At 40.3% G+C, this 121,896-nt stretch overlaps 1 protein-coding gene, 1 non-coding gene and 1 pseudogene across 4 annotated transcripts; 1 reads left to right on the top strand and 2 right to left on the bottom strand.

The window, feature by feature from the left end:
- Window positions 1–3,864: 3,864 nt before the first annotated feature.
- Window positions 3,865–68,784, bottom strand: GK5 (glycerol kinase 5). 3 transcript variants are annotated; one of them, XM_031663717.1, is made up of 17 exons: window positions 68,476–68,580; window positions 68,168–68,294; window positions 58,132–58,225; window positions 55,662–55,737; window positions 48,285–48,378; window positions 37,092–37,223; window positions 25,982–26,057; window positions 24,409–24,470; window positions 24,157–24,230; window positions 23,903–23,963; window positions 21,253–21,379; window positions 20,610–20,714; window positions 16,623–16,717; window positions 11,525–11,628; window positions 10,586–10,645; window positions 9,489–9,622; window positions 4,537–4,936 (listed from the first exon to the last, which is right to left on the bottom strand). In XM_031663717.1, exons 4-17 carry the CDS (start codon window positions 55,721–55,723, stop codon window positions 4,788–4,790), a joined length of 1,335 nt encoding a protein of 444 aa, XP_031519577.1. In that variant the 5' UTR covers window positions 55,724–55,737; window positions 58,132–58,225; window positions 68,168–68,294; window positions 68,476–68,580; the 3' UTR covers window positions 4,537–4,787. The 3 variants fall into 3 exon arrangements, with proteins under 3 accessions (XP_031519574.1, XP_031519577.1, XP_031519575.1); XM_031663714.1 differs by lacking the exon at window positions 68,168–68,294 and having other exon boundaries at window positions 3,865–4,936; window positions 68,476–68,784; XM_031663715.1 differs by lacking the exon at window positions 68,476–68,580 and having other exon boundaries at window positions 68,168–68,455.
- A 40,493-nt stretch (window positions 68,785–109,277) lies between these two features.
- LOC101007825 lies at window positions 109,278–113,231 on the top strand (annotated as a pseudogene).
- On the bottom strand, window positions 112,233–112,297 carry LOC116273996. The gene has a single exon (XR_004182479.1). It is a non-coding gene; the product is annotated as a small nucleolar RNA SNORD81 (small nucleolar RNA).
- Window positions 113,232–121,896: the final 8,665 nt, after the last annotated feature.

Genomic DNA, 121,896 nt, shown 5'->3' with positions numbered 1-121,896 from the left:
TTGCCCAGGCTAGAGTGCAATGGCACAATCTCGGCTCACTGCAACCTCTGCCTCAGGGGTTCAAGCGGTTCTCCTGCCTCAGCCTCCTGACTAGCTGGGATTACAGGCATGTGCCACCACACCCAGCTAATTTTCTTGTAGTTTTAGTAGAGATGGGGTTTCTCCATGTTGGTCAGGCTGGTCTCAAACTCCCAACCTCAGGTGATCCACCCTCCTTGGCCTCCCTAAGTGCTGGGAAGAGTATAGTTTTTCTTAATCCAACAGAAAAATATTTTACTCACAACAAATATAAATTGCCCCCATCAACAAATGTATGTAATATCAAGGATAACGTGTGTACAAACAAAGTTGCACTAACAAAGTAAAAATGTATCCCACATACATGAAAGCAGTGCTAAGTTCTAGGGAAGCAGACAGTTTCTGCTTTCAGGGAGCTTCCAGTCTGGTAGAGATTTACACAGAAGGCAGATTAAAGAGACTGATGATCTCCTTTATTCAGAGATAAAAAGGAAGCAAAAAAGCAGGTCAAATCAAAGATGATCTGCAGAATACATTAACCCTACACTGAAATCATGGACCTACTCCAGTAATTAAGGCTGCAGAGGTGGGGCTGGGTGGATGAAAACATCAGAAGACAATTACAGCATGAGTTACTGATTGATTGATTGATTGAGACAGGGTCTCACTTTGTCACCCAGGCTAGAGTACAGCGACATGATCTTGGCTCACTGCAGCCTCCACCTCCTGGAGCTCAAGTGATCTTCCCACCTCAGCCCCCTAATTAGCTGAGACTATATGCGTGTGCCACCACACCCAGCTAATTTGTGTATTTTTTGTAGAGATAGGGATTCGCCAGGTTGCCCAGGCTGGTCTCAAACTCCTGAGCTCAAGTGATCCGCCTGTCTTGGCCTCCCAAAGTGCTAGGATTACACGTGTGAGTCACTGTGCCCAGCTGAGATTTCTTTTTTCTTCATTAATCAGCAAAATAGAAACCTATTTATTTATTTCAAGATACTTTTTTTTTTCTTTGCTAACAACCATTTCCTAAGGTAAAATGAGGCAGAAAGAAAAGGAGTATGATACTATATTCACTGAGTCTTCAATTTTCTTCTAACAGCCTGTATCAGTGGCTTTCAACTGGGGGCAATTTTGCCTCTCAGAATGGCAATGTTTGAAGACATTTTTGGCCATAACTAGGGGGATGCTACTTGTAGCTAGAGGGCAGAGGTCAGGGATACTGCTAAACATCCTATAAAGTACAGCATAGCATCCCAAGATAAAGATTTATCCAGTCCAAAATGTCAATGCTGAGATTAGGAAACCAGGCCATGGTTGGATAAAAAAGATGAAAAAATCAGTACGTCTACAGTATAAAAGCAATTAGTAGCACTTTAAGATAGATTGAACAGGAACATTCTCTTCCTTGATGAGACAGTTGCAGACCTTCTAAAAATATCTGATAGATCCATAATGGGAAAATAAAACTTGCTGAGAAATAGCACAAATTTTTCTAAACTTCAAATACTAGCATACAAATGAAAAATAAACTTGGAAGATAGAAAGGACAAACCAGGTGTGGTGGCTTACACCTGTAATCCTAGCACTTTGGGAGGCCAAGGTGGGCGGATCACAAGTCAGGAGTTTGAGACCAGCCTGGTCAACATGGTAAAACCCTGTGTCTACTAAAAATACAAAAATCAGCTGGGTGTGGTGACGCGTACCTGTAATCCCAGCTACTTGGGAGGCTGAGGCAGGAGGATTGCTTGAGCCTGGGAGGTGGAGGTTGCAGTGAGCCGAGATCATGCCACTGCACTGCAGCCTGGGCAACAGAACAAGACTGTCTCAAAAAAAAAAAAAAGAAAGGACAATTTTGTTGCTCAATTGATCTTATCAACTGTTTCTGCAACCACAAAAGCAAATGTGGTCACATTTCTGATTTTGGTTAACTCTGAAAATATTTACCAAACTCTTATCACTAAAAATGGCCACAAATATTAAAAATAAAATACTAGTTTTTAGATTCACAGAAGAAAAAAATAGCCACTAACACTTGAGGAGATGCTCAATTCCAATGAGAGACATTCAAAGTTACTTTCCAACATTATGTCAAAAGTATTGATCCTTTTTTTTTTTTTTTTTTGAGACACAGTGTTGCTCTGTTGCCCAGGCTACAGTGCAGTGGCATGATCTTGGCTCACTGCAACCTCCACCTCCCAGATTTAAGCAATTCTCCTGCCTCAGCCTCCTGAGTAGCTGGGATTACATGCTGGTGTCACCACGCCCAGCTAATTTTTGTACTGTTAGTGGAGACAGGGTTTTGCCGTGTTTGACCAGGTTAGACTCCTGACCTCAAATGATCTGCCCACCTCAGCCTCCCAAAGTGTTGTGATTACAGGCGTGAGCCAATGCACCCAGCCCAAAGTATTTATCCTTTATCTTGTGGTTATATGTTGGGAAAGAAGAATGTGGAAAAGTGAACTAACAAATTTTCAGGTATTAATATTACAATTTAGTATATTCTGACAAAAAGAATTATTTTCTATAAAATTACACCCATTGGCTGGGTGCAGTGGCTCATGGCTGCAGTGGCTCACGGCTGCAATCCCAGCACTTTGGGAGGCCAAGGTGGGAGGATCACTTAAGGCCAGGAATTAAAGACTATCCTGGCAACATAGCAAGACCTTGTCTCTACAAAAAAAGAAAAAGAAAAAAAATTACACCCACTGAGAAACAGAACGTGTAACAGTAAAACAACAGAGCAGCTTCCATGTGATTTTTGATAGGAAAGCTTTAATTGGGGACTAAGCTTTGTAAAAAGGATGTAAACAGGGGAAAGAATGAAAAGAATAAGATTTATCTACATAATGAAGTTTGACTTTTCACAGTAAATAAAATACCTCTATTTATTAATAACAAAAATATTTCCAAATGTTAATTAGTAGATTTAATTATACTATATATTTGCTACAATGCCTTCATCAGAAAATTTAATTAAGAAGATACTTGAAGTTCATTCAAATGGCACTTGCAGAAATGCAACTTAACTTCTAGTTCTAGGCCGGGCGCAGAGGCTCACGCCTGTAATCCCAGCACTTTGGGAGGCCGAGGCGGGTGGATCACCTGAGGTTGGGAGTTTGAGACCAGCCTGACCAACATGGAGAAACCCTGTCTCTACTAAAAATACAAAATTAGCTGGGCCTGGTGGCACATGCCTATAATCCCAGCTACTAGGGAGGCTGAGGCAGGAGAATTGCTTGAACCTGGGAGGCGGAGGTTGTGGTGAGCCAAGATCGTGCCATTGCACTCCAGCCTGGGCAACAAGAGTGAAACTCCGCCTCAAAAAAAAAAAACTTCTAGTTCTATCATATCTGTCTCCAAAATGGACATATATGACAGCAAAAACAAAATTCTCTATAAGTCTCTTCATTAGTTACAATACTATGTAACTAAAATAGCTAGTTCTATAATAAAAGGATTTTATGTGATAAATCCTGACCAAGAGAGAAATAAAGTCATTATTGCTGCAAATCCAAATGGAACCTACCCCAAATATAGGGAGGGGCAAATAAAGTGAAAACATGTTGGAAGGTGGGGTCAACTGCCTTAGGACAATTCTACATCCAACTTGACACTACTCACAACTTACTCCTCTTCACTGTTTCTTGCAAGAAAGTCTGAGAATGCGAGACTGTTCTTGCTGCTCCCTGTGGATCTCTGGCCAAGTGGCTGAAGGGCAATCCTGAGCATAGACACACTCTCCTCCCCTCTATCCGCTATCCGCTGCACATACTCAGAGGGATGAGTGGACCGAACAAACATCAAAAAGATGCAGGAACAAATAAAATACCCCAATAAAGGCAATTCTTAAGTGGTCAATAAATTAGGGCACTTTCTTCAAATTAAGCTCTGTCAATTAGGCACTTAATAAAAACAAAAGACATTAATACAAGCATCTAAACAACAAAGAAAGATAAAGAACAAGAGAAAGGCAACATTTACGTTAACTACCAGCATGTTATACTTCAGTCAGAAGTTTTTGAAAGAAATATTATTTGAGAAGGAAAATAAGTAGCATTTTTCTGTTTCTTAAAAATCAATATTCTTTTTAGTTCATTAACTAAAATTAGTTTTTCAGTGTTTTCAACATAGAAAGAATGCTCAGATTTTGGTTGAACAAGGAAAAATTAAGGCAGAGTCTTTAAGACCAGTAAAGGAAAGCATTAACTAACTCATAAGCTTATCTGAGAGGGACATATTAAGCTCATATTTGGATATAATATTAGAAAATTATGGCTTTAAACATAAAATATTAATGTTTCAAAATTCCACATTTTCTCAGTTATTCTTTCTTTTTAGCTATATGTACTTCAAATAGCCCACTTAAATTTAAAGAATTAAATAAATACATTTCACGTAATTTTGGAACAACATGTGCATGGTGATTGACCCAGAACTATTAGCTTGGAAGGTAAATCATTATGTTCCTATGTACCACTGACCCAGTATAAAAAGGAAGAGGACCCACAATTGTCAAAATATGGTTGGAAATGACTAATGTCCCTTGGAATTTATTACAAAATAGAAGATATAAAGTTTTGAGGTATTGCTGCCTTACCATGATTTAGGGGAAAAAGTAAGAGTTTTTTTTAAAGCAATGCTTCTTAAGTTATGAAGCTTATTTAACATTTTCTCCTCTTAGTCATTGTCATATTGGTTATCCCTGAGCTTCATCTCATCTGCACGTCACATAAACCAGCCATCTATAGTTTTGATCATTTCATTTAGTGTTATGTCTTGTTATACCAATTCATAGAGCGTTTCACTGCTTTGGCCCAGTTTTCCAGACTCATTTCATATTCTTGACATTTCTTCTGTGGCTTGAAAACCACTTCACTTTGTCTCAGTTTCTTTAGTTCCTCCTTGTCAGTCCAAAACCCTATAGATGAAAAAATTATTCTCAAATTTTAAGGCAAATCATGAGTCCAATAAAGTTTATCCAAAATCCTATGTGAGTTGCTGGTAGAAAGGTAAACAAAAACTATTTTTAAAACAATCCAAAATACTTTGTTACTTTTGAATTTTGTTAGATTAATCATTCCTGAAAATAATTATACCAGGATTTTCAAGTCTTTTGGTTTCTAACTTTCAGCTCAGTTTCTGTGTGGTGGGATACCACATCACTTCTAAAGTAGCTACCCTATGCCATCATTTAATTTCATAACTTGCTATTATTAAAACAATCCCAAGTGAAAAAAACAGTATATTTACTGGCCAGGCACAGTGGTTCACGCCTGCAATCCCAATGCTTTGGAAGACTGAGGAGGGAAGACCACTTGCTTAGGAGTTCGAGAGTGCAGTGAGCTATGATCGCATCACTGCACTCCAGCCTGGGTAACAGAGAAAGACCCTGTCTCTAAAAAAAGAAAAACAGAAGAAGAAAAAGAAAAAAAAAAAAAAAGAAATAGGGTATTTTCTTTTTATCCAATTAAAATAAATGAAGATGCATTAAGATTTTTGTCTTACAGTTTAAGGTAAATCTCAACTTTCTGGAATATGCATAAAATTCAAAGTTGGGGATTAATGTAATAGTTTCTCTTTCAAACTATAGTCTTTTATATAATTTATTTAAATTCCAATTTAAGATAATTTTGTAGTTCTAGCATAGACTGCTCTTTGCGGGAAGGATCATATGATATATAATAAAAAGCAAGATAACTTTTTTTTTGGAGACAGCCTCGTTCTGTTGCCCAGGCTGGAGTACAGTGGTGCGATCTCAGCTCCCTGCAACCTCCACCTCCCGGATTGAAGCAATTCTCCTGCCTGGGCCTCTAGAGTAGCTCGGCCCATAGGCATGCGCCACCATGCCCAGCTAATTTTTTGTACTTTTAGTAGAGACGGGGTTTCGCCATGTTGGCCAGGCTGGTCTCAAACTCCTGGCTTCAAGTGATCCACCCTCCTCAGCCTCCCAAAGTGTTGGGATTACAGGCGTGAGCCACAGCGCCCAGCGAGAACATTTATAACTAAGATCATAAGTCGTCTGAAATGATACAGGTATGTTATTAGTAAGCTTGGCACATTTCACCTACTGAGCGGTCTATCGCACCTCTTTTGAAGTACTAACTGTCTACAAATCTTCATGAAGTACATTTTCTCTTACCAATAAAACTGACACATAAATTCTCCTTTGTAAAATTTTGTCAGGTCACATTCTTTTTCTTTACAGTCAACATTTTAGACTATCTATGTTTAAAGGTATTAATGTAGGCTGGGTGCGGTGGCTCATGCCTGTAATTCCAGCACTTTGGGAAGCCGAGGCGGGCAGATCTTCTGAGCTCAGGAGTTCGAGACCACCTTGGGTAACATGGTGAAACCCTGTCTCAACTAAAATATAAAAAATTAGCCGGGCATGGTGGCACGTGCCTATAATCTCAGCTACTTAGGAGGCTGAGGCACGAGAATCACTTGAGCCCAGGAGGCGGAGGTTGCAGTGACCCGATATCACACCACTGCACTGCAGCTTGGGCTAAAGAGTGAGACTCCATCTCAAACAAACAAAAAAAACCCAAAAACTTAAATTAAAAATAAATAAATAAAGGTATTAATGTAGGCAAGTTTTTAAAAGAAAAAAATTGTTTTCATCAGTATACTATAGTTAGATAAATCTAGTCAGGAAAATAAATGTGTTTCTTAAAATCCTCATTTCCAGAATTTATTGTTTACATTTTAAGGCATATATATTTTAAGTCATTTTATTAAATATGTATTGAGCAAATCCAATTTCCAGGTAAATTCATAAAATAAAGAGGATATACATAGTCTCACATTTCTGAGACAGAAGCAAATGTTTGAAATTAAATATAATGATGTAGATAAAACTCAAGTCACTGTGTTATGTATAAAAATAACCTGCATGTGGGGCCGGGTGCAGAGGCTCATGCCTGTGATCCCAGCACTCCGGGATGTCGAGGCGGGTGGATCACCAGAGGTCAGGAGTTTGAAGCTAGCCTGGCCAACATGGCGAAACCCCATCTCTACTAAAAACACAAAAATTAGTCGGGCATGGTGGCGGGTGCCTGCAATCCCAGCTACTTGGGAGGCTAAGGCAGGAGAAACGCTTGAACCTGGGAGGAGGAGGTTTCAGTGAGCTGAGATTGCGCCATTGCACTCCAGCCTAGGCAACAGAGGGAAACTCCATCTCAAAAATAAAACAAAACACAACAAAACAACCCTGGGTGTATTTGTTACTTAAAGCATTTTAAATGTTCAAGAGAATCCGACTTATTTAGTCTTATCAGGTGAAAAGTGTAGAAGAATTTGATTAACATAAGTATAAAAATGCTTATGAGAACTTGATTTACTATAATTATAGCTTAATTTATTCAATTTGTTTGTTGTTTAAGTATTTGTGATTTACCTTGTTACAGTTCTAAGTTTGCTCAATCAGGCATGTGAAAGTAATAAGAGAAAAATCAAACATACTAAATTTATAGGAGTTGGAATACAAAGGAGTTCAAATTTTCAAATGAGATTGATTATTTAAGGGACAGTTTATTTTCTTCAACTTTAATTAATCAAACATTAATCAATGAAGAAATCAAAGTAACCGTTTCAATTTTATTCAAAATTACCAGATTTTTAGTAAAATCAAGTTTAAGCCAAATTTACCAAGATTTTAGGCTTTTTGTAACTTTAATATACTATTAGCCTAAAACTTTTAAATGTAAAATATCTTATTTTGTACCAAACACTCCCCAGAAAGAAACACATTAAAACACTCTGAGTGTCCTAAGGCATCGTCCTGCTTCCTAGGGGGCCCTTTAAATCGACATGCCTACTTCTATTCTTATTCCTCCTCACTGATCTTTTCACTAATTGTCAAAGTGATCTGTTCAAATGCAGATCTTTCTACGTTCCCCCCTGCTTAAAATTCTTTAGTGGCTCTCCAGTGCCTTCAGGGTCAGGTCCGAACTCTTCTTTATAAGGAGTCACCACAACTGAACCTCTACGTACCTCTCCCACTCCCTTCTTGCTCTCACCGTAACAGTACTTCCCATCATTGACCAATGCCTTTGCACAAGTTGCAATAGGGATATTGTGCCACCCATTTCTCACCCTCTCCTCACCTGACTCTCTGCTAGCCCCTTCAAAATTGAACTATATGTGCTCCCCTCTGGAAAGCCTAGATCACTTGCTTATTAATACTGTCACTGTTCACTGGCTTTATCAAACAAACTTAATAATCACTTGACTTACCTGTCTCCTCCCACCAGGGATCAGAGACTATGGTTTTTAATCTCTTTATTGCCAGCAGTGATCGTCACGTAGCAGATGCTCCACAAATGTTGTTCAATAAATAAAAGAATGGAGTGGTTTCTAATGACACAGGCAAACCTACTGACAAGGTTTATTCCTTGACCAAACTCCAATCAGGCTCCTCCAAGCTCTTTTCCAACTAGGCCTCAACTTTTGGACTTCCATAGTCATCTCTGCATTATCTAATTTGAGCAAGAATTCTGCTAAATTGGTGTAGCCACAATCTCCCATCCTCAATTTCTGATCAACCTCGATATCTCATCCTCCAGATGATATCTGATCACCCTGGCCTGCCTTCTTGAAAATATTATTAGGTTGGTTAGCAAGAATGTCCCCTTACCTCAATGTTTCCTCTTAGTAATTTTCCATCCACTGACTCTCACTCTGCTCTTTGGCTATAATTTCTCACTTTTCCTTATTGTATTCAAAGTTGAGCCTAATCTCTCTCCCACCATAAGATCCCACTGAAGTAGTCCCTATACCTATCTTGATAGTCCTCCAGAATGAAGCCCAGCTTACTGTTCTTTTTTTTTTTTCTTTTGAGACAGAGTCTTGCTCTGTCACCCAGGATGGAGTGCAGTGGCACCACCTCGGCTCACTGCAACCTCCTCCTTCCCAGGTTCAAGCAATTCTCCTGTCTCAGCCTCCCGAGTAGTTGGGATTACAGGCATGTGCCACCATGCCTAGCTAATTTTTGTACTATTAGTTGAGACAGGGTTTTGCCATGTTAGCCAAGCTTATCTCGAACTCTTGACCCTCAGGTGATCCACCTGCCTCAGTCTCCCAAAGTGCTGGGATTACAGGTGTGAGCCACTGCACCCGGCTCACCTTATTGTTCTTTAATAAGTGTCACTGTAATTTTTTTCTTTAACACTATCTATCCAGAAAGTTTACCCAGAGACTCTCTCTTGCTAGAGACTGACACAGCTGAGAATTAACTGTCCTTGTCTCATATTTCTGACTGAAGGAGTGAGGTAAGGATAGAAGAGGTGCAAACAGACTCACCAATAGAGGAGGTCACAGGGTATTCTGTGAGCAATATGCATATGTATATGGAGTTTAATGGACACCAAAGCTTTCCAGACTCTCTAGAATTTTTTGATGTGAGAGGAGAAATGCTATCTGTAAGAAACAGTTTGCAAGAAAGCTCTCATTCTTATACATTTTACACATACCAACAGCAAGGCCAGCTAGAGAAGCTGCACCCAGGCATGACATGTCAACGTCCACAGGTCTGTCTATATTCTCATTAATCAGGTCTGAAGTCATCTGCATGACAAAACCGTTCTTACAAACTCCTCCATCTGCCCTGTGGGGAACAAAATATGTAAGATGAATTACTACAACAAAAGCATCATTCTTTTTCAGTGGGCCACATTTTTTTTCTGAAATCCTTGATTTTATTTTATAAATTTAACTTTTTATTTCTAAAATTAAATCACTTAGCATTAACCTAACGGCAGAGAACCGTACTGGGTAATCTTTAAACATTTTCCTTATTTCTGCCATCAATTTTCTCACCTGCCCTTGTTTGTCTTAGGACTGGTTCAAAACAGGCCAGGTATAATAAACTAAGGTAACATAAAAATTCACTTAGATATTACAGAAAAGGAAGTCAAGAAGTTTGATGCTTACATGTCCAAAGGATAGTTACACACCCAAAAAAGAGATTTTAAAGATTGATATACTACACATATGTGGCATATATGGGTGCCAAGATGCACCCAAATTTGATATTGTATTCTCCATAAATACATAATTAGCTCTCCTCTCCTCTCTGAATTCCTATGACCAAGAATTTTGTTGTAGCTGGGCACGTTGGCTCACACCTGTAATCCCAGCACTGTGGGAGGCTGAGGAGGGCAGATCACCTGAGATCAGGAGTTGAGTACCAGCCTGGCCAACATGGTGAAACCCTATCATTACTAAAAATACAAAAAAATTAGCTGGACATGGTGGCGCATGTCTGTAGTCCTAGCTACTCGGGATGGTGAGGCACGAGAATCACTTGAACCCGGGCAGGAGAGGTTGCGGTGAGCTGAGATCATGCCACTGCACTCCAGCCTGAGTGACACAGTAAGTCTCCGTCTCAACAAAAATATAAATAAAAGAATTTTGTTGTGAAGGAGCTAGGCAGAAGTTATTTTTGAAATCCTCAATAATCATAAAGATGAATTATTCAGGATCTCAAAAAGAAATGAGTGGTAGCTCATAGCAGCTACCACTTTCTTCTAATTTCTAATTAAGTCTATTAGAAATAAACTTTACATACCGGATTTTTGTTACAGGAATATGAATCTCTTTCTTCATCATCTCATATAACTGTTTGTTTCTAGTTAAAAAACAAGATAATTATTTATAAGAAATTCATTTCATAATAATTCACTACTTTATTCTGATCTTGAAAAATACAAACTATAATTTTATTTATTTGATATTTATAAAATGTACAAAACAAAATATTAAAGAAATAAATTGTGCTAAATGAAAACTGTAGAACAGATACTCAAATAAGCAAGAAGCGCAGGTCCTTGTGGTTTTTTTTGCCTTCATGTAAGAAGGCATAATTTACATTTTACAACTAAATTTTATCTATTACCATTCTACAAAGAAAAATTTAAAATAAGCATCTATTTAATAGATAGCTATTAAGATGGCAAACCATAAGTAAAATCTAATAGAATTAATCAAATATAAAAACAATTACTTTGTAATCACAGAAAATTTCATTTTAAATGTTACAATCCCATATTCATGACAGCATCATTCTTAATTTTAATAATTTACACCTGTCCCATCACAAAAAGATTATAGGGAAATACGCATGAAGAATAATTCTGATGACTCAATTTTGGGGCACAACAGAAGCATTATTACTTGGAATTCTCTTTCATGAATAAGGATACTAAACCTTTGAAAATCCAAATTTTGAATCTTGTATGCTTAAGAAATTGAATTTTTAAAAAAAAATCCTTCAGTTTTCAGGTATCAAGTCTGAGTGGTATTGGTACATTAAATATAAGAAAAAATAAGAAAGATACCATGGAAATTAGCAAGAAGAACATATTACATAATATATAGTATCAAATAAGCCAAAAAAACAAATTAAAGAATTTAATTAAAATTAAGAAATTTTCCATTTTGTAGCAAATTAATGAAAGACATGGCAATATTATATGGGGAAGGGGAAGTTCAAGGCAGGTTTTCATACCTGAAAGCTATTGACTCCAATATTGCTCGTACAAGATGGTATTTACTGGTGGAAGGCTTCAAACCCATAAAAGAGGCACATGCCCAGGGGTCATTTAATGGAGCCTACAGTAAGAGATAATAAGAATATATTATTATTATTCTAAATTACATCTACAGACTTGAGGAAATACTATACAATAAAAACACAGCCACATTAGAAGAAAATAATGCTATGGTTAAATAATTCAAAAGTAAAAGATAGTCCAAAGATTATGGTAAATATAACTTTGTAATAGCATTTAAATGATATTGAGTCACAGTTACTGTACTTAGCTTCTGTTTGCATTTATGTCAAAAAGAGGAACTGAAGCATATAGTTACAAATTATTAAATGCTTAGCTTTATAAATGTGGAAAATGAAGAGCAATCACAGAAATCCCTTCTCCAGCTGTAAAGTTTTTACACTAAAATTGTTTACTATGTAGAATAGCTTTCTACTTTGTACTATGTAGAACAGCTTTCTACAAAAATGCACTTTTTAGTGTCATAACTTACATCAAGTATGTTGTCAGACATTAAAACTATACTCCGGCCACGTTCAGTGGCTCACACCTGTAATCCTAGCACTCTGGGAGGCCAAGGAGGCAGGACTGCTTCAGCCCAGGAATTCAACACCATCCTGGGCAACAAAGCAAAATACCACCTCTACAAAAAACTTAAAATATTAGCTTGGTGTGATACATGCCTGTAGTTACAGCTACTTGGGAGGCTGAGGTGAGAGGATTGCTTGTGCCCAGGGGTTTGAGGCTGCAATGAGCCGTGATCACTTTACTGCACTCCAGCCTAGGTGACAGAGTGAGACAGGGTCTAAAAAAAAACACTACTATACTCTTCTCTCTTAGCTTAATAGTCTTACTGCCTAATATCAGAAATAATCCAGCCTAACATGTTCTCAAAAGAGCCAAAATCTTGAGCTAGAAATATGTATTAATCAGATGAGGTTTCTATTCATCTTTGTATCTCCAGAAATGTAAGGCAATTCTGGGACGCAAAGATGAAAAACAGGCCAGGCATGGTGGCTCACACCTGTAATCCTAGCACTTTGGGAGGCCGAAGAGGGTGGATCACTTGAGGTCAGGAGTTCGAAACCAGCCTGGCTAACATGGTGAAACCCCGTCTCTACTAAAAATACAAAAAAATTTGCCAGGTGTGGTGGTGGGCACCTGTAATCCCAGCTACTTGGGAGGCTGAGGCAGGAGAATCGCTTAAACCTGGAAGGCAGAGGTTGCAGTGAGCTGAGATCGTGCCGCCACTGCACTCCAGCCTGGGTGACAGAGTAAGACTCTGTCTCAAAAAAAAAAAAAAAAAAGGATGAAAAACAAAGATCCCTGCTGGAGCTTGCAGTCTCATAAGGAAACAGACAAGAGTCTCACAAGAGCACTAACACACCAAAATGGTCATTACAAGGACATCTAGTGCTGTCAGGAAATTATGGTTCTCAGAAAAGCACCTTCTAGCTTCAGGGTTTTGACATATCATCGCTTTACCTGAAACACCTTCCACCACCCTTTCTCCTAATTAATTCTTACTCCTTTCAAATCTTGGTTTGGCTTCCTTAGGGAAAACTCTGGACCCCAGAGACTAGATGAGGTCTCTGTTTTTATGGAACCCTGTAACTTCCCATCATACCATGTACCACAGTTTATAATCACATATTCCACTTGATGGTTTGTTGAAACCCCACCATCCTCAATACACTGTAAGTACCACAGGGTGGAACCTTGTCCGATGTACTCCCAGTGTGTCTCTTGTGCCTAGCACTATATCTGGCTCCCCATAGGGCAGCAATACACATTTGGTGAATAAATGAATAAACAGTATTTTTCTTAATTACTTAAGAAATTCTATATTATATCTTATCTTTGCTATAGCTATGATTTCCCTCCTACTGAGATTTTATTTTGATAATTTTTCAAATCTATTAACAGCTTCTGGTGATTTTAATTAGTAAAAACATATACAATAAATCTGGTTTATATCAGATGGTATAATATCATAAAACTAAGATTAGTCAGATTTGACCAGTTCAATTAGTCCCTAGCAATATGCTATGTTTTTTTCTGCGTAAATATGACTTCTTCCAGGATATCACAGAAAATAGTGGTTTAATTGGCCTGAAATCTGTTTGGTGCCCTAGGCAAAACTAGTAGTCTCCCGCCCCAGAACACAGACTGCACCATTCAGACATCCTAGCCACTCACAAAACTAGAGATGGCAATCACAGGACTTGCTGGTTTTATCTCCTTCTAAGGAAACTGCTTGAATCCATAGGCCCTGTTATCTAAAGCTGCCATGTTTCATGCTCTAGTCCCAATGCCATCACCACAACTATAGAGGGTGAGTACAGCTGACTCAATGTCTGACTGAAACGCAAAAGGACAAGGTGGTCCAATCAGATTCCCTCCCCTTGAAACCAAAACCAGGAAACACTAAGAAAAAGACCCCATCAATGAGGGAACTGAAGCTAAAAGGATGCATAAGGTAGAGGAATGTTGTATGTGATATTTCTAAGTTGTGAAGAAGCAAAAAGTATGAGAAAAATAATGACAATTAAGCAGAAGCTATGGAGGAAGAAAGGATACACAGCAAAGTTGGTAATGAAAAGAGCAAAGCAGAACAGAGAGAAGCAGGAACCCAAAAAACACTAAGAACTGCTGTCAGTTGCTGACTGCTTTCCAATCCCAGTCCTCAGGAGTATGTGGACAAACAGCTTCTCTGTCTATCCTATTACTGCCATCATCACAGTAACTCTTAACATCCAGGTAAATGACCACTGATTCTTGCCTCTAATACCTACTTCGGTATCCCACTCCCCAAACCACAAGCCCTGCTACAGGAAAGCCACAATGGCTGCACTAACTGATGCCACCCCCAGTATATGGCTCCCACCCTTTCTGCCTTTCTCTGAAGTGGCTGTCCTAGACTTTCCCATTTCCCTCAAAGCTCATCCAGTACCCCTTTCTCAGCAGATTCCTTTGAGAAAATGAGACCATTAGAGGATTTCAACATCCTGATCCTGATTATCTAAGGCTGTACCAATATTCTAAAACTAAAAGCAGTTTCACAGATACATAAACCTTCTTTCCTTTCATTTCCCATCCCTCATTTTCTCTAGTTGTTGAGATACGCAGATTATAGGTGATCTTCCCTCCTATTTTCCAAACAGTTTAGTATTAATACATTATTGCTGTTTGATCTAACTTTCAACTTCCAGTTAAAGTTTCATTTTACACAGGGAAATATATGACCTACAGTCAACCTACCACCTCTCCCAACTACCTCTACTGCCAGTATATGGGCAGGTTACAATCATAGGCAGGACAGGGACATTTTGCTATCAAGATGAAATTAAAAATCAAACCTGTGATAGTTTTGTCTAAATCTTTTGGGTTTAATACTTAAAAAAACATATACTTTATATTATTATCATATAATATATATAATTATTATATTATATTATATTATATTATATTATATTATATTATACTATAGGTATGTGAGGTGATAGAGAAGTCAAAGACAGAGACAGACTTGCTAAGACAAGGTGACTACTAAGTCCTGTAGCACATTTTTCAGAGAGAAGAAAAGAACCAGTAGTAACCTAATCAAACCTTACCGTGCTGAGGACAATTACTCATCTAACCTTTTTCCTGAAATCTCATTAGATAAAAAATTTTCACTTTCTGGACTATGATAGGTGCTATTTAGAGGTTCCCTCACATCATCCTGAAGAGGATGCAATGGAATCAATTTATGAGCTTTCGGTTCTTTAGGATAAAGTACACAAAATAAAAATATTACAGGTATTGAAATCATGCTCATTTTAAAATCTAGTTTTGGAAGTATGTATTTTTAAAGATTTAAAACACCCTGACCTAATTTTTTTCTCTACTAGGTTCTATATTACATACCCAAACTCAAATTTTCGACTTGTAATTAATTGCCTGAATATGAGATAAGCAAGAAAAAAAAGAAAGTTGTATTTTTTTTACAGGAAAAAATATTTACAGGAGGATTAAAAAGAGAAGTATGAGCTTTCCCAAAAAAGTAACTTTCATAATAATATACTTGAAAAGTTGTTTTAAAAGTATTTGTAATAATATTCTAAAATTAAAGGCAGTATTAGAGATCTTTCAATTAAATACAAAGTTAAATGTTACAAAATCAAGACTTTTACTAGGTTCATTTTTTGATTAAGAAAAGTAGCCAATACTCCACCACAACAATTAATGAAGAGATTTTGATTTTTTTTTTTTTTTGAGATGGACTCTTGCTCTGTTGCCCAGGCTGGAGTGCAGTAGAGTGATCTTGGCTCACTGCAACCTCCGCCTCCCAGGTTCAAGCAATTCTCCTGCCTCAGCCTCCTGAGTAGCAGGGACTACAGGCATGTGCCACCATGCACGGCTAATTTTTTGCATTTTTAGTAGAGACAGGGTTTCACCGTGTTCGCCAAGATGGTCTTGATCTCCTGACCTTGTGATCCGCCTGCCTCAGCCTCCCAAAGTGCTGGGATTACAGGCGTGAGCCACCGCGCCCAGCCAAGATTTTGATTTTTAAAAAAGTTAGTAAAACTTACAAATGTACAAGTGCAAAATATACACATACATATGTGTGTGCATATGTGTGTGATGTATGTACCTCGACATTATTTCTCGTTAATTCTCAATAGCTTATTTCCTCTAAGTAAAGAATGCAAATTTGCTGATATATTTCCCCCACTGGGAAATGGCTGTTTTTGCTCATGATAAAGTAATGCTAAGTCTTATGTAAAAGTTCTATGATAAACCTGCCAACTCAGGTTCCACACAGTTCTAAGCAGAAGTCAGCTGAATTCCATCAGCACAAGCCAAGCCAGCAGGGCCATACTCAGGATGCTCTGCTCCCTCATGGAATTCATGCTTGGTCAGAGCATAACTTCTCAGCCCTAAAATCTACCTTTCATCTTAGTTCTGTTCAGTGTTCAAATTTTAAGGTAACAGAGTCGTAGATATATAAGTTTGGGTGTGGCAAGAGGAGAAAAATATTTGTAATTGCCATTAACTTTAAAAAATATATACCTGTAATCCATTAAAAGATGGAACAAAACAAACTCCTTCAGAATCCTCCAAACTTTTGGCCATTTTTTCAGTCTCAGCAGCATCTGTGAAAAGGTCTGCAAAAACAAACAAACAACAAAAAACCCTAAAACAAAATGAAGAGGTTGGAGAGGCACAAACAGAATTATATTACATGATAGTATTTACCTGCATCAACATTTATTATGAATATAATGTAAAAGACTGCTCACTTAAAAAGGTCAGCACAAAGACCATTCTGTTCTGGTACTATCTGAATTCTCAGACTGCATAGGTTTACAGGCCCATAGAAGGGAAACAGGAGGTAGAAGGCCCTCTTAGATAGGCTCTGTATGCAGCAGGCCTTACTTTTTTTTTTTTTGAGTTGGAGTTTTGCTCTTGTTGCCCAGGCTGGAGTGCAGTGGCACAATCTCGGCTCACCACAACCTCCACCTCCCAGGTTCAAGTGATTCTCCTGCCTTAGCCTCCCGAGTAGCTAGGATTACAAGCATGCGCCACCACGCCCAGCTAATTTTGTATTTTTAGTAGAGATGGGGTTTCCCCATGTTGCTGAGGCTGGTCTCGAACTCCCGACCTCAGGTGATCCACCTACCTTGGCCTCCCAAAGTGCTGGGATTACAGGCATGAGCCAGCACACCCGGCCACTTTTTTCTTTAAAGATATTTGGGCTGTTTAAAAAAATCAATTCTATGTAGGATTTTTGGCATTAAAAAATTATTCTCTGAAAGATAAGAGCCATCCTAGGTTTCTGATGAAAGTATCATCTACCTGTAATATAATACCCAAGAGAATTAACTGAAATACTCCATCTAATAAATAAGGGGCCAGTAACAGATATATTAAAAGTCAATTTTTTAAAAACAAGCAAACAAAAAAACCAAGACTTAATTAATTTAGTAAACTTTAACTGAAGTATAATATACAGACCAAAAAAATGCACAAATCCTAAGTGTATATAGCTAGATGAGTTTTCACAGTGTGAATACACCCAAGTAACTCACACCCAGGTCAAGACACAAACTTCTTTTGTTAAACATCATACTCATGAGATTCATTTACACCGTTACATGTAGTTGTACTCCATTCATTCTCACCTCTATATAGTATTCCATTATGTGACTATAGACAATTTATCAATCTATTCTATTGGTGATATACATCTGGATAGTTCCTAGTGTTTGGCTAATAGAAATAGATCCCAATGAACATTCATGCACATTCTTTTTGGTGGACATATGTACACATTTCTGTTTATTGACACGAAGGAATGGAATGGCCAGTTCTAAGGTCTTTACATTTAGAACCAGCTTTAACAGATACTGCCAAATAGTTTTTCAAAGTGGCTCTACCAATTTAAGGCTCCTGCCTGCGGCACAAGAGTTCCAGTCTCCTATCTTCCTGCCAATAATTAGTATTGTCTATGTTTTTCAATTTAGCTATTTTGGTAATATTACATGGTGGTTTGATTTTGGATTTCCCTGCTGACTAATAAATACCTTTTCACTGGCCATTTGGATATTCTTGTTTGTAAAATGACTTCTGAATGAGTATGTAGTACTGAACAGTATAGATCAGAAGAAAAGACTCAGTCATAATAAATATTGCTGGCTTTAGAGACGCTTAAGTTGGTTCTATATCATTTTATGATTTGTTATACAACTAAATTAATATACTTAAATTCACTAAAGACATTTAAGGAGCACTTATATTAAAACTCAAGTTAATGAGGATCACTCAATCATAACTACAAATTTTACTCAACATGACAGTTATCAAATCCGTAAGTTTCATCCATTTGTTCAAAATGTCCAGATAATGCATCAGAATATCTCTAGCACTTCAAATACTAACGTTAAAAACACTGGTTTTAAGCCGAGTATGGTGGCGTACCTGTAATCCCAGCTACTCAGGCGGCAAAGGCAGGAGGATCACTTGAGCCCAGGAGTTTGAATCCAGCCTGGGCAACACAGCGAGACTCCTATCTCTTTAAAAAAATTGGCTTTAAAATCTATCCTTTTTTAACGAATCATGTCCAAATGTTCAATTTTTACAAGATAAGATGTAGGAAAACATACTAGACAGTTGGTTTGAGGAAAGTTTTTGGTAACTGATAAAGAAACAGAAAACAAAGAGAGATTATCTTATTCACATTCTTCACTGTTTGTTTCATCCCTTGCTTGAAGAATTTCTCTAAATAATCTTCCACTTGAACTGTTGTCAAATAAGTTAATTGATAAAAAGTCTTTCAGAGTAAGCGCACTCCATTCTCTCTCTCCCACTGAATGCAACTAAGAATCTTGGAGGAATAAATGGAAAAGCCATCTGGGGACTCCCTGTTTTTATATTTTCTCTGATATTCCTGGCCTAGACTCAGAGATAGCCTGAAACCCAAGGACTCAGATCTGTAAACTGAGTGCAAATATGAAGAGCTTCAATAGAAGCTCCTTTCTGGTCTGAGCAGTAGGAGACAAGGGTCTCTACAGGACAGAGTGGAGGGATTCTCATTTTTTGTTTTCTTTAGATTTTTTTCATTCTCTCAGGCAATCCTATGGTAGCAGCCATGGCAGCCCAGTAGCACAGGCACATAAAACTGCAAGCTAAGAGTATGGGGGGAATCCCTGTTGCTTGCTTCTTCCCGCGCCACCGCTCCCCTTGGTCTTGCCTGCCCCTGGCAATCCTGTGGCTGCAGTGACAGCAGACAGAGCAGCAGAGGCAACCAAAACTCGAAGACGAGAGGTTAACAAAATCCCTTTTGCTTTCCCTCTTTTTTTCTTTTTTTTTTTTCTTTCTTTCTTTTTTTCTTTTCTTTTTTTTTTTTTTTTTTTGAGACAGAGTTTCGCTCTTGTTGCCCAGGCTGGGGTGTAATGGCGTGATCTCAGCTCACCACCACCTCTGCCTCCTGGGTTCAAGTGATTCTTCTGCCTCAGCCTCCTGAGTAGCTGGGATTACAGGCATGCACTACCATGCCCGGCTAATTTTGTATTTTTAGTAAAGACAGGGTTTCTCCATGTTGCTCAGGCTGGTCTCCAACTCCCAACCTCAGGTGATCCGCCCGCCTCAGCCTCCCAAAGTGCTGGGAGTACAGGCGTGAGCCCCCGCGCCCAGCCTTCTTTCTCTTACTTTGTTTCCTTTCTTTCCCTTCTTTCCTTCTCTCTCTCTCTGACCCCCTTTTTCTCCGTCTCTCATCCCTCTTGCCACGAGGCTAGGGAGGTAGAAGTAGTAGCAGGTGTTCAGTAGAGAAACTAAAGCACCAGCTTTCTAGCTAGAACACCAATATGGGGATCCCCTGAGAGTCAAAAGGTACCAGGGAGATTACTGAGAGAAAGGAGCTAAGGAAAAATTACCTTATAAAGGTTTTTATGAACTCCTTGTCTCGCTCTTGAGCTGCACATGTAAAGATCTGACCCTAAATGACAAGCCTAAGGCTTTGAGAACTAATCTCCAGGCAAACCACCACCCAGACTGACCACTAGGTGGCACAAATGAGGGGCAGATCCAAATAGCACTGCAAAAGCACTGAAAACTGAACTGACACTGGAACCACAGCCCAAAATGTGCATTTCTTTAATTATCGTATGTGAACAGCACTTCATTATAGTCATTTGATCATAAAATACCTGTACTTCTGTCCTTTGCCCGTTTTTGTCATGTTATTAATTTTTCTGACATATGCTACAAATTGTTATTACCAATTTGTCTTTTAATTTTGTGTATGGCATATCTCTCTTTACTCACTAATATTTTATATAGTTAAATCTATTATTCTTTTTCTTTATGGTTCCTGTCTTTAAGACCTAACCTTTTACCATTTTGATATCATAAAAATACTTTATATTTGCTTTTAATAGATATCATTTTATTTTAGTGTTTCATTTGAACAATCCATTTGCTCCCTACTAATCTGCAATCCTGTGGCATTCTTGAATTCTTTAGGTCTGGCCTGTGAAATCCATTTAAAAGACAACTTACCTAACTGTTGAGCCCATTTTATGGCAGTACCAGTGTCTCCTGCATTGCCTTCAGCTAAGCATACGACTTCTTGTCCAATCTTCCACCCAATTAATGGATAAAAGCCTTGCAAAGCAAACAATGAATGTAAGTCAAAGATATGCATAATTCATTATAGAGACTTCTACAATGTAATGATTTGGTTATCTCAAAAAACTGCAAAGTGCCTCTGAAGTTAGACTGTGTACGTTCAAACTCCAGCCCTCTTACATTTACTAGCTGTAGTCTTGCAAGTTTCTAATCTTTTAGCTGCAGTTTCCTTAACTATAGAATGGCCTACCTCAGAGAGCTATGAAATGAATAAACTGAATTAACACATAAAAAGAACTTAGCACAGTGCCTGGTGCATAATATGAACAATAAATACTAGTATGTATTAGCTATAGGCATGTTTACGTCTCTAGAAACATGGCAATAAATATTTTAATTGAGAAATAAAAGGGTACTATGAGATTGGTTTGCTAGAGAACTATGCTATTGTATTTATCTGTGGTTTTCAAACAAGGCTCCTAAATAGAAACAATCTAATAGAATTATCAACATTTTCTAACTTCCATCTTTATTTATTGATATTTAATAAATAGGATAAATTGTAACTACTTACCTCCAATAGTCTGTTGAAGGCTATTTCCAGTGTTAACATCCAAAAATGTCCCAGTTCCCATGGTTAATTTCACATCACCTGTCTGGAAGCAGCACTCTCCAAACATGGCTGATTGCTGGTCAGCAACCTACCAAAAATGTTCAAATGTAAATCCATTGCCCTTAACAGTGGCCAATTTTATTATAGCCCATTGTCTCATTTATTGCACTCTCATGATTAAACATCTTCTTTTCTTTTTCCTTTTCCTTAAAATTAAAAAAAAAAAAATCCCAAAGAGAATAGGGGGCAACAACCATAGAATGGGAGTCTCCCTAGGACTAATACTCTGCAGATAACTAACATGCCTCAGGAAATGTTTTTATTTTGTTTTTGTTGTTTTGTTTTTTAGAGACAGGGTCTTGCTCTGTCACCCAGGCTAGAGAGTAGTGAGATCATAGCTCACTGCAGCCTCAAACTTCTGGACTCATGTGATCCTCCTACCTCAGCCTCCCAAGTAGCTAGAACTACAAGGCAGCTAGGACTACAGGTGCACACCACCACACCCAGCTAATTCTTTTTCATCGAGATGGAGTCTCGCTCTGTCGCCAGTCTGGTGTGCAGTGGCACGATCTTGGCTCACTACAACCTCCAGCTCCTGGGTTCAAGCAATTCTCCTGCCTCAGCCTCCCAAGTAACTGGGACTACAGATGCACGCCACCACGCCAAGCTAATTTTTGCATTTTTCGTAGAGAGACGGTTTCACCATGTTGGCCAGATGGTCTCGATCTCTTGATCTCGTGATCCGCCTGCCCCGGCCTCCCAAAGTGCTGGGATTGCAGGCGTGAGCCACCGTGCCTAGCCAATTCTTTTAAATTTTTTTTGTAGAGACGGGGTTTCACTATATTACCCAGGCTAGTCTCAAACTCCTGGCCTAAAGTGATCCTCTCAGATTGGTCTCCCAGAATGTTGGGATTACAATTGTGAGCCACCGTGCCCAGCCTGCCTTAGGAATTTTTAATGGGTAACCTACTTCAAGACTTTTAAGTACCTATGAATAATCTTAGAAATGAAGGTAAGAATAAAAATGATACCCAAAAAACCAAAGATTTTTTCATTTTCAACTTACATTTGTTTCATTCATTAGTCAAAATAACTAACCCTCACAAATCTATTTTATTAAACAATATAAAACATAGGTAAATGTTTTGATATAAATAGATGTAAGTAAAAACCATCTATTTCCCAACCCTGCATTTTTGTTAAAATAAAAATTGTAACATTTTGTTAATATAGTCAAATGTAGATACACAAACAGCAACATTTTAAGGATCAAAACTCATCTAAAGGCTGGGCCTGGTGGCTCATGCCTATAATTCCAACACTTTGGGAGACCTGAGGTCAGAAGTTCGAGACCAGCCTGGCCAACATGGTGAAACCCCATCTCTAGGAAAAATACAAAAATTAGTTGAGCATGGTGGTGCACACCTATAGTCCTAGCTACTCAGGAGGCTGAGGCAGAAGAGTTGCTTGAACCCGAGAGGCGGAGGTTGCAGTGAGCCATTGGTGAGATCATGCCACTGCACTCCAGTCTGGGAGACAAGAGTAAAACTCCATCTCAACAACAACAACAACAACAACAACAGTTCATTTAAAGAACCCTCTGTCACTAATTGGTAATTCTTCCAGCCATACCTTAATCTAACCCTGCACCTATGCCTAGATTGAATAAGACCGATCCTCTCTAAATGATAATGAATTTGTAACTTGGAAATTAAATTCACTTTCCCTCAGTTGCTCCCCCAGCTACTATGGAGACTGCCCATCTTGCAACAGGTGGTCTATACCTCCTGCTTAAGCTGCCACAGGAAATCAAAGGCAATGTGAAAGGACTCTTAAAAATCAAAAACAGGTTTGGCACAGTGGCTCATACCTGTAGTCCGAGCACTTGGGGAGGCAAAGGCGACGGAAGGCCCCAGTCTAGGAGTTGGAGACCAGCTGGGGGAACACAGCAAAATCCTATGTCTACCAAAAATACAAAAAATTAGCCAGGTGTTGTGGCACACACCTGTGGTCCCGGCTACTTGGAGGCTGGGGTGGAAGAATCACCTGAGCCCAGGAAGCCGAGGCTGCAGTGAGCCATGATTATACCACTGCACTCCAGCCTGAGTAACTGAGTGAGACCCTATAAACCAAATGTTACTTCTACAAAATTATTTACTGGTAGATGCTGGCTAAGGACTTTATTAAATGTACATACAATTTTCTCTATTAGTTTAAGTTGCCCTAATTACTGTTTGTGGTTACACTTTATCAAACAGAACATAAATACTCTCTCCATCACTGTGTTTTGTACCAAATGTAAACTAAATACTACGCAGAATTTTAAAAATCTTTAAAAAAATTTAAATTTTCTGATAAACAATATACAGGCAAGTCAGAAAAGGTTATAAAGCACTTCCATGATAGAATACTGGCTCAGTGGTCCCCTTCCCAAAAATATAGCAGATACTCTAGTCATATCCAGGCACCTTTAACTTAAAAAGAAAAAAAAAATACTTTAATCTTTACTCTGCCAAAGACATTCTGTTTCCCTTAAAGCCAGTCCCAATTATTCATACATATTACTTTAGTTTATACTATACAAAGGGAATCCCTCAAGTTTCCTACTTACCAAGGCAACTATTGGTATAGGCACACCAAATATCTCTTCATCCACTGATCCAAAATTGTGGCTTCAAATAAAATTCATTAAAAAGTTAGTTTATATTAGTTTTAAAACTCAGCGAATTGTTGTTTTGCATAAGCCAAAAAGTTACATAACGAACACACAAGTCCTTCAAACATGTAATAAAATGCTTTTCCCCACAAAACAAAATGAATTCAAGAACCATTGTGCTGGTTACCATGTCTGATGTTTATTATTACCTTGTGTCCCTCACGGGAGGTAGGAGAGAAAGTGGTATCGAAATTAGAGAGGTAATTATCCCACTCCAACACATCTGAGGATAAAAACATACCATCAGAATATGCATATTTACATATATCAAACCTCTAAACATATATCAAAAAATCATGTTGTACATGATATATTTGTCAATTAAAAATAATTTAAAAAATTTAAATCTATCTATATTACACAAAAATGTATGATTCAAAAAGAAGAAGAAAAAATTTTACCTTATATGGGTCAAAAAGTCCAGTTGTACTAGCATTTGAAAAATCTGTGGCATATACAGAACCTAAATTTAAATAGGAAAAATACATTTATTATCAGATAGTATAAATCAACAACTATCCATAGTGTATAATATAGACCTTTGTCTACCCTCAAATTCATTCCAAAATGTGTATTTTCTTTCTTTCTTTGTTTTTTTTTTTTTTTTTGAGATAGAGTTTCACTTGTTGCCCAGGCTGGAATGCAATGGTACGATCTCAGCTCACCACAACCTCTGCCTCCCAGGTTCAAGTGATTCTCCTGCCTTAGCCTCCGGAGTAGCTGGGATTACAGGCATGTGCCACCACGCCCAGCTAATTTTATATTTTTTAGTAGAGATGGGGTTTCTCCATGTTGGTCAGGCTGGTCTCAAACTCCCAACCTCAAGTGATCCGCCCGCCTTGGTCTCCCAGAGTACTGGGATTACAGGCGTGAGCCACCGCACCCGGCCCAAAATGTGTATTTTCAATGTGAAGTCTCCAAAAGCAATTTCCCACTTAATATTTATGAACTTTTATAGTTGTGCAAAAGTACTTACATACATGTTGTCACTTTATGATCCCCCAGTTTAAAGATAACAAAGAGGCTCAAAGATGTTAATGTCACCCATAGTTATACCCACTAGCAAAATGGCAGATTTGTGACTCAACTTGTCTTATTATTCTTGAAATTAAGACTGTTCCCGGCCGGGCGCGGTAGCTCAAGCCTGTAATCCCAGCACTTTGGGAGGCCGAGAAGGGCGGATCACGAGGTCAGAAGATCGAGACCATCCTGGCTAACACGGTGAAACCCCGTCTCTACTAAAAAATACAAAAAACTAGCCAGGCGAGGTGGCGGGAGCCTGTAGTCCCAGCTACTCGGGAGGCTGAGGCAGGAGAATGGCGTAAACCCAGGAGGCAGAGCTGGCAGTGAGCTAAGATCGCGCCACCGCACTCCAGCCTGGGCGACAGAGCGAGACTCCGTCTCAAAAAAAAAAAAAAAAAACAAAACTGTTCCCCAGTCTTATATTGAAGTTTCATCACAATTTATCTAAAAATTGTCCTCCTCTTATAATAAATCTAGAATAAATCTAGCTTTACTAGAACATGTTGTTATTAGGATATCAAAGAGCAGTACGTCCGGAGTACAGGAAGGGGGGGAAAAAAAAAGTAACTTCTGGTCAGGTGTGGTGGTTTATGCCTGCAATCCCAGCACTTTGGGAGGCTAAGGCAGATGGACTGCTTGAGTCCAGGAGTTCAAGACCAGCCTGGGCAACATGGCAAAACCCTGTCTCTACTAAAAATGCAAAAAATTATCCAGGCATGGTGGCACATACCAATAGTCCCAGCTACTCAGGGGGCTGAAGCGGGAGGATTGCCTGAGCCCTGGAAGCTGAGCTGCAATGAGCCATAATTACACCATTGCACTCCAGCCTGGTTGACAGAGCGAGACCCTAGCTCAAAAAAAGAAAAAAAGCAACTTCTACTTTTTTCAGGCCAATCATTTCTCTTGATCAAATTTCAGTTACTTAAAATAGATCTTCCAGGTCATCTTTACCTTTTGTGAGCTTATACAACAACCAGGTATCAACAGTTCCGAAGCAGCAATTTTCTTCTTCAACTGCCTTTTGCACCTTGAAAACACAACAGCACAAAATCGATTCAAAAAGGCCAAATTACTAAGTGCATGATTAAATGCAGATCAGTGATACAATATAAACCCATTTTTATAAAAATTAATATGTACACAGAAAAAATTTCTAGAACATATTCCAAATTGTTCTAAGTGATTATTATATAGGGAATGAGATCTAGCCGGGGGAGAGAGGGAAGATTTTCATTTTCTATATAATATTTCTGAAAGGTTTTAGTTTTATACCAAGCATGTGTTAGTTACTTTTGTGTTTTTATTTCTTTTTTTAAAAAAAAAGCATATACATTTTTAGTTTAAACATACACTAGTTGGCTGGGTGCGGTGGCTCACACCTGTAATCCCAGTACTTTGGGAGGCTGAGGCAGGAGGATCACCTAAGGTCAGGAGTTCGAGACCAGCCTGGCCAACATGGCGAAACCCCATCTCTACTAAAAATGCAAAAACTGGCTGGGCACGGTGGCTTACACCTGTAATCCCAGCACTTTGGGAGGCCGAGGTGGGCAGATCACGAGGTCAGGAGATCGAGACCATTCTGGCTAACATGGTGAAACCCCATCTCTACTAAAAAATACAAAAAAAAAAAAAAAAATTAGCTGGGCATGGTGGCGGGCGCCTGTAGTCCCAGCTACTTGGGAGGCTGAGGCAGGAGAATGGTGTGAACCTGGGAGGTGGAGCCTGCAGTGAGATGAGATCACATGACTGCACTCCAGCCTGGGCGACAGAGCGAGACTCCGTCTCAAAAAAAAAAAAAAAGCCCAAAGCTGGGATGGTATACTACGGCCCACAGGCCAAATCCAGCCTATTCTCTGTTTTTGTATAGCAAATTAAAAATGGTTTTCATAATTTTTAATGGTTAAAAAGACAAAAGGAGAATATTTTGTGACACATGAAAATTATATGAAACTCAAATTTCAGTGTCCATAAATAAAGTCTTATTGGAACACAGCTATGCTCATTTGTTGCCTATGGCTGCTTTCATGGCAGAGTGGTTGTGACAAAAACCTTATGCCCCTCAAAGCCTAAAATATTACTAACAGGACAATTCTTGGCATAAAGCATGCCAAGGGAAACAGAGGTGTCAACACCTCTTTAAACTATAATAGCTAGCAGAGAAACTGAAATGCCTATTAGGGTGTTATTAACAAACTGAAAAACAATTTCTTGAAAAAAAGTTTATCACCTCTATAACTCTTATGTGTCCATCAAGACCAGCATTTCCTGGCTTTGTCCAAGCCTGGCCCACTCCCACACTCCTTCTAACTCAGTCTGTAGCATCCTATGGATAGCTTCCATTTAGCCATTATCTCACACCATTACTGCCTCTCTACTAGACCCTTAGCTCTTTAAGGGCAGGGACAAGATTGCATTTATATTCATAATCCCAACACGTAGGAGGGTTCCCAGCAAATAGCAGATGTTCCCAAAAATACTTAAGTAAATAACTGAAATAAAAAGAAAAGCAAATGAAAACATTTAAAGATAAATTATACTTTAATAGTAGAAAGGATCAGTAAAATGAAAACAAATGACATGAGTTCCAAAAACAAGGTCATTTAGAGGTTATTTATAATACAAATACTTTAATATTCCATTCAAGAGTTATGCCACTTAAATATGGAGTGCTTTAAAGTAATATTATATTTCAAACTCTTGTTAAATTTAGAAATTTTTATTCTAAAATTTGTTCCAGATATAATTTTTTTAATAGCCAAAAGTTAACCTGTATTTCAGTGAGTAGCACAATGCCTGACAGGTGTTCAATTCATCCATCTATTAAAAAAATATTTATGAGCCAGGGTCTCTGATAGGTGCTAGGCCCCTAGGAGGCTAGGGTAACACAGAGTAGACATTGGGGCTTCCTAAGGTAGGAGGACCAAGGTCAACCTCCCTCACATTGGCTAATGACTGCAAATGGCTCTACCCTAAGAGCAAGAGTAAACTAGAAGGACAGGCTCTCATAGGAACTACAAGTCAGATTTGAATCATCTCAATTATTAAGTTGGATTGAGATAATCCTGTTAACTGGAAGAATGGAAGAAACAAACATAAATCATTATCTAGAGCAAGACAGCATTATGTTAAGGCTCTCAAATTCTACACACAATTTTACAAATATAATGTCAAGATCACATATATACACATATACACAAATAAGTAACTAGACATATGAAGAAACAATAACATGGAAGAAAAACAAAAACAGGAAAAAAAAGACAGTCCATGGGAGCTACAGATGTTGGAATTCACAGTCATGGACTTTAAAATAAACATGCTAATTATATGGGAAAAAATATAAATTATAGAACTAAAAAATTAGGAACTTAGTGGGTTTTAATAGCACATTAGAAACAACTGAAGAGTGAATAATAGAATTGGAAGATAGGTTGGAATAGGCTGGGTAGAATGAAGCAAGGAAAGACAAAAGGATGGAAAATATGTAAGATAGGGTTAGATATACAGGGGATTTAGTGAGAAGGTCTAAACTTAAAAATGTACAAGAGGGGACTCCAATTTCCTGTTTGATAGGTAAAGAGCTTGGAAGTCATTACTTATATCCTCACACACACACACACACACAAAAGTAAACTGAAAATCAACAACTCTCCTTAGATCCATAGAGAGTTGAGGTCTTAGGGCAATGGCCCATATTTGGGCTTTGAGAAAAAAAGAAGATAAGGAGAATGGAGCAGAAATTACATTTGAAGAGATAACAGCTGAGAATTTTTCAAAATCAACAAAGACCTCAAGCAACAAATTCAAAAAGCCCTACAAACCCCAAGTAGCTTGCATAAAACACACTAAACCTAGATAATAAGCGCAGAAAATGGGTTTGATAAATTCAGTACCCACTCATAATAAAAAGTGTCAGCAAGCTTAGGAAAGAAAGAGAACTTCCTTAATTTGATAAAGTACAAAGGATAGCACCCCAAAACTTAATTCATACTAAGTAAAGAAATGCTGAAAGCCTTTGGTCCAAGATCAGAAACAAGAAACAGAATTAATGATCGCTCCTTCTAATCAACATATCATGGAGGCCCTTGCCAATGAAAAAGAAAAATAGTGTTAAACCAGTAGAAAAAAAATCTAGTCATTTGCAAAAGATATAACTGTATACCCAGAAACATCCCTTGCAAAAACAAGCTATTAGATAAGTTACTAGAATAACTAAGTGAATTCAGCAGTATTACTGGATTAAAGGTCAATTCATAAAAAGTAACTATATTTCTAAAGACCAGCCAAAAAGAAGTATAAATAAATTTTTTATTTTTTGAGACAGAGTCTGGCACTCTTGCCCAGGCTGGAGTGCAGTGGCGCAGTCTCAGCTCACTGCAACCTCCACCTCCTGGGTTCAAATGATTCTTCTGCCTCAGCCTCCCGAGTAGCTGGGACTACAGGTGTGCACCACCAGGCTCGGCTGATTTTTGTATTTTTAGTAGAGACAGGGTTTCACCATATTGGCCAGACTGGTCTTGAACTCCTGACCTCATGATCTGCCCACCTCGGCCTCCCAAAGTGCTGGGATTACAGGCATGAGCCACTGCACCCAGCAAGAAGTATAATAATTTAAAGGACTAGTTAAAATAGCTACAAAAGATATCAATTGCCTAACAATAAGTCTACACATTAAAAAAAAAATTTAAGTGGGGCTAGGTGCAATGGCTCACACCTATAGCCCAGCACTTTGGGAGGTCAAGGTAGCAGGATCACTTGAGCTCAAGAGTTTGAGGCCAGCCTGGGAAACATAGAGACACTCTGTCTCTATTATAAGTGAAAAAATTTGGCTGGGCTCTGTGTCTCACACCTGTAATTCCAGTACTTTGGGAGGCCGAGGCAGGTGGATCACTTGAAGTCAGAAGTTCAAGACCAGCCTGGCCAATATGGTGAAACCCCATCTCTACTAAAAATACAAAAATTAGCCACCTATAATCCCAGCTACCTGGAAGGCTGAGGCAGAAGAATCACTTGAACCCAGGAAGCAGAGGTTGCAGTGAGCCAAGATGATGCCAAGGCATTCAACCTGGGTGACAGAGTGAGTCTCTGTCTCTAAATAAATAAATAAATAAATAAACAAATAGTGAAAACATTAGCCAGGCATAGTGGCACACGCCTGTAGTCCCAGTTACTCAGGAGGCTGGGGCAGGAAGCTCACTTGAACCCATGAGTTTTGAGGCTATAATGAGACATGATCATGCCACTGCACCCCAGCCTGGGTGACAGAGCAAGAATCTGTCTCTAAACAAACAAAAATTTTTTTAATGGGAAAAGATCTGAACAGACACCTCACCCAAGATATACCGATGGTAAATAAGCACATGAAAATATGCTCTGTATCACATGTCATTAGGAATTGTAAACAATGAATATTACTACACACCTATTGAAACAATAAGATACTACTACACACCTATTAAAATAGCTAAAATCCAAAGCACTGACAACATCAAATGTTGGCAAGGATATGAAGCAAGAGGAACTCTCCAACTGTTGGCAGGAATGCAAAATGACACAGCTACTTTGGAGGATAGCTTGATAGTTTCTTACAAAACTAAATGCAGTCATACCATATGATCCAACAATCATACACCTATTTACTCAAATGAGTTGAACATTTATGTCCAAATAAAAACCTGCACACAAAAGTGTATAGCAGTTTTATTCACAATTGCCAAAAGCTGGAAGCAACCAAGATGTTTTTCAATAGGTAACTGGATAGGCCGGGCACGGTGGCTCATGCTTGTAATTCCAGCAGTTTGGAAGGCCGAAGCAGGTGGATCACTTAAGGTCGGGAGTTCGAGAGCAGCCTGGCCAACATGATGAAACCCCGTCTCTACTAAAAATACAAAAATCAACTGGGCATGGTTGCGGGCACCTGTAATCTCAGCTACTTGGGAGGCTAAAGCAGAAGAATCGCTTGAACCAGGGAGGTGGAAGTTGCAGTGAGCCGAGATCACGCCACTGCACTCCATCTCAAAAAAAAAAAAGTGATTGGATAAACTGTGCCACATTCAGACAATGGAATATTATTAGGTGATAAAAGAAATGAGCTATCAAGGCACAAAAATACATGGAGAAACCTTAAATGCATATTGCTAAGTGAAAGAAGCCAGTGTGTAAAGTATATATACTGTATGATTCCAACTATATTATATTCTGGAAAATACAAAGCTGTAGAAACAATAAAAATATCAATGTTACCCAGGGTTCAGAAAGAGATGTGAGTAGGTGAAGGACAGGGGATTTTTCAGGGCAGTGAAACTGTGGTGTATAATAGTACTGCAATGGTAGATACATTACATTAGTAATAATATTTCCATATTGGTTCATTAATTGTAACAAATGTACTACCATAATACAAGATGCTAATAACAGCAGAAACTGTTGGATATGGAAACTGTATTTACTGCTGAATGTTTCTGTAAACCTAAAACAACTCTAAAATTAAATGTATTAATTTATTAGAAAACAAAGGACTGAGGTACTTCACAAAAGGATATACAAATGGTAAGTATGTGAAAAGATATCAACTTTGTTAGGAAATAGAGTAATGCAAATTAAAGCCACAATGAAATTGAGAAGTGTGAGTTTTCCCATACTGTTCCTTTTTCAAGATTCTTTTGCTAATCTGGATTCCTCAAATTTCTAGGTGAACTTTAGGATCAGCTTGTCTGCTACAAAAAAAAAAAAGAGGAATTTTGGTAGAAATTGTGTTGTACCTGTAGATAAATTTGAAGAATACTATAATCTTAACAGTATTAAATATTCCAATCCATGTATATGTCTTTCCATTTATTTAGGCCTTCATTAACTGTATTCAACAATGTTTTGTACTTTTCAAAGTATATATTTTGTAGTTAAGCTTATTCATACGTATTTTATTCTTTTTGATGTTTTTGTAAATGAAATTGTTTTCTTTCTTTCTTTTTTTTGGCAGGGGGAGACAGCATCTTGCTCTGTTGCCCAGGCTGGAGTGCAATGGTGTGATTTCGGCTCACTGCAACCTCTGCCTCCCCAGTTCAAGCGATTCTCCTGCTTCAGCCGCCCGCATAGCTGGGATTACAGGAGTCCACCGCCATGCCTGGCTAATTTTTGTATTTGCAGTAGAGACGGGGTTTCACCTTGTTGGCCAGGCTGGTCTCGAAATCCTGATCTCAGGTGATCCACCTGCCTCAGCCTCCCAAAGTGTTGGGATTACAGGCGTGAGCCACTGCATCCAGCCGAAATTGTTTTCTTAATTTCATGTTCTAGTTGTTCTTTGCTGTATATAGAAACACGATTAATTTTCAGCTGTATGCGGCAGGTCACACCTGTATTCCCAGCAGTTTGGAAGGCTGGGGTGAAAGATTACTTGAGCTCAGGAGTTCAAGAGCAGCTAGGACAAAATAGTGAGACTTTGTTTCTACAAAAATTTTAAAAATTAACTGGGGCCAGGCACAGTGACTCACACCTGTAATCCCAGCACTTTGGGAGGTTGAGGTGGGCGAATCACTTAACGTCAGGAGTTCGAGACCAGCCTGGCCAACATGGTGAAACTCCGTCTCTACTAAAAATACAAAAGTTATCTGGGTGTTGCGGTGCACGCCTGTAGTCCCAGCTACTTGGGAGGCTGAGGCAGGAGAATCGCTTGAGCCCGGGAGGCAGAGGTTGCAGTAAGCCAAGATCATGCCACCGCACTCCCGACTGGATGACAGAGTAAGACTCCGTCTCAGAAAAAAAAACCAAAAACTTAACTGGGCATAGTGGTGTGCGCCTGTAGTCCCAGCTACTCAGGAGGCTGAAGTAAGAGGATCTCTTCAGCCTGGAGGTTGAGGCTACAGTGACTGCTATTGTGCCACTGTACTCAAGCCTGGGTGACAGACTGTCTCAAAAAAGAATTTTTTTTTTTTGTATATTGATCTTATACCCTCTGACCTTACTACACTCATTTATAATATTAGTGCTAATTTTTTTAGGAAATTCCTTAGGATTTTCAATATACAAGATCATGTCATCTGCATCATAGAGATAGTTTTACTCCTTCCTTTCCAATCTAGTTGCCTTTTATTACATTGTCTTGCTCAACTGCCCCGGCTTAGAACCTCTCATACAATGTTAATTAGAAGTGGTGAGAGTGGACATCTTTGTCTTATTCCCGAACTTAGGAGAAAAACATTCAGTCTTTGACTATTAAGTGTGGTATCGGCTGTGAGTTTTTCACAGATCAGGTTGAAGCACTTTCCTTCTATTCCTAGTATGTTGAGCATTTTATCAGGCACTAGATATTGTCAAACACTTTTTTCTACATCTACTGACGTGATCTTTTTTTTGTCCTTTATCCTATTAATATGGTGTATATTAATTTTCTATTTTTTTCATTTACCAGTTTTAATAAAAGATCCATATTAATCGATTTTTGAATGCTAAACCAATCCTGTATTCTTGGGATAAATCCCACTTAGTCATGATATATAATCCTTTTTATATGTTGCTGGATTTGACTTGCTAATATTTTGCTGAAGTTTTGTGTGTGTGTGCGGTTTTTTTCCAGAGACAGGGTCTTGCTCTGTCATCCAAGCTGGAGTGCAGTGGTGGTGTGATCCTAGATCATTGCTGTCTCAAACTCCGGGGTAAGCAATCCTCCCATGCCAGTCTCCCAAGTAGCTGGGACTACAGGTGTGTACTACTATACCCAGCTAATTTTTTAATTTTTAATTTTTTTGGAGAGATGGTGTCTTGCTATATTGCCCAGGCAGGCCTTGAACTTTTGGGTTCAAGCAATCCTCTTGCCTTAGACTCCCAAAGTGCTGGGATTACAGGCATGAGCCACCACACCCAGCCTTGTTGAGGATTTCTGCATTTGTATTCATAAGGAATATTGATCTGTCAGTTTATTTTCTCTTGATGTCTTTGATTTGGTTATCAGAGAATAATGGCCTAAAAGAAAGAGCTGGGAAGTATCTCTCACTCCAATAATGGAAGTATAATCCACTATTGATGGGGTATTAAAGTCTCCAACTATTACTATTCAATTGTCTATTTTCCCTTTCTATCTTTTGGAAGAAGTTGTGAAAAGATTGTGTTAATTCTTCTTTAAACTTTTGGTAGAATTCACTAGTAAAGCCATCTGGCTCTGGGCTTTTCTAGGTGAGAATTTATTATTTATTACTTCAATCTCTTTACTTGTTATAGATTTATTCAGATTATTTATTTCTTCTTGAGTTATTTCCAGTAGTTTGTGTTATTTCTAGGAAATTTTTCATTTTATCTTGGTTATCTAATTTGTTGGCATGCACTTGTTCATGGTATTGCCTATTAATGCTTTTTATTTCTGTGAGGTCAGTATTAATATCCATAATTTCATAATAATTCATAATTTTAGTTATTTGGGTTTTCTCTCTTTGTCAGTTTAGCTAATCTTTTCAAAGAAGCAACTTTTGATTTTATTGATTTTCTTCACTGTTTTTCTATTCTCTATTGCATTAATTTTGCTCTAATTCAATTATTTCTTTCCTTCTGCTTGTTTTGGATTTAGTTTGCTCATCATTTTCCATGTCGTAAGGTAGAATGGTAGATCATTGACTTGATATTTTTCTTCTTTTTAAATATACTCTTCTACATGTAATATAGTCTTACTATAAATTTCCTTCTAAGTACTTTATCTGCATCTAATAAGTTTTGGTATGTTGTATCTTATTTTCATTCATCTCAAAGTATTTCTTAATTTTCTCTTACGATTTCTTCTTGGACCCATTGGTTATTTTTAAGTGTGTTGTTTAATCTTCATGTATTTTAGAACTTCCCAAGTTTTTTCTGTTACTTTTAATTTGAAGTCTTTATGGTCAGACAACAGACTTCATATGATTTCAATCCTTTTAAATTTACTGAGGCTTGTAGTATGGCCTAGCCTATGATCTATCCTGGAGAAAGTTCCATGTACACTTCAGGAGAATGTATATTCTGTTCTTGGGTAGAGTTTTCTATAAATGTCTGTTAGGTCTAGTTAGTTGTTACTGTTAATCAACTTTCTATTTCCTCGTTAATCTTCTGTCTAGTTATTCTATTCATTACTGAAAGTGAGGGCCAAGCACGGTGGCTCTCGCCTGTAATCCCAGCACTTTGGGAGGCCGAGGCAGGTGGATCACGAGGTTAGGAGATCAAGACCCTCCTAGCTAACACGGTGAAACCCCATCTCTACTAAATATACAAAAAATTAGCCGGGCGTGGTGGCGGGCTCCTGTAGTCCCAGCTACCTGGGAGGCTGAGGCAGAAGAATGACGTGAACCCAGGAGCTGGAGCTCGCAGTGAGCCGAGATCATGCCACTGCACTCCAGCCTGGGTGACAGAGCAAGATTCCGTCTCGAAAAAAAAAAAAAGAAAAAAAAAAAGAAAGTGGGGCACTGAAGTCTCCAACTATCCTGCTCGACTGTCTATTTTTCCCTTCAATTCTGTCCATTTTTGCTTCATGTAGTGTGGACCTCTGTTATTAGGTGTTTATAACTGTTATATATTTATGATGAATTGACCATCTTATCATTGTAAAATTCCCTTTTTATCTCTAGTAACATATTTTTGTTTTAAAGTCTATACTGTCTGATGTTAATATAACCACTCCAGTTTCTTATAGTGACTGTTTACATGATATATGTAACTGTTTACATGATATAGTGACTGTTTACATATCTTTTCCACTCACTTACTTTTAACCTCTTTATATTTTTTAAATCTAAAGTGTGCCCCTTATAGACAACATATAGTTAGATCTTGTTTTTTTATCCAGTCTAAAATCACACTCAGATATTATTACTTACCAACTAGGATGGCTAAAATATAAAAAACTAACAATGTCAATTACAATCGTAAATGAAATAAAAAGTCCTCTGATCACATACTGATAGAGAGTGTGTAAATTGTTATTATCACTTTACAAAAGTGTTTTGACATTATCCATTAAAGATAAAGATATATGGCTGGGCGTGGTGACTCATGCTTGTAATCCTAGCACTTTGGGAGGCCGAGGCGGGCGGATCACGAGGTCAGGAGTTCAAGACCAGCCTGGCCAACATGGTGAAACCCCATCTCTACTAAAAATACAAAAACTAGCTGGGCATGATGGCCTGCGCCTGTAATCCCAGCTATTCAGGAGGCTGAGGCAGGAGAATTGCTTGAACCTGGGAGGCAGAAGTTACAGTGAGCCGAGATCACACATTGCACTCCAGCCTGGGTGACAGAGTGAGACTCCGTCTCAAAAAAAAAAAAAAAAAAAAAAGTGAAGACATATATAAACATTCATGCCCTAAAAATTCCATTCCTATGTATAGACATAGCAATTACATATACACCAAGAGATGCATTAATCATAACAGCTAAAAATAGGAAATAACCCAAATGTACATGAATAGAATAGACAATAAACTATGGTAAAATCATACATTGAACAGCAAATAGCAATGAAAATATAAGCAAAGTAATTTACACACAACATTGCTATATGTCAAAAACATGATGTTGAGCAAAAGGAGTCTGACACAAAAGAATTCCACTGATATAAATCAAAGATATGGCTCATGCCTGTAATCCATATGGTGGCTCACGCCTGTAATCCCAGCACTTTGGGAGGCTGAGGCAGATGGATCACTGAGGTCAGGAGTTTGTGACCAGCCTGGCCAACATGGTGAAATCTCGTCTCTACAAAAAATACAAAAAATTAGCTGGGTGTGGTGGCGGGCACCTGTAATCCCAGGTACTCGGGAGGCTGTGGCAGGAGAATCACTTGAACCTGGGAGCCAGAGACTGCAGTGAGCTGAGATCGTGCCATTGCACTTCAGCCTGAGCAACAAGAGCAAAACTCTGTCTCAAAAAAAAAAAAAAAAAAAGGCAAAACAAACAAACAAACAAAAACAAGATGCCACATTGTCTTCCATTCCAATATGTGGTAGACAATTTTTCCTCAAATAATCAAATTACTATCTTTATTCCTTTAATTTTTTCTTCCCCGGAGTCTTCATATGGTTTACACACACACACAGTATTTTCTTACCTCAATCAGGTTCTGTAAAATCCAGACCAATCTCAAAGAAGTCTGCTGGGTTGTGAAAGTGAACAAACTGGCTGCAAAAAGTCGTTTACTTCTAGTGAAAAAGTGAAGCACTCGGCAAGAACTGTGAAATATCTGTATTTTAAAAAACATATTTTAGGAAAATGCATTTAATAGTGTTTAAAATTTCCACAACAATTCTATATACATGCAAACAAACCCAGTAACAAGTCATTTAACTACTTATAATAGTGTTTTCTGCACTTAATAAAAAACAGCAATATTATCCTAAATAGGCAGTTTGTATGCTAACATATGAAATGCAACATACCTACTTTGAATTATTTTAGCAAACACCAGATGCTCAGGTACTTATTATAAACTTTTAAAAAAAAAACAACTATATTTCACCTCTCTACCTATTTTTAACTATGATAGTGAAGGGAAAGAATCTAGGAAGGAGGCTATATTTGTAGTATTCTTATTTCAGTGGGATATGTACACTTTAAGTTTATTGCAGGCCTCCCAGATAAATCTATACTATTTAGTAGAATAGCATTAATTCACTAGTATTCCAATAGTAATAACATCTATACGAAGTTATCAGCTAATCTTTGATTTTGAAGGCTCATAGTCCAAATATTTTCACATTAATCATAATCTTATATCTTAGCTTCAAGCTGTCTCTATGAATCAAAGACCTGAGAACTCTTAATACTAGACAATGAAGGATGAGCTTTTATTGGCTTTTTTTCTTTCCTATTAGAAATTAAGTTAGCACTAACACAGACAGAAATTTTTAAAATCCGGTTGTGTGATTTTATTTAATACTACCTATACTTATCTAATGATCAAAATCAAACATAAGCAAAATCTTTAATTTACAAAAAGCCTTAGGTATACAGAAAACAAGCTTTGAGTTTTAAGGTCTTTAAGACATACTGGGTGAAAAAAAAAAAAAACCTATCCTGCCACACACTACAGGGATGTAGACGGACACTTCAACTTATGAAACTGATGTTTTACAAAACACTTATGAAGTATTGCCCATTTCTTGTTGAACTTACCCACTTTTGTTAATCCTACCTCACTCCCCAAAATAAATTTAAAGATTTTGGTTTATTTGTGAAAAATAGTAATAAACATTTTTTTCTTTCACTTTTAATTGATAACACATCAATTAAGAAAATTTGTACACTCGGTTCTCTTTTTCAGTCTTGTCCTTTTAACTTCCTTCTCATCTTATTCAGTGCTCACACTTTCTTCATTTTTATATATACACACACACACACACACACACACACACACATATGGTTTTTGGTTTTTTGGTTTTTTGAGACAGAGTCTCACTCTGTTCCCCAGGCTTACATTTTTTTGCTTAGAGTGCTGGAGTGCAATGGTGCAATCTCAGCGCAATGCAACCTCCACCTGAGGTTCAAGCAATTCTCCTCCCTTACCTTCCCAAGTAGCTGGGATAACAGATGTGGACCACCACGCCTGGCTAATTTTTGTACTTTTAGTAGAGATGGGGTTTCACCATGTTGGCCAGGCTGGTCCTGAACTCCTGAATTCAGGTGATCTGCCCACCTCAGCCTCCCAAAGTGCCGGGATTACAGGCGTGAACCACCGCGCCCGGTCATTTCTTTATATTTTACATGGCATATAAATTTTTCACATTATTTATTTTTCTGTTTTGTTTTCTTTTGTTTTTTAAATTATACTTTAAGTTCTAGGGTACATGTGCACAACGTGCAAGTTTGTTACATACGTATACATGTGCCATGTTGGTGTGCTGCACCCATTAACGCTTCATTTACATTAGGTGTATCTCCTAATGGTATCCCTCCCCCTTCCCCCACAGCACGACAGGCCCTGGTATGTGATGTTCCCCTTCCTGTGTCCAAGTGTTCTCACTGTTCAATTCCCACCTATGAGTGAGAACATGCGGTGTTTGGTTTTCTGTCCTTGCCATAGTTTGCTGAGAATGATGGTTTCCAGCTGCATCCATGTCCCTACAAAGGACATGAACTCATCCTTTTTTACGACTGCATAGTATTCCATGGTGTATATGTGCCACATTTTGTTAATCCAGTCTGTCACTGATGGACCTTTGGGTTGGTTCCAAGTCTTTGCTATTATGAATAGTGCCACAATAAACACATGTGTGCATGTGTCTTGATAGCAGCATGATTTATAATCCTTTGGGTATATACCCCATAATGGGATGGCTGGGTCAAATGGTATTTCTAGTTCTAGATCCTTGAGGAATCGCCACACTGTTTTCCACAATGGTTGAACTAGTTTACAGTCCCCCCAACAGTGTAAAAGTGTTCCTGTTTCTCCACATCCTCTCCAGCACCTGCTGTTTCCTGATTTTTTAATGATCGCCATTCTAACTGGTATGAGATGGTATCTCATTGTGGTTTTGATTTGCATTTCTCTGATGGTGAGTGATGATGAGCATTTTTTCATGTGTCTGTTGGCTGTATAAATGTCTTCTTTTGAGAAATGTCTGTTCCTATCCTTTGCCCACTTTTTGATGGGGTTGTTTTTTTCTTGCAAGTATGTTTGAGTTCTTCGTAGGTTCTGGATATTAGCCCTTTGTCAGATGAGTAGATTGCAAAAATGTTCTCCCATTCTGTAGGTTGCCTATTCACTCTGATGGTAGTTTCTTTTGCTGTGCAGAAGCTCTTGAGTTTAATTAGATCCCATTTGTCAAGTTTGGCTTCTGTGGCCATTGCTTTTGGTGTTTTAGACATGAAGCCCTTGCCCATGCCTATGTCCTGAATGGTATTGCCTAGGTTTTCTTCTAGGGTTTTTATGGTTTTAGGTCTAACATTTAAATCTCTAATCCATCTTGAATTAATTTTCGTATAAGGTGTAAGGAAGGGATCCAGTTTCAGCTTTCTACTTATGGCTATCCAATTTTCCCAGCACCATTTATTAAATAGGGAATCCTTTCCCCATCTCCTGTTTTTGTCAGGTTTGTCAAAGATCAGATAGTTGTAGATGTGTGGTATTATTTCTGAAGGCTCTGTTCTGTTCCATTGGTCTATATCTCTGTTTTGGTACCAGTACCATGCTGTTTTGGTTACTGTAGCCTTATAGTATAGTTTGAAGTCAGGTAGTGTGATGCCTCCAGCTTTGTTCTTTTGGCTTAGGATTGTCTTGGCGATGCGGGTTCTTTTTTGGTTCCATATGAACTTTAAAGTAGTTATTTCCAATTCTGTGAAGGAAGTCATTGGTAGCTTAATGGTGATGGCATTGAACCTATAAATTACCTTGGGCAATATGGCCATTTTCACGATACTGATTCTTCCCATCCATGAGCATGGAATGATCTTCCATTTGTTTGTGTTCTCTTTTATTTCGTTGAGCAGTGGTTTGTAGTTCTCCTTGAAGAGGTCCTTCACATCCCTTGTAAGTTGGATTCCGAGGTATTTTATTCTATTTGAAGCAATTATGAATGGGAGTTCACTCATGATTTGGCTCTCTGTTTGTCTATTATTTGTGTATAGGAATGCTTGTGATTTTTGCACATTGATTTTGTATCCTGAGACTTTGCTGAAGTTGCTTATCAGCTTAAGGAGATTTTGGGCTGAGACAATGGGGTTTTCTAAATATATAATCATGTCATTTGCAAACAGGGACAATTTGACTTCCTCTTTTCCTAATTGAATACCCTTTCTTTCTTTCTCCTGCCTGAATGCCCTGGCCAGAACTTCCAACACTATGTTGAATAGGAGTAGTGAGAGAGGGCATCCCTGTCTTGTGCCAGTTTTCAAAGAGAATGCTTCCAGTTTTTGCCCATTCAGTATGATATTGGCTGTGGGCTTGTCATAAATAGCTCTTATTAGTTTGAGATACGTTCCATCAACACCGAATGTATTGAGAGCTTTTCGCATGAAGGGCTGTTGAATTTTGTCAAAGGCCTTTTCTGCATCTATTGAGATAATCATGTGGTTTTTGTCTTTGGTTCTGTTGATATGATGGATTACATTTACTGATTTGTGTATGTTGAACCAGCCTTGCATCCCAGGGATGAAGCCCACTTGATCATAGCGGATAAGCTTTTTGATGTGCTGCTGGATTCGGTTTGCCAGTATTTTATTGAGGATTTTCGCATCGATATTCATGAGGAATATTGGTCTAAAATTCTCTTTTTTGTTGTTGTGTCTCTGCCAGGCTTTGGTCTCAGGATGATGCTGGCCTCATAAAATGAGTTAGGGAGGATTCCCTCTTTTTCTATTGATTGGAATAGTTTCAGAAGGAATGGTACCAGCTCCTCCTTGTATCTCTGGTAGAATTTGGCTGTGAATCTGCCTGGTCCTGGACTTTTTTTATTGGTAGGCTATTAATTATTGCCTCAATTTCAGAGCCTGTTATTGGTCTATTCAAGGATTCAACTTCTTCCTGGTTCAGTCTTGGGAGAGTGTATGTGTCCAGAAATTTATCCATTTCTTCTAGATTTTCTAGTTTATTTGCATGGAGGTGTTTATAGTATTCTCTGATGGTAGTCTGTATTTCTGTGGGGTCGGTGGTGATATCCCCTTTATCATTTTTTATTGCATCTATTTGATTCTTTTGATCTTTGATGGTTTAAAGTCTGTTTTATCAGAGACTAGGATTGCAACCCCTGCCTTTTTTTGTTTTCCATTTGCTTGGTAGATCTTCCTGCATCGGTTTATTTTGAGCCTATGTGTGTCTCTGCACATGAGATGGGTCTCCTGAATACAGCACACTGATGGGTCTTGACTCTTTATCCAATTTGCCAATTTGCCAATCTGTGTCTTTTAATTGGAGCATTTAGCCCATTTACATTTAAGGTTAATATTGTTATGTGTGAATTTGATCCTGTCATTATGATGTTAGCTGGTTATTTTGCTCATTAGTTGATACAGTTTCTTCCTAGCATGCAGTTTCTTCCTCCTGGTCTTTACATTTTGGCATGTTTTTGCAGTGGCTGGTACCAGTTGTTCCTTTCCATGTTTAGTGCTTCCTTCAGGAGCTCTTGTAGGGCAGGCCTGGTGGTGACAAAATCTCTCAGCATTTGCTTGTCTGTAAAGAATTTTATTTCTCCTTCACTTATGAAACTTAGTTTGGTTGGATATGAAATTCTGGGTTGAAAATTCTTTGCTTTAAGAGTGTTGAATAGTGGCCCCCACTCTCTTCTGGCTTGTAGAGTTTCTGCCGAGAGATCCGCTGTTAGTCCGATGGGCTTCCCTTGGTGGGTAACCTGATCTTTCTCTCTGGCTGCCCTTAACATTTTTTCCTTCATTTCAGCTTTGGTGAATCTGACAATTATGTGTCTTGGAGTTGCTCTTCGTGAGGAGTATCTTTGTGGCGTTCTCTGTATTTCCTGAATTTGAATGTTGGCCTGCCTTGCTAGGTTGGGGAAGTTCTCCTGGATAATATCCTGAAGAGTGTGTTCCAACTTGGTTCCATTCTCCCCATCACTTTCAGGTACACCAATCAGATGTAGATTTGGTCTTTTCACATAGTCTCATATTTCTTGGAAGCTTTGTTCATTTCTTTTTACTCTTTTTTCTCTAACCTTCTCTTCTCGCTTCATTTCATTCACCTGATCTTCAATCACTGATACCCTTTCTTCCAGTTGATCAAATCGGTTACTGAAGCTTGTGCATTCGTCACGTAGTTCTTGTGCCATGGTTTTCAGCTCCATCAGGTCATTTAAGGACTTCTCTACATTGGTTATTCTAGTTAGCTATTCATCTAATCTTTTTCCAAGGTTTTTAGCTTCTTTGTGATGGGTTCGAACTTCCTCCTTTAGCTCAGAGAAGTTTGATTGTCTGAAGCCTTCTTCTCTCAACTCGTCAAAGTCATTCTCCATCCAGCTTTGTTCCATTGCTGGCGAGGAGCTGCATTCCTTTGGAGGAAGGGAGGCACTCTGATTTTTAGAATTTTCAGCTTTTCTGCTCTGTTTTTTCCCCATCTTTGTGGTGTTATCTACCTTTGGTCTTTGATGATGGTGATGTACAGATGGGGTTTTGGTGTGGATGTCCTTTCTGTTTGTTACTTTTCCTTCTAACAGTCAGGACCTCAGCTGAAGGTCTGTTAGAGTTTGCTGGAGGTCCACTCCAGACCCTGTTTGCCTGGGTATCAGCAGTGGAGGCTGCAGAAGAGTGAATATTGCTGAACAGTAAATGCTGCTGTCTGATCGTTCCTCAGGAAGCTTCGTCTCAGAGGGGTACCCGGCCGTGTAGGTGTCAGTCTGCCCCTACTGGGGGATGCCTCCCAGTTAGGCTACTCGGGGGTCAGGGACCCACTTGAGGAGGCAGTCTGTCCATTCTCAGATTTCAAACTCCGTGCTGGGAGAACCACTACTCTCTTTAAAGCTGTCAGACAGGGACATTTAAATCTGCAGGGGTTTCTGCTGCCTTTTGTTTGGCTATGCCCTGTCCCCAGAGGTAGAGTCTACAGAGGCAGGCAGGTCTCTTTGAGCTGCGGTGGGCTCCACCCAGTTCGAGCTTCCAGGCCACTTTGTTTACCTACTCAAGCCTCAGCAATGGCGGGTGCCCCTCTCCCAGACTTGCTGCCGCCTTGCAGTTAGATCTCAGACTGCTGTGCTAGCAATGAGGGAGGCTCCATGGGCATGGGACCCTCCGAGCCAGGCACCGGATATAGTCTCCTGGTGTGCCGTTTGCTAAGACCCTTGGAAAAGCGCAGTATTAGGGAGGGAGTGACCTGATTTTCCGGGTGCTGTGTGTCACGGTTTCCCTTGGCTAGGAAAGGGAATTCCCTTACCCCTTGCGCTTCCTGGGTGAGGCTATGCCTTGCCCTGCTTCGGCTCTCGCTCTGTGGGCTGCACCCACTGTCCTGCACCCACTGTCCAACACACCCCAGTGAGATGAACCTGGTACCTTAGTTGGAAATGCAGAAATCAGTCATCTTCTGCATCACTCACTCTGGGACCTGTAGCCTGGAGCTGTTCCTATTTGGCCATCTTGGAACCACTCAACCCACATTATTTATTAAAACATAAGACTTTTTAAAAGTATTTAAAGTGACCACCCATAAGCCTTCTTCTGATTTGTTATAAGAAATAATTTAAACTGAAATGGGCTATTCCTCTTTATACACACTACACTATTCTCATAAAAAATTAGATTTAGGACACTTCTGAGATATTCTGTTAAAATGTAGATACCTCGGAATGCGTGGGGAGGTCATACAAAAATATTACAAGCTCCAATACCTGCACTTGCAGACAACATATAAACAATTAGCATCTTCATTCATATATCTAATGAGTATTTACTGAGTAACTTCTAGCATACTAAGGACTGTTGCGAGGCTTTATAAAAACAAATTGAACAATATGGGCAGAATTATTGTTTTTTTAAAATTTACATTCTAGTGAGAAGACAAACAAGCAATCAAGTCAATAAATAAGATGATTTAAGAAGACAGACTGTAAAATGAATCATTATTTAACATGCTACTAAGAAATGCATCCTGATTTCAGAGATGTTAAAATATAACTTATACATTGCTGATGGGAAAGTAAATGGTATAGTCACTCTTCAAAATAGTTTGGCAGTTTCTTACAAAAGAAAACCTGCATTACCATATGACCTTGAGGGTTTTATCCCAGAGAAATGAAAAATTACATTCACAGAAAATTCTATACAAAGAACATTCATAAAAGCTTTATTTTTAATAGTCAAAAACTAGAATCAGCACAGATGTCCTTCAACAAGTGAATGGTTAAATAAACTGTGATACAGCTGTACTATTGAATACAACTCAGCAATAGCAAGGAACAAACTACTGATACAGGCAACAACTTGAATGAATCTCCAGGGAATTATACTAAGTGAAAAAAGCAAATCCCAAAAGGTTATATATTTTAAAGTATAATCCTATGTCTATAACATTTTTCAAATTAGAACTTTTTAAAAATGGAGGACAGATTAGTGGTTGCCAGGAGCTAGGAATGAGAGAGGGTAGGGAGGTGTATAGGAGAGTGGTGCATATAGTTATAAAAGAACAACACAAGAGATCATTGTAGTGATGGAACTGTTCAGATAGGAACAGATAAACCTAGATAGGAAAAAATGTATAGAATTTACCCACATACACATACACACACACATACAGATGAATATACAGTAAAACTGGGGAAATCCTAATAAAAGATATGAATTGTATTAATGTCAGTGTCCTGGTTGTGATGTTATGCTATAGTTTTTCAAAATGTTACCATTGGGAGAAAGCGCAAATAGTCTAAGGGATCTTTGTACTGTTTCTTACAACTGCATGTGAATCTATAATTATTTCCATTTAATTTTCAGTTTAAAAAATGTATATCTCAGAATCTTTGAAATTTAGTAAGTACAACGAAGGAAACAAAGGGCAACATAAGAGATTGAGGGCAAGGGGGTTCCTTTAAGTAGGGTGGCAGGGAAGGGCTCCCAGATGTGCCACATGAGCTGGACCCTAAAGGATGAGAAAGATCCAGCCATGATGGCAGAGAGACCCCATGTATGTACAATGGCCTTAAGGTAAGAAAGGGCTTGAGTGCTACAAGAACGAAACAGGCTGGCAAAGATGGAGTTGCTAATCTTCAGCAACTTCAGGAAGAAAGAGGTCTAGGAAGTGGTCAGAACTGCAGAAAGAGCCAAACTTTGGTAAGGAGTTGGGCTTTTATGCTAACAGCAAAGAGAAGAAAGCCTTAGCAATCATTAGGCAAGAATAAGAACAACAGTAAGAGGAAGATCGGGCATCTGGGGAGACTGGAGGAAAGCAACAGTGGCAAGAGATTGCAAACACACCTCAATTACTTCACCATTTTGCTTCGGACTAGCCTTGGCCAAATTAATGACATTGCTGCTGATAAAAACACTAAACATTTCCAAGGGTCACAGTCAAACCATTAGCAACTGGAAAGGGATGACTGCAAAGTGGGGCTCCTTCACTGCCAGGACAGGCTCTAGAATTATGTGTGCTAAACTGTGAAAGCCTGTGTTTGTGTAAATTTTTTTGCTAAGAGAACCAAAACTTTCATCTGCACATGTTCAATATCAAGTAGACAAAAGTGCTTTAAATGCTCAGTTTTGTGCTTGAGGTCACAGTTCTGCATTATGATTTGAAATCTGAGGCTAGGCATGGTGGTTCAGACCTGTAATTACAGCACTTTAGGGGGCTGAGGCAGGCGGATCACGTGAGGCCAGGAGTTCAAGACCAGCCTGACCAACATGATGAAACCCTGTCTCTACTAAAAACACAAAAATTAGCCAGGCATGGTGGCATGCGCCTGTAATCTCAGCTACCCAGGAGGTTGAGGAAGGAGAATTGCTTGAACTTGGGAGGTGGAGGTTGCAGTGGGCTGAGATTGCACCACTGCACTCCAGCCTGTGTGACAGAGGGAGACTCTGTCTCAAAACAAACAAACAAAAAAAGATCTGAAATATGAGACATATTATGGAAGTAAATGTTTTAAAATCACAATTTTTCTTTTCAAATTACAATATTTTTTCAAAGCAATAAAAGTGTTAAACACCTCAATGACTAACTTAAAGAATGTCTGATGAACTATTAACTAAAATTATATATTAAGATATAAAATTATAGATTATAAATTGCATAATTTAAATTATACAATTGAGGGTTCATGACATTTCCTTATAACCACTTTTAACTCCCTTAATTACTGTGTCCTTCTTGTTAACAGCACCTCTCACAAGTTACTGCAGCAAGGTACATTTTTCTATATTAAACTGTCAAAAAGGATAATCAATTCAGGTGAGATTCTGGCAAAATTGTTTCACTTATGCATTGCTATTACATTCTATAATATATTCATATTTGTTTTATATTAAATTAATATCATCAAATACTTATCAAGTAAAACTGATGCTCTAGACACTCCCCTGGGCTCCATCTGGTACCAGTACACTAGCAGAGAAGGCATTTAACTGTGAGGCATTAGAAGTATTAAAATAATTAATATGGGCCAAGCGTGGTGGCTCACGCCTGTAATCCCAGCACTTTGGGAGGCCAAGGCGGGTGGATCATCAGGTCAGGAGATCGAGACCATCCTGACTAATACAGTGAAACCCCGTCTCTATTAAAAATACAAAAAATTAGCTGGGCATGGTGGCACATGCCTGTAGTCCCAGCTACTTGGGAGGCTGAGGCAGGAGAATCACGTGAACCCAGGAGGCAGAGGTTGCAGTGAGCCGAGATCACGCCACTGCACTCCAGCCTGGGCGACAGAGCAAGACTCCATCTAAAAATAAATAAATAAAAATAAAATAAAATAAAATAAAATAATTAATGTGGAATATTGATTACGACATAAAATACTGTAGGTCTGACACCATTTAAAGAGCTGGAAAACTGTGTTTACCCTTTGATTCGGTAATCTCACATTCAGGAGTGAGGGCAAATTTGAGACAAATAACAGAACAGATGATTTCATGATGTTGCTATTGTCACTGTCACCATCACCATTGTCATTTACTGATGCCTACTATGTATCAGGCATAATTTGGTGTTATTGGCTTTGAGACAGGATCTCACTGTGTCACCCAGACAGAGTGCCCTGGAGTGCAGTGGCAATGACTGCAGCCTCGAACTCCTGGGCTCAAACAATCCTCTCACTGCAGCCTACCAAGTAGCAGGGACTACAGGTCCATACCACCATGTTCAGCTAATTTTGCATTTTTTGTAGAGATGAGGTCTTAGCATATTTCCCAAGCTGGTCTTGAACTTCTGGCCTCAAGCAATCCCCCTGCCTCAGCCTTCCAAAGTGTTGAGATTACAGGCACGAGCCATCACGCCTGTAATGATAAGAGCTTGTAATAGTCTGCTAGTTATCTATAATATCTCAATATCCATCCTGAGCTTTTATGAAAGACGAAATTTGGGCTCTTCATGCATCTAGTCTGTATCTTTTCCATTTCTCAAGAACAGAAACACAAATTCTCACTAACATGTGAAACTCTGGTCCACCACAAACCTCCTTAGAACTTCCTGAGGTACAAGTATCGAAGTCTACCACATACACCTTTGATTGACTATTATTAAACTTCACTGGAATGGGGAGTGTGTGCATATGTCTTCTTAATGTCCTAAAACAAAATAGGTGGGAAATAATATAATTAAGTCTACAATTAAGGGACATTTACAGAAAAACAAAATAATATCCAAATCACAGAAGAAATAGATTACCTTCATTAGAAGAGAATTATTCCAAGATTTTACAAGTTCAGCAGCTCTTAAGTCTTGCCAACTTATAAAGTTGTGAAAATGATTTCCTGTTTTCCTAGAAAGAATAAAACAGTATTTTGAGACCCAGCATAAATCAGAGACTATGTTAAAGATGTGCCATAAGAGAAAACAAAATTAGAGGCCATACTATAATTGCAAAGTATAATTTAGTTAGATGTGCCTTTCTGAATGATTTCTTCTGGATTTTATAAGTTGAATCAACACTGCACAACAATTATGTGACATATAGTATGAAATGTATATACTTCCAATACCAAAACTAACTAAGGAAAAGGCCTTTGAAGACCTGCTCTACACACTTTAAAGGCAGATTTTTTAAAAGCCAACGCTATTCCCCTTCATTGCACTTATCCTGATACACATAATCCAATAAAAACCTCTGACCTGTGGAAGAGCTGAAATATTGCCTGAGCCTAGTTCTACACCAGTTAACTTTAGGATTGGCTTAGCCATTGAAAAATCTAACATGCTTACCAAAATCTCTCCAATAAATAGAAATTCAATAAACCTTGGGTCAATACTACAATAAAGTACAGAGCTAAGAAATACAGAAGTAAAAAAAAAAAAAAAAAAAAAATCATTTTTCCTTTGAGGCTCCTGCAAATCAACTACTGGCATCTACCAATCAACATCCAAGTCAAGCTTGCTTTCTACCCCAACTCCAGGCCTCCTCCTGAGTGACTTGAACCATGTTCAATTACTAAGACTTGTTCTCTACTCTACTTAAGCATTCCACACCCAAGGTTATATCCTCACCTTTACATGTTCTACCACTGAAAGTCTAATGTTCCAATATTAGTCAGCACATAGGAATAAAAGTTTTCAGTTTTCTCAATCTTACTCCTTAAACACCTGGCCTTCCAACTCACTGCAACCTTTAATCCCTCAAACATTCCCTTTTCTTCCGACCAACCACTTCTAACTTTGGTTACTTTCCCAGATCCCATGGTCTATTACTTTAACAGCTTGCCATTGCACTCTCTAATACTTAACTTAAAAAAAAAAAAAAAAATTGTGGCAAAATACACATAATATGAGATTTACCATTTTACCTTATTTTACATGTACAATTCAGTGGCAGTAAGTACATTCACAACATTGTGCAACCATCACCACTGTTTCTAAAACTCTCATCACCCCAAAGAGAAGCTCTGTAACAATTAGGAAATCATTCCCCATTCCTTCCTCACCCCATCCCTTATAGCCCCTATTCTATTTTCAGTCTCTCTACATTTGCCTATTCCAGGTAGATCATATATAAGTAGAATTATACAATATTTGTTCTTTTATATTTGGCTTACTTCACTTAGTATAATGTTTTCTAGATAGATCCATGTTGTAGCATGTATCAGAACTTTATTCCATTTTATGGCTGAACAATATTTCACTGTATTTATATACTACATATTGTTTATCACTTCATCTGTTGGTACACACTTGGGTTCTTTCTACCCTTTGGCTATTGTGATTACTGCTGCTTTCATACTGGTGTGAAGTATCTGTTTGAGTCTTTGTTTTCAATTTTTTTTAGGTATATACCCAGGCGTGGAACTGCTGGGTCATATAGTAATTCTATGTTTCTTTTTGAGGAACTGGCAAACTGTTTTCCACAGTCATTGCACAATTTTACATTTCTACCAACAATGTACGAGGGTTCCAATTTTTCCAAATCCTCACCAGCACTTATCTTTCTTTTTGAAAAATTATCACCATTCTAGTGGGTGTGAAGTGGTATCTCATTATGGTTTTAATTTGCAATTCCCTAATTACTAATGACATTGAGCATCTCTGTGTGTGCTTACTGACCATCTGTATATTACTGAAGTCCTCTGTCCATTTATTAACTGAGTTGTTGTTTTCTTGTTGTTGAATTGTAGGAATTATTTACATATTCTAGATATTAATCCCTTACTAGGGATTAGGGATTAATATGTTACATGCTTGGAGGTTACAGTTTGCAAATATTTTCTCCCATTCCATGAGTTGTCTTTTCACTCTGTTGATAGGGTCCTGTATTTTACCTTTATTAATGGAAATTGCAACATTTACCTAGATCATGAGCATGTTACTTCTCTTCCCTTTAGTTGGCCGGGCGCGGTGGCTCAAGCCTGTAATCCCAGCACTTTGGGAGGCCGAGACGGGCGGATCACGAGGTCAGGAGATCGAGACCACCCTGGCTAACACGGTGAAACCCCGTCTCTACTAAAAAATACAAAAAACTAGCCGGGCGAGGTGGCGGGCGCCTGTAGTCCCAGCTACTCGGGAGGCTGAGACAGGAGAATGGCGGGAACCCGGGAGGCGGAGCTTGCAGTGAGCTGAGATCCGGCCACAGCACTCCAGCCTGGGCAACAGCGTGAGACTCCGTCTCAAAAAAAAAAAAAAAAAAGAAATCCAAATGGTCACCATTATCATGAGTACAAATCAGAGGAGTGATTTCCTATTGTTTTAGTCCTCCATCTTGGATGAAATTACAAACCAAACCTACCAAGATGCACATCTTCCATGTTACATGCTGCAGGTGGTTTTCTGAAGTCTAACTGCACATTAGATATCAATGACTAAAGTTTTTCAGACATATTTTTAAAATGCAAATTGCACATTATATCAAATTAATTTTAACGTAGCTTACTTATTATTTATAATTAAATTTAGGGTAATTTTTCTACTTTGGAGAGTTCCAATAGTTAAGAAAACTGAAAAATTAATTATCATAAACAGATGAAAAAATAAATGTCCTTTGATATATAAAGTCCAATTTATCTATTTTTTATTTCGTTAACTATGCTTTCTATGTCATTTAAGGAATAACTGCCAAATCCAAAGTCATGATGATGATTTTCTCCTGTTTTCTTCTAAGAGTTTTTAGTTTAGAGTTAAAGCTTTTACATTTAGGTCTTTGATGCATTTTGGGGTTCATTTTTGTAAACAGTATTAGGTAAGGGTCCAATTTAATTCTTTTGCATGTGAATGTTCAGTTTTCCCAGCACCATTTGTTGAAAAAACTATTCTTTTTCCACTGGCTGGTCTTAGCACCTTTGTCAAAGATCAGATTGTGTTTGATAAAGATAAAATCTATTGATATATAATTCTTCAGACCCATTCTACAATAACACATACTTATACACTTAAATCTGATGTTCAATCACTGGTTTCAACAAATTTGTACCAGGAGTTGGGTACACAGCTATGAACAGACACACATAGCACTTTTGCTCTTATGACTGTACTTTCTATCAGGGAATTTAAACAAATGATCAATTACTCAGTTGCTCACTTACAGCCGGAATACGCCCTATAAAGGATAAATAGAGGTGCCATGAGAGTATTCAACAGATGGCCCCTGCGTGGTGGTCAGGGAAGGCTTGAGAAATGACAATGGATCTTAGCTCTGAAGGATGAGAAGGAATCAGAAGTATGAACATTCCCAACAAAATGTGCTATATGTTCAAAGGTCCTAGAGCAAGATGAAGCATGTCTTAGAGGAACTGAAAAGCTAGTGTGACTGAAGAACAATGAGGGGGAGAGAGAAAATCACAAGATGAAAGTGGCCTCATTAATTTATAACATGGAACAAGACAATCTAGAATACTGATTTTCAAGTAATAGCATATATTCTAATATTCACTCAGCATTGACTTGGGTTTATCTCTATCAACAATACAAGGAAAAATGAAGGAAAAGTGTAAATGGCAATACTGTAAATTAATTGTCTTAAAACCTTCTAACACTTTACACCATTCTGTGGCTCTTAATATATTTTATGTCATAAGTAGTTGGTATGACTCATTAATGTAAGTATCAAATACTACAATAAAAATCTATTTTGTGCAATGGGAATATAGAGTAATTTGTGTACCTACATAATGAGACTGTAAATTAGGGCTGGTATTCTTATTCATCTGTATGTGCAGTGCAGCCCCCAGCACGGTGCATTACTCCCTGTGAGCCCTCAAACAGTTAAGAGTGAATCCCGGTTCCCCTGACTCACAGTTTGTGTTGCTAATCGGCACACACCCTGATCTGAAGTTAGCTGGCAGAAATCTCCCTCAAGAGACACAGTGACTAAAGAAACAAAACAGCTTGCGATTTTTTTTTTTTAGAACAAAAGGAATTTAAAAGAACCAAAATGGAAGTGATATCAGTTAGAGTTATTTTAGAAAGCAGGCTAAACACACCACTTTTTGAATATATTGGGAAAAAAGCTTAACCTGAAGAACATGAAGAAAGTTCAAAGACTGAAAAAAGTTAGTAAGTTTCCTGGTCCCTAAAGGGGGGATGGGGGAGAGACAAGGAGAAAAACAGAAACAAAGTTCAAAGTTTTAGACCTCCTGACAGCAACTGTGAGGAAAATAATGTTTCTACGCCATGAGGACAGAAATGCACCATAGATGCAGGAGGAAAAAAACAACAAGCTGGGAGGAGGAGCTGCTGGCCAGGATTGGAATGAACAATAGGTTTTTCCACAGGGTCTAGTCTGTCTCCCCTTTTCTCTCACAAATGAACAAGAAGTGCTTCTGGTTGGCCCTGTGTTGTGCCCATCTGTGTTGTGTCCCCGCTGTTTGCTAGGGCTCTTGTGGAATCTGTCAGCATCATACACCACATTGGCTCCCTGGGGCCCAATGAGCAGAATAGGCTCCATTATTTTAATGCAAAAGAAGCACAAAGCCTTTCAGTTTTTTTTCAAAAAATATCCACTATTGCAGTTTCCACAAGCAAAGAATGGTATCAAAACTCATGAAAGAATACAAACATTTCAAAAAAGAAAAAAGGACAGCCAAGATAAAAAAAACTCACAGTGAATTGTTTTAGGAAGAAGACGTATCCTTCTACAACACCACCACCAGTAAGGAAAGTGAACTGTCTTGAAATCTAACTCTTCTATTCCTTCTAACGGTGATGTATAGTCCTAGCATCAGACAAAAACTTTGCTTCCTAATATTCTGACCTTCCTGTCATGAGTGATATGGTAGCCAGGTCCTGATGAAAGCAATCACTGGGGCCAATGGCCAAGTGAATGTGACACATCCAATCAGTTCTTTCCCTAAGAACACTCCTCCCTCCACTTTCATCCATCCACTTCCCAGATTAGCCTCGGTCCTGCTTTGCTGGCTTTTTCTTCCCTGACTCACTTTAAATTTAGTGGGGGGAACCCACAGTCCAAATCCTTAGCTTGCTTTTCTTTTCTTCACATAATCTCTACCAGAGAACACATTATTTTTTGAGACTTCATCTACACCAATGGTTCCAAACTGGGGGTGTCCCCAGGGGACATTTAGCAATGTTTTGAGACATTTGTGGTTGGTACAAATGGTGGTGAGGTGGGCTGGGGTGCTACTGACATCTAGTGGGTAGAAGCCAGGGATGCTGCTAAACATCTGCAACACCACAGGACAGTCGCTACCACAGTGAATTGTTTAGCTCAAAATGTCAACAGTGTCACTAAGATTAGATACCTTATGTGTACAGGTAAGTTTAATTCATTCATCCCTTCATCTGACAATACACTACTATTTAAGATTTATTTAAGATTTGCCATAACCAAGGACAGTGCCGGGGGGTGGAGTAGGCACAGAAGAACTGTAGATGTAGGCATCAATCTGAGATGCATCATGCCATGAAAAAAAAGAGTACTGGGCCGAGCATGGTGGGTCACGCCTGTAATCCCAGCGCTTTGGGACACCAAGGCAGGCAGATCACTTGAGGCTCAAGAGTTCAAGAGCAGCCTAGGCAACATGGTGAGACTCCATCTCTATAAAAATTTTAAAAATTAGCCAGCCATAGTGTGGTACACACCTATAGTCCTAGCTACTTGGGAGGCTGATGTGGGAGGATCCCTTGAGCCCAGGAGTTCGAGGCTGCAGTGAGCTATGATCATGTCACTGCACTCCAGCCTGGGTAGCAAAGTGAAGACCTCGTCCCCCAAAAATGAAAATAAAAAGAAACTATCTGATGGAGATGTGCTATGCCTCAGTCCAAATTAAACCAATGTTCTAGTCACCTCTGCGATATCTCCACATTTACATGTCCAAAACCAAACATTTTATCATTTCTCCTTCTATCTACTCTACTACCCAACCCATTCCTCCTTATATTCTCTATGATTTCTATCAAACAGCCCAAACATCAAGGCCAGCAGTATTGGTAAATTCAAATTTCTTCTTCTTGCCTAATACTGAATTAGAAGCCAAGTCCTTGTGAATTCACCCTGATTATATTTTTCAGATTCATCTTTTCTCCCTCTGCTCACTTTTCTTTCCCACTGCCCAAACTCAAGATGTCCTTTGGAGCCTAATGCTTTAACAAAGACACATTTTACAGTGGTGTGTGTGGGTACGTGGTGGGGGTATTTAGGAGGAGGGAATGTGGGTGTGTGTTTAAACCAAGAAACAGAGAAATACATGCTAGCTGGGGGAGGTGGCTGAGGTGGGAGAATTGCTTGACCCCAGGAATTGGAGACCAGCTTGGCAATATGGTGAAACTCCGTCTCTACAAAAAAACAAAAAAAATTAGCCAGGCATAGTGAAGTGCACTTGTAGTCCCAGCTACTCGGGAGGCTAAGGCAAGAGGATCACCTGAGCCTGGGAAGTTGAGGCTGTAGTGAGCTGTAATCATGCCACTACACTCCAGCCTGGGGGACAGAATAAGACCCTGTCTTAGCAAAAAATAAAAAGAAAGAAACATGTTGAAGGCAATGTGGGGATAGTGTAAAGAACACATGCTTCTGAGTCAAAAAGACAATTTAGAATCTTGGCTCTATTTGCTCACTGAGCAACATTGAACAACTTATTTCTCTGTAAAAACAGGTATGATGCCTAAACTGTAAGTTTGTTGTAAGGATAATGGAACTTGGGATTGTCACAGGTGTTTACTATACAGTAGCTATTATGATATTATAACAGTGTTTAGTGTATATATGCCTCATATGCTATAGACAAATATTAAATTTAGAGTAGACCGAAAATATAAACCATAAGCACAGTATTGTGTTTCTGAAATTTGTGAGCTTCCTCTGACTCTTTAGGTATAAGTTAATGTTTTAGATCTCGATCTAGGCTTGTTTGAAAGCTAAGTTACCCAAAAGAAAGAAATGGATAATTTTAATGACAGTAAATCTTTCTGTGGTTATTTTTTTATGTAAGTCAAGCTCAAATGACATGCAGCAAGCATATAAGCCAGAAAGCAGGCCCATTTCATCCCTCTTAACCAAACAAAACTATTTCTCAATTCACAAAGTTAAAACTCCCCAGAGATTTCATAACGGTGTACTCACTGTGGCATGAACCCAGCAGTAGGGTGCTTATCACAAAATGTACTTACTTGTTCCACGTAATAAAAGTTCCTCTCTGTGTTGAAATGCCAAGACCAACAATTTGATTCATCTGTATTCCTGCAGCTAAAAGTAAAGATGGATAAAACACATGTTTTAAAGCCAGTGATATTTTTCTTTACAATATTACCATATGGAAAAAAAAAATCCAATGTAATCTTTAAGAAAAATACCTGGACGCCGGGCGCGGTGGCTCAAGCCTGTAATCCCAGCACTTTGGGAGGCCGAGACGGGCGGATCACGAGGTCAGGAGATCGAGACCATCCTGGCTAATACGGTGAAACCCCGTCTCTATTAAAAAATACAAAAAACTAGCCGGGCGAGGTGGCGGCGCCTGTAGTCCCAGCTACTCGGGAGGCTGAGGCAGGAGAATGGCGGGAACCCGGGAGGCGGAGCTTGCAGTGAGCTGAGATCCGGCCACTGCACTCCAGCCCGGGCGGCAGAGCGAGACTCCGTCTCAAAAAAAAAAAAAAAAAAAAAAAAAGAAAAATACCTGGGTTTAGCATTCTAACAAAACAACTGGAATTAATAAATAAAGCATTACTAAGATGATTCTGCAGAATTTTTTTTTTACTTGAAGAAAACAAAGGTTATTTCTTGTTTTACTGTTTTTTGTTTTGAGACAAAGTGTCACTCTGTTGCCCAGGCTGGAGTGCAGTGGTGCAATCTTGGCTCACTGCAACCTCTGCCTCCTGGGTTCAAGCAATTCTCATGCCTCAGCCTCCCAAGTAGCTGGGATTACAGGCGTGCACCACCACGCCTGGCTAATTTTTTGTATTTTTAGTAGAGATGGGGTTTCACCATGTTGGCCGGCCTGGTCTCAAACTCCTGACCCTGGGTGATCCACCTACCTTGGCCTCTCAAAGTGCTGGGATTACAGGTGTGAGCCACTGTGCCTGGCCTTAAAGGTTGTTTCTTAATAACAAAGTAGCTTTTTTTGTTTTATGTTTTGGGGAAAAAACAAATACTATGCAAAGTATGTCAGATTTATTTTTTCTTGGTAATAATAAGATTGGCTCTTAATGTAAGCAATGGTCAATCACAATAGAAGCTGGTTAATGACAATAAAGGAAAACTCTCAAGGAAAGTAGTATAATTATTGAAGCTGAGACCTTATTTTCAACACAAACTGATGCCAGGATGCAAATAAAAATATTGACTTTTTGGTCCAAATTTCTTAAAATATAGCAACTCGAGTATTTGTTGTGATATTCTTTAAAAATCTATTTATCCCACTGGGAAAATCTGGGACAACTTCAATTTGAGCACTGAGGAAAACACATCAACCCCCATATAGTATTCTAAAGTTATTCAACCTGAATCTAACTGGGAGGAAGCAATCAGACAACCTCAAAATGAGGGACACTCTACTCAACTGGCTTGTACTTTTGAAAACTCATAAGAATGTGCTCTAGATGAAAGGAGCATATTCAATGTCATAAGGATGTGCTCTAGATGAAAGGAGCCTAAACCGACTGACAGCTAAATGCAGTGCCTCCTCTTTGGCTGGGTTCTAGATTGAAAAAATAAGTTTTTTCGTTTTTTGTATTCACTAAGGCAAGAGAGAATATTGAAGACAGAGTATTAGAAAACAGTACTGTGTTAATGTTATAATTCCTGAGTGTGGTAATTGCGTTGTGGTTATAGGAGAAAATACTCCTTTCCTATGGTTCAGAAAGAAAAAAGTTTGCAGAAAATGGTAAACATTACAAAATATGTTTGAATCTACAAGAAAGATATACAAGAGTTTACTGTACTATTCTTGCAACTTTTGTATAGACTTTGAAATATTTCAAACCAAAAAGATGAGAAGAAGCAATTCAGCCAGAAAAATGAAGTAAAAGATCTTTTAGAATTTACATTTGCAAGTAATCTTTGCCATGTTCTCAAGCAAGGTTGTCATTTCAATGTTTTGAGATGTTTTCAATGTCTAAGAATGTTTCTAACATTCTTAAAGAACTAAGACTTAGACGATAGCTTTGGCCAGGAGAGCACTTTATGTCAAGTGACCAGAAAAAAACAAAAACTTATTTTACAATAAAAATAACTCAGTTGTAAACTCATGAGAGTAGAAACTATACACTGTAACTTTTGTTTATAATCCTGTGGTATTTTGTGCCTAACAGGAAATCAAAACAGCACTAGCTATAACCTGGAATGAGGAAATGGTGAGCATTTACATTACAGCTGAAAAGAGACAAACCAGAGGACACAGCAGATGTTACCTTTCCCTGACAAAGGAGTTCACTGTGAATTACAAATTTCCCTTGAAAAATACTGGGAAACTGTAATCCGCATAAAATACTACATATATATATATATATACACACACACACACACACACATATATATATATAAAAATTAGGAACACCACAACTACAGAAGCCTGAGGAAAACTCTTATTACAAAAAAAAAAAATAAATAAAGATTGTTGTTATTTTTATAAATCCAATTAATTACCTTTGACTGCTTCTTTTATTACGGCAACAAACTGAATCCAAAGAACATCAGGATCAATTTCTACCCAGCCAATTTGAGGATAAAGATTTTCTACCTATTGAGGAAAAGAAGATTTAGTAAAAACAGCATTAGATCAAGTCAGTAGTATGGGTATTTGGGTCTCAAAACTACTGGTTAAAATAATTAATATGATTTTATTATCTAATTAATTTTTATTAAAATTGAAAAAACACATATATAAAATAACAAAGGACTACATGCCAACATCAAAATAGCAGTAACTCATGAGTTCACAGAAGATTTTAGCTTTGTTTATCTCTGCTTTTATTTTCTAAGTTTTCTACAAGGTATGTTTTTAAAATAAGAAAAAAGGCTTTTAAAAATTAAAAATAAATTTTAAAAAAAGTGAATTCCAGTTCAGACCATGATAGAGTAAGCACACTCCACCCTGTCTCTTCCACTAAATACAAATGTAACACCTGGACAGAATCCATGGAGCAGCTATTATGGACTCTTAAAAAGTATATTGCAGCAGGTGGACTGCAGGAAGTAGATAAGAATTCAGGTACCATGGAACTGGTGGTGAGTTTCCCATTTTTCTTCTGAAATCCCCTGGCTTAGACTCAAGACATCCTGAAAACCAGAACTGGGAACTAGGGCACAGAGGAAGTGCCAGAAGCAGCTCTACTGTTTTGGCTCAAAGAATGAGAACGCGAACTCCTAACACTCAGAGGAAATGGAAGAGATCTCCCATTTTTCTTTTTTCCCTTGTCTCCATACTTTTGTACCCACACAATCCTGCAGCAGTGGCAGCAGCAGTTAATAGTGGTATCAGTGCATCTCAACAGGTACCTAAAATCCTGAGGAAGGTGAAACTTTCTCTCCAATCAGATGAGCAGTGATCCAAGAGGGTGTGGTCAACCCTATGGCTTTTTCCTCTGTGTGTTTCCACAGCCTAACCCCAGACGTACCCAGCCGAATGGGGTAAGAAAAGCTCCAGCTTTTTGGCCAGGAACCATAAGCGGAGGTTCAGAGAATCAAAAAGTACCAGGGCTGTCTCAGAGACGGGGGAGCTTGGAAAAGATACCACAGAAAGTTGTGTATGAACTCTTAGGCTCACCCCAAAGCTGCACTCGTATGGATGTAATCCTAAACATTATACCAAAGATATTAAGAACAGAACTAAAGGACAGACCACTGCCCAGGTCCTAGACTAACTACTAGGTTGCACACACACAGGGCAGATCCAAATAGTACTGCCAAGATTTTGAAAACAAATCTGACATTGAAACTGCAGTCCACAGAAGACTTAATTTGTAGCCTGAACCCAACTGCAATAAATACCTGCCAGAAGAAAAACAACAAAATTCCTCATAGGATTTATAAAACCCCCAGGGTCTTTTAACATAATATTCAAAATTTCTAGGATACAATCCAAAACTACAAGGTATATGAAGAACCTGAAAAATCTAACTCATATTGGAAAAGATAATCAAGAAATGCCAATGCCAAGATGACACAGATATCTGATAAACAGTCTAAAGTAGCTATTAGGAAAATACTCCAAGAGGAGTGAATACACTTGCAACAAATGCGAAGACAGAAAGTCTCAGCAGAGGTAACTGCAGTAATCATTTAACTACATATGTGCATATCAAGGTCAGTATATCAAGACATCATGAAGAATGCCTTAAATATATCCCATTTTAAAAAGAAAGAAAAAAGGCCGGGCACGGTAGCTCAAGCCTGTAATCCCAGCACTTTGGGAGGCCGAGACGGGCGGATCACAAGGTCAGGAGATCGAGACCATCCTCGCTAACACGGTGAAACCCCGTCTCTACTAAAAAATACAAAAAACTAGCCGGGCGAGGTGGTGGGTGCCTGTAGTCCCAGCTACTCGGGAGGCTAAGGCAGGAGAATGGCGTAAACCCGGGAGGCGGAGCTTGCTGTGAGCTGAGATCCAGCCACTGCACTCCAGCCTGGGCGACAGAGCAAGACTCCGTCTCAAAAAAAAAAAAAAAAAGAAAGAAAAAAGAAATTCATGAAAGACGTAAAAAAGGAAATTTTAGAATTGAAAAATGTACTCATCAAAATTTAAAACTTACTGGATGGGCTCAATAGCAGAAGGGAGATAGAAGAAAATGAATAAACTTGAAGACAGATCGATAGAAATTATCTGCACAACAGAAAGAAAAAAGATTGGAGGAAAAAAAAAGAACAAAGCCCCAGGGACACACCAAAGGTCTAATATTTGTTTAATCAGGGGTCTCCAAAGATGAAAAGAAAGAGTTCAGAGCAGAAAAAAAAAATTACTTGAGGGAAGTAACAATGCTAAAAGCTGCCCAAGTTCAGTGAAATCTATATATTCAAGAGGCTCAGAAAACCTTTACTAAATGAACCCAAAGCATTACACACCCAGATATCATAATCAAAATGCGGAAAACTAAAAGCAAAGAAAAAAGTTTGAAACCAGAAACTTCACATATACAGAACAAAAATTTAAATGACTGTGGATTTCTCATCAGTACCATGAAATAAGCCAGAAATAAGTGGCTCAATATTTACAGTATGCTAAAAGAACCGCCATCCCATATTTCTGTAACAAAATCCCAACAGGATTTTTTGTAGATTCTAAAATTTATATTAGGCAAAAACACTAAAATGGCCAAAACAATGTTGAAAAAGAATAAAGTCAGAGAGGAAAAAAAAGAATAAAGTTAGAGGCACACTACCCAATTTCAAGACTGACTATAAAGCTACAGTAATCAAAATAGTATGCTATTGGCATAAAAACTGACACATAGATCAATGGAACAGAATAGAGAGTCCAGAAATAGACTCACAAATATGACTAGTTGATTTTCAACAAAAGTACAGAGGCAATTCCGTGGAGAAAAGATAGTTTTTTCAACAAATGGTGTTGTAACAAGTGGACATCCATATGCAAAAAAAAATCAGGCCAGGCATGGTGGCTCACGCCTGTAATCCCAGCACTTTGAGAGGCCAAGGCAGGCAGACTGCCTAAGCTCAGGAGTTCGCAACCAGCTTGGGCAACACAGTGAAACCCCATCTCTACTAAAAAAAAAAAAAAAAAAAAAAAGCCGGCGTGGCAACAGCACCTGTAGTCCCAGCTACTCGTGAGGCTGAGGCAGGAGAACTGCTTGACCCCGGGAGGCGCAGGTTGCAATGAGCCAAGATCCAACAACTGCACTCCAGCCTGGGCGACAGAGCAAGGCTCCATCTCAAGAAAAAAAAAAAAAAAAAAAAAATTCAACCTCAACCCAAACTTTACAACTTAACAAAAATTAACTCAAAATGGATCAATATCTAAATGTAAAATGTAAAACTATAAAATGTTTAGAAGAAAACGCAAGAGAAAATCCTTGTGAGTTGGTGTTAGGCAAAGAGTTCTTAGAACACCAAAAGTATAATTCATATAACAAAAAATTGATAAATTGGACCTCATCAAAGTTAAAAACACTTGTTCTGCAAAAGATACTGTTAAGAAAATAAAAAGACAAAAGCACAGACTGGTAGAAAATATGTGCAAATCACATATCCAACACAGGACTAATATCCAGAATATATTAAAAAAATTTCAAAATTCAACAGTAAGAAAACAAAGAACTCAATTTAAAAATGGGCACAAGACTTCAAGCACTCCATCAAAGAAAACATATGGATTACAAATATGTACATGAAGACAGATATTCAGCATCATTAGCCATTAGAGAAATGCAAGTCAAATCAAATAAGTAAAGTTTTAAAAACTAATGATACCAAGTATTGATGAGGATGTGGAACAACTGGAACTCTGATACATTGTTGGTGAGAATGCAAAATGGTATGGTCACTCTGAACACTCTGAATTTCTTGTTAAGTTAAACGTTCACTTACCATATAACCTAGGTATTTACCCTAGAGAAATTTACCCTGTAAGGTTGTACATAGGACTGGTTCAAAGTTTTTTAATGTTCCCTTTAAAATCTGTACACTAATGTTTATAGCAGCTCTATTCATCATCACCAGAAACCAGAAACCACCTAAACGTACTTCAACAGGTGAATGAATGTAGTACATCCATATAATAGACACTACTCAGAAATAAAAAAGAATAAACAAGTGAGATACATAACAACATGGACAAGTCTCAAAGGCATTATGCTGAAAAAAATCCAGTCTCAAAAGGCTACTTACTGTATGATTCCATTTATATGACATTCTTAAAAAGACAAGACTGTGTGGAAAACAGATCAGTGGTTACCAGAGGTTAGGTGGGTGGGGAGATGTGACTAAAATAAGGTAACACAAGGGAGCTTGGGGATTACTTCTACACATGTGCTAAAGTTCACATAAGTATACACCAAAAGTCTATTTTACTTTAATGTAAAAAATAAAATAAATTTTGTAGGCTGGATGCAGTGGCCTGTAATCCAGTACTTTGGGAGGCTGAGGCAGGAAAATCGCTTGAGCCCAGGAATTCAAGATCAGCCTGAGCAACGTGGCAAAACCCCATCTCTACAAAAATACAAAACGAGTGCAGTGGCCCACACCTGTAGTTCCAGCTACTCAGGAGTCTGAAGTGGGAGGATCACTTGAGCCCAGGAGGTAGAGGATACAGTGAACTGTGGCCACACCACTGCACTCTAGCCTGGGAGACAGAGGGAGACTCTCAATAAATAAATAAACAAACAAACAAATTTCGTAAAAATCTATGGCTTCAAGTTAAAATGATGGCTTAAACATATGCATGCATCTCCAATTCCTCCCAGTCTATTAAAAGGAAAACATCAACAAGGTTTAAATGCATGAGGACAAAGAGAAGAGCAAATAGGATTAGACTAGATTTTAACAAATTTTTTTTTTTTTTTTTTTTGAGACAGAGTCTCGCTCTGTCGCCCAGGCTGAAGTGCAGTGGCACGATCTCAGCTCACTGCAAGCTCCACCTCCCAGGTTCACACCATTCTCCTGCCTCAGCCTCCCGAGTAGCTGGGACTACAGGGGCCTGCCACCACGCCCGGCTAATTTTTTTATATTTTTTAGTAGAGACGGGGTTTCACCATGTTAGCCAGGATGGTCTCAATCTCCTGACCTCGTGATCCGCCCGCCTCAGCCTCCTAAAGTGCTGGGATTACAGGCGTGAGCCACCGCGCCTGGTAACAAATGTTTTTAATATGAACAGTGAGTGGGCAGGTGGTACATGGCTTAGGACAGAGGAGAAAATGCCAATACATCACGGCCTGCTCAGATTACACTGCATCTCTACTCACCCTGGCTCCCATTTCACTCAAAGTAAAACCATTATTCATTATAATGGCCTATAAGACCTGAGTCAGGTCACCTCTACCCTTTTCCTGAGAATGTGAGCTCCTAGAGGGCAGGGAATGTGTCTCCTTAGTTCATTTTATCCCCAGCATCTACAAGTGCCTAGGGTTTCTTAGATATTCCATAAAGTGAATGTATGAATGAACATATGAGTGAACTATGAGAGTGATGCCCGTAAGCAGAGAGCAGAGATTCTAGGGTGGAACTCTGGAAATTAGAGGTTCCTCTGAAAGCTGGGATGCCAGATGGGGTTGTACATAGGACTGGTTCAAAGTCTTTATAAGGAGCCCCAATTCCTTTCCTCCAGCAAGATCACTGCCCCTCCCTAATCTGGCAGAAAGTAAGAGATTTACTTCTGGAGGGGTTGAACTAGAGTTCTGTACTTGCAAATGACAGATATACCTAAGTGCTAGGGCAAGGCATGGTACCAAAAAAAATGCAGATAACCAATCAAGATCACTAGTTAAGGAAAATTTCTAACATGTAGTATGAAAAGTCCAAAATAAAGAAAAAAGGAACTCTGAGGAAACAGTGACAATATGGGGAGTGTAAAGTGTTACACAAGGTGATGTAGAAAAAGAATCTCTTATTCCCCAGTGAGCTCATCAAGAACAGATTTAACACAATCTATTCTCCTGTCAATTCATACTTCTGCCCTTTCTATGTAACGCTTTTATGACTATAGACTGTAACAGTTTAACTACAAGAAACATTTTCTTACCCCAGAAAACTCAATGTGGATATCATTGCTTCAAGGCTATAAACCTTCAGATTTGACCCAGGGTCACTTCCCCCCACTTTACCAATCAGGATGTCACATATCATCCCCAAACAAGTTGCAGTAGTGAAATCTATTATTTTTACAGGAGAGCCAAACCAAAATTAGATCAAGAATATAATAAAAGTTGCCGGGCGCGGTGGCTCAAACCTGTAATCCCTGCACTTTGGGAGGCCGAGACGGGCGGATCACAAGGTCAGGAGATCGAGACCATCCTGGCTAACCCGGTGAAACCCCTTCTCTACTAAAAAATACAAAAAACTAGCCGGGCGAGGTGGCGGGCGCCTATAGTCCCAGCTACTCGGGAGGCTGAGGCAGGAGAATGGCGTGAACCCGGGAGGCGGAGCTTGCAGTGAGCTGAGATCCGGCCACTGCACTCCAGCCTGGGCGACAGAGCGAGACTCCGTCTCAAAAAAAAAAAAACAAAAAGAATATAATAAAAGTTAAAAAGAAAATTTTTTTGAGTAAAAACAAAAGACGACAACCACTTAGTCCATTTTTCAAGCATGTACAGAGAGTACACAGTATTACTGTTTGGAGTGACCTTTCTGTCCTGTTCTTCCAACCGAGACATTATCATTTTTTTATAGTTTCTCATAATGGCATGATGTTCCGCTGGGGAACATGATAAATATTCTCCATTTTTAAAACCAAAATATCAAATATTCATATGTAGAGTTTCCAACACAAAATATTCTTCTAGCAGTTACATATTTAAGAGTCCCTAAGAAAGAGTTTTTAAAAATACAAATTACAGAAAAAAGCTAAAAATGTACCTCTACTGTTAAACATTTAAAAAATAAAGGCCATAAGAAATAAGACTGATGTCTTCTCACAGCCTATTTTGTTCTTATCTACAAAGGGGAATCTCTTTTTTTTTCTTTTTTAAAAATTTCTTTCCCAGTATCAATCAAATCATATACTAAGAGGTTTTAGGTTTCTATTATACATTCTTTCCATTGGAATATTACAAGAGGTGTAATTTCCACTTGACAGAATAAACACAATCAAGTTCTGTGTCTAAGTCATAGAGTCCCATGAATTCCTAACATTTTAACTGCAATTCAATTATTTATTCTGTAACGATGAGGTAATACACCAGGTACTAAGCAGCAATGTAGACCAACAAGATCCTTGTTCCTAAAAATCTAAAATTATCTGCAGTAAAGGACCAGTTGCTGCTTGTTTTTTTAAAAAAATTTCTATTCATTGGCTGGGCACAGTGGCTCACGCCTGTAATCCCAGCACTTTGGGAGGCCGAGAAAGGTGGATCACGAGGTCAGGAGATCGAGACCATCCTGGCTAACACAGTGAAACCCCGTCTCTACTAAAAATACAAAAAAATTAGCCAGGCGTGGTTGTGGGCACCTGTAGCCCCAGCTACTCGGGCGGCTGAGGCAGGAGAATAGCGTGAACCTGGAGGGTGGAGCTTGCGGTGAACCAAGATCGTGTCACTGTACTCCAGCCTGGGCAACAGAGTGAGACTCCGTCTCAAACAAACAACAAAAAAAAATTGTATTCATTGTGGACCAACAATTTTTAAGATACAATTAAGTTTCTAGTCCAGGTGCAGTAACTCGTGCCTGTAATCCCAGCACTTTAGGAGGCTGAGGCAGGAGGACTGCTTGAGCCCAGGAGTTCAAGGTTGCAGTGAACTATGATCAGGCCACCTAGGGGACAGAGTTAGAATCTGTCTCTAAAAATAACAATAATTTTTATAAAGTTTCCAGGAAAAAAAAAAAAAAGGCACACAAAATACAATCCCAAATCTTTCATTACTGGAATCAACAGACATAAAATTACTCTGCTAAATTGCTACACAAGTTCCTAAATACTCAGTTTTCTTTTATTATCTCAATCCCAGCAGCCCTGTAACTACACTTTGAGCAGTACTGCTGTAAACTCCTACCACACAGAGAGGCATTGCTGCACATTTCTTAATCTACGACTGTGCTTTACCTGGGAAAAGCAGGCATTTTTTTTTTTTTTTTTGTATTTTTATTTACTCATATCTTTCTTTTATCCAGACACATTTTCCACAGTTTAGAGTCTGTGCAAACCATCCTGGCCTCCTGCCACTCACAGCAATCTTGATCCATCTTTGGGATTCTTCATTCCTAAAAAAACTAATGATCTGCCCCAAATTATATATTTATATAACTGTGAAACTTTGCATTTTCTAGTAATTTATTTCTCCCTTCGGTTCCAAAAATTTCAATTCCTTAAAAGAAAAATAAAACAAAAACAAAATAACCAGTGCTTAAAAGTACTTTGTGTCTAGACTTATAAGGGAGACTTTAAAAAGTATCATTGTGTTTGTGATAAATACTCTTAGAAAGATAAGGAGTACCCAGTCACTGAACGGTGGTATCTGCCTTTCATTTGTCCTTTCAGGCTGGGATAGGGATAGTGTGTGGGTGGGTGGGCAGTGTTCCCACACAGCTAGCCAGAGAAGGGACCAGGGAGCTGCTACAGTCCCAGTTCCACTGTCTTGGTCCTGAAACCTAAATGGAGGCCGGGCGTGGTGGCTCATGCCTGTAATCCCAGCGCTTTGGGAGGCCAAGTCGGGTGGATCACCTGAGGTCAAGCATTCAAGACCAGCCTGGCCAACATAGCAAAACCCTGTCTCTACGAAAATACAAAAATTAGCAAGGCATGATGGCGAGTGCCTGTAATCCCAGCTACTCAGGAGGCTGAGGCAAGAGAATTGCTTGAACCCAGGAGGTGGAGGTTGCAGTGAGCCGAGATCATACTGCTGCACTCTAGCCTGGGTGACAGAGCAAGACTCCATCTCAAAAAAAAAAAAAAACCTGAATGGAAGGAAGTCTGATGTTTCCTCCAAACAAATGCTCAAAGCAGTCACTACTCACTGGCATTCTAGCTGGACCCACTCCTGGGCAAGTGCTACAAAGAAAAACACCTCTAAGGTGGTCGGAAGAAGAACGGGACACTGAGAAAAAGGGGGAATACAGTGCTGCTGGGAATGGTTAGGTAACTGATGGCTCCTGCCCTCCCTCAAATTCCTAACATAAAAAGATGTTGGTACTGGGAAGAGAAAATAAGAACACCATAACAGGCTGGCCGCAGTGGCTCATGCCTGTAATCTTGGCACTTTGGGAGGCCAAGGCGGGTGAATTACTTGGGCCCAGGAATTCCAGACCAGCCTGGACAAAATGGCAAAATCCCATCACTATAAAAAATATAAACAAATTTAGCCAGGCATGGTGGCCCCTTGCCTGTAGTCACAGCTACTTAGGGGGCTGAGGTGGAAGGATCACTTGAGCCCAGGAGATTGAAGCTGCAGTGAGCCGAGATCACACCACTGCACTCCAGCCTGGGTGACAAAGTGAGACTCTGTCTCAAAAGAAAAAAAGGAACAACAATAAGAACACCATAACAAATAAACATTATTTTTGGTGCATTGACAATTGTGTAGAAATCAACACTTCATTAATATGAGAACAGAAGGATATCAATGTGTTGGTTGCTGAACAGTTCAAGGCTTTACTAACATCCAACCAATGACTTGGCAGGTCTCTCAAACGAGGGGAAATAAAGAATTTTATGAATTCTCAAAGATCGAAAATAGAAAAGTGATGACCACACTGCCTTCAAAACTTGCCCAATACCTCTAATATCCATGGCAATCAGTTGCTCACGTAAGGAACCAGCATTTTGTGGAGTAGTAGTTAATAATGATGACAAGTGAAGAATAGAGAATAAACTTAAATTCTATAAAGATATGAAAAGTTATTGAGGCACAAGTCCAAAGGCTATAATAAATAAAAAAGGAAAAAAAAGTTGTCAAAAATTAAAATGTAAATAAAGATGTGATGAGAGATCTATCAAGGAAGTGCAGGAAGAACCGAGCAACTCACAAACCACCCTCTGGCTGGACGCGCACAGCCTGCCCAGTCCCGTTCGCCAAGTCACCTCAGTCCCATCCAGGTAAGGCTGGACAGGTGGTTCTCCAGGTGCCAGGAGGCGAGCGAGCGGCCCAGGTCATACACCGGGCCCCTGGTGCCCTCAGTCTGGACAGGAAGGGCGCGCGGGGTTCAGCCTAGCCCAGGGAGGGAACGAGAAGACTCAGCCGGTCTGGGCGCGCCGCTCTGGCCCCAGGGTGCTGCAGGTGGCCGCGTCCAGGGCGGTAGGTGGGCCCCGCCCGCTCGCCTCCCGAGGCCGGACCCCTGGACTCAGCAAAACCCAGTCAGACCCGCGCCCCACGGCCGCCTCCAAGTCACCTTCTGCGCGCTGGAGCCGCAGACACGCGCCGCCCGGTCATAGACGTGGCAGCGGATCACAGAACTGCCCACGTCCAGCCCCAGCACGAAGCCAGCGTGCCGCGGCTCCTGCGCTCTCTGCTCCGGGTCCGTCGGCAGCCCAGACATCCCGATCCCACACGCCTCTCTGCTACAGACGCCACCCCAGAGGGCGCGCTATAAATCCCGATGCCCCAGAATCCCAGGGCGCAGCGCCGGGCCGCCGCCCCCAACCCAGCCCCCAACCCAGCTCCGCGGGAGTTTAGAGAGGCCCGGCCCCTGGCGCGGGCTCCACCCCGGCGCCGTGACGTCACGGGCGCGCGCCGGCGGCCGCGAGGGAGGGGTGGAGGTGAGCTGGTTTGTGTCGTGCTCTGGAGCCCGAGATCGCCAGCCATGCTCAGCCTCCAGTTGCCGGCCGCTGTTGGATTGACTTGGCCCTTAACTCTTTTATTATTTTTTTTTGAGACGGAGTCTCACTTTGTCGCCCCGGCTGGAGTGCAGTGGCGCGATCTCGGCTCACTGCAACCTCCGCCTCCCGGGTTCAAGCGATTCTCTTGCCTTAGCCTCCCAAGTAAATGGGATTACAGGCGCGCTCCTCCACGCCCGGCTAATTTTTGTATTTTTAGTAGAGAAGGGGTTTCACCATGTTGATCAGGCTGGTCTCGATCTCCTGATCTCGTGATCCGCTCGCCTCAGCTTCCCAAATTGCTGCGATTGCAGGAGTGAGCCACCGAACCCGGCGGCCCTTAACTCTTATTTTTTCTCTTGCATCTCCAGCTTCCTGAGAGGCAGCGGCTGCGTTTCTCTTAACCCTAGCTACATTTGAGGAATCTCTATTAAAGAAAAATAGCTACCCCATATGCTAATCGTGAGGAGGAAAGTATAGGCTAGTTTATATAAAAATCTCAGAAAGTTTCGAGGTGCCATAAGGCACATTTATTCATTTCTCACCCATGATTATGACTAGAGTGCTGGAGAAATTTTTATCTCTGAGTAACTTTGGCAGACTAACCTGGGTCTCTGCATTCGTGCAGAATTTTTTAAGCTTAAAACATTTGTAGAGGTCACTACCATATATGGTTTCCATTTTTTTGCTAACATTTTGGGTGCGACTTTATTTCAATATTATTAAATGCACAGTCATTGACTATGCTAGAGTTGAATAAAGTGCTGTTTTTCAAAAATGAAATAAAACAAGTGCCATAAAAAATTCAAAATTTGGCCAAAAGTACTAATGTTTATTAACAGAGAGTTGCCCACGACTTCTCTTCCCGGAAAACGTGGTAAAGTTTGCACACAATGCAAAGCGGTAAATATTTGCTAAATGAAATGCGACGCAAGGAAGAAGACTTTTCCCAGCCCTCTAGTGGGAAAGAAAGGAGAAAGCTTAATTAAGGTGGCTGCTTTGACCATCACGCTCCACTACGGCGGTTGCTTTTTGGAATCTGAAAACCTCACAGAGGCCCTTTACCTTTTGTTGCTGCCCTAGGGGATGGGCTCATCCAGACACTTGACCAAAAGGAACAAGGCGTCCTGTGGAAATTTCGAGATTCTCGCGGCTCAGGTTCCTGGGCCTGGAGCTTTCCTGGGGAAGGTCCTGATCTGCAGGGAGTGGGGAGGTGGTTCCGCCTGCGCCACCCACCTCCCACTGCCACCAGCAATCTGTGAAGTCAGGGCCTGAAAATATTCCTTATCTTTTTGTAAAATTAGCAAACATATGAATATATGTTTTGTGTGAAAACGTTTAACAGTGCCAACTGGTATATCAATTAAAAAGTAAAAGATAATCATTTTGGCTGGGCGCGGGGGCTCACGACTGTAATCCCAGCACTTTGGGAGGCCGAGGCAGTCGGATAACTTGAGGTCAGGAGTTTGAGAGCAACCTGGGCAACATGGTGAAACCCCATGTCTGCAAAAATACAAAAATTAGCTGGGCGTGGTAGCCGGCTCCTGTAATCCCAGCTACTGGGGAGGCTGAGGCAGGAGAATCACTTGAACCCGGGAGGCGGAGGTTGCAGTGAGCCAAGATCATGCCACTGCACTCCAGCCTGGGCGACACAGCAAGACTCTGCCTCGAAATAAATACCTACATGCATGCCTACATACATATTCATTTTGAATCAAAACTTTTTTTAGACAGGGTCTTGCACTGTCACCCAGGCTAGAGTGCTGTGGCGCCACCTCAGCTCACTGCAGCCTCGACCTCCCGGGCTCAGGTGATCCAACTACCTCAGCCTCCCAAGTAGCTGGGACTACAACCACCACATCCGCCGGATTTTTGCATTTTTTGTAGAGTCTGTTTCGCCATGTTGGCCAGGCTGGTCTCCAACTCCTGGCCTCAAGTGATCCTCCCACCTTGGTCTCCCAAAGTGCTGGGATTAGGGGTGTGAGCCATTGCGCCCAACCAAATCATTCTTTTTTTTTTTTCTTTTCTTTTTTGAGATAGAGTCTTGCCCTTGTTTGCCCAGGCTGGAGTGCAGTGCTGCGATCTGGGCTCACTGCAACCTCCGCCTCCCGGGTTCGAGTGATTCTCTTGCCTCAGCCTCCCAAGTAGCTGGGACTACAGGCACTGACCACCATGCCCAGCTAAGTTTTGTGTTTTTAGTAGAGTTGGGGTTTCACCATGTTGGCCAGGATGGTCTGGATCTCTTGACCTTGTGATCTGCCCGCCATGGCCTCCCAAAGTGCTGGGATTACAGGCGTGAGCCACTGCGCAGGGCCAAGTCATTCTTTTGGCCAAATTGTCCTGTTTATCAACTTACTTTCAGGCAATTTGACAAAATTGGCTCTTTGGCCATACAACGTTAAGCTTGGAACATACACCTGGACGAGTATGGTTTTTTTTGTTTGTACCCTGTTCAACAGTACTGATTTGTTCCAAGTGGCCTCAGGACTGCCTTCACCAGTGCTGACCATTTTGGTCGTGTGTGTGTGTGTGTGTGTGTGTGTGTGTATGTGTTTGTGTGTGTGTGTGTGTGTGTGAATTATTGTAATTTGAAATAAATGACTAATGGGTCCAGTACTGGTCGGGGTTCTCCAGAGAAATAGAACCAATAGGATAGAGAGAAAGAGAAAGAGAGGTTTATTATTTTAAGGAGTTTCTTCATATGATTGTGAGGGCTGGCAAGTCCTGGATATTTCTGGGGCAGGCTAGCAGGCTGGAAACTCAAGAAGAGTTTCCATGTTGCAGTTTTGAGGAGACTTCCTTCTTTGGGAAACCTGTCTTTGTTCTTAAAGCTTAAAACCAACCTTGTGTGAGACTCACTCAGGTTTTGGAGGGTTATCTGCTTTACTCAAAGTCTACTAATTTAAATGTTAATTGCTTCTAAGAAATACCTTCACAACAACACCTAGACTGGTGTTTGACCAAACAGCTGGGCATACAGTGTGTCTAACTAGCCTAGCTAAGTTCACACATAATAGTATCCATATCAGTTCCCCATTCACAACAGAGAAAACGGCTTTGTATTACCTGATGTTAATATTTAGTATATTTCTCAAAGTGATATTTCTTGGCTTCTTGAAACCTGACACTTTCTTAATGATCCTTTTTATAAATTCAAATAAATTATATTGAGTATTATCAAAATCATAGAATTTGAAAACAGGGGCCTTAGAAACCACTTAATCTAGTGTTTCTCAAATTGTTTTCAGATCTTGAACAACTTTGAGGCCCTAATGAACACTATCTTCCCAAGAAGATGCTTATACACACAAAATTTTGCACGTAACTTCAGGTGCTGGGTGTTGGGTAAAGCAAACATAAAGATCTCAGATAAAAATCAAGATCTTATTTCACAGTTGAGTAGGAGAGGCCTGGGGGAACAAAGAGATACCTGTTTCTCCCACTTTCTTTGTTCTCTGTCAGCACCTCCTACCCTGTTCTTCCCTAAGGGAAAGGAGTATATGGGCAACAGGGCACAGGGCTCAGAGGCTTCTAAGGCCCTTTGATAACTGGTCATTCTCTTTTTAATTTTTAAAAAGTTTTATGGGTACATAGTAGGTGTATATATTTTTGGGTTACGTGAGATATTTGGATACAGGTATGATAATCACATCGGGGTAAATAGGGTATCCTTTATGTCAAGCATTTATCCTTTGTGTTGCAAACAATCCAATTATACTCTTTTATTTTTAAATGTACAACTAAATTGACTGTCAAAAAATACTGGACGTTGGTGTGAATGTGGTGAAAGGGGAACACTTAGACTGCTATTGAGAATGTAAATTAGTACAGCCTCTATGAAAAACAGTGTGGAGATTCCTTAAAATAACTAAAAGTAGATCTACCATTTGATCCAGCAATCCCACTACTGGGTATCTACCCAAAAGAAAATAAGTCATTATATGAAAAATACGCCTACACAAATATATTTATTGCAGCACAATTCACAATTGCAAAGATATGGAATCAACCTAAGCGCCCATCAACTAATGGGTGAATAAAGAAAATGTGGTATGTGTATATATATACACACTATGGAATACTACTCAGCCATAAAAAGGAATGAAATAATGTCTTACAGCAACTTGGATGGAGCTAGAGGCCATTATTCTGAGTGAATTAACCCAGGAATGGAAAACGAAAGAAGTAGGAGCTAAGTACACAAAGGTACACAAAGTCATATAACAGACTTTGGAGACCCAGAAAGAGGAGGGTGGGACGGGGGTGTGTGATAAGAAGCTACCTATTGGGTACAATGTACACTATGCAGGTGACTGGTGCACTAAAATGTCAGAATTCACCACTATATAATTCATCCGTGTAACCCAAAACCACTTGTACCCCAAAAGCTACTGAAATAAAAAAAAATTAATGTGATTTTCAACTATAGACACCCTGTCGTGCTATCAAATACTAGATCTTATTATTCTATTTTTTTTTTTGTACCTATTAGCTATCCCCACTTCCCCTGGCCCTACTCCTCACCCCTGTCCACTACCCTTACCAGCCCCTGGTAACCATCCTTCTACTCTCTATCTCCATGAGTTCAATTATTTTAATTTGTAGCTCCCACAAATAACTGAAAACATGTGAAGTTTGTCTTTCTGTGCCTGGCTTATTTCACCTAACATAATGACCTCCATTTCCATCCATGTTGTAAATGACAGTGTCAGGCCTCTGAGCCCAAGCCAAGCCATCGCATCCCCTGTGACTTGCACGTATACGCCCACATGGCCTGAAGTAACTGAAGAATCACAGAAGTGAAAATACCCTGCCCCGCCTTAACTGATGACATTCCACCACAAAAGAAGTGAAAATGGCCAGTCCTTGCCTTAAGTGATGACATTACCTTGTGAAAGTCCTTTTCCTGGCTCATCCTGGCTCAAAAACCTCCCCCACTGAGCACCTTGTGACCCCCACTCTTGCCCACCAGAGAACAACCCCCCTTTGACTGTAATTTTCCTTTACCTACCCAAATCCTATAAAACGGCCCCACCCTTATCTCCCTTCGCTAACTCTCTTTTCAGACTCAGCCCACCTGCACCCAGGTGAAATAAACAGCCATGTTGCTCACACAAAGCCTGTTTGGTGGTCTCTTCACATGGACGCGCATGACATTTTGGTGCCGTGACTCGGATCGATCAGGGGACCTCCCTTGGGAGATCAATCCCCTGTCCTTCTGCTCTTTGCTCCGTGAGAAAGATCCACCTATGACCTCTAGTCCTCAGACCAACCAGCCCAAGGAACATCTCACCAATATTAAATCGGGTAAGCGGCCTCTTTTACTCTCTTCTCCAACCTCTCTCACTATCCCTCAACGTCTTTCTCCTTTCAATCTTGGCACCACCCTTCAATCTCTCCCTTCTCTTAATTTCAATTCCTTTCATTTTCTGGTAGAAACAAAGGAGACATGTTTTATCCGTGGACCCAAAATGCCGGTGCCGGTCACGGACTGGGGAAGGCAGCCTTCCCTTGGTGTTTAATCATTGCAGGGACGCCTCTCTGATTACTCACCCACGTTTCAGAGGTGTCTGACCACGCCGCAGGGACGCCTGCCTTGGTCCTTCACCCTTAGCGGCAAGCCCCGCTTTTCTGGGGGAGGGGCAAGCACCCCGACCCCTTCTCTCCCTGTTTCTACCCTTTCTCTGCTTTTCTGGGGGAGGGGCAAGAACCCCAACCTCTTATTTTTGTGCCCCAACCTCTTATTTTTGTGCCCTGACCTCTTATTTTTGCACCCCAATCCCTTATTTCCACGCCCCGACCCCTTTCCCACTTTTCTGGAGGGCAAGAACCCCAAACTCCTTCTCTCTGTGTCTTTACTCTCTTCACTTTGGGCAACCTTCCACCCTCCATTCCTCCTTCTTCTCCCTTAGCCTGTATTCTCAAGAACTTAAAACCTCTTCAACTCACACCTGACCCAAAACCTAAATGCCTTATTTTCTTCTACAATGCCACTTGACCCCAATACAAACTCAACAGTAGTTCCAAATAGCCAGAAAATGGCACTTTCGATTTTTCCATCCTACAAGATCTAAATAATTCTTGTCATAAAATAGGCAAACGGTCTGAAGTGCCCGACGTCCAGGCATTCTTTTACAATCAGTCCCTCCGTAGTCTCTGTTCCCAATGCAACTCATCCCAAATCTTCCTTCTTTCCCTCCCTCCTGTCCCCTCAGTCCCAACCGCAAGCGTTGCTGAGTCGTTCTAATCTTCCTTTTTTACAGACCCATCTGACCTCTCCCCTCCTCGCCAGGCCGAGCTAGGTCCCAATTTTTCCTCAGCCTCTGCTCCCCCACCCTATAATCCTTTTATCACCTGCCCTCCTCACACCCGGTCTGGCTTACAGTTTCGTTCCTAGCCCTTCCCCACCTGCCCAGCTATTTCCTCTTAAAAAAGTGGCTAGAGCTAAAGGCATAGTCAAGGTTAATGCTCCTTTTTCTTTATCTGACCTCTCCCAAATCAATTAGTGTTTAGACTCTTTTTCACCAAATGTGAAAAACCCAGCCCAGTTCATGGCCCATTTAGCAGCAACCCTGAGAAGCTTTTCAGCCCTAGACCCTGAAAGGTCAGAAGGCCGTCTTATTCTTAATATGCATTTTAATTTATTACCTAATCTGCTCCTGACATTAAATAAAGCTCCAAAAATTAAATTCTGGCCCTCAAACCCCACAACAGGACTTAATGAACGTCGCCTTCAAGATGTACAATAATAGAGTAAAGGCAGCCAAGTAGCAATTTATTTCTGAGTTGCAATTCCTTGCCTCCACTGTGAGACAAACCCCAGCCACATCGCTAGCACACAACTCCAAACACCTAAACCGCAGCTGCCAGGGGTTCCTCCAGAACCACCTCCCCTAGGAGCTTGCTACAAGTGCCGGAAATCTGGCCACTGGGCCAAGGAATGCCCGCAGCCTGGGATTCCTCCTAAGCCGTGTCCCATCTGTGTGGGACCCTACTGGAAATTGGACTGTTCATCTCGCCTGGCAGCCACTCCCAGAGCCCCTGGAGCTCTGGCCCAAGGCTCTCTGACTGACTCCTTCCCAGAGCTTCTTGGCTTAGCGGCTGAAGACTGACGCTGCCCCATCACCTCAGAAGCCTCCTGGACCATCACGGATGCTTTGGGTAACACTAACAGTGGAGGGTATGTCCATCCCCTTCTTAATTAATATGGAGGCTACTCATTCCACATTACCTTCTTTTCAAGGACCTATTTCCCTTGCCTCCATAACTGTTGTGGGTATTGATGGCCAGGCTTCTAAACCTCTTAAAACTCCCCAACTCTGGTGCCAACTTGGACAACATTCTTTTATGCACTCCTTTTTAGTTATCCCCACCTGCCCAACTCCCTTATTAGGTCAAGATATTTTAACTAAATTATCTGCTTCCCTGACTATTCCTAGGCTATAGCCACACCTCATTGCTGCCTTTCCCCCCAGTTCAAAGCCTCCTTCACATCGTCCCCTCGTATCCCCCCACCTTAACCTACAAGTACGGGACATCTCTACTCCTTCCCTGGCAACTGATCACATGCCCATTACTATCCCATTAAAACTCAATCACCCTTACCCCGCTCAATGCCAATATCCCATCCCACAGCATGAAAACCTATAAACTCTCCTTACAGTTCCCCATTTTACCTGTCCAAAAACCAGACAAGTCTTACAGATTAGTTCAAGATCTTCGCCTTATCAACCAAATTGTTTTGCCTATCTACCCTGTGGTGCCCAACTCATACACTCTTTTGTCCTTAATATCTTCCTCCACAACTCACTATTCCATTCTTGATCTTAAAGATGCTTTTTCACTATTCCCCTGCACCCTTCCTCCCAGCCTCTCTTTGCTTTCACTTAGACTGACCCTGACACCCATCAGGCTCAGCAAATTACCTGGGCTGTACTGCTGCAAGGCCTCACGGACAGCCCCCATGACTTCAGTCAAGCCCAAATTTCTTCCTCATCTGTTACCTATCTCGACATAATTCTCATAAATACCCAGTTACTATCCCTGCTGATCGTGTCCGGCTAATCTCCCAAACCCCAATCCCTTCTACAAAACAACTCCTTTCCTTCCTAGGCATGGTTAATGCGGTCAGAATTCTTACATAAGAGCCGGGACCGTGTCCTATAGCCTTTCTGTCCAAATGACCTTACTGTTTTCGCCTAGCCCTCATGTCTGCACGCAGCAGCTGCCACTGCTTTAATATTGTTAGTGGCCCTAAAAAATCACAAACTATGCTCAACTCTCTACAGTTCTCATAACTTCCCAAATCTATTTTCTTCCCCCAACCATCGCTCAGGACAATGCTTATGCTGATAAGGCAGCTAAAAAAGCAGCTAGCATTCCAACTTCTATCCCTCACGGCAGTTTTCCTCCTTCACATCAGCCACTCCCACCTACTCCCCCGCTGAAACTTCCACCTATCAATCTCTTCCCACACAAGGCAAATGGTTCTTAGACCAAGGAAAATATCTCCTTCCAGCTTCACAAGGCCCATTCTATTCTGTCATCATTTCATAACCTCTTCCATGTAGGTTACAAGCCACTAGCCCACCTCTTAGAACCTCTCATTTCCTTTCCATCATGGAAATCTATCCTCAAGGAGATCACTTCTCAGTGTTCCATCTGCTATTCTACTACCCCTCAGGGATTTTTCAGGCTCCCTCCCTTTCCTACACGTCAAGCTCAGGGATTTGCCCCTGCCCAGGACTGGCAAATTGATTTTACTCACATGCCCCGAGTCAGAAAACGAAAATATCTCTTAGTCTGGGTAGACACTTTCACTGGATGGGTAGAGGCCTTTCCCACAGGGTCTGAGAAGGCCACCGCAGTCATTTCAGACATAATTCCTCGGTTTGGCCTTCCTACCTCTATACAGTCTGATAACGGACCAGCCTTTAATAGTCAAATCACCCAAGCGGTTTCTCAGGCTCTTAGTATTCAGTGAAACCTTTATACCCTTTACCGTCCTCAATCTTCAGGGAAGGTAGAACCGACTAATGGTCTTTTAAAAACACACCTCACTAGGCTCAGTCACCAACTTAAAAAGGACTAGACATTACTTTTACCACTTTCCCTTCTCAGAATTCAGGCCTGTCCTGGGAATGCTACAGGTTCCAGCCCATTCGAGCTCCTGTGTGGACACTCCTTTTTATTAAGTCCCAGTCTCATTCCAGACACCAGATCAACTTGGACTGCAACCCAAAAAACTTGTCATCCCTGCTATCTTCTATCTAGTCATACTCCTATTCACTGTTCTCAACTACTCATAAATGCCCTGCTCGTGTTTACACTGCTAGTTTACACTGTTTCTCCAAGCCATCACAGCTGATATCCATCCCCTAGTGCTATCCCAAACCACCACTCTAAATTCCCTCTTAAAGTAAATAAATAATCTTTGCTAGCAAGGCTATGCTGAGCATCCTTAAGCACTCTCTAATTAGATGTCCTAGGTCTTCCCAATTCTTAGTCCATTTAGTGTTTCAATTCATACAAAACCGCATCCAGGCCATCACCAATCATTCTATGCAACAAATGCTTCTTCTAACAACCCCACAATATCACCCCTTACCACAAGATCTCCCTTCAGCTTAACCTCTCCCACTCTAGGTTCCAACGCCGCCCCTACTCCCGCTTGAAGCAGCCCTGAGAAACATTGCCCATTCTCTCTCCATACCACCTCCCAAAATATTTTTACCGCCCCAACACTTCAACACTATTTTGTTTTATTTTTCTTATTAATATAATAAGGCAGGAATGGGGCGCAAAAATAAGACGTTGGGGTTCTTGCCCCTCCCCCAGAAAAGCAGAGAAAGGGTAGAAACAGGGAGAGAAGGGGTCGGGGTGCTTGCCCCTCCCACAGAAAAGCAGAGAAGGGGTAGAGACAGGGAGAGAAGGGGGTCGGGGTGCTTGCCCCTCCCCCAGAAAAGCAGGGCTTGCCGCTAAGGGTGAAGGACCAAGGCAGGCGTCCCTGCGGCGTGGTCAGACACCTCTGAAACGTGGGTGAGTAATCAGAGAGGCGTCCCTGCAATGATTAAACACCAAGGGAAGGCTGCCTTCCCCAGTCCGTGACTGGCACCGGCATTTTGGGTCCATGGATAAAACATGTCTCCTTTGTTTCTACCAGAAAATGAAAGGAATTGAAATTAAGAGAAGGGAGAGATTGAAGGGTGGTGCCAAGATTGAAAGGAGAAAGACGTTGAGGGATAGTGAGAGAGGTTGGAGAAGAGAGTAAAAGAGGCCGCTTACCCGATTTAATATTGGTGAGATGTTCCTTGGGCTGGTTGGTCTGAGGACTAGAGGTCATAGGTGGATCTTTCTCACGGAGCAAAGAGCAGGAGGACAGGGGATTGATCTCCCGAGGGAGGTCCCCTGATCGATCCGAGTCACGGCACCAAAATGTCATGCGCGTCCATGTGAAGAGACCACCAAACAGGCCTTGTGTGAGTAACATGGCTGTTTATTTCACCTGGGTGCAGGGGGGCTGAGTCTGAAAAGAGAGTTAGCGAAGGGAGATAAGGGTGGGGCCGTTTTATAGGATTTGGGTAGGTAAAGGAAAATTACAGTCAAAGGGGGGTTGTTCTCTGGCGGGCAGGAGTGGGGGTCACAAGGTGCTCAGTGGGGGAGGTTTTTGAGCCAGGATGAGCCAGGAAAAGGACTTTCACAAGGTAATGTCATCACTTAAGGCAAGGACTGGCCATTTTCACTTCTTTTGTGGTGGAATGTCATCAGTTAAGGCGGGGCATGGCATTTTCACTTCTTTTGTGATTCTTCAGTTACTTCAGGCCATGTGCTTATACGTGCAAGTCACAGGGGATGCGATGGCTTGGCTTGGGCTCAGAGGCCTGACATACAGGGTCACATTTTTTTTTTAATGGCTGAATAGTACTCCATTATGTGTAAGTACCATATTTTCTTTATCCATTTCATTTATCAATGGACACTTAGGTTGCTTCCAAATGTTGGTTATTGTGAATAGCGCTGCAATAAACATGGGAGTGCAGATAGCTCTTCGAGGTACTGATTTCCTTTCTTTGGGGTAGTCCATTGTTATTGATTCAGAGGCCACTGCTGCTGTGTGCTGCATTACCTGGTGGCCTTATCCTTCATCTGACCCAGCTGCTACATCCTAGATTCTGGGCTGGACAGCTCTCCCAGGCTCTTTCTCCACCACTGCCACTTCTTACACATTATCCTCTTACAGCAGGCCCAGGATTACAAATCCTTATACCAGCCTCCCACACTCTCAAGAAATTTGATTGCAGCTCCTCAGGGCTGGCTCAGAAATCACATGAAGGTCATCGTTCTCTGGGGAATAATGTCACACCCCAAAGGGAAATGAATGGTGCCTCAGGACTGAACCCAGTGACCTCAATGCCCTCCTTCCTCCAAAGAAACCAATCAGTGTCCCTTTCTCCTAGGGTGACCAACAATCCCAGTTCTCCCTTGACTGAGGAATCTCTTGGAACACAGGACTTTCACTGTTAAAATCAGAGGTTGGTAGGGCAAGCTGGAACAGTTGGTCACCCTACTCCTTTCAGGAGCTGCAAGAGATCCTACCAACATGTTTGGGCCTAATCATCATCCCAACCTCCTTTTCACCAGTCTTCCTAGAGGCTCTCGGGTTCTGCAAGTAACTTCCGCTGGGGACTCTGGCTGCATCATGTTTTGGTGTCAGTTGTTGGTTTTAGACAGTGAACTCCTTGAGAGCAGGGATGGGGCCTTAGTCTTTTTTCCTCAAGGCACAGAAAGTATTCAATGACTTGGCTGAACACGGTGGCTCACCCCTGTAATACCAGCACTTTGGGAGGCCAAGGTGGGCAGATCACTTGAGGCCAGGAGTTCAAGACCAGCCTGCCCAACATGACAAGACCCTATCTCTACTAAAAATACAAAAATTAGCTGGGCATGGTAGCCCATGCCTATAATCCCAGCTACATGGGAGGCTGAGGCATGAGAATCACTTGAACCCAGGAGGCAGAGGTTGCAGTGAGCCGAGATTGTACCACTGCACTCCAGCCTGGGTGATAGAGCGAGACTGTCAGAAAGAAAGAAAGGGCCGGGCGCGGTGGCTCAAGCCTGTAATCCCAGCACTTTGGGAGGCCGAGACGGGCGGATCACGAGGTCAGGAGATCGAGACCATCCTGGCTAACACGGTGAAACCCCGTCTCTACTAAAAATTACAAAAAACTAGCCGGGCGAGGTGGCGGGTGCCTGTAGTCCCAGCTACTCGGGAGGCTGAGGCAGGAGAATGGCGTGAACCCGGGAGGCGGAGCTTGCAGTGAGCCGAGATCCAGCCACTGCACTCCAGCCTGGGTGACAGAGCAAGACTCCGTCTCAAAAAAAAAAAAAAAAAAAGAAAGAAAGAAAGAGAGAAAGAAAGAGAGAGGAAGGAAGGAAGGAGAAGAGAGAAGAAGGAGAAAGAAAATAAGGAAAGAAAAGGAAATGAAAGAAAAGGAAATGAACGGAAGGAAGGAAGAAGTATTCAATGACTGAATAAACAAACAAATATATACAAGTCCCTACTAGACCTCATCTTCTGCCTGACTTGGCCACAAGACACAGAGGGCCCTGGGCCCTTCCTAATCTCTGCACTATGCTGGGCACATTGTAATGTGACCACCAATGCAGATCATCCAACCTGAACAGAAGGCCTGGGGTTGAGCCCGCTGCCCTGAATAACCTCATGAACATTAAGCCACCTCCTTTTTCTTAACCCTTGTTTTACGAGCCCTGCCTCTTTTGCAGTGGACCTCTGTCTCAGTTTCCTGATTTGACTGTCTGGAACCCAGATCCCTCTGCAGCACAGAGGTAGATGAGCTGTGGAGTTAATGAAGCTTAAGCTTCAGGCCCCTCCCTGGCATGGGCCCCTGCCAAGGCCCTGAGAAGAGCCCTAGCAAGCTGTTCACAATGTATGTTTTAAAGCATTTGAAAAGTGAAAAAAAAAAAAAAATACATATATATGTATTTTTTTTTTCCTTAAAGGGGTTTCCCCAAGTTTTACAAGCTTCAGGTCCTGCAAAACCTTAATTTTCCCCCCCACTTACATACACCTCAGAAATTCATTCTTTTCTAAGGCCTGGACTCCCTCTCCTGGATCCCCATGTTGTGGTCTGGAAGGCTGCCATGTACCCACTCTGAGTACCAGAACTCTCCACTCACCATTCTGAAGCCCCTGGAGTATGACACCTGCTGAGACTGTCTGTCTTCCCTTGACAACTGTTATATGTAAAATGTTTGTTTCTCGATACTGCAAGGAAAAATCAACATTTAGACAATAAGTTTCCTCAGCTAAGTAATTTTACTTTCTGCAGAAAGAGTGCTGCCCATTAGTAATCCTGCCATGAGAGCACAATGAACAAAGGAAAGGTAGGTATATTTATTCCTTACGCACTGGGTCCTTACTGCTGTGTCTGATCTCCGTTGGTTGGAGCCAGACCTCACAATCTAAACTGAACCCAATTGGCTAACAGCTTAAAAGCTTTTGTAAATAGGTAAAAGCAAGGGAGAACAGAGGCAAAGAGGAAGTTGCTTAAAAAGGACTTAGAAAAGTAATAATATTCCCAAATAAGGAAGGGGCATAGGCTGTGAGTTGGGACATGCCTGTGAGCACGTCCAGCACAAATATCTTGGTTAAAGTACAAGGGCATAGAAAGTACTATATGCCTATGAGCACATCTAGCACAAGTATCTTGGTTAAAGTACAAGGACATAGAATGTACTTATTCCCTTATGTCTAACAGCTACATAGGATAGGGCTTAACAAAAAGTTATTAAGAAAAAGCAAGAAGGCTTTGAAGAAAGTTAGTCTTTAAGAGAAACTATTATTTCTAACATTTGTTATTATTATTATTATCTTCTAACAAAAAGGGAAACTTTGAAGAGGAACTTTTTACTTTCCACAACAACTCTTGAGTGTTACAGTTTTAAACACTGGCTTCTGGGCTGGGTGAGGTGGCTCATGCCTGTAATCCCAGCACTTTGGGAGGCCAAGGCAGGTGGATCATGAGGTCAGGAGTTCAAGACCAGCCTGGCCAACATAGTGAAACCCCGTCTCTACTAAAAATACAAAAATTGGCTGGGCGTGGTCACGTGCGCCTGTAGTCCCAGCTACTTGGGAGGCTGAGGCAGGAGAATCGCTTGAACCCAGGGGGCAGAGGTTGCAGTGAGCCAAGATTGTGCCACTGCATTACAGCCTAGGTGACACAGTGACACAGCAAGAATCTGTCTCAAAAAAAAAAAAAAAAAAAAGAAACAACAACAAAAAACAACAACAGCAACAAAAACACTGGCTTCCCTCCTTGGCACCACCTCTTTCAGCAGGCTAATTCCCTAAAGACTCAACCCAGGCCCATTCCTCACCACTGAAGAATCCTAGCCTTGAAAGCTGGCCTTGAACACCCTTCTTCACTGAAGTCCTAGCCTGCCTTGCTGTTAAGCCCATTCACTTCCTGAAGCACTCAAACCAGAAGGAATGAGACCCAGAAACTTCAAATTCTCAGGACCCATATCCATCAAGATCTGAAGATAAAAGAAGACTTTGAGTCAGACCAAAATCAAGGGGAGAACTGGAAATTAAAAAGTAGAGTAACGATACCAGAAAACCTGGACTAAAGGAAATTTCTTCATAAACAAATAAACACTGAGTTCCTCATGCTTCCTAGAAACCAAAGCATGAAAGGAAGTATGAATTTTCTATCAGAGAGAAAGAAGTCATGTGAGTGACTGCTGTGCCGAACACTGCATTTGTCCTTACATATACAATCCTGTATGTTCTCTTACTTATCTCCAGAACCCAATGAGGGTCACTGGGTTACAGCAGAGAATAACCCCTCAAGGCTGCACAGACAGTACGTGATGAAAGCAGGGTCATTTCCCCTATACAGTAGTTCTTCAGAGGGGCTGAAACATCCAGTGTTTCCAGAGGTAAAGAATCAGGACTTACTCTGCCACCCAGATATGTTTGTGCAAACTGACAGCATAGATGCCACCATGTCCGAGGCTGGCTTTTTTCAGCCTTCCCAGAGACAGCTGAGTAGCGACTTGCCTACCTCAATCTTAAGGGGGTCTGGGGGAAGTGATGGCGTCCCCATGGCTAAGCTGCAGGGAACCTTGGAAAGGGTTACTGTTTAATCCAGGGAAACCAGAGTCACAAAGCCACACCTGGCCAATTATCTGCCCATCTCCGTGCCCTTAAAAGGCATCCAGTGTCAGAAACATGAGCAGGCTTCTTCCTCCCTCTCTTAAATTCTCCCCTCCTGAAGTGTATTGAGTGACAAGAAATCTTTTCATTCATTCACTTACTGATCTGTACAGGTCATGGGCAGGAAGGAGCTACATGGGGCACAGGTTTTGTGGACTCACTTTTTATGTTTATGAACAGCCAAGGCCTGGAAAGTTCTAAAGAGAGGCCATTGCCTAAGAAGAGCATCCATCATCTCATCTCAGTCACTCTGTTTTACTTAGGGTCAGATGCCTTTTCCTCAACTAGGGACATTGTAAAATCTCAAGTGAGTGAGTTCTGTGGATTAAGAGTTAAACCACATTAGAGTTTGGCTGAAAACCTTTGTGAATACAGACAAAACTTTATTTTTTGAGGAAAATGTTTGTATAAGGCAATTAAAATCCAAGGTAAAGAAAGATTATACAAGGCCAGGCGCGGTGGCTCACCTGTAATCCCAGCACTTTGGGAGGCCGAGGTAGGCGGATCACCTGAGGTCAGGAGTTTGAGACCAGCCTGACCAACATGGAGAAACCTCGTCTCTACTAAAAATACAAGATGAGCTGGGCGCAATGGCGCATGCCTATAATCCCAGCTATTCGGGAGGCTGAGGCAGGAGAATCTCTTGAACCCGGGAGGCAGAAGTTGTGGTGAGTTGAGATCACACCATTGCACTCCAGCCTGGGCAACGAGAGCAAAACTCTATCTCAAAAAAAAAAAGAAAGAAAGAAAGGAAAAAAAGAAAGATTATACAGAAGAAAATGCAAAAAATAAGGGAAGTTACTAGATTCAAGATATTTTTGAACATCTTTTTTTTTTTTCTTTTTGAGACAGGGTCTTGCTCTGTCACCCAGACTGGAATTCAGTGGTGCAGTCATAGCTCATTGCAACCTCGACCTCCTGAGCTGAAGTAATTCTCCCACCTGAGCCCCCCAAATAGCTGGTACTACACGTGTGCGTACTGTATCCAGCTAATATTTTTCTTTTTTGTACAGACAGTGTCTCCTTATATTGCCCAGGCTCAAGGTGTGTGTGTGTGTGTGTATATATACACATACATATATATACCTTGTGTATATATAAAAATATACATATATATATATATATATATATTTTTTTTTTTTTTTGAGACAGAGTCTCACTCTGTCACCCAGGCTGGCATGCAGTGCAGTGGCACGATCTTGGCTCACTGCAATCTCCGCCTCCCGGGTTTAAGTGATTCTCCTGCCTCAGCTTCTCGAGTAGCTGGGACTACAGGTGCATGCCACCACACCTGTCTAATTTTTTGTATTTTTTTAAGTAGAGATGGGTTTTCACCACGTTAGCCAGGATGGTCTTGATCTCCTGACCTCAAATGATCCACCCACCTCAGCCTCCCAAAGTGCTAGGATTATAGGCATGAGCCACTGTGCCCGGCACAAGGTATATTTTTAATAGTAAAGAACCCTATCTTAACCTTTTGCCTAAGAAAACTCTTCCCCACACATTGCTTAACCTCTATTGACATAAAGTTTCTTCTCAAATGGGATTGTTTTCATCTTAAGGTCAGATTTATTGAAATGTACAGTTATGAGTTTTGACAAATGTATACAGCCATGTAACCATCCCATCCCCACCAAGATAAATAATATTTCCATCACTCCAAGAAGCCCTCTATGCACATAGTACTCTGAACCCTTTATAGTGAGCATAAAGTGATGTCATCTGCATATATAAAACTCAGAATTCTGGAGTTGAAAAGATTGATCTGGGCCAGGCATGGTGACTCATGCCTGTAATTCCAGCACTTTGGGAGGCTGAGGCGGGTGGATTACCTGAGGTCAGGAGTTTGAGACCAGCCTGGCCATGGTGAAACCCCATCTCTACTAAAAATACAAAAATCAGCAGGGCATGGTGGCAAACGCCTGTAATCCCAGCTACTCAGGAGGCTGAGACATGAGAATCACTTAAACCTGGGAGGCAGAGGTTGTAGTGAGCCGAGATCGTGCTACTGCACTCCAGCTTGGGTGATAGAGCAAGATCCTCTCTCAAAAAAATAAAAAATAAAAATAAAAAAAGAAATAAATAAATGAAAGATCGATCCATAATTTTAATACAGCCCATCTGAAAAAGTTGCAGTTTCCAGGCTGACTTTAAATGATCTCTTAGTTCTGATGACTTTCAGGCAGAATGTGTGGACCTAGGGACTTTGACCCTAATGATGTGTTTATGTAAAGCTAAGCATAATAAACTACTTGATACAATTGTTAGCAACCCAGGCATTTATTCTTTCTTTTTTTTTTTTTTTTTTTGAGAGAAGTTCTCACTCTGTCACCCAGGATGAAGTGCAGTGTCACAATCTCAGCTCACTGTGACCTCTGCCTCCTGGGCTCAAGTGATCCTCCCACCTCAGCCTCCAGAGTAGCTGGGACTACAGGCATGTGCCACCATGCCCAGCTAATTTTTGTATTTTTTTTTGTAGAGTGGGGTTTTGCCATGTTGCCCAAGCTGGTCTCAAACTCCTGGGCTCAAGCCATCTGCCCTCCTTGGCCTCCCAAAGTGTGTGAGCCACCATACCCAGCCACATTTATTTATTTATTATTTACTTTAGAGACAGAGTCTTGCTCTGTTGCCCAAGCTGGAGTGCAGTGGCAAGATCCACGATCATAGCTCACTGCAACCTCCAAGTCATAGTCTCAAGCAATCCTCCTGCCTCAGCCTCCTATCAGGGAAACCCCACCCCTGATATTCAACATGGGTTCTTTTCTATTTCCCTAAGCATTGGCAGGTCTGAGAAATAAAGGGAAAGAGTACAAAAGAGAGATATTTTAAAGCTGGGTGTCCAGGGGACACATCACATGTCAGCAGGTTCTGTGATGCTCCCTGAGCCATAAAACCAGCACGTTTTTATTAATAATTTTCAAAAGGGGAGGGAGTGTATGAATAGGGTGTGGGTCACAGAGATCACATACTTCACAAGGTAATAAAATATCAAAAAGCAAATGGAGGCAGGGCGAGATCACAGGATCACAGGACCAGAGGACAGGGCAAAATTAAAATTGCTAATGAAGTTTCAGGCACTCATTGTCATTGATAGCATCTTATCAGAAGACAGAGTTTGAGAGCAGACAACTGGTCTGACCAAAATTTATTAGGCGGGAATTTCCTTATCCTAATAAGCCTGGGAGCACTACGGGAGACCAGGGCTTATTTCATCCCTTTGTCTGTGACCGTAAAAGAGAGCCACCCCCAAAGCGGCCATTTCAGAGGCCTACCCTCAGGGGCACATTCTCTGTCTCAGGGATGTTCCTTGCTGAGAAAAAGAATTCAGTGATATTTTTCCTATTTGCTTTTGAAAGAAGAGAAATATGGCTCTGTTCCACCTGGCTCACTAGCAGTCAGAGTTTAAGGTTATCTCCCTTGTTCCCTGAGCATTGCTGTTATCCTGTTCTTTTTTCAAGGTGCCCAGATTTCATATTGTTCAACCGCACATGCTCCACAAACAATTTGTGCAGTTAATGCAATCATCACAGGGTCCTAAGGCAGTATACACCTTCCTCAACTTACGAAGATGACGGGATTAAGAGATTGAAGTGAAGACAGGCATACGAAATCACAAGGGTATTGATTGGGGAAGTGACAAGTGTCCATGAAATCTTCACAATTTATGTTTAGAGATTGCAGTAAAGACAGGCATAAGAAATTATAAAAGTATCAATTTAGGGAACTAATAAATGTCTATGAAATCTTCACAATTTATGTTCTTCTGCCATGGCTTCAGCCGGTCCCTCCATTCAGGGTCTCTGACTTCCCGCAACAGCCTCTTAAATAGCTAGGACTATAGGTAAACACCACCACACCTGAGTAACTTTTAAAAATTAACTTTGTAGAGACAAGTCTCACTATGTTGCCCAGGCTGCTCTCAAACTCCCGGGCTCAAGCAATCCTCCTGACTTGGCTTCCCAAAGTGCTAGAATTACAGGCATGAGCCACCATGCCCAACCAGCAATGAGGACATTTAGTAGGCATGTTCAGATTTTATCCTGTCAAGGAAAACAAGCTCTACTTTAAAATATACTTAGTACAGACTGTATTTCACAAATTGTAGCTCTGGCTCTCCATCATGCTTTATTGCTATAAAGGAGAATAGAACTTAGAATGAATAAAACCTAATTGATTCAAATGCAAACAAAAGTAGAAATAAAGACTATAAGCAGTATACACTGAATTTTAACTGAAAAAGAATCATACTCGGCCGGGCATGGTGGCTCATGCCTATAATCCCAACACTTTGGGAGGCTGAGGTGGGCAGATCGCCTGAGGTCAGGAGTTTGAGACCAGCCTGGCCAACATGGGAAAACCCCATCTCTACTAAAAATACAAAAATTAGCCAGGCGTGGTGGCATGAGCCTGTAATTCCCACTACTTGGGAGGCTGAGGTAGAAGAATCACTTGAACCCAGGAGGCAGAGGTTGCAGTGAGCAGAGATTGTACCATTGAACTCCAACCTGGGCATTAAAAGAAAACCCTAGCTCAAAAAAAAAAAAAAAATTATACTCGATTCTCATTACTCACAGTAGTTATGTTCTGTAACATCACTGGCAACCCCGAATTAGCAAATATTGAACCATTTTTCCTAGAGGAAATACAGGGTTAGCTTCCTGTAGGCCCCTGGTCACATTTTCTTGAATTGATCAATACCCAACCTTGTATTATATGCGTTCCTGTTTAAAGACATCTTATTTAATATATAGTTGGTTGATTAACATTGAACCTAGTATCTCCCCTGAACAAAGCTTATCTAACACATATTCTCTCCTACAATGACATTGCCTTCATGTGCTTAGGAACACTGGTGAACATTTTAGTACTACACTTGGAACTATTTTAAACAGTGAAATCACCAACAAAAAGCATAAAGATGTGAAAAATGTGACTCTAAGCAGACACTGAAAAGGACACCTGTTTACATTAGGAGAACTGAAACAAGAAGGCAAAGACCATCTTATATGAGCTCAGCTGGGAACATGCATGTTGAGTGACTCAGATTTTTCACAACTCTATACATGTCCACAAATTACCCTGAAAGCACTACAAGTATTTATTTTTTTAATGGGAAATGTTACGCTGTACATTTGGGGGTTACAAATAAACGTTAGTGAGCAGACTAATTTGCAAATGGAGAATCAAAGAATAATGAGGATAAACTAACTGATAATTTCTTTCTTTCTTTCTTTTTTTTTTTTTTTTAGATGGAGTCTTGTTCTGTCACCCAGGCTGGAGTGCAATGGTGAGATCTTGGCTCACTGCAACCTCTGCCTCCCAAGTGATTCTCCTGCCTCAGCCTCCCGAGTAGTTGGGATTATAGGCGCCGGCCACCAAACCTGGCTATATTTGTATTTTTTAGTAGAGACAGAGTTTTGCCATGTTGGTCAGGCTGGTCTTGAACTCCTGACCTCAGGTGATCTGCCCACCTCAGCCTCCTAAAATGCTGGGATTACAGGCGTGAGCCAACACATCTGGCTATAATTTCATTTTTAACATTTGAGAGTTCTGTATTCATCATCTAAAACTCTCCCTCTTTTAGATATATTATCTTAATGTAGAATTAAGAAAAATCATGCTTATTAAAATAAAGATAATAAGAAAAAACATTTTTGGTTGAAGGTAAAAAGATATTATTCCAAGGCCGGATATGGTGGCTCACACCTATAATCCCAGCACTTTGGGAGGCTGAGGAGGGTGGATCACAAGGTCAGGAGTTCAAGACCAGCCTGACCAACATGGAGAAACCCTGTCGGTACTAAAAATACAAAATTAGCCGGGCATGGTGGTGCATGCCTGTAATCCCAGCTACTTGGGAGGCTGAGGCAGGAGAATCACTTGAACCCAGGAAGTGGAGGTTGCACTGAGTCGAGATCATGCCATTGCACTCCAGCCAGGTCAACAAGAGCAAAACTCCATGTCAAAAAAAAAAAAAAAACACAAAAAGAAAAAAAAAATCTTATTCCATTTATATGCACCTATTTCTTTATTATGTCTTCATAAGTCAGGCATGATAAATAGGGAAGAACATTACCAGTGGTCAGAGAGAATCTTCAACACAGACGGCCTGACATGATTTAGTATGATTAAAACTTAATAGGATATTAGGGACTATGACAAAGTAATTCACATGCTGGGTTTCAGATGATTGAATTATAAGTAGTTATAAAATCAGTTTGTTTTTAATTATGTATTTTATTTTAGTGAAGGAAAAAAATATTTTCATGATTAATCTAAATCACACTCTTGAGTGCTAATGATCTTTTTATGGCTCAACTTCTTTTATCAATCCTGAGAAAAAAACAATAATCAGAGCGCTCAGGAACAGTCTAGTTGATAGCTCTGAAGTAGGCAGGAATGCCCTCCCCTGCCAAAGATGTCCAAGTCCTAATCCCCAGAACCTGTGAATGTGTTGCCTTACATGGAAGAAAGGATTTTGCAGATGTGATTACATTAAGATCTTGAGATGGGAGGATTATCCTGGATTATGTGGATGGGCTCAATGTAATCACAAGGGTCTTTATAAGGGTAAGAGAGAAGCAGAGCTTCAGAGAAGCAGCTGTGATGACAGAAGCAGGGGTTGGAGTGATGGAATTGTTGGAAGGGGGCCATGAACTAAGGAATGCAGCAGAAAGCAAGGAATGAAGTCTACCCTAAAGCCTCCAGAAGAAACATACACCTGCCAGCACCTTGATTTTACCCCATAAGACCCATTTCAGACTTCTGGGTTCCAGAAATGTGAGACAGTAAATGGGCATTGCTTTAAGGGATGAAATTTGTAATAATTTGTTTTTGTTTGTTTGTTTGTTTTTTGAGACAGATCTCACACTGTTGCCCAGGCTGAAGTTCAGTGGCATGATCTTGGCTCAGTGCAGACTCTGCCTCCCACGTTCAAGTTATTCTCCTGCCTCAACCTCTGGAGTAGCTGGGACTACAGGTGCATGCCATCACACCCAGATAATTTTTTGTAATTTTAGTAGAGACAGGATTTTGCCATGTTGGCCAGGCTGGTCTTGAACACATGACCTCAGGGGATCTGCCTGCGTTGGCCTCCCAAAGTGCTGGAATTACAGGCGTGAGCCATCGTGCCCAGCCAAGTTTCTAATAATTTGTAAATACAACTCTACAATCCTTTGACAGAAGAGACTGCCTTCTGGCATGACAGCATGAGAAAGCTCATGGACCCACACCCTAGTAATACCAGTGAAATTATAAAAACAAAACACAAAATTTAAAGCCTCTGAAAATTGTTCTAAGGTCAAACAGCAAATGAAGAAACATCTGCACAAGAAAATCTATGCAGATTCAGTTAAAAAGAGTGACAGTCTGAGATATTTGAACTGAGACAGCTTCCTCGGTCCCCTCCTCCTCACTAAGTCAGACAGGAACTCCAGTACAGACAGAAGTCAAGAACACAGGGTTCCTGCCAGGCAAGGTGGCTCACGCCTGTAATCCCAGCACTTTGGGAGGCCAAGCGGGGTGGATCACAAGGTCAAGAGATGGAGACCAGATGCAGCTGGAAACCATCATTCTTAGCAAACTACCACAAGAACAGAAAACCAAACACCGCATGTTCTCACTCATAGGTGGGAACTGAACAATGAGATCACTTGGACTTGGGAAGGGGAACATCACACACCGGGGCCTATCATGGGGAGGGGGGAGTGGGGAGGGATTGCATTGGGAGTTATACCTGATGTAAATGACGAGTTGATGGGTGCTGACGAGTTGATGGGTGCAGCACAGCAACATGGCACAAGTATACATATGTAACAAACCTGCATGTTATGCACATGTACCCTAGAACTTAAAGTATAATAATAATAATAAATAAATAAATAAAAAAGAAAAAAAAATTTAAAAAACAAACAAACAAAAAAAGAGATGGAGACCATCCTGGCTGACATGTTGAAACCCCATCTCTACTAAAAATACAAAAAATTAGCCAATACAAAAAGATAGGGGTGGTGGCGGGTGCCTGTAGTCCCAGCTACTCGGGAGGCTGAGGCAGGAGAATCACTCGAACCCGGGAGGTGGATTTTGCAGTGAGCCAAGATTGCGCCACTGCACTCCAGCCTGGGCGACAGAGTGAGACTCCGTATCAAAGAAAAAAAAAAAAAAGAAGCAAAACACTTTGTCACAGCCCCTAACCTCCTCATAGGACTTACAGGATTTTCTCTTTGCTCTTGAGAGGCTGATAAGGAACAGGATGGGGTCTTGAAATTCGAAGGCATGCCAGGACAACCCTCTTTCAGGGACCCCAGCCAGCTGCATGTTTGAACATTATGGCGCATCCATGTACGTTTTTAAACTGATGTGAAGATTATACCAAAGATAATTTAGAGCTCCAATGGCCATTTTTTAGGATCGTTTCAACTCCCAAGCTTGTTTTCCTTAGAATTAAACTAGAAGACCATGGCTAGAGGGTCAAACAGTTCAAAGGGGATGCACATTATAATTGGCATCTCTAGAAAATGCATTCAGGACTCAAAAGTTGCCTTCCTGCAAAATACTGTCTCAAAGCTAGCTGAGACTCCTTCCTCTCTAGAGACTTCTACTTCCTTTCCTACGGCTCCTCCTCTTCTTTATCCTTCTCTAGATGAACTCCCTGAATTGACTAATACATCCCTTTTCTCCTACGCTCTTCTTCTCTCCACAGTCACCAACTTAGGTTTTAATGTATGAAACTTCTAGGGAAGTTCCAGTCAGGGGAAGTGAAGTCATTAAAATATGCTATTCTGGTATACTGATTTTTTAAATTAAAAACACATAAAGAAGAGCAGGAGCAAAAAGGATCACTTTGACCTTCACGCTGTTTCTTAGCACAGAAAATGAAATTCCCATATGAAAGACATTCTCCCTACACTAGAAGGAAAGGCAACAACCTTATTTTCAAGAATGAGAAGTTGAGACTGAGAGAATACTGCACAGACCTTGTTGAAATAAGTCTTATTTTTAACTCTCCCCACATAATTTAGTAATATTTTCACAGTTTACTATTCTTTGGCCAATCCATTATATTGGTAACTGACTCTAACTTCTTCCTTGGGGTCTTCATTTCCTTCTAACGGCCCCCATTTATAAGTTTACATAAAACTTGTATCGTGCTTTTCTCCTGTTAATCTATCTTATATTGATTTAATTTTTGGAACCAGCCCAGAATCTAAAAGGATGAAAATGTAATTGTCTTTCCCTACACTTTCTGGTGATGAGAAAGAGACCCTAAAGCCTGGGACATCCTGCTTGTAATGAAGCCTACAGAAGGGATCCTGGGAGACCTGAAATTCTTACCAAAGTCAGCTCCTTCATATCTCTATCTGTAGTGCTTGTCTGAGAGAAGAAGATAAAGATTTTTGCTTCTCCCCTCTTTTCTAGATTTGGATTACCAGGATAAAAACATCAATATGAATTGATTATTTGAATTGTGACTCTTGTGAATTTGGTTCTAGGTGCCCATTGATTATTAATCCAAAGCCTCCCAAAAACAGACCTTGTTTTTCGTCTCTCTCTCTTTTGTGTAATTTGTTGAAAGGAGAAATATTATAATACATTTTCCTTTCATTTTCTTTTATGTCTTGAGAGCTTGGCTTTGTGGCCAGTGAGGATAGGATATTCCCTCTGGTCTCCACCAGCCAGGGTCGGGGGTACAAGTTGTTGGGCTTGGGTCAGGTTGTTAGCCAGCTGGTTAAGAGAACAAAACACAAAATGCCTCTTTGTCTAACTCAGCCAGCTCTTAGGGGAATTTGTCTTAATTGTCTCAAGTTTTGTTGCCTTGTGAATAATGAGGGTCTTTGCTTTCTTAGGCTGTCTTGGGGAGAAAATCTGGATCTTCAGGGAGACTGCAACTTTTTTTTTTTTTTTTTTTTTTTGAGTCTCGCTCTGTCACCCAGGCTGGAGTGCAGTGGCGCGATCTCTGCTCACTGCAACCTCCACTTCCCGGGTTCACGCAATTCTCCTGCCTCAGCCTCCTGGGTAGCTGGGATGACAGATGTGTGCCACCACACCTGGCTGATTTTTGTATTTTTAGTAGAGATGGGGTTTCACCATGTTGGCCAGGCTGGTCTCGAACTCCTGAGCTCAGGTGATCCACCCGTCTTGGCCTCCCAAAATGCCGGGATTACAGGCGTGAGCCACCGTGCCCAGCCAAGACTGCATCTTTTGCACCCTCTTTAGGGGTACTTTTCACATCCATGGTTAAGCCACAAAAAGCTTATTGGTTTAAGTGGCAATTGGACTAGGTATATCTTTGGAGATTTGGACTTTTGTATCTAAAAGCATATTTTTAAAAGAGCTCTCATCCTAAACAACTGTCCTATTTGTACCTATGGCTTGAAGGAAGAAAATAAATGGTTTTGTAAATTAAGCATTCTCTCAGGAAAATAGGAAATAACCCAAATATTTTTCAAGTTTACATGACCTGGGATGAACATTAGTAAATAAAAAGCTAGTTTAAGTCTGTTGGTTTAATTAAAACAGGCACGTGTTCAGAGTTGTTAACATTAACTATAATGCAGACACATAGCTGCTTGTACCCGGATTTGCTAATCAAAAAGCTTCTGTGGTTTAAGATGGTGCTATGGTTTGGTATATCCCTGCCAAAATGTTGAAATTTGGTCCTCAGTGTGCCAGTTTGGGGATATACGGCTTTGTAGGAGATGTTTGTGTCATATGGACAGATCCCTCATAAGCAGATTAACGCTCTCCCTCAGGGGTGAGTGAGTTTTCACACTCATGAGAATAGATTACTTCCTAAGAGTAGGTTGTTAAAAAGAGTGGATCCCTCAGTTTCTCTCTTGCTTCCTTTCTTGCCATGTGATCTCTTTCCACATGCAAGCTCCTCTTCTGCTTTCCACTATGAGTTGAAGAAGCCTGAGGCCCTCATTAGTTGTAGATGCCCAATCTTGAACTTTCCAGCCACCAGAATAATGAATCTAATAAACGTATTTTCTTTATAAACTACCCACGTTCAGGTACAGTAGCAAATTAAGTGAACTAAGACACATCGTAAAATTATAAATACATTTAACTTGTGAACAAATACACAATAAAAATAAATTGCTTGATGTGTGTCAAACATGACATTTTTTAAAAAGAGAGAATTAAAAATAGCCATAACTTTTCTTTGTTGTATGATGATTTTTGACAATTGCTACTAAGAAGAAAAATAACAAGATAATGACTAACTTTGTTTAATGTCTTGTGAAATTTTTATGAACAAACATAATTTATCCATTTCTTTATTTTTAAATGTAAAGAAATACAAAATGTGAAAAGACCCAAAAGATACAAAAAATCAATAAGGAAATTGAATCAGTAATAAGAGGACTTCCATCAAAGAAAAAGCTCAGAACTTGATCACTTCATTGCTGATTTCTACCAAACATTTAAGGAAGAACTAATACCAATTATTTTCACTTATTCCAGAAAATTGAGTAGAAGAGAATACTTCCAAACTCATTTTATGAGGTCATCAATATCATGATTCAAAAACCAGACAAGGACTCCACAATTTAAAAAAAAAAAAAAAAAAAAAAACTACCGGCCAATATCCCTGATGAACATAAATGCAAAAATGATAAAAAAGGTACCAGTCAATTGAATTTGATGGCACAAACAAGCCAAAACTGCAAAAACCACAATAAGTACCTGACTCTTCAATGCCCAGACACTGATAAACATCCACAAGCATCAATACCATTCGGGAAAACATGACCTCACCAAACAAACTAAATAAGTCACCAGTGACCAATACCAGAGTGATAGAGCTATGTGATCGTTCACACCCAGAATTCAAAATAGCTGTTTTGATGAAGCTCAACAAAATTCAAGGTAACACAGAGAAGGAATTCAGAATCCTATCAGATAAACTGTCAAAGAGATTGAAACAATTTTTTAAAAATCAAGCAGAAATTCTGAAGTTGCAAAATTCAATTGACATAATGAAGAATGCATCAGAGTCTCTTAACAGTAGAATTGGTCAAGCAGAAGAAAGAATTAGTGAGCTGGAAGACAGCCTACTTGAAAATACAGTTAGAGGAGACAAAAGAAAGAAGAATAAAGGAGAATGAAGCATGCGTACAAGATCTAGAAAATAGCTTCAAAAGGGCAAATCTAAGAGTTATTGGCCTTAAATAGAAAATATATGTAGAGAAAGATCAGGGTAGAAAGTTTATTCAAAGAGATAATAACAGAGAATTTCCCTAACCTAGAGAAAGATACCAATATTCAAGCACAAGAATGTTATAGAATACCAAGCAGATTTTTTTTTTTTTCCAGACAGGGTCATGCCCAGGCTGGAGTGCACTGGCACAATCATGGCTCACCACAGCCTCAGCCTTCCAGGCTCAAGCAATCCTCCCACCTCAGCTTCCTAGTAGCTAAGACCATAGGTGCATCCCACCATGCTTGGCTAATTTTCTAAAAATTTTTGTAGAGACAGGGTCTCACTGCATTGTCCAGGCTGGTCTCAAACTCCTGGGCTTAAGATATCCTCCTGCCTCAGCCTTTCCAAGTGCTAGGACTGTAGGTGTGAGCCATCACACCCAGCCTGCCAAGCAGATTAAACTCAAAGAAGACTACCTCAAGACACTTGATAGACTCCCAAAGATCATGCTGCAGAATACACATCTTCTCCTCAGCACATGAATCATTCTCAAAGAGAGACCATAGATAAAGTCAAAAAACAAATCTTAAAAAATTCAAAAAATTGAAATAATATCAAATACCTTCTCTGACCACAATGGAATTAAACTAGAAAGCAATAAAAACTTTGAAAACTATACAAACATATTGAAATTAAACAATATGTTCCTGAATGACCAGAGGGACAGTGAAGAAATTAAGAAGAAAATTTAACTGGCTTGAAACAAATGAAAATGGAAACACAACATGCCAAAAACCTATGGGATACAGCAAAACAATACTAAGAGGAAAGTTTATAGCAATAAGCGCCTAAATCATAAGAGTAGAAAAACTTTAAATAAACAACCTAATGATGCTTCTTAAAAACCTAGGAAAGAAAAAGCAAACCAAAACCAAAATTAGTAAGATAAATAACACAGACCAGAGCAGAAATCAATTAAATTGGAATTTTAAAAAAATCAACAAAACAAAAATTGGTTTTTCGAAAAGATAAACAAAAGTGACAAAATTTTAGCCAGACTAAGAAAACAAAGAGGGTCTGGGCATGGTTGCTCATGTAATTCCGGCACTTTGGGAGGCCAAGGAGGGTGGATCTCTTGAGGTCAGGAGTTCAAGAACAGTCTGACCAACATGGCAAAACCCTGGTTTCTACCAAAAATATAAAAATTAGCCACATGTGGTGGCACCCACCTGTAATTCCAGCTACTCAGGAGGTTGAGGCATGAGAATCGCTTGAACTCGAGTTGGAGGTTGTAGTGAGCAGAGATCATGCCACTACATTCCAACCTGGGTGACGGAGTAAGACTGTCTCGAACAACAACAATAAAAACAAAGAAGAAAGATCCAAATAAATAAAATCAGAGATGAAAAGGGAGACATTACAACCGATACTACAAAAATTCAAAGGGTCATTAGATAATACTATGAGCAACTATATGCCAATAAATTGGAAAACCTAGAAGAAATGGATAAATTTCTATATCTATAACCTACCAAGCAACCATGAAGAAATCCAAAACCTGAATGTACCAATAACAAGTAACAAGATCAAAACTGTAATAAAGTCTCTCAGCAAAGACAAGCCCAGGACCTGGTATCTTCACTGCTGAATTTTACCAAACATTAAAGAGGAAACAACAGGCTGGGTGCAGTGGCTCATGCCTGTCATGGCAGCACTTTGGGATGACAAGGTGGGTGGATCACTTTGAGCTCAGGAGTTGGAGAAGAGCCTGAACAACATGGCAAAACCCTGTCTCTACAAAAATATACAAAAGTTAGCCAGGCATTGGTGGCTCATACCTGTAGTCCAGCTACTCAGGAATCTGAGCCTAGAGAATTGCTTGACCCTGGGAAGTGGAGACTGCAGTTAGCCAACATCGTACCACTGTACTCCAGCCTGGGCTACAGAGTGAGACCCTGTCTCAAACCAAAAAAAAAAAAAAAAAAAAAAGAAGAAGAAATAATACCAATCCTACTCAAACTATTTTGAAAAATAGTTTTCCAAACTATTGGAAAAATTTTCCAAACTCATCCTACTAGGTCAGTATTAATCTAATACCAAAACCTGACAAAGACACATTAAAAAAAAGACAACTACAGTCCAATATCCCTGATGAGCATTGATGCAAATAGCCTCAACGAAATACTAGCAAACCTAATTCAACAACACATTAAAAGTTTTCATCATGACCAAATGGGATTTAGTCCTGGGATGCAAGAATGGTTCAACATGTGCAAATCAATCAGTGTGATATATTGTATCAACAGAATGAAGGACAAAAACAATATGGTCATTTCAACTGATGCTGAAAAAGTATCTGATAAAATTAAACATCCCCTCATGACAAAAACTCTTAAAAACCTGAGTATAGAAGAAACACACCTGAACATAATAAAAGCCATATATGACAGACCTACAGCTAGTACCATATTTAACAGGTAAAAACCAAAAGCCTTTTCTCTAAGATCTAGAATAAGACAAAGATGCCCACTTTCACCACTGTTATTCAACATAGTATTGGAGGTCCTAGCTAGAACAATCAAACAAGAGAAAGAAATAAAGAGCATCCAAACTGGAAAGAAAGAAGTCAAATTATCCGTGTTAGGAGATGATATAATCTTTTATTTGGAAAAAACTAAAGACTCCACCAAAAAAACTATTAAAACTGATAAATTCAGTAAAGTTGCAGGATACAAAATCAACATACAAAAATCAGTAGCATTTCTACATGCCAACAGCAAACAGTCTAAAAAAAAAGAACCCAAGAAATTAATCACATGCACAATAGCTATAAATAAAATTAAATAACTAGGAATTAAAGAAATGAAAGATCTCTACAATGGAAACTATAAAACATTGACGAAATAAATTGAAGAGAACACCCAAAAATGTAAAGATATTCCATGTTCATTGACTGGAAGAATATAATGTTGTTAAAATAGACATAGTACCCAAAGCAATCTATAGATTTAATGCAATCCCTATAAAAATACCAATGACATCTTTTGCAGAAATAGAAAAAACAGCCAGGCATAGTAGTACATCCCTATAGTGCCAGCTACTGGGAGGAGGCTGAGGCAGGACAATCATTTAAGCCCAGGAGTTTGAGACTGCACTATGCTATAGTCACCCTGTGAATAGCCACTGAACTCTAGCCTGGGCAACATAGCAAAACACTGTCAAGAAACAGAAGGAGCAGGCAGGGAGGGAGGGAAAGAAAGAGAGAAAGAGAGAGAGAGAGACAAAGAAAGACAGACAATGCTAAAATTTATATAGTATCACAAATGACTCCAAATAGCCAAAGCATTCTTGAGCAAATGCAAAGCAAGGCTGAACACATTATATTACCTGATTTCAAAATATACTACAAAGCCAGAGTAAGCAAAACAGCATGGTACTGGCATAAAAACAGACACACAGACCAATGGAATATTATGGAGAACCCAGAAATATTCACACATCTACAGCCAAGTGATTTTCAACAAAGGTGCCAAGAACACACACTGGGGTAAAGATAATCTCTTTAATAAATGGTACAGAAAAAACTGGATATTCACATGCAGGAGAATGAGACCAGATCCCTACCTGTCATCTCATACAAAAAAAAAATCAATTCAAGATGGATTAAAGATCTAAGTGTAACAACCAAAACTGGCCAGACATGGTGATGCATGCCTTTAATCACAGCACTTCGAGAGGCCAAGGCTGGAGAATCACTTGAAACCAGAAATTTGAGACCAGCCTGAGCAACATACCAAGACCTTGTCTCTAGAGTTCTTTTTGTTGTTTGTTTGGTTTGTTTTTTCTTTGTTGTTTTTTTTGAGACGGAGTCTCGTTCTGTTACCCAGGCTGGAGTACAATGGCATGATCTCAGCTCACTGCAGCCTCTGCCTCCCGGGTTCAAGCAATTCTCCTGCCTCAGCCTCCCAGGTAGCTGGGACTACAGGCACATACCACCATACCTAGCTAATTTTTGTATTTTTAGTAGAGATAAGGTTTCACCATGTTGGCCAGGCTGGTCTTGAACTTCTGACCTCAGGTGATCCTACCACCTCAGCCCCCCAAGGTGCTGCGATTAAAGTCCTGAGCCACCGTGCCTGGCCCTTGTCTCTAGTTTTTACAAAAGAAAATATTAGCCAGGTGCAGTGGTGCATTCCTGTAGCCCAGGAGATCAAGGTTGCAGTGAGCCATGTTTGCATCACTGCACTCCAGCCTGGGTGACAGAGCAAGACCTTGCCAGAAAAAAAAAAAAAGAATAGAAAAAGAAAAAACAATCCACCCAACCCAAAACTGTGCAAGTACAATAAGGAAACATAGGGGAAACACTTCATGATATTGGGCTAGGCAAGGATTTTAAAAATAAGACTTCAAATTCACAGCCAACAAGATAACAAGTACACAAATAGGATTACATTAAATTAAAATGTTTTTGTGAAGCAAAGGGACAACCCTACAAAATAGGAGAAAATATTTGTAAACCATATATCTGACAAGGGTTAATATCTAGACTATATAAAGAACTTAACAACACAAAAACCAAAACCTGATTTTAAAACAGGCAAAGGATCTTAACATGTTTCTCAAAAGAAGACATACAAGTGGCTAACAGGTATATGAAAAATGCTACATTTCATTAATCATCAGGGAAATGCAAATCAAAATTATGAGGACATACTGCCTCACGCCAATTAGAATGGCTATTATAAAACAGACAGAAGAGGGCCGGGCGTGGTGGCTCATAACTGTAATCCCAGCACTTTGGGAGGTTGAGGCAGGTGGATCACCTGAGATCAGGAGTTCGAGACCAGCCTGGCCAACATGGCCAAACCTCATCTCTACTAAAAATACAAAAATTACCCTGGCATGGTGGCACATGCCTGTAATCCCAGCTACTATGGGGGCTGAGGCAGGAGAATCACTTGAACCCAGGAGGTGGAGGTTGCAGTGAGCCGAGATCATGCCACTGCACTCCAGCATGGGCAACAGAGCAAGACTCTATCAAAAAAAAAAAAGAAGAAGAAAACAAGTATTGGGTGGAATGTGGAGAAAGCAAACACGTACCCCATTTTAATAGAATTTTAAATTAGTACATCCACTGTGGAAAACAGTAGGGAGTTTCTTCAAAAAATTAAAAATAAAACTACTATATGATCCAGCAATCCCATTACTACTAGGTAAGTATCCAAAGGAAATGAAATCCGTAGGTTGAAGAAATATCTGCTCTCTGATGTTTATTGTAGTACTTTTTTTCTATTCTTATTTTTGAGACAGAGTCTCACTCTGTCACCCAGGCTGGAGTGCAGTGGTGCTACCTCGGCTCACTGCAACCTCTGCCTCCCAGGTTCAAGCAATTCTCCTGCCTCAGCCTCCTAAGTAGCTGGGATTACAGGCACGTGCTACCATGCTCGGCTAATTTTTTATTTTTAGTAGAGATCGGATTTCACCATGTTGGTCAGGCTAGTCTCGAACTCCTGACCTCGTGATCTACCCACCTCAGCCTCCCAAAGTGCTAGGATTATAGGTGTAAGCCACCGCACCCTGCTGTAGTACTTTTTACAATAGCCAAGATATAGAAACAACCTAACTCTCCAACAATAGATGAATGGATAAAGAAAATGTGGTATATATACACAATGAAATATTATTCAGCCATAAAAAAGGATACTGGAGGATTATGGGGAGAAGATGGCAGATAGGAGACAGGGCTAATGTGCAGCTCCCACTTGGACGAACAGAACAGCATGTGGAGACTCACACCACTGACTTTTGCTCAAGGAACCTCTGCAGGAGTGCACCCAGAAAACCAAAAGAATTTACAGATCATTTGAAAGAAGACACAGGCCACTGCAAATTATCTGAGGCAGGCAACAAACTGTGAATTGCCAAAGTGTGGAGAGGGAGAAAACCTGCCTCCAAACACACGTCCCCACTGGGAACCCCAAAATACACATTATTGGAGAAAGATTTAACCTTATCTAGAGCTAAAATAGATTTAGTGTGAAACATAAAAGTAGAAGCACCAGCAGGAAAAGCCGTGTAGGCACTGCCATTCTCCAGCTCGAGCCCAGGGAAGCCGACCCTGACCATATCTCATAAGGGCCTTCGGGGAAGGCAGCCAGTGGAATTTTGGAGGAGTCACAAGGTGAAAGAAGTTTCCAATTGAACTTTCTAATAAATTAACTGGGTACAAACTGTTGAGCAGAATCTGGAGGCGAATGGGAACTGCTGCAGAAAGGAGAGCAGGAGTTGCAGCTGACAGTATGGCAGTCAGGGAGGGCCATGGCCTGAAAGCTGTGCTTGCTTTCTCAGCAGGGAAACTTATAGCCTGGGATTAGGTCTTGGTCCCATGTGTGGGCTGCTTGGAGATAAGTTCAGTGCTGTTAGTGGGACATAATCAGAGCAAGACTGACCTCAACAACTACGTGGGAGCTGGATGAGGCCTATTGCTACCAGATTTTCCCCACTTCCCTGACGACAGAAGCAGCCATAATCCCCTTTAGAACATAACCCCATTAGCCTAAGAACCACCTCCCGCCCCCAGTAGTGGCCATGGCAAGCCCCACCCAAGAAGAGTCTGAGCCCAGATCCGCCTAACCCTGCCCCAACCTAATGGTATTTCTCTATCCGCCCTGGTAGCAGATCACAAAAGACATAAACACTTGGGAGCTTTATGACCCCACCTATCACTTGAGAAACCCTAATACGTGTCCTGGCCAACTTAGGGCAAGCTTATATCTCCCTTTTACTATTGCAGCTGGTGCTTTCTTGAAAGCACCTCCTCCTGGCTGGAAGCTAACTAACTCAGGATATTACAGCAACTCATGACAGAATACCCCTGTTCCAAGGAAGGAGAAAACAACAACTAATTCCACTGCCTGCAACATCCTGGCTAACCCGAGGTCCTGAGTCTGTCCATGTGACAACTTCACTACTAGCATATCCAGCATTCGAGATAACCAGGGCACTAAACATATCTACAGCCAAAGAGTCTCACAGAGTCTGCTTTACTCCCCTGTCACCTCCACCAGAGCAAGTTCTGGTATCCACAGCTGGGAGAACTGAAGACAGATCGCATCACAGGACTCTTTGCAGACATTGCCCAGCACTAGCCCAGAACCTGGTATCCCCGCTGGGTGGCTAGACCCAGAAGAGCAATAACAATCACTGCAGTCAGGCTTGCAGGAAACCCCATCCCTAGGGGAAGGGGGAGTGCACCACATCAAGAGACCACCCCATGGGACAAAAGAATCTGAACAGCAGGCCTTGAGTTCTTGATTTTTCTGCTAAAATAGTCTACCCAAATAAGAAAGAATCAGAAATTAAGTTCTGGTAATATGACAAAACAAGGTTCTATAACACTCCCAAAAGACTACACTAGCTCCCCAGCAATGGATTCAAACCAAGAATAAATATCTGAATTGCCAGATAAATAATTCAGAGGGTTGATTATTAAGCTACTCAAGGAGATACCAGATAAAAGTGAAAACCAACTTAAAGAAAAAAAAAAAAAAAAATACAGGATGTGGATGAAAAATACTCCAGAGAAATAGATATTATAAAAAGAAAATCACAGCTTCTGGAAAGGAAAGACACAATTAGTGAAACACAAAATGCAATGGAAAGTCTCAACAACAGAATTGAACAAGTAGAAGAAAGAACTTCAGAGCTTAAAGACAAGGCTTTTGAATTAACCAAATCAGACAAAGACAAGGAAAAAAGAATTTTTATTTTTTATTTTATTTTTTATTTTTATTTTTATACTTTAAGTTCTAGGGTACATGTGCATAACGTGCAGGTTTGTTACATATGTATACTTGTGCCATGTTGCTGTGCTGCACCCATCAACTCGTCATTTACATCAGGTATAACTCCCAATGCAATCCCTCCCCCCTCCCCCCTCCAAGAATTTTTCAAAAATGAACAAAGCTTCCAAGAAATTTGGGATTATGTTAAACAGCCAAACCTAAGAATAATTGGTGTTGCCAAGGAAGAAAATAAATCTAAAAGTTTGGAAAACATATTTGAGGGAATAATCAAGGAAAACTTCCCCAGCCTCACTAGAGATCTAGACATTCTACCCAATAATTGCAGAATATACATTCTTTCCATCAGCACATGAAACATTCTCCAAGATAGGCCATATTCTCCTACATTCTCCATATGATAGGCCACAAAACAAGTCTCAATAAATTTAAGAAATTTGAAACTATATCAAGTACCCTCTCAGACCACAGTGAAATAAAATTGGAAATTAACTCCAAAAGGAACCCTCAAAACTATACAAATACATGGAAATTAAATAATCTGCTACTGAAGGATCTTTGGGTCAACAACGAAATCAAGATGGAAATGTAAAAATTATTTGAACTGAGGGATAATAGTGACACAACTTATCAAAACCTCCGGGAAACAGCAAAAATGGTGCTAAGGGAAAGTTTGTAGCATTAAACTTAACAAAAAGTCTGAAAGAGCACAAATAGATGATCCAAGATCACACCTCAAGGAACTAGAGAAACGAGAACAAACCAAACCCAAACTGAGTAGAAGAAAAGAAATAACAAAGATTAGAGCAGAAATAAATGAAATTGAAACAAAAAAATACAAAAGATAAACGAACAAAAATCTGGTTCTTTGAAAAGATAGACAGGCCAGGCGTGGTGGCTCACGCCTGTAATCCCAGCACTTTGGGAGGCCGAGGCGGGTGGATCATGAGGTCAGGAGATCGAGACCATCCTGGCTAACATGGTGAAACCCCGTCTCTACTAAAAATACAAAAAAAAACTAGCCAGGCGTGTGGTGGGCGCCTGTAATCCCAGCTGCTCGGGAGGCTGAGGCGGGAGAATGGCGTGAACCCGGGAGGTGGAGCTTGCAGTGAGCCAAGATCACGCCACTGCACTCCAGCCTGGGTGACAGAGCGAGACTCCGTCTCAAAAAAAAAAAAAAGAAAAGAAAAGATAGACAAAATTGACAGACCATTAGCGAGATTAACCAAGAAAAGAAGAGAGAAGATCTAAATAAGCTCAAATAGCAATGAAACAGGGGATACTATAAGTGATACCACAGAAATACAAAAGATCATTCAAGGCTATTATGAACACGTTTATACACACAAACTAGAAAATCTAGAGGAGATGGATAAATTCCTGGAAATATACAACTCTCCTAGATTAAATCAGGAAGAAATAGAAACTGAACAGACCAATAACAAGTAGCAAGATTGAAATAGTAATTTTTTAAAAATTGCCAACAAAAAAAGTCCAGGACCAGATGGATTCACAGTTGAATTCTCTCAGGCATTCAAACAATAATTGGTTAGAAACTATTCCAAAAGATAGAGAAAGAGGGAATCTTCTCTAAATCATCCTGCGAAAACAGTGTTGACAGAGACAGGAGTCAGCCAAATGCCGCCCAGGTCATTGTGCACATGGGGCTTGCCTAAACATGCCCACAGTGAAAAGTGTTGTCCCTTAACACATGTACAGTAAGAGAAATAAATAATTGTGGAGTGACTCAGACTAACGGCCCATCTGTGCACTGGGAGAATGGTGTGCAGCCAACGGGAATTTACACCTTATGCAGGAGGGAAGGAACCTGTCCTCTTCAGCTCATGTGTGGTGGCCCAGTATTGAATCTGTAAGGTGGAAGCCTATTGACAGGACCCCCTCTTTTTTGCTGAGAGCTTTTTTAAAAAATAAATTCCACTCTCCTCACCTTTAATTGTGTCCGCATGCCTAATTTTTCCTGGTTATTAGGAAAGAACCCAGATTTTAGCTAAACTAAGGAGCAAAAAATCCTGCTTCAGTATCACCCTAATACCAAAACAAGGAAAGAACATGACAAGGAAAGAAAATTACAGACCAATATCTGTGATGAACATAGATGCAAAATTCTTCAACAAAATACTAGCTAACTGAGTCCAACAGCATATCAAAAAGATAATACACCATGATCAAGTGGATTTCATACCATGGATGCAGGGATGGTTTAACATATGGAAGTCAATAAATGTGATACATCACATAAACAGAATTAAAAACAAAAATCATATAATCATCTCAACAGATGCAGAAAAAGCATTTGACAAAATCCAGCATCCCTTTATGATTAAAACCTTCAGCAAAATCAGCATAGAAGAGACATACCTCAAGGCAACAAAAGCCATCTATGACAAACCCACAGTCAACACTATACTGAACAGGGAAAATTTGAAAGCATTCCCCCTGAGAAGGGGAACAAGACAACGATGGCCACTTTCACCCCTTCTATTCAACATAGTACTGGAAGTGCTAGCCAGAGCAATCAGACAAGAGAAAGAAATAAAGGGCATCCAAATTGGTAAAGAGGAAGTCAAGCTGTCACTGTTCGCCAGTGATATGATTACATACCTAAAAGACCCTAAAGACTCATCCAAAAAGCTCCTAGATCTGATAAATTAATTCAGTAAAGTTTCAGGATACAAAATCAGTGAACACAAATCAGTAGACTGCTATATACCAACAATGATGAAGCTGAGAATCAAACCAAGAACTCAACCCCTTTTACAACAGCTGCAAAAAAATTACAATAATATACTAAGGAATATACCTAACCAAGGAGATGAAAAAGCTCTACAAGGAAAACTACAAAACACTGCTGAAATAAATTATCAATGACACAACAAAATGAAAATGCATCCCATGATCATGGATCGGTAGAATTAATATTATGAAAATGACCATATCAATGCCAAAAGCAGTCTACAAAGTCAATGAAATTCCCATCAAAATACCATCATTGGCTGGGTGCGGTGGCTCACACCTGTAATCCTAGAACTTTCGGAGGCTGAGGAGGGCGGATTCTGAGGTCAAGAGTTCGAGACCAGCCTGACCAACATGGTGAAACCCCGTCTGTACTAAAAATACAAAAATTAAGTGGGTGTGGTGGCATGCGCCTATAATCCCAGCTACTCAGGAGGCTGAGGCAGGAGAATCACTTGAACCCAGGAGGCAGAGATTGCAGTGAGCTGAGATCATGCCACTGCACTCCAGCTTGGACAACAGAGCAAGACTCCATAAAAGAAAAAAATCAACATTTTTCATAGAACTAGAAAAAATAATCCTAAAATTCATATGGAACCAAAAAAGGCCCCACATAGTTAAAGCAAGGTTAAGCAAAAGGAACAAATATGGAGGCATCACACTACCTGACTTCAAACCATACTACAAGGCTATAGTTACCAAAACACCATGGTACTGGTATAAAAATAGGCATGTAGACCAATGCAACAGAATAGAGAACCCAGAGTCCAGGTATGGTGACTCATGCCTGTAATTTCAGCACTTTGGGAGGCTGAGATGGGTGGATTACCTGAGGTCAGGAGTTTGAGACCAGCCTGGCCAACATGGTGAAACCCCATCTCTACTAAAAATATAAAAATTAGCCGGGTGTGGTGGTGTATGCCTGTAATCCCAGCTGCTGGGGGGCTGAGGCAGGAGAATTGCTTGAACCTGGGAGGTGGAGGTTGCAGAGAGCTGAGATCATACCACTGCACTCCAGCCTGGGCAACAGAGGGAGACTCCATCTCAAAACAAAACAAAAACAAAAAAACAGAGACAGCCCAGAAATAAAGCCAAATATTTATAGCCAATTGATCTTTGACAAAGGAAACAAAAACATAAAGTAGGGAAAGGACACCCTATTCAACAAATGGTGCTGAGATAATTGGCAAGCTACATGTAGAAGAAGGAAGCTGGATCTTCATCTCTCATTTTATACGAAAATCAACTCAAGATGGATCAGACTTCAATCTAAGATCTGAAACCATAAAAATTCTAGAAGATAACATTGGAAAAACTCCTCTAGACATTGACTTAGGCAAAGAGTTCATGACCAATAATTCAAAAGCAAATGCAATTAGCCATGGATGGCGGCACACACCTGTAATCCCAGCTACTCGGGAGGCTGAGGTAGGAGGATCACTTGAACCTGGGAGGTGGAAGTTGCAGTGAGTGGAGATTGTGTCACTGCACTCCAGCCCGGGCAACAGAGAGCAACCCCAAGTTACAAAAAAAAAAAAAAAAAAAGCAAATGCAACAAAAACAAAGATAAATAGATGGGACTTAATTAAACTGAAAAGCTCCTGCACAGCAAAAGAAATAATCAGCAGAGTAAACAGACAATCCACCGAGTGGGAGAAAATATTCGCAACCTGGGCATCTGACAAAGGACTAATAGAGAATCTACAAGGAACTCAAAAAAATCAGCTAGAAAAACACCCAAATAATCACATTATAAAGTAGGCTAAGTAAATGAATAGACAATTCTCAAAAGAAGGTATACAAAGGGCCAACAAACATATGAAAAAATACTCAACATCGCTAATTATCAGGAAAATGCAAATCAAAACCACAATGAGATACCTTCTTACTCCTGCAAGAATAGGCAAATTGAAACAACAACAACAAAAACAACCTGATGTTGGCATGGATGTGGTGAAAAGGGAAAACTTTTACACTGCTGGTGGGAATATAAAATAGTACAACCACTACAGAAAACTGTGGAGATTCCTTAAAGAACTAAAAGTAAAACTACCATTTGATCCAGCAATCCCACTACTGGGTATCTACTCAAAGGATAAGTCATTATACAAAAAATATACTTGTAAACACTTTTATAGCAGCACAATTCGGAATTGCAAAAATATGGAACCAGCCTAAATGCCCATCAACCACTGAGGGGATAAAGAAAATGTGATATATTAAATATATAGAAATATATGTATATATAAATACATAATATTTACTTATACAAATAAATAATGAATAAAATACTATGGAATACTCAGCCATAAAGAGGAATGAAATAGTGGCATTCTCAGCAACTTGGATGGAGTTGGAGACCTTTATTCTAAGTGAAGTAACTCAGGAATGGAAAACCAAGCATCGTATGTTTTCACTTTATAAGCAGGAGCTAAGCTGTGGGGACACAAAGGCATAAGAATAATATAATGGACTTCGGGGACTCCGGAGGAAGATTGGGAGGGGAGTGAGGGATAAAAGACTACGCACTGGGCATCTGTCCGCGCAAGGTGAATGTTGCACTGCCAGATGGAGGGGCGACCAGGCTGGGCCGCTGCATGCCGAGGGCGGAGTCGGCCCCACTTCACCCTCACGGCTCGCCACGCCCACCCGCTCCGCGCCTAGGGCTGGAGTCTGGACTTATGAAAATATGCACCAGTTTAATACTGTCTTGGAATTCATGAAATGGAAGCATATGTCAAAGCTGTTTGGAGAAAATTGGAAGTACAGTTTTATCTAGCCACATCTTGGAGAAGTCGCGAGAAAGCAGTGGGAGTGGGAGTCACTGTCAAGTGCTTGCGATCTTTTAAAAAGAAAATCTCACTGAATGATAGTCATTTAAATTAGTGAAGTAGCAAGACCAGTCATTAAAGGTGACAGTAGACAGGAAGCATTACAAATGAACAATGGCTCAGCTATATATTTACATCAGAATACTGGGAGCCTATCTGTTCATCATTTCTCGTGTCCAAGGACAGAATCTAGACAGTATGCTCCATGGCACTGGGATGAAATCAGACTCCCACCAGAAAAGTCAGAAAATGGAGTAACCTTAGCACCAGAGGGTACCTTGCCTTTTTGAAAGTGCTATTGCTCAGGGCACTGCCCAGATGATGCTATTAATAACACATGCATAACTAATGGACATTGCTTTGCCGTCATAGAAGAAGATGACCAGGGAGAAATCACATTAGCTTCAGGGTGTTTGAAATATGAAGGATCTGATTTTCAGTGCAAAGATTCCCCAAAAGCCCAGCTAAGCCAGACAATAGAATGTTGTTGGACCAGTTTATGTAACCAGTATTTGCAACCCACACTGCCCCCTGTTGTCATAGGTCCATTTTTTGATGGCAGCGTTCGATGGCTGGTTTTGCTCATTTCTATGGTTGTCTGCATAATTGCTATGATCATCTTGTCCAGCTGCTCTTGGCTTTTGTAACAAACATTATTGCAAGAGCATCTCAAGCAGACGTCATTACAATCGTGATTTGGAACAGGATAAAGCATTTATTCCAGTTGGAGAATCACTAAAAGACCTTACACACCGGTCACAAAGTTCTGGTATGGGCCTGGACTACCTTTATTGGTTCAGTGAACTATTGCCAAATAGATTCAGATGGTCCAGCAAGTTGGTAAAGGCCGATATGGGTAAATGGCGTGGTGAAAAAGTGGCGGTCAAAGTATTCTTTACCACTGAAGAAGCCAGCTGGTTTCCAGAAACAGAAATCTACAAAACTGTGCTAATGGGCCATGAAAACATACTTGGTTTCACAGCAGCAGGCATTAAAGGTACAGGTGCCTGGACTCAGCTCTGTGAAAATGGATCTCTCTATGACTTCCTGAAATGTGCTACACTGGACATCAGAGCCCTGCTCAAATTGGCTTAGTCAGCTGCCTCTGGTCTGTGCCACCTGCACACAGAAATTTATGGCACCCAAGGAAAGCCTGCAATTGTTCATTGAGACCTAAAGAGCAAAAACATCCTCATCAAGAAAAATGGGAGTTGCTGTATTGCTGACCTGGGCCTTGCTGTTAAATTCAACAGTGACACAAATGAAGTTGACGTGCTCTTGAATATCAGGGTGGGCACCAAACACTACATGGCTCCAGAAGTGCTGGACGAAAGCCTGAACAAAAACCACTTCCAGCCCTATGTCATGGCTGACATCTACAGCTTCGGCCTGATCATTTGGGAGATGGCTCGTCGTTGTAGCACAGGAAGATTGTGGAAGAATACCAATTGCCATGTTACAACATGGTACCGAGTGATCCGTCATACGAAGATATGTGTGAGGTTGTGTGTGTCAAACGTTTGTGGCCAATTGTGTCTAATTGGTGGAACAGTGATGAATGAGCAGTTTTGAAACTAATGTCAGAATGCTGGGCCCACAATTCAGCCTCCAGACTCACAGCATTGAGAATCAAGAAGATGCTTGCCAAGATGGTTGAATCCCAAGATGAAAAAATCTGACGGTGAAACCATTGGAGGAGAAACTCTAGACCTCAAGAATTGTTTTTACCCATGGAATGGGTGGAATTAGAGTGGAATAAGGATGTTGACTTGGTTCTCAGACTGTTTCTTCACTACGTGTTCACAGGCTGCTAATTAAACCTTTCAGTACTCTTAATAGAATACAAGCTGGGAACTTCTAAATACTTCATTCTTTATATATGGACAGCTTTATTTTAAATGTGGTTTTTTATGCCTTTTTTTAAATGAGTTTTTATGAATTGCATCAAGACTTCAATCCTAATTAATGTCTCCAGTCAAGCTCTGGGTACTGAATTGCCGGTTCATAAAACAGTGCTGTCTGTGACAGCCTTAAGAAGATAAATGAGTGCAGCAGAGATGGAGAAATAGACTTTGCCTTCTACCTGAGACATTCAGTTCGTTTGTATTCTACGTTTGTAAAACAGCCTATAGATGATGATGTGTTTGGGATACTGCTTAGTTTATGATAGTTTGTCCTGCCTTCCTTAATGATGTGATGTGTGTGTGTGTGTGTGTGTGCACGCACATGCACGCCAGGATTCTTCTGCTGCCATTTGAATTAGAAGAAAATAATTTATATGCATGCACAGGAAGATATTGGTGGTTTTTTTTTTTTTTTGGATTGCAGAAATTTATTAAAATTGGAGACATTGTTTTAATCTTCTTGTGCCATGGGACTCCATCAGGCTGTCTACAAAGACCAGTGGGAGGCTGAGGATCACTTGAGCCCAGGAGTTTGAGGCTGTAGTAAACCTCAAAGGGCCACTGCACTCCAGCTTGGGTGAGGCAAGACCCTGTCTCAAAAAATAAGCCAGACTTTTAACCACATTTCCAGACTTCAATTAAAATGCTACATGGGAATACAGAATATCAGATCTTTTATTGTCATCAAGTAATCAGTGAGAGAGTTGATGTCGGTGGTTTTGTGCTTTAAAAACGCAGTATCTGACCAAGATTCGCTAATCTCATACAAGCCATTTACCTTGCAGGCGAGACAGCCTCCCCACCAGCTATGTTTTTTAACATGAAAGCTGATACAAAGGCCAAAAAAAGCTTAAAAGATCTGTAAATTTAGACTGTTTTCCTTCTACCACCTGGTTTTTGTTTTTGTTTTTTTTTTTGTAGTTATTATTTTTCTCATGGAAAGCATCCTCTCCAAAGTTGAAGCTTCCAGTGCCATGAACCATGCTTACAAAGAAAGCACTGCTTATGGAAGTGGATTCCTGCATTTGATAGCAATGTAAGTGCCTACAACCATGTTCTGTATTCTTTATTCTCAGTAACTTTTAAAAGGGAAGTTGTTTATATTTTGTGTGTAATGTGTTTTATCTGCAAATCACCCACTCCTTTACATACTTTATATATGTACGTACATTAATACTGTAGAAACCAGCTCATGCGTATCTCACATCCCATCCTTAAGGGAAGAAATGTTGTAAAGTAGAACTAAATATGAATTTTCAGAATTAATGCATTCAAAGTAATATATCAAATCCAGGACTTTGTTAACTTCAGGCAAAAACTTCATTAGGGTAATATCATCTCAATTTTTTTAAAAGAAAGGATTCTCTAATTAGAAATTTATATGTCAGAGGTGTTATAAATTTATCAACTGTTAAATATGTTTTGGACATCTAAATCATTTGAGATTTTTGGTTTTTTGACTTCTGATCCCTAACTTGTGAAGACAATGAAAAATCAGGCAGAAATATTTAGTATCTAGTCCGTATCTGTAGTTATACTGTATAACTGTTCTTCAATAAAATGGTACGTAAAAAAAAAGACTACACATTGGGTACCGTGTACACTGCTCAGGTGACAGGTGCACCAAAATCTCAGAAATCACCACTAAAGAACTTTTCCATGCAACCAAACACCATCTGTTCCCCCAAAACTATTGAAATAAAAATAAAAAGAATGAAATACTGTCACTTACGACAACATGGATGAACTGGGAGGACAGTGTATTAAGTAAAATAAGCCAGACACAGAAAGACAAATACTTCATGATCTGACTCATAGATGGAATATGGAAAAAAAAAAAAAAGTTGGTATCATAGAAGCAGAGAGTAGAACAGTGGTTACCAAGACTGAGAAGGGGAGGATAAAAAGAGATTGGCCAATGGGTACAAGGTTACAATTAGATAGGCAGAATAAATTCTGGTGTTCTATTGTACAACAGAGTGACTATGGTTAAGAGTAAGGCATTGTATGTTACAATATAGCTATAAGAGACACTTTTAAATGTTCCCATCACAAAGAAATGACAGGCCTGGTGAGGTGGGTGGCTCACATCGGTAATCCCAGCACTTTGGCAGGCTGAAGTGGGAGGATCATGTGAGCCCAGGAGTCCAAGACCAGCCTGGGAAAGATGGCGAGACCCCCATCTCTACAAACAATAAAGGAATTAGTTAGGCTCTGTGGTGCGTGTCTGTAGTCTCAACCACTTTGGAGGTTGAGGCGGGAGGATCCCTTAAACCCAGGAGTTTGAAGTTGTAGTAAGCTATAATCATGTCACTGCACTCCAGCCTGGGTGAGAAAATGAGACCCTGGCTTTACAAAAAGTAAACAAAACAAAACAAAACAAAAAAATGATATATGTATGGGTGATGAATATGCTAACTATCTTAATTTGATTATTATACAACATATATGTATTGAAATATCAAATTGTACTCCATAAATATGTAAAATTACACGTGCCAATGAAAAAGTAAAAATAAAACCACAATGATATAATTTTAAAAAATTATACAATAATGTTAATGTACAAAATGCTGATATAAAACAGTTAAAATTGCTTACTTCTTAGGTTTTCACTAGAAATTAAGGTTACTAAGATTTTAAAATTGGAATTAATAGATGTAATTCAGTATACAAAGTGTACCAAAAAATTAAGATGGGTTTTGATGAGAAAAATTTTAAGAAAGATATGAGAATTATAAGAAAGATATGAGGATATGTTTTTTGTTTAAAAAAGACATGCTTTTTGTTTAAAAAATAATGTGTTTTTTGTTTAAAAAAGAATAATTTTGTCTGGTTTGGGGGTTATTTCCAAATAAACAAGAGGCCCTGGGCCTTCCAGCCAGGGACTCTGCACCAGCCGGTCCCAGCTGCTGCGCACCGCCCTAGGTATCTGGGTGATCACAGGCAGTAGCAAGGGCCGTGATGACAGATGATGGCGAGGAGCAGCTCAATGAGCTGGAGGTTCTGGAGTCCATCTACCCTGACTCCTTCACAGGCAAATGTCTCTCAGTTATCCCTGTATAGCTCCAGTCCTGTTCATGTTATCTCTCACTTAGCAGTACATCTGTGCTGTGAGGGTGTAACAGGGTATAAGGGGATAAGTGAAGAGAGGTTTGAGGGTTTCATTAACTGGCTTGATTGCACATTGATCCAACCCTCCTAACAACTAGTCTTCCAAAATATACATGGACTTTCCTCATACCACATTCTCCTTCAGTAGTGCTTCACTTGACAGAGTCCTGCTAAGTAGTGTCAGAAAATCCACCCAGCTTCACCATACTGTGACATCTGAGGCTGGAGAAAATGATGAAACCCTCAAGTTTACATACCATGGAAAATAGCAAACAGAGCTTCCTTTTATGAAATATTCTCCCAGGAAAATCTAGAAGATAATGATGTCTCAGACATTTAAATTACTAGCATTACAGCTGAAGGAAATCTTGGTATGGTGGTGATCTTTATCTAGTGACAGCTGTACAAGAAAAATTAAATGAAATAGTAGATCAGATAAAAACTAGAAGAGAGGAAGAAAAGAAACAAAAAGAAAAAGAAGAAGAAACTGAAAAGCAATTATTCCATGGTACTCCTGTTACAGTTGAGAATTTTCTTTCTTTCTTTCTTTCTTTCTTTCTTTCTTTTTTTTTTTGAGATAGAGTCTTGCTCTGTCGCCCAGGCTGGAGTGCAGTGGCATGATTTCAGCTCACTGCAACCTCTGCCTCCAGGGTTCAAGCCATTTTCCCGCCTCAGCCTCCAGTCCTCAGCCTGGGACTACAGGCATGCACCACCATGCCCAACTAATTTTTTCGATCTTAGTAGAGAGGGGTTTTGCCATGTTGGCCAGGCTGGTCTCAAACTCCTGACGTCAGGTGATGCACCCGCCTCGGCCTCCCAAAGTGCTGGGATTACAGGCGTGAGCCACCATGCTAGGCCAAGAATTTCTTAAACTGGAAGAGCAAGCTTGATGAGAAACTCTTGGAAATTAAAAAAAATGATTGAAAGAAGAACCAGCAAGAAAAATAAATTAAGTGGGAAACAAGTTTTTGAAACAGATCATAATCTTGATACATCTGATATCCAGTTCTTGGAGGATGCTGGAAACAACGTGGAGGTATTATAGATGAGTTTTGTTTTTTTTTTTTCTTCTTTTTTTTTTTGAGATGAAGTTTCGCTCTGTAGCCCAGGCTGGAGTGCAATGGTGCAATCTCGGCTCACTGCAACCTCTGCCTCCCAGGTTCAAGCAATTCTCCTGCCACAGCCTCCTGAGTAGCTGGGATTACAGGCATGCGCCACCACGCCTGGCTAATTTTGTAGTTTTAGTAGAAATGGGGTTTTACCATGTTGATCAGGCTGGTCTCGAACTCCTCACCTCAGATGATCTGCCCACCTCGGCCTCCCAAAGTGCTGGGATTACAGGCATGAGCCACTGCACTTGGCTTTTTTTTTTTTTTTTTTTTTTTTTGGAGACAGAGTCTTGCTCTGTTACCCAGGCTGGAGTGCAGTGGCACGATCTTGGCTCACTGCAACCTCTGCCTCCTAGGTTCAAGCGATTCTTCTGCCTCAGCCTCCCAAGTGGCTGGGATTACAGGCGCAGGCCACCACGCCTAGCTAATTTTTTTTTTGCCATGTTGGCCAGGCTAGTCTCAAACACCTGACCTCAGATGATTTACCAGCCTCAGCCTCCCAAAGTGCTGGGATTACAGGTATGAGCTTCCGCCCTCGGCCAGATGAGTCTTTGTTCCAGGAAATGGATGACTTGGAGCTGGACGATGAGGAGGATGACCCAGACTCCAGTCCTGCAGACCCAGAGAGTGACTTCACTGACTAATGGAACATCTCCACCTGCAGAGAGGCTCGACTGAAAACAGCACCTGTGGCTATGCTTAGAGGGTTTTGATTTTCCTTTCTTTTTTTTCTAAGAAAAAATAAGTTTCAGTAGAATGTTTTTCTGATAGCTTTCATCATTGAACTTAATAAACTGACCTTAAAATTTCAAATAGAAAAACCAAAATAAATAAAAGAGTGACACAGCTAAAACTACAATATGAAAAGTTGGGAGAGAAAATTAGAGAGAATCTTGTGTTGTTAGAGTGATAAAAAAAAAAAAATAGTATTTTTCGTTCCAAAGTAAAATGACTGGATTGTTATTGTTCCAAAATTGGAAAAAAAAAACCCATATATATATCCCATATGTACACATACACACATATATATAAAAACATATACATACATACATATGCATACACATAAACATGTATATCCCATATATACATAAACACACATCTATAAACATATACATACATAATATGCATACATATATATAACTAGATTAAAGAGTTGTAAAATATTTTGTGAAAATTTTGTGAAATATCCATCTTGTAAAAGGAGATTTTGTGTGATCAAGCTAAGTAATATTAAACATACATTATGTGTAAGTTTTTCTAAAAACTGAGCGTTCATATCAAAAGTATGCTGATATAAAACTAGAATTTTATCTCCTATGTGAAAACTACAAGATGTTCTTAGAGGATTGATCTGCTTGTAATAGAAAATAGTGAAGATTTTTTCTTTATCTTTTAGGTAATTGGCCTGTGAAATGAAGATTTGGTGTATTATCAAAATAATTCTCTATGCTTTATGCTTTCTTTACTAGGTCTTTGATTACTTTTAAAAACTAAGTCTTCTCAACATCAAAGAGCTACTTTTTTGTTCACAACTGTGCAATCTTTTGTATTTGCCTTCATAATATTTTATTGTCATTTATACTAAATAGATGACCAAGATCATATTTGATGTAAAGCTTTAAGTTTTTTGACATTTTTGACAAACTTTCCAAAATGAAATTCCAAATTAAGTCCTTTTTTGACCTTGAAATAACTTTGGGATTTTCCAGTAGGGCCCCTGGAAAGCTCAAAGGACATGTTTCTTACCTTTAAAAAGAGCAATACTGGCCGGGTGTGGTGGCTCACACCTGTAATCTCAGCACTTTGGGAGGCCGAGGTGGGCAGATCACGAGGTCAGGAGATCGAGACCATCCTGGCTGACACGGTGAAATCCTGTCTCTACTAAAAATACAAAAAATTAGCGGGGCATGGTGGTGGGCGCCTGTGGTCCCAGCTACTTGGGAGGCTGAGGCAGGAGAATGGCATGAACCCGGGAGGTGGAGGTTGCAGTGAGCTGAGATTGCACCACTGCACTCCAGCCTAGGCAACAGAACGAGACTCTGTCTCAAAAAAAAAAAAAAAAAAAAAGAGCAGTATTAAATTAATTAGGCTTATTTGATAAGTTATATAGAAAGCATTGTCAAATTATAAGTAACACTAAAGCTTCTTTAAGTTATATCTATAAATGTTATTAATATGAGTCCTCCAAAAATGGCATGACATTCCTAAAAGTCTAATACGTTATCAACTATAATTTTAGTTATTATGTTAAAATGTTATATGCCACAGAAATAATCAAATTTCCTTGTTAATGTCTCATTATAATTAACTGTCATCAGATTTTTAAGCATGGCCACTTAAAATCTTTGTCATCCATGGAGAGTTACTGTTTCACTTTAATTCTTCTTTAAGGACATTAACAGGCAGCTAGAGTTTAAAATAATTTCTTCTTCTTTTTTTTTTTTTTTTGAGACGGTGTCTCACTCTGTCTCCCAGGCTGGAGTACAGTGGTGTGATCTTGGCTCACTGCAACCTCCACCAACCGGGTTCAAACAATTCTCCTGCCACAGCCTCTCAAGTAGCTGGGATTACAGGTATGCACCACTGTGCCTGGATAATTTTAGTATTTTTAGTAGAGATGGGGTTTCATCATATTGGCCAGGCTGGTCTTGAACTCCTGACCTCATGATACACCTAGCTTGGCCTCCCAAAGTGCTTATATTACAGGTGTGAACCACCATGCCCAGCCAAGAATCTGCTTTCTTTATAACAAGATACAATTATAAAGAATAGTTTGTCTTCTTAGCCTCAAGAGGGATTTAAAAACCTGATCCATGATTCCTTATCAAAAGTTCCAGCAAAACAAACTTAAAAAGAGCCAATGTGGTCAGTCACTATTCTTGCTGCACTTATGTATATAATCAGGCCAAGTTTAATGAGGCTAAGCTTATTCTGCAAGCAAATTAATCTTACCCTGATTATCTTTGTTCAAAATGGGGGTAACTGTAGAGAGAAAAATTGTTTCTGAAGAAAAGTATAATACATCAGTTATTAGATTATAACCCTGTTCATTGATTTGAGATTTTGTTATCTACCTGTAGAGCAGACTGGATCCTTAATTCTTCTAGTTTCCTCCAGTATCTGACTACTACTCTTCAACTAAGAACAAGAACTGCTGCCAGGCACGGTGACTCACACCTGTAATCCCAGTGACTCTGGAAGCTGAGGTGGGAGGATTGCTTGAGGCCTGGAGTTTGAAGTGTCCGGGGCAATATAGCAAGACTTCCCTCTATAAAAAAAATTTTTTTTTAATTAGTTGGTCATGGTGACTCACACCTGTATTCCCAGCTACTAGGGAAGTTGAGGAGGGAGAATTGCCTGAGCCCAGGAGTTCTAGGCTGCAGTGAGCTACGATCATGCCACTGCTGCTCAAAAAGAAAAGAAAACAAAACAAAACAAGAACTGCTCTGCCCCAGAATGCCTACCATAAACCTGAGGCTGGACAACTTTGATGTAAATTTCAAGGAACAAGTCTCATTTCTAATGTTTAGCCTCACAGACAGTTCACTAGAATGCCTGATGTCATCATCAGAGACATGCAAACTGCAAATCAGGACAAGAAGTTGATGACTTCATGCTATGGACAGCTTTCCCCAAGACACCAGAACAAGACTTTGGAGGAGACTCTCACCTTTCTTAATTTTCCCGTATGTACGTTGAGCTTTTTCATTTGGCAGAATGATGCTTTTGTCTGATTTTCACAATTGGTAAACTCCTTTTGCCTTGGCTTGGTAAAAACACCAGTGAACATGTGATTAAAATTTTATCCGTCACCTTGGGTACCTTTGCAGTCTCCTCTGCAAAGGCCATTTCTATTCAGCTGCACTCATTAGACTGTCTTTCCAGAGTAGTCACAGATAAAAAATAGCTTTTGATTATCTGTTGGTTGAATCAGAAGGTGTCTGTGTCAGCACTAAGAGTACATGCTGTTCCTGGATCAATTTCTCTGTGGAAATTGAGACCCAATTGCATAAAATTAGAGAACAAACCACTTGGCTACAACACATCTCATTCAGTCCCCCATGGTCATTTGTTTAGTTGACTGCCTCCATGCCTAGCTTTATGGCTCAAAACCATTATGCAAACAGGGGTTCTTATATTGCTGTTATTTTTATTCTATATTATTCCTTTTTAAACTTTGAACCTGTTACCTGTCAAATTTCTACAGAAGTACAGCTCCTAACAGAATAATGCTTTCCCAGTGCTTTAAGGTAATAACCAATACCTATGGAACAGATGAAATTAAATGTGTCAATAAGATCCAGACACACATAGCCTGAGAGCTTCTCCTCTCTCAGAGAGGGAGGGAAATGTTCAAATGTGTATCTTGGTTTTAACATCAACTTCTAATTGTTGGTCTGAGCCACTTCCGCTCCACGTGGGACCAGACCCATTGGGACAATCAAACCTAATTTCAACGATTGATCAGTGATGCTTCTGGAGAAAGATCTTGATCAAAAGGGGGATATGTGAAAATTATCAGTATCAAAATAGAGTCACCTTGACCTCATGATGGGGGCAAGCAACAACAACAACAAAATGGAATCACTTAGGTCAAACCCTCACACAATGGTGCCAGGAGGCCATAATGAAGGAGCCCTTATGCATGTATGGCTCTAACAAGACTTAACCATGTGGAATCCCCAGATGCATGTCTACGATGGAAGCCATACAAGAAATTCCTCAGAAATGCAGTCTTCCAGATAAGCCACTTGCACAAGGACACTAGCACAACGACAGCTGCCTCCACCAAGGAGTTCATACCACCTCCTGCAACAAGTCCTTGTAATCAATGGTCTTTGTTTCAAAACAACTTACATGGACTTCTCCTTTTCTTACCTTTAATAGCCTCCCCTATCCCCAGCCTCTTTGGATGTACCTATGGTTCAAAATAGTATGCTATTCCTGATTGCAATTCTCTGCTATTCCTGAGACACAGTTATTCAAACTCTGCCTTTGGATAGTCTCTTTCTCTCTCTCCCCCTCTCTCTCTCCCTCTCTTTATTTTTATTTTAAGTTCACACCATAGACTCCATCCCCAGATTCGGAGCCCTGACTCAGAAATTTGCCTAGATGGAGGAGTGAGGAGTAGGCTATGAAACAGATAGCTCCTGATCTCTCTCCATTTTGTTTTTTGTTTTTTGTTTTGTTTTGTTTTGTTTTGTTTTGTTTTGAGACGGAGTCGCTCTGTCGCCCAGGCTGGAGTGCAGTGGCTTGATCTCGGCTCACTACAAACTCCGCCTTCTGAGTTCAAGCAATTCTTCCTGCCTCAGCCTCCCGAGTAGCTGGAATTACAGGTGCCCACCACCATGCCTAGCTAATTTTGGTATTTTTAGTAGAGGTAGGGTTTTGCCATGTTGGCCAGGCTGGTCTCAAACTCCTGACCTTAAGCGATCCACCCACCTCAGCCTCACAAAGTGCTGGGATTACAGGCGTGAGCCACCGTGCCGGCCTCCTGATCTCTTTCTAATGTGAACTGACTTCATTTGTAACAGAAATGTGGGAAGCCTTAGTTTAAGTGAGGTAGGAGATCAGCAGGACTAGTATCCCAAAACAAATGGCAATGTTGGTTTCCCAAGACACAGGTCACAAGACTCTGCTGATAAGACAAGATATAATAAAGAAGCCAGCCTTGCCAGGCATGGTGGCTCACGCCTGTAATCCCAGCACTTTGGGAGGCTGAGTTGTGCAGATCACGAGGTCAGGAGTTTGAGACCAGCTTGACCACTATGGTGAAACTCCATCTCTACTAAAAATACAAAAATTAGCTGGGTGTGGTGGCACACACCTGTAATCTCAGCTACTCAGGAGGCTGAGGCAGGAGACTCTCTTGAACCTGGGAGGCTAAGCTTGCAGTGAGCTGAGATTGCACCACTGCACTCCAGCCTGGGCAACAGAGCAAGACTCTGTCTCAAAAAACAAAAAACAAAACAAAACAAAACAAAAAAGAAGCCAGCTCAAACCAATTAGAAGTAAGAAAACAATGAAAGTGACCTCTGATTACCCTCACTGCTCATTATAGGCTAATTATAATGCATTCACATGCTAAAAGACACACCCA

Source organism: Papio anubis, chromosome 2 (genome assembly GCF_008728515.1).
Source record: "Papio anubis isolate 15944 chromosome 2, Panubis1.0, whole genome shotgun sequence".
NCBI lineage: Eukaryota > Metazoa > Chordata > Mammalia > Primates > Cercopithecidae > Papio > Papio anubis.
This window is presented reverse-complemented; position numbering and strand designations above follow the sequence as displayed.

Excerpts from the sequence above, each read along its gene's own strand:
- GK5 (XM_031663714.1), bottom strand. The coding sequence starts at position 68,622 with ATGTCTGGGCTGCCGACGGACCCGGAGCAGAGAGCGCAGGAGCCGCGG. Across the intron at positions 24,231-24,408 it reads GACTTTTTGACCCATATAAG|ATGTGTTGGAGTGGGATAAT; the intron begins GTAAAATTTTTT and ends TTTTATCCTCAG. Across the intron at positions 9,623-10,585 it reads ATTCCTGTAACAAAAATCCG|GGCAGATGGAGGAGTTTGTA; the intron begins GTATGTAAAGTT and ends TGTTCCCCACAG.